Source organism: Eublepharis macularius, chromosome 12, assembly GCF_028583425.1.
Source record: "Eublepharis macularius isolate TG4126 chromosome 12, MPM_Emac_v1.0, whole genome shotgun sequence".
NCBI lineage: Eukaryota > Metazoa > Chordata > Lepidosauria > Squamata > Eublepharidae > Eublepharis > Eublepharis macularius.
This window is the reverse complement of record NC_072801.1, coordinates 80932382-81069533: the sequence shown is the minus strand read 5'-3', so window position 1 is coordinate 81069533 and position 137152 is coordinate 80932382. Positions and strand designations below refer to the sequence as shown.

Below are 137152 nucleotides of genomic sequence, written 5' to 3'. Positions count from 1 at the left end.
TAGGTCACATGGCTTTGCCTGTAGTGGACACTGTGACGTTGAAGAAGAAGAGCAAAGATGTTATGATTGGTATGCTGGACAAGCAGAGGACAGTGCTTGTGGACTGTTTGACCGGGAAGATAGAACCCGAGCCTCCAGCTTTGGAGAAAGCCGTTTACGCTAAATCTCTGTGAAAGTTGTTGATAGGTTTGTTATTGGTCGGAAAGGTCGTACATCTACGGAAACCTATCCCGATTGGCTGTCTGAAGAAGGACTTAAGGATACTTTGCGGATTTTTCAGACATATGCGGAGGAAAGCATACAGGAGGAGTTTGCGGGCATTTACGACTGCCCCGATGATGAAAACTCTGAACTTACTTATGAGGACTGGGCGGCCTGGTGCGAGCAGGCTTTCTACTGGATCGATGTTCGACTTCGGAGGATGGATCGGGCGATGGAACCCACGGGAACGGGAAACAAGACTGGAGACAAGGGACCATCTGAAGGGAAGGCCGCGGTAAAGACGGATGGTCCGGCGGTCGTTCCGTCACAGGCCCAGATGACCACGATGACTGAGATACAAGAAGCTCAGATTGGAAATCAGGGTGACTCTGGTTTACAGGGTCTCCCGGAAACGGGTGAGGTTTTAGTTGCCGTTTCCTTGCCCAGAATCAGCAAGACACTTTTTACAGAAAAGGGCGGGGGAGGTCAGGGTGGGAGGGGAAGTGGAATGGACGCTGAGGGGACTAGTGAGGATGATGGGGGTTTGTCAGGGGTGGAGTCTGCTCCTGCCTCGGATGGGGAACTGGAGGGTATTCCAGCTTTGGAAGATGAACAAAGGGGAGGGAAACAAGATTGGGAAGTGGAAGGACTAGTCCTTGGGAAGACAGGTGTGCAAGAGTTTCCTGGGGGAGGGTATGCAGAGAGAACAGAAGGACTAGATATTCAAAGCAATGAAGGAGAAGGTGGGTGTGACAGGGAAGAAAGGAGGGAAATACAAAAAGTGGGGGTACCGGGGTTGACAGAGGCACAACCCCCTTGAGCGGTAGTTGATAGGGAAGATACTGGGCCTGCGGGCGTTTTTGCTTTCTCTCTTACAGTTGAGCCTCGGTTGTCACAGACAGAGGCAGGAGGGAACAGAATTTTGGATGGAGCGGCTCCTGACCAAAAGGGACTAAACGGAGCAATTTCTACTCACGATGAGAGGAACCAAAATAGGATTGCTGACTCTGTGACTACTCTTATTGGGACTGCTGCTCCTGGGACTGCTGCTTCTGGGACGTTTGCTCCTTTGATTTTGGAAGATGTTGAAAGGACAAATATGATGGGACTGCACGGGACTCGTTCAGGGGAGATAACAGCAATGGACATTAGTTCTCCTGCATTATTTTCTGTAAGTAAACTCCATGTGGACCTGCCTGCAAGACTTCTGGGAGCCTTGCAGAAAGAACCTCCTGTGAATAAGGTTAATAATGTTACAAAAGGCACAAAGGCTGGGGAGGGATTGAGTATAGGGTCAACTACGACTACTGCAGATGATTTGAACCCCCAGGCAGTTCCAACCACATCAGATAGAAGCTGTGTTAGCCTCAGGGTCGTCTTATGCCCAAATGCTTAAGGGCCCAGCAGGGAAACAAAAAGGGACAACGGGACCAAGGGGAGGAGAAAATATCGGGGAGCCTCTTAGACGTCGGGTAGATTTTGAAAAGGAGAAATTGGAGGATGAGGAATTCCTGGAAGAGTTCTTTAATATGAGGGAACAAGAAGAGTCTGAATTTGATCCTAGGCAGAGATTCGTGGTTCGGTTTAGATATAAAGGAACAGACCCTACAAAATTGACAGAGGAATACATGATGGATGCTCTGCTAGAATGTTTAAAAGTTTCCCCCCAGGATATACTAGCTGTTCTTATGCCCCCTGGTCTGAAAGAAACAGATGTATGTTTTCTGACTGAGCGGGCTTATCAATATTTCTGGCAAGTACTTAAGGCGTTCCAAAAATCTGAGAGGAATCCCTTTTCTGACTTTGATGTGGTGCCCCTATTTAGAGGCGAGTCGAGAGTTCTCACTGTTGCCTTCCGGACCACTAACATTCCTGAGGAGGATGTTGAGCGATGGCTAGAGAGACATTGCAAGGTGTTGCTACCCCCCCGGAAAGCCATGAATGCGTGGAATGTGTGGAAAGGGGAGTATAAGGCAGTCGTGTCATTACAGAGGGACCACCGTAGCAACATCAGGCACGTTCCAAAGTACTTTTACTTAGGCGGTGACAGAGGTGTAACGAGATATAGTGGGCAGCCTCCTGCTTGTTTCCAGTGTGGAGGTTTTGATCACGTTCGACAATATTGCACGTCGTCTTTGTGTGCCACTTGCGGAAGGAGGGGCCACGATTCAATCCGCTGTACTTACGAGGTTACCTGTAATTTGTGTGGTGGGGAGGGGCATACTTATTTACTGTGTCCAGATGCCTATTATAACCGGGCTTACCCTGAGGCTTACGAAAAACTTAGGCTGGCCCATGTCCATAAACGGAAGTCCCCTCGGGATACAGCTACTGAGGAGGAGAGACCCTCTGTGAATCAGGAAAGCACAATGCAAAAACAGAGGCAGGATGACGGGGAGGAGGGAGGATGGACACAGGTGAGAGGATCATCCCGAGGTAAGGTGAGGAGAGGGATATACTCTGTTACCCAGAAGTTAGCACCTAATAACAGAAATAGATTTGGAATACTGGGAGAGTGCGAGGAGATGGAGACTGAGTCACAAGCAGAAGGAGGAGGAGGTGGTGAGATTCAGACGGTGAGGCCCAAAGCTAGAAGAGAGACAAAAAGGGAGACAAAAAGGGAGGCTCAGGTTGAGGCAAAGAAGTCACTTTTCCGTACCATGGAGGATATGAGTGAGAAGGAACTCGAGGTGTGGCGTAATGAGACTAAGGAGAAGTTGGAGGGAGTGACTCAGAAGCTTCGGCAGTGGGAGGAATCTGGAGGGTCTCAGGAGGAAGGAAAGAGGTTGAAGGACAAACAGCAATTTTGGAGGGATGAGATCAATTTTTTAGCATGTGAAATAGAAAAAAGAATGGAACGAGGGGCGAGAGAAGGTGAATCTTCACAGACACAGGAAGTGGATTCGGAGATGGTAGTAGAGCAATAGGGGGAAGAACAGAAGAGACGTGGAAACAAGGAACAAAGTAAAGACAAGGAACCAAGTAAAGGAGAGGAAAGGGAGCAAAGGGGTGCCTCAGCAGTGTCGTCCCGGGAGTCTTCCCCCTCTGTTAATTTACAAAAGGACTATACGGTGAAGTTCGGACCCTCGCCTCCCCCCCGTAAGACAGGGGAACCCCTTGGTAACCCCCCTGGAACTTAAGTTTAACTTTTACCCTTTACTCCTTTAAGTTAGGCCACACCTGCTATGATTTAGTAGGGGGTGGAAATAAAGAGACAGAAGCAGAAAATACATTTGAAGTAAAGTAAGTTTATTCTTACGAGTGTTCAAGTCTTTATGTACTTTCTTTATGTACCTTGTTTTTCTTCAGTACTGTTTTCTTCATTACTGCATTCTATGTTACTGTAACATTCAAATTTCAAAGTGTAAAGTGCAAAGTGCAAAGTTTTAATGTTCTTTATTGGTTTTTATTGTTCTTTAATGTTCTTGATTGTTCTTTAAAGCTTTTTCTTGTGTGTATGTAGAATGGTATTTATAAATAAAAAATCTATTTTCCTAAAAAAAAAAAAACTATTTTCCTAAGCCTAAGCCTAAGCCTAAGCCTAAGCCTAAGCCTGACAGTGGAAGAGGCCGGTCGTGTTTCTGAGAGGCTCCTGGCACAAAGTTTTCTTTTTGGCCATTTGGCCAGTTTATTCTGGACTTTGTAAGGATTTTTTCGGAGATCCTTGTTGGGAGTGGTGCTCCCCAACTTTTGGGTGAGGAATGGAGTCCCCCCCCCGGCTGGGGGGGACCCCAGAAATAGGTCTACAGCTGGAAAAGAACAGGTCAGTTTGGGCCTACAAGGAAAAAGCTTGAAATTGAAGCCTGTTGTAGTATTACATCGTATCGCATCGTCAGAAAAAGAAGTTGGCATCGCATCGTCTAAAATAGAAGAAGTCTGCCTAGCAACTGAGAGGAAAGAAGTCTGCCTAGCAACTGAAGAGAAGGAAGGTATGGTGAGTACACCTGAGTCGCTTGGAGGTGTTACTGGGCCAGATGTTGTCACATCTGATCCAGATGTTCCAGATGTTACCACATCTGTTCCAGATGTGTCAGATGTTCCAGATGTTCCAGATGTTCAGGGAGATTTTGACGAGGCGCAGCTTATTTCGCCTTTTATTCCGCAATTAGGAGTTCCTAGGAAAGGTTTTCAAGATGATTTTCGAAAGAGTGCTGCAGATATTAATCAACAGGTCGATGTTTTGGATTCCGCCATTCGTACCATGGTAGCTGGATGTGCCTCACTTACTGAGGCTATTCAGATTTTGCAGGAATGGATTAGTCAGCGGAAAGATGCATGGGTCCTACATTTCGTACGATGGCAAAAGGAATTTGAAGTAATTGAAAATAACAGGATAAGACTGATGCAGGCGGAGAAATCCTTACTGGAAAGGTTGAAATTGTGTTCTCGCTCTGTTGATCCGTATCTTCATGATCGGCTTCGGCAAGAATTAAGTGAAGTTTTGGCGGAATTTTACAAAGAGGATGCTGCCTGTGATGTTGTGGTAGAACTTTATAATCAGGGGCTTGTGCTTACTAAACAACATCATCACACTTGGACCACTTGGATGGAAGTATTAACAAAGGCACAATTGCAGGAATTGGAACGGGAAAGGGATTTCGGAAAGATCCAAAGGAACGAAAACAACCAAAACGACCAAAACAACCAAAAGATGGAAAGTCTTCCGGTTACGCCTCATGTTTCTAAGACCGAATCTTCTGAGAGCGCTGCTTCCGTTTCTTCACTTTCTCCTTTTTCTCGTTTTAAATCAAGACGTCTTGCCTTTGGTCTCGCAAACTGGAAACTTGGACGATTTAGAAAACAAGAACCGATTGTCTCTCGGATCGCAAGCGACTGACTTGACTTCTGAACTTGGGCCCTCTCAAAAGTCCGTGGAATTGGCAACTTGGAGTGGAGGGCAAGTTTCCTCTCAAGAAGTTATCCGGAAAGATTTGGGGGAGATAACGCACCTACTGACTGGAGAGATTGTACAAGAGAAGGGCAAAGGGAAACAAATCGTAGATTTGGAATCTTCTCCTGAGGATCAGCCTGTCAGGAAGAAGACCAAAAAGGAAAACGTGGAGACAAGATTGCAAGAAGGCCCATTTTCAATGGATACTGCTTTTCAAGGCGGTGATCAACCCTTTCAAGGACTTACTGAGGAAGAAATGATGGAATTTTTGACCGATTCGAACCATCCGGAATTAGCGGAGGCTGAACAGGCTTGTGGAGTGTCTTCTGCTTTTTCGATGAGGAGTCAAGGTTCTTTCAAACACGCCGTGACTGGTAAGAATCGAAGAGAGAAAAGTCTGTTGGATCGTTGGGAAGTGCTCAAGGCTGCGTCTATGTCACAAGCTTTTGATATTTTAGTAGCTGACAAGCTTCAAGATTTGGATTTGGCAAAGTTTTGGGCTTTCTTTTTAGCCCATTTGAACTTAAGATCTGTTCCTACCGTGCCTTTGGACAAACGTAGTAAGGATTTTATTATCGATATGCTGGATAAGCAGAAAGACATACTGGTGAGATATCTTACTGGTGAAGATTGGGATGGATCTCAAAAAATAAAAAAGGTGATCTATGCTAGAAGCTTATCGATCAATATTGTGGATAGGCTTGTGATTGGACGGCGGAGTCGAACGTCAAGGGAGGTTTATCCGTCTTGGTTGATGGAAGAAGGGCTTGTGATCTTATTTAAAGACATTCTTCGTCATATGGAAGGAAATTCATCCGAACAATTGTCAGGAGTATGTGATATTCCTGGCAAGAAAGAGACTGAATTAACACGTGCGGAAATGGCTGCTTGGTGTGTTCAAGCTTTGCATGTCTTTAAAGTTCGGATCCAAAAGAAGAAGACGGATGGAGACTTGTCGGCTGAGATGGATTCGGTTAGCGGGAGAACTGTCGTATCTAAAGGAAAGGTGGGAGAGGTGGCTTCGGATAGAGCGGCACGATCGCTTCCAGGACGACGTCAAATGCCTAAAGGGCGACGAGCCGGAATACGTGATCAGGGGGACTCTGATTCGCAGAGTCTCCCGCAAACGGATGAGGGAGATGGTGTTTCTCGTCCAGTTAGCAGGAAACTTTTTGATGAACCGGGCAAAGAGGGATGCGGAAAAGATATTAGGAAAGGGCAAGATGGGGAAATGGAAGAAGGGGGTGGAACCTTTTCAGGGGTGGAGTCTCTATTGAGTTCTGAGTGTGAGGTAGAAGGGGAAGGGGAAGAAGGTTTTGGGTCAGAAGATAGGTATTCTGGAAACATACAGATGAGGGAGAAGAATGAAGATGAATATGGAGGGAAAGGGAGTGGGGTAGAAGGAAAAGGGGGATTAGAGAAGTTAAGTGGAGGAACGGAGTTTTCTAATGTTAATACTGATTCTGTGCAAGTGGATACTGGCTTTCCGGTTTCTTCTATTTCTTCTGTTGTAGCATCATCACCACTTTGCTTGATGTTAATAAATGGACAACAAGTGAACTCAGTGAACTCAGTGAACTCAGTGAACTCAGAGATCGTGTGTGATCAGCATGAGGAACTTTTGTTACTACCTTCTGGGCGGAATCAGCAGTTGCAACTGAATGAGGAAGAAGTGAGTACAGAAGTTGGAATTAATACAGGTTTCGGAACTGTTACAGAAGTGAACACTGATTTACAGGATAATGTTGATACTAATGTTAATGCTAATGTAAATGTTGATGCAAATGTAAATGTAAATGTAAATTTAATTCAAATGGAGGTAGAGACACAGGGAGAAGTAAGTGGTGTAGTGGAAAGACCTATAAGGTCATCTATAAGAACATTTGTTCAAAGTTCAAAAACAGTACGGAGAGGTGATGTCTTACGGACGAGTTGGGTTGGTATAGAGGAGAAACTTACAGAGGCACTTACGCGAAAATTGGCAGAGAATCCTACGACTTCTACGGCTAATGTGTCGTACGCTCAGAAGTTAAAAGGTAATGGTAAGGAAGGAGGAGGGGGAACGGATTCTAAAAGAAGAGGAGGAACTGATTCGGAGATTCCTCGACATGAATTTGATTTTGAAAGAGAAAAATTGATGGATGAAGAATTTTTGGATGCCTTTTTTGATGAGAGGGATGCTGCTGCAGCGGAAGATGACTTTGATCCTCGGAAAAGGTATGTTATTCGACTTCAGTATAAAGGTACGGATTCGAGAAAATTAACGGAGGAATTTGTAATGGAAACGTTGCTTCTGGAATTGATGCACGTCCCTCGAGGTGACATTTTGGCTGTAATTATGCCACCCGGGTTTACAGAAACGGATATTTGTTTTTGTTCAGAGAGAGGATATCAGAGAGCCTGGGCTAAGTTTCGTGAACTGATACGTTTGAGTTCAAATCCTCTTCAAGTTTACGATGTTATACCTTTATTTAGGGGAGAAGCTAGAGTACTAACCGTGGCTTTTAGGACAACTAGTATACCAGCGGAGGATGTGGAAAAGTGGTTGGGTCGTTATTAGGGATGTGCGTTTCGGCATTCAGAATGCCGAAAGAATGCCGAAACAAAAGTGTTTCGGCTTCTTTCAGGGAATGCCGAAACGTTTCGGGGAATCCCGAAACGTTTCGGGTAGCCGAAAGAAAAAAGCCGAAACGTTTCGGGATTCTTTCGTCTTTCATTCGGCTTTTCAATGGGAAAATGCCTCCGTCTTCCCGGACGTCTGGGGGAGGCATCTTCCCACCGAATAAGCCCAAAATTGGTGGGGACCTTCCTCTAACCCTTCTCTAACAACCACCCAAGTTTCAGACAGATTGGACTTTGGGGGGCCATGTTATGGCCCCCCAAAGCAGGTCCCCCCATCCTCCCATAAAGGAGCATCTTCTTCATTATTTCCTATGGGGAAAAAATGAAGAAGCAGGCTTCCTTTGCCAGGGGTGGCATTTTGCATGCAAAATGCCCCCTTACCCTCAGGGGTCCTTCTCCCACCCCTCCTCCCACCCCCCACCAAGGCTCAGCCTGCTCCCACTTGGGGGGGCCATTTCATGGCCTCCCCAAGTAGGTGCTCTAATCTCTACCACTGACAGCTGGGGGAGGCTTGTGTTGCCAGGGGTGGCATTTTGCATGCAAAATGCCCCCCAACCCTCTGGGGCCCTTCTCCCACCCCTCCTCCCACCCCCCACCAAGGCTCAGCCTGCTCCCACTTGGGGGGGCCATTTCATGGCCTCCCCAAGTAGGTCCTCTCAGCCCCTAAATTCCACCCCTTACAGCTCCACACAAACCCAATTCCCCCCAGCTGCCACACACAGACCCAAATCCCCACATTAGCCCCTCACAGACCCAAATCCACCCCCACCTGCCCCACACCCATAACCCCAGGAACAGGCTGGCAAAGGCCAGCCCTCTCCCTTTGTTCCCTATGCTGGGAACTTCTAAACTCTCTTTCCCTGGGCAATTCTGCACAGCCCAGGGGTGCCACAATGGTGGGCACACTTCTGAGTGCCAGCTGGTCCCTGTGAAAGAGCACCTGAACCACAGACACCCTCCCTCAAATTCCCCCACCACCTACAGAGATGGCTGGCCAGCCAGCCCCATTGTTCCCTATGATGGGAACCAACTGCACAACAAAGAATAAAACAAGAACAACACAAAATAAAGTTTTTTAAAAATTATTTTCTCCCTTCCAAAGTACAAGTAGGCAAAGCATTATGACACATAACACCAGCAGTCCCCCACACAGAAAAATAACACAACTCACTTAACATCAGAGAATCACAAAGCACGATTCCTGTCAAAAACACTTTATTTCTTGAACAGCTTTAGGCTACACAGCAGGGGGGGAACACCAAAGGGCATGGCAGCAGTATCTTACACAAAAATAACACAACTCACTTAACATCAGAGAATCACAAAAGCACAATTCCTGTCAAAAACACTTTATTTCTTGAACAGCTTTAGGCTACACAGCAGGGGGGGAACACCAAAGGGCATGGAAGCAGTATCTTACACAAAAATAACACAACTCACTTAACATCAGAGAATCACAAAAACACAATTCCTGGCAAAAACACTTTATTTCTTGAACAGCTTTAGGCTACACAGCAGGGGGGGAACACCAAAGGGCATGGAAGCAGTATCTTACACAAAAATAACACAACTCACTTAACATCAGAGAATCACAAAAACACAATTCCTGGCAAAAACACTTTATTTCTTGAACAGCTTTAGGTTACACAGTAGGAGGGCACAAAAGGGCATGATAGCAATGTACTACAAAAAATAATACAACCCACTTCACCGTTTTTGACAGCAATTGTGTTTGTGTGATTCTCTGATGTGAAGTGAGTTGTGTTATTTTTGTGTAGTACACTGCTTTCCTGCTCTGTGGTGCCTTCCTACTGTGTAACCTAAAGCAGTTACAGAAATAAAGTGCTTTTGACAGCAATTTTTTGGGGTGATTCTTTAATGTGAAGTGAGTTGTGTTATTTTTGTGTAAGATACTGCTTCCATGCCCTTTGGTGTCCCCCCCCTGCTGTGTAGCCTAAAGCTGTTCAAGAAATAAAGTGTTTTTGACAGGAATTGTGCTTTTGTGATTCTCTGATGTTAAGTGAGTTGTGTTATTTTTGTGTAAGATACTGCTGCCAAGCCCTTTGGTGTTCCCCCCTGCTGTGTAACCTAAAGCTGTTCAAGAAATAAAGTGTTTTTGACAGGAATCGTGCTTTGTGATTCTCTGATGTTAAGTGAGTTGTGTTATTTTTCTGTGTGGGGGACTGCTGGTGTAATGTGTCATAATGCTTTGCCTACTTGTACTTTGGAAGGGAGAAAATAATTTTTTAAAAACTTTATTTTGTGTTGTTCTTGTTTTATTCTTTGTTGTGCAGTTGGTTCCCATCATAGGGAACAATGGGGCTGGCTGGCCAGCTATCTCTGTAGGTGGTGGGGGAATTTGAGGGAGGGTGTCTGTGGTTCAGGTGTTCTTTCACAGGGACCAGCTGGCACTCAGAAGTGTGCCCACCATTGTGGCACCCCTGGGCTGTGCAGAATTGCCCAGGGAAAGAGAGTTTAGAAGTTCCCAGCATAGGGAACAAAGGGAGAGGGCTGGCCTTTGCCAGCCTGTTCCTGGGGTTATGGGTGTGGGGCAGGTGGGGGTGGATTTGGGTCTGTGAGGGGCTAATGTGGGGATTTGGGTCTGTGTGCGGCAGCTGGGGGGGAATTGGGTTTGTGTGGGGCTGTAAGGGGTGGACTTTAGGGGCTGAGAGGACCTACTTGGGGAGGCCATGAAATGGCCCCCCCAAGTGGGAGCAGTCTGAGCCTTGGTGTGGGGTGGGAGGACGGGTGGGAGAAGGGCCCCAGAGGGCTGGGGGGCATTTTGCATGCAAAATGCCACCCCTGGCAACACAAGCCTCCCCCAGCTGTCAGTGGTAGAGATTAGAGCACCTACTTGGGGAGGCCATGAAATGGCCCCCCCAAGTGGGAGCAGGCTGAGCCTTGGTGGGGGGTGGGAGGAGGGGTGGGAGAAGGGCCCCAGAGGGTTGGGGGGCATTTTGCATGCAAAATGCCACCCCTGGCAACACAAGCCTCCCCCAGCTGTCAGTGGTAGAGATTAGAGCACCTACTTGGGGAGGCCATGAAATGGCCCCCCCAAGTGGGAGCAGGCTGAGCCTTGGTGGGGGGTGGGAGGAGGGGTGGGAGAAGGGCCCCTGAGGGTAAGGGGGCATTTTGCATGCAAAATGCCACCCCTGGCAAAGGAAGCCTGCTTCTTCATTTTTTCCCCATAGGAAATAATGAAGAAGATGCTCCTTTATGGGAGGATGGGGGGACCTGCTTTGGGGGGCCATAACATGGCCCCCCAAAGTCCAATCTGTCTGAAACTTGGGTGGTTGTTAGAGAAGGGTTAGAGGAAGGTCCCCACCAATTTTGGGCTTATTCGGTGGGAAAATGCCTCCTCCAGGCGTCCTGGAAGACGGAGGCATTTTCCCATAGAAAAAAGCCGAAAGAATGCCGAAATAATGCCGAAAGAATCCCGAATCCCGAATCCCGAAAGAGATTCTTGTTTCGGCTTTCAGCTTTAACGATAGAGAATTTTCTTTCGGCTTTCTACTTTCGGCTATAGCCGAAAATTTTTGGCTTGCACACCCCTAGTCGTTATTGTCGAGTGCTACTTTCTCCTCAAAAAGTCTGTAATGAGTGGGGGGTATGGAATGGGGAGTATAAAGCAGTTGTAACGCTTCACAGGGATTTTCGTAGTACTTTCCGACATGTACCAAAGTACTTTTATTTGGGAGTAGATAGAGGTATCACAAGGTATAGCGGACAACCTCCTGCTTGTTTTTCATGCGGGGGATTCGATCACGTTCGTCAACACTGTGTAACACCTCTGTGTTCTGTTTGTGGGAAGAGAGGACATGTGTCAGCTCAATGTGCTTCAGAAATAGTCTGTAATTTATGCGGACGACAAGGTCATTCGTATTTACTGTGTCCCAAAGCATATTATAATAAGGTTTGGCCAGAAGCGTATGCTAAGTTTAAACGTGTTCACCCTCATCTTTATAAGCCTTTTCAAAAAATGACAACTGATGAATCAGTACCTACTAAGGATTCATTTGTAGATGTTTCTATGGAAGATAATTTACAAACCGAGGATAACAGAGGAATGAATGAAGAAACTGTTAGGAAGCAGGCTAATCAGCAACATCAAGAAGATGCAGAATGGAAGCAGGTAAAGCGATCGTCCCGGAGTAATGTTAGAGGTTCGGTTAAACAGGGGGTGTATTGTTTAACAAAAGAAAATAGGAGTAATCGTTTTCAAGGACTTTCAGTAGATGAAGGAATGGAAGAAGATACGGAAGAGGTAGAAGATGTTGTTCAGAAAGATTTTGTGACGGGATCTGCCTTAAGTGGTTCGTTAGCTTCCTTACCTTTGTTAACAGAGCAGAGACAGAGACGAAAAGAAGAGGCTCGTAGACGAAAGGAACAGGTTTTGAGCAAAAGACAAAAACGGTTAGAACGAGAAAGGGAGGAGGCAGAGGAGAAGAAAAAAACACTTCGAGCGAGTATGAGAACATTGGGAGATTTGACAAGACAGGAGTTAGAACATAAGTGTGAGGAGATCAGACTGAAAATATTAAAGGTATCGGATCAAATTAGGTCTTTGCCGGAGGGATCTGGGGAAGAGGAAATACGATTGAGGAATAAAGAAGAATATTGGAAGAATGAAGTACTGGTTATTAATTGTGAGATTGATAAAAGAGTAGAAGAAGAGGCTGAGTGCGCGATGGCCGTTGAAGAACTTAAGGAACGAGAGGGAAATGAACAAGAACAAGAGCAAGAGTTTTTAATGCTGGAACAAGTAGATCCTCCTCCTCCTCCTCTTCCACCTCCTCCTTTACCTCCTTTACCTTCTTCTTAGATATATGAGTGTTTGTTAGGCCACACCCGTTTTCAGAAGGGGGTGGAATTTGATGGGATTTGATGAAAATAATGGTATATTATAAGTATCTTTTTTTACAGGTATTTTATAGAAATAGGATGGATAGTGTGTGTGTGTGTGTGTGTGTATTTATAGAATTGCTTATTGTTTATTGTTTACTGTTTACTGTTTCCTGTATATTTTTTACTGTATATTCCTTAGATTATAATGTAGAGATGATAATTTATAATTTATAATTTATAATTTATAATTTATAATTTATAATTTATAATTTATAATTTATGATTTATGATTTATAATTTATAATTTATAATTTATAATTTATAATTAATGATGATGATGATAATAATGTTTGCTGTTTTTGCTGTATTTGATGCCGGAATGTTGACGGCAATTGTTTTTCCTTGTTTCAATTGTTTCAATTGTTTCAATTGTTTTAATATGATGATGATGTTAATGTTAATGTTAATGTTAATGTTAATGTTAATGTTAATGTTAATGTTAATGTTAATGTTAATGTTAATGTTAATGTTAATGTTAATGTTAATGTTTGATGAAACTGATAGTTATTGTAATGGTGAAAAATTATTGTTGATGTTTATATGTAGGATGGTAATACTTTAAATAAAAATTATTTTCCTAAAAAAAAAAAAAATTATTTTCCTAAAAATCTATTTTCCTAACCCTAACCCTAACCCTAACCCACCTTGAATAGCAGACGTGCGATCAAGGAGCTCTCACTTCCTGGTTTGGATTTTGGCTTTTTTTACCTATTATATCTCTGAGAAAAGTTTCAAATTTGGTCAGAGTTTGTTCCTAAGAGTACCCCCATCAGGGGGTGTGAATATGGAGCCCTCCCTTCCTGGGGGGGACCCCCAAATTGAGATCGAATTTTGGCCTATAGAAGACAATGGAGATCATGGAGAGCATGCTTCCCAGCATGACCTACAAGAAAAAGGCTTCGAACTTCATCTGCTGCCATCCGCTTTGGGAGTCGCGCCTTCTGACGTCACAGATGGTAAGGATGTTCAAGGGCCCCTGGGGAATATAGACCGGACCTCCATTTTCGGATTTGACCCCTCCCAGAAGACCCCTGCCGCTTTTAAGGAGCAACCCTTTTCCCTATTGCTTTCAATGGAACAAGCAACAGTAGAGAAAGTATTTTCCTCAGAGGGCCCTGGGGATCATGTGGACGAGGACGTAGGGTGTAAGAGCTTGAATGACACCTTTACTCATGAGGAGACCCACAGCATTTGTAAACCCGTTACACGTGGCCCTACTCTTGAGGAGACCTTTTCTTCTAAGAACACCCTGGCCTCTGGGAAGGCTGTTACACGCATCCTTACTCACGAGGCAACCTTTGCTCCTAAGCAAGACTTGGATGCTGGGGAAGCTGTTACACGTGTCCTTACTCATGAGGAGACCTTTCCTCCTAAGCAAGACTTGAATGCTGTGAAGGCTGTTACACGTGTCCTTACTTATGAGGAGACCTTTGCTCCTAAGCAAGACTTGAATGCTGGGAAGGCTGTTACCCGTGTCCTTACTCATGAGGAGACCTTTGCTCCTAAGCAAGACCTGAATGCTGGGAAGGCTGTAACACGTGTCCTTACTCGCGAGGAGACCTTTGCTCCTACAAAAACTTGAATGCTGGGGATGCGGTTACACATGTTCTTACTCATGAGGAGACCTTCATAACTCAGGAGGCCCAGAAGACTGAGAACATAAAAATCTATTTTCCTAACCCTAGTAACCCTAACCCTGATTGTCCTGATTTTGATCCTAACGTTTCAGAGGACGCTGAAGAACGATATCAAAAATTTGAGAAATATCTGGAAACTAATATTGACCTAGCTAAGTCTCCTAGAGATATTAGGAAGACTTGTCAGTCTCCTGTGCTGAGCAAGACAGCTATAGTTAAGCTACCTACACCAGAAAAGGATAAACTTAATGTATTGAGAGAACAATACCTTAGAATGAAAGAAGAAGAGAAACGTTTGGCCAGAGAATGTGATGAGAAGACGTCATACAGTTTTGACTTGTATTCAAGGCGAGATGATATTGAGGGTGAGTTGAAGAATTGTACGGACCCTGATGAGCGGCCGAACTGATGGAGGAGTGGAAGGAGGTGGATGCATTGATGCAAATGGATGGAGATACAAAGTCTTTAGCATACGAACTGAGTGTGGCTTGTCGTGAGGAACTGAAGCAGTTAGTGCAAGCATACGACCAACAGGAGGAGAGGGCGGCTCATGAAGAGGCAGTTCAATACCTTGCGCAGAAGAGGATGTGGGTATCCCCAGAGGGTCACCCAGAAAAGAAGAGGATGAGAAATCTGATGACTCAGTCTCCAGTGCCATCCAAGCAAAATGGGTCACCGGTACCCTCTACAACGGGAACAGATACTGACATGGAAACAGACGGGGAAGTTAAAAATGCATCACAAAATACGAGGGAGGCGAATCTGTTGGACGCCTGGCAAAAAGTAAAGCTGCAACTGATGTCTAAAGCCTTTGACATCCTAGTTCCCAAAGAGATGCAGAAAATAGATCTAGCCAAGTTTTGGGCCTTTTTGGTAGGTCACATTGCTTTGCCTATAGTGGACACTGTGACGTTGAAGAAGAAGAGCAAAGATGTTATGATTGGTATGCTGGACAAGCAGAGGACAGTGCTTGTGGACTGTTTGACTGGGAAGATAGAACCCGAGCCTCCAGCTTTGGAGAAAGCCGCTTACGCTAAATCTCTGACTGTGAAAGTCGTTGATAGGTTTGTTATTGGTCGGAAAGATCGTACATCTACGGAAACCTATCCCGATTGGCTGTCTGAAGAAGGACAAGGATACTTTGCGGATTTTTCAGAGGTATGCGGAGGGAAGCATACAGGAGGAGTTTGCGGGCATTTATGACTGCCCTGATGATGAAAACTCTGAACTTACTTATGAGGACTGGGCGGCCTGGTGCGAGCAGGCTTTCTACTGGATTGACGTTCGACTTCGGAGGATGGATGGGGCGATGGAACCCACGGGAACGGGAAACAAGACTGGAGACAAGGGACCATCTGAAGGGAAGGCCGCGGTAAAGACGGATGGTCCGGCGGTCGTTCCGTCACAGGCCCAGATGACCATGATGACTGAGATACAAGAGGCCCAGATTGGAAGTCAGGGAGACTCTGGTTTACAGGGTCTCCCGGAAACGGGTGAGGTTTTAGTTGCCGTTTCCTTGCCCAGAATCAGCAAGATGCTTTTTACAGAAAAAGGCGGGGGAGGTCAGGGTGGGAGGGGAAGTGGAATGGACGCTGAGGGGACTAGTGAGGATGATGGGGGTTTGTCAGGGGTGGAGTCTGCTCCTGCCTCAGATGGTGAACTAGAGGGTATTCCAGCTTTGGAAGATGAACAGAGGGGAGGGAAACAAGATTGGGAAGTGGAAGGACTAGTCCTTGGGAAAACAAGTGTGCAAGAGTTTCCTGAGGGAGGGTATGCAGAGAGCACAGAAGGACTGATATTCAAAACAATGAAGGAGAAGGTGGGTGTGACAGGGAAGAAAGGAGGGAAATACAAAAAGTGGGGGTACCGGGGTTGACAGAGGCACAACCCCCTCGAGGGGTAGTTCATAGGAAAGATACTGGGCCTGCGGGCGTTTTTGCTTTTTCTCTTACAGTTGAGCCTCGGTTGTCACAGACAGAGGCGGGAGGGAACAGAATTTTGGATGGAGCGGCTCCTGACCAAAAGGGACTAAACGGAGCAATTTCTACTCACGATGAGAGGAATCAAAATATGATTGCTGACTCTGTGACTACTCTTATTGGGACTGCTGCTCCTGGGACTGCTGCTTCTGGGATGTTTGCTCCTTTGATTTTGGAAGATGTTGAAAGGACAAATACGATGGGACTGCACGGGACTGGTTCGGGGGAGATAATGGCAATGGACATTAGTTCTCCTGCATTATTTTCTGTAAGTAAACTCCATGTGGACCTGCCTGCAAGACCTCTGGGAGCCTTGCAGAAAGAACCTCCTGTGAATAAGGTTAATAATGTTACAAAAGGCACAAAGGCCGGGGAGGGATTGAGTATAGGGTCAACTACGACTAGACAATGGAATATTGGGGAGCCTCTTAGACGTCAGGTAGATTTTGAAAAGGAGAAATTGGAGGATGAGGAATTCCTGGAAGAGTTCTTTAATATGAGGGAACAAGAAGAGTCTGAATTTGATCCTAGGCAGAGATTTGTGGTTCGTCTTAGATATAAAGGAACAGACCCTACAAAATTGACAGAGGAAAACATGATGGATGCTCTGCTAGAATGGATTGTTGAAGGCTTTCACGGCCGGAGAACGAGGGTTGTTGTGGGTTTTCCGGGCTGTATTGCCGTGGTCTTGGCATTGTAGTTCCTGAAGTTTCGCCAGCAGCTGTGGCTGGCATCTTCAGAGGTGTAGCACCAAAAGACAGAGATCTCTCAGTGTCACAGCTGATCTAGCAGTGTCACTCTGCTAGAATGTTTAAAAGTTTCCCCCCAGGACATACTAGCTGTTCTTATGCCCCCTGGTCTGAAAGAAACAGACGTATGCTTTGTGACTGAGCGGGCTTATCAATATTTCTGGCAAGTACTTAAGGCGTTCCAAAAATCTGAGAGGAATCCCTTTTCTGACTTTGATGTGGTGCCCCTATTTAGAGGCGAGTCGAGAGTTCTCACTGTTGCCTTTCGGACCACTAACATTCCGGAGGAGGATGTTGAGCGATGGCTAGAGAGACATTGCAAGGTGTTGCTACCCCCCCCCGGAAAGCCATGAATGCATGGAATGTGTGGAAAGGGGAGTATAAGGCAGTCGTGTCATTACAGAGGGACCACCGTAGCAACATCAGACACGTTCCAAAGTACTTTTACTTAGGGGGTGACAGAGGTGTAACGAGATATAGTGGGCAGCCTCCTGCTTGTTTCCAGTGTGGAGGTTTTGATCACATTCGACAATATTGCACGTCGTCTTTGTGCGCCGCTTGCGGAAGGAGGGGCCACGATTCAATCCGCTGTACTTACGAGGTTACCTGTAATCTGTGTGGTGGGGAGGGGCATACTTATTTACTGTGTCCAGATGCCTATTATAACCGGGCTTACCCTGAGGCTTATGAAAAACTTAGGCTGGCCCATGTCCATAAACGGAAGTCCCGGAAGACGGTGAGGCCCAAAGCTAGAAGGGAGACAAAAAGGGAGACAAAAAGGGAGGCTCAGATTGAGGCAAAGAAGTCACTTTTCCGTACCATGGAGGATATGAGTGAGAAGGAACTCGAGGTGTGGCGTAATGAGACTAAGGAGAAGTTGGAGGGAGTGACTCAGAAGCTTCGGCAGTGGGAGGAATCTGGAGGGTATCAGGAGGAAGGAAAGAGGTTGAAGGACAAACAGCAATTTTGGAGGGATGAGATCAATTTTTTAGCATGTGAAATAGAAAAAAGAATGGAAGGGAAGGGCGAGAGAAGGTGAATCTTCACAGACACAGGAAGTGGATTCGGAGACGGTAGTAGAGCAACAGGGGGAGGAACAGAAGAGAGGTGGAAACAAGGAACAAAGTAAAGACAAGGAACCAAGTAAAGGAGAGGAAAGGGAGCAAAGGGGTGCCTCAGCAGTGTCGTCCCGGGAGTCTTCCCTCTCTGGTAATTTACAAAAGGACTATACGGTGAAGTTCGGACCCTCGCCTCCTCCCCGTAAGACAGGGGAACCCCTTGGTAACCCCCCTGGAACTTAAGCTTACCTTTTACCCTTTACTCCTTTAAGTTAGGCCACACCTGCTATGATTTAGTAGGGGGTGGAAATAAAGAGACAGAAGCAGAAAATACATTTGAAGTAAAGTAAGTTTATTCTTACAAGTGTTGAAGGCTTTATGTACTTTCTTTATGTACCTTGTTTTTCTTCAGTACTGTTTTCTTCATTACTGCATTCTTCGTTACTGTAACGTTCAAATTTCAAAGTGTAAAGTGCAAAGTGCAAAGTTTTATTGTTCTTTATTGGTTTTTATTGTTCCTTAATGTTCTTGATTGTTCTTTAAAGCTTTTTCTTGTGTGTATGTAGAATGGTATTAATAAATAAAAAATCTATTTTCCTAAAAAAAAAATATCTATTTTCCTAACCCTAACCCTCTCCTCCTTCAACCAAGGAGACTAACTGACATTTTCCCCTCAGGATCGGCGGAGTCTATCTATTCAGGCTCCACCCCTTATTTTTCCCGCCCTTTCTTGGCCCGGGGCAGCTGGGAGTTGTAGTCCAGGAAGAAGGGCGTTCCACCCCAAGACTGCTGCAGGCCTCTCCCTGGCCCCACAGCCCATCAAACCTCAGGGGGAACATTTCCTCCCCTTTCTTTAAAGACAGATTTGTTAGAGCGAGTGTTAAACAACGCTGCGGAATTAAACGCCGAGCTGGTCAGAGAGGCAAAAGCTTTATTTGAGGAAGTTACATACTTGAGGGAAAGGGGGAGAGATAGATCCTAGCTATCTGACTACATCTTGCAGAGACAGAGAAGAAGTATGGCAGGAGAGAGAAGAAGCAGGATATTGCCCTGTTTAGCCCAATAGGAGACAAGACAAGGAAATGACCCCCAGGAAACAAGAGAGGTGCTACTCTCACTATCCTAACTAAGTGATCCTTGCTGCCCCCTGCATGGTAGGCTCTTCTTACTTCTTGCTGCTGCAGTACACCAGACATTGTTATTTCTAACAAGATTAACAGCAACTGGCACTCATTTCACCCCTGGTAACCATTTCGTTACAGCAGCAATAAAAGTATAGGCTTCACTTACCCTCAAAGAAATTTGCAAATGACCCACCGGCTGCATCTAATGTCCGTCAGTGACACTAACAAATGTATAAATACTGGGGAAGCAAGATCAAGACAACACTCGGGCATGCAGACCGTCATATAAAGCAGAGACCGAAGGTCTAGCGCTCGTTTAGTAAAGAGGCAGAGTAAAGTTATCAGGAAAGGCTTAAGGAGGGACCACAGACTTCACTACTATTAGTGTAAACAGTGAGGGACTGTAGACTTCACTACAATTGCTGTAAGTGTGATCTACTCCCTAAGTTGTTTAAGGTAACAGTCATGGAATTTGTCTATGATCTGTTTCAGCACTGTTAAATCTTCCTCCCTTCCCTTCCCTTCCCTTCCCTTCCCTTCCCTTCCCTTCCCTTCCCTTCCCTTCCCTTCCCTTCCCTTCCCTTCCCTTCCCTTCCCTTCCCTTCCCTTCCTTCTTCTTTAAATCTTGCAAGTTGCATGTATAGATCCCATTACATGTATACTGAAATGTTGCGATATTGATTGTGCTGATTCATACCATGTAATCTGCCTTGAGTCTCAGTGAGAAAAATGGACTGTGACATAAATACATAAACTTTTCCTTATTGAACAGCATATGATTTCATATCTCACAAAGACTCCTTTTAAAAAAAAAATCAAAAGCATCTTCTTTACCTAAATATTAACAATGATCCCCCCTGGCCCCCAGCTATGAGAAAGTAATTGTGGGCTACCAAGAGAAAGACGGGAAAGGCCAGCGATCCACTCCTGCCTCAGGTCTGGACTAGTTGCGGAAAGACTCTGGTATGAGCCATGCGGCTACTGGGATACATACTTGGGCTCTTTGAATTCCTCCAGTCCCGTGATATTTGTGTGCCTCGCCGGGGGCCTTTTTGTCTCTACTGAGCAATGGTTATGTTTGGTCTGTGCTCAAAAGGAACTAAAGTCAACAGGGAATTTTGTCTCGAGTGAAGATAAAGTACCACGGTCAGTGCCACACCGTGGCTGTTTCCACATGGATGCTGTCCTCCAAACTGATCTCCAAAAATAGCAGCACTAATTTTGGGAGCCTCCTCCTGACATTAACTCTATTGGTCTGGCTTCTGTGTGCTCCCCTCACTTTGCTGTCATCTTACAAACCAATCCGTCACCTTTGGGCACTGTGTAGGCAGGAAGGTGGGCATTTCAGTAGTTCCTGCCCATGGCAGTGCACTTTCCTTGCCCCAGCCCCCATGGCTGCCATTACCCCTACCCAACAGAAGGCTGGAGGGCTTTTTAAAAAAAATAATTGGAAATTGCAAGATCACCATAGCATTATGAATGATCACAATCTATTTCCATGATCGACCAACAGACAGCTTAGGGGAAGTGTTCCATCCCTTTAATCATTCTAGTTGCCCTTTTCTGCACTTTTTCCATTGCTATAATATCTTTTTTGAGGTGTGGTGACCAGAATTGTCCACAGTATTCCAAATGAGGCCGTACCATTGATTTATACAGAGGCATTAAGATACTAGCTGATTTGTTTTCACTTCTAGATCTTAATTGAAGAGGTATAAAAATTGAATGAATAAATGAATAAATAATTAAATAAAGTGAATTACAGAAGTCTAGTCTTGATGTTACCATGACAGGAATCCAGGTGGCCAGGCCAGGTGGCCAGGCCAGCCATGTTGAGGTAGGGGCCATATTCCAAAAATCATTTATAGTCCACCTTTCTCCCTGAAACTCAGGGCGGATTACAAAGTATAAGGTTAATACAATCAGTATCAAGTAAGTACATTTCAGTACAATACCATAAGGTAAACATACAAGTTTAGAGACATAGCATTAGCAAGGATCCAAGACATAGTAGAGATACTGACACAAAACATAATCAATTATAGGACTAACATTATCTACATCTAATCAACATCTAGGACTAACATATAACCCTTAGGCTTTTCAGTGAGTTAGCCAGAGTCAACTGGACCCCATCAAAGGCGGGAACCACAGCGTCCTTCAAGATCTCTGCTTTTCCAACTAGCATCAATTCCATCTTGTCTGGGTTCAATTTCAATTTGTTTGCTTTCCACTATTTAACAACAGCTGTCAAGCAGCGACTCAGAACCTCTACAGAATCATGGATTTGGATAGCAAGATATAGAGCTGGGCATCGTTGATGGCATCCAACTCCAAAGCTACGAATGAGTTCTCCTAAAGGCTTTACACATAGAGGTCATTAACTAGAGCCACTAGAGATATCAAAGTAGCAAACACCCTAGAAGATGATGAGATCTGAACACACTAGAAAAGTGGGCAGATTCAAATAAGACGCAATTTAACATGAATAAGTGCCGGGTTCTCCACCTGGGTAAAAAAAATGTAAAGCATGCATACTGAATGAGGGCTACACTTCTGGGTAGCTGTGTGTGTGAACAAGATTTTGGGATACAGGTGGATGGGAAGCTAAACAGGAGCAGTCAGTGTGATGCAGCAGCAAGAAAGGTGACCACAATCTTGGTGTGTATCAACAGAGGCATAAAATCCAAACCACAGGAGGTCATTGTCTGTCCCACTATATGCTGCCTTGGTCAGGCCCCACCTGGAGTCTTGAGTGCAGTTCTGGAGGCCTCACTTCAAAAACGATGTGAATAAACTGGAATGGATGCAGAGATAAGCAGCCAGGATGATCCAGGGGCCTGGAGGGCAAGCCCTGCAAGGAAAGGCTGAGGGACCCAGGAATGTTCAGTTGGGAGAAGAGGAGGCTGAGGGGAGACAGGGTCGCTCTCTTGAAGTATTTAAAAGGCTGTCCCTGAGGGGAGCTGTTCCTATTGGCAGCAGAGGGTAGGACCCGAAGCAATGGGCTTAAACTACTGGAGGGAAGGTGCCGCCTGGACATTCTTCCCAGTATGAGTAATTCAGCAGTGGAATCAGAGGCCCAGGGGTGTGGTGGGTTCCCCACACTGTCAGTCTTCAAGGAGCATCTCGACAGATACTTGTCAGGGATACTTTAGGCTGTTCCTGCATTGGTTCGACTAGATGGTCTGTAATACCCACTGCTGGCGCCAGGGTTTCTGGCGCCTGCAGCAACCCTCCCTGCGTGTGCACGCGCCCCGGACTGCGTGATGATGTCATCATGCGATGATGTCATCACGCAGTGCAAGTCGGGGGCATTGGCTGGCGGATGGCTAGGGTGGTGGGCAGAGGCTGCTCCGTGCTCCACACGCCACTCCGGCAGCAGCTTGTGGCTGCTGCGCCCCGCTGGGGGCGTGTGGCGGCAGCAGTGGCGGCACGGGGCTGGCTGGCTGCAGCAGCTGCGGCCCAGCCACACCAGCTCCGCAGCGCATGCCTCCGCCCCTGACACCCCCTCTGGCGCCTCTCCGGTGCCCTCGCGCCCTGAGGCCACCGCCTACCTGGCCTCAATGGGAGCGCCGGCCCTGGTAATGCCCCTTCCAATTCTATTATTTTATGAGATTTCCATCCCATAATGTGGCCTAAAACCAGGCTGAAAAGGGTCCAGAGTACAAGATTTGTCAAAGGAGGCCTGGAGTTGGTCAGCGGCTGCCTCAATGTTCCGCCACGGCAGCTTCGCTCATCCAAACAGGGCCTTCTGCAGATACCACCCGGCAGTCGGACCAAATCACCAACTGCCTATCCATGTGCTCTCTCTATGGTGCCCCCCACCCTTATGGAATAGCCTAACTGAGGAAGTCAGGAAAGCTCCCACTCCCCTGGCTCTCTGCAAACCATGCAAAACTGAACTATTCGGGGTGGGGAGGCTTTCTACTGTTGCCAAGCAGGCCCCCTCCCCTGCTTTAAAGCCTGCCATGAACTGTGTTAAAGTTTCCTGCATTGCTGTTTCACTGCTGCACCAAAGACTGCTTTGCACGTGTGTGCTCTAGTACACGTGCCACTTTCCTGTCTGCTGTTTTATTACCCTGCTGCTGCAATAGACTGTGTAGTTCCCTGACTCCATGTTTGGTTAATTGCACAAAAGACTCTTTTCCTGGGCAGCCCTGCCCTGATCTGTATCTGGACTTCCCAGTGTGTGTTTGGACTGTGTTACAAGTGTGCCCCGTGCCTGCATTGCCATCTGCCATGGACCGTGCCTGTTCCCTGCTTTGGACTGTGTTTTACGTGCTGTTCCCCTGCCTCCATGGAAGCCTGCCTCATATGGGCCCACGCCGCTGCTAGCAGCCGGGCGCCTGCCGGGGAAACCTCCAGCGAGCCTGGCTAGGCGCTCCCTGGTCAGTTCCCGCCTGGAGCCTCCCGCGGGCCGGTCCCCGAGCTTGCCCTCGCTACCGGGCAGCCTGCGAACCAGCCCCAGCTATGCCCAGCCGGCATCCATGTTCTCAGGCAGCCAGAAGACCCTGGGAAGAAGACTGCTTTCGGAAGCCATTTCGGCGAAGCGGGCACACCACGTCTGCAGCGAGAGTACCTCGCCCTGCTCTGCATATCTTAGGAGCCGCCCCGGAGAAGGAACTAAGTGCCGACCATCCCAAGCACTTAGAGAATGCATCTCAAAGAAACCTCCGCATTCCAGAGCTGATGACATCAGGACAAGCCCTGTCCGCTGGAACATCCTTTCAGCCCACTTGGATTTCCCCCTCCCTCTTTTGTCCCCTCTTCCTGAGGTGTCACTTATCACAATCAGATTACCAAAGTGACCCATCCAAGCCATTCAGTAGCCCATTAGAACCTTTGTTTTAATCTGTGAGAACCACCAAGTACAGCACCAGCCCCAGGGTACGTTTTGGGGTATTTAAGCTGGTCTCCCAGACCACTCGGTGCTTAGGCCATTCCTATCCAGACTTCCTTGCTGTCCGTCTGTGGTCCCAGTGCTGGCATTGGGCCACCCTTGCTGCTGTGTCTCTGCTTCGCTCCAGGATAAGTGAGTATTCCCCCTATCATCGTTGGGAACCCGCTAATGCGAACGTCTCTGTATTTCCTACTCTGAATTTCTTAGATCTTGTATGCTCTCTTGTATGCTTGTGCAAGTTTAGGCTTACGCCACACTAAATACACGTGTTTGGAACTTATTTGTAGTCTGCCTCTTTTTCACTAGAGTGTCTGGGATCGGGACCTCCGTATACATAGGTTATGATCCGCGCTTAATTTTAAGTTACAGACTGCTATAGCTAATTCCCCATTATAATAAAGAGCAGTTCTGGTAACACTACTTAGATTACAGAGCTGTGTCATTATAGCTCAAAGAGACACGGTACTCTTGCCCGGTACCCCTTGAGCCATGGCAGCATTGCTGCCCACCATCTGTGGTCTCCTGCCAAGGAGCCTGCCACGTCCCCCTCCTCTCCAGCTAGGCTGAGGCTCAGGGATGAGCTATGAGAGTGAGCGCTATGGCTGAGCAGGGTGGGGTTGAACCCACGCCTCCCCAGCCCATTGGGGCCCTCTACCACACACAAAGTGATGCTGCTCCCCAGCAGGAGGACTGCTCAGAGGGAGAGCTCTCCCACCTGGGTCTGGGCCCCTCCCACCCCTCAGTCCCTCAAGCCACGCGAGGGGCTCTCACCATGCCCCCAACGCCACCAGCCCTCCCCGTCTCACCGAGGGGTAGAGCTCCCATTCGGGGTCCATCTCCGTTGCGCTGGCCAGGCAGCCCTTCAGGACATTAAGGCAGAGGCCACTGCACGGCTTGAGGGTCGGCATCCCACGGCACGGAGGGTGTGTGAGCCCAGCGACGCCCCCCAATGGGAGGCAGCTATGGAGGAGATGGGGGGAGGGACACGCCGTGAGCACTTGCCTCCCCCAGCCCCAGCAGGCACAGCTGCGGAGGCAGGAAGGCAGGTGGGAGCAGAGAGGCAGCCGGCCTTCCTCTCCCTTTGGAGGGCCCAGGGCTCAGCACAGCAGGCCCGGGGGGGGGGGGCGGGAATGCACGCCACTCCAGCAGGTTGGAGGGATTTGGACATCTGCCAACTAACAGAGGGGGTGGGGGTGGAGGAGGCCGGGCGTTGATGGGCATGGAGCAGCAAGAGCAGTCCCTCAGGAAACAGACTCTTAGGCACTTCCACTCACAAGCTCCTGCCAATGCCATAAGAAGCGAGATTTCAAAGCCCACAGAGATACCAACAGAAAGGGGCCAATTCTCTCACCTGGACTGCCTGGGCAACAGTGTCTCCTCCGGTTGCCAGGTCCTGAACAAAGGCCCGAGCAGCAATGAATGCCCGAGTCACCTGCAGAGAAGGAAAAAAGGAGCGTGGGGGGGGCAGAGCAGTTTGAGCACAACTAGCAGCATCCAAACATCACCAGGAGAAAAAAAGAGGAACCACAGATGGTGGCCTAGAATGCAGGAGGGATGTTTTCTGTTCCTGGCGGGAGGTGGCCCCACCTGTACACAGACTTCATGCAGGACTTGAGGATCAGGAAGTCAGGGGCCGGCTCATTCCTGAAAAAAATCACCATCATGTTTATGGTCTTTTAGGAGGCCCCACGCCAAAGTGGAGGATGGGTGCCAGGGGAGAGAACTGTCCTCCTAAGTATGCAAGGCTGGTGTTTAGAAGAGGGGAAGGAGGGGGCGAAGTGGTCTGGGAGAGAGGGGAGGTCCACCTGCATACGGAGCTGGCGAGGGCTATCACCAAAAGCACGCAAACCATCTGCCTGGCGCCCCACACACTCCAGATACCCCACTGGGAAGCTGTACTCGGGGTTGAGGAGGGGCACCATCTGCTCCAGCAGTCTGCCCCCAAAGTCACTCAAGGCCTCATCCAAGCCAGGCCAAGCGCCACAAAGAGTCCCCGGAAGAGGTGGGCATGCTGGGCGTAAAGCCACCCATAGGAGTGGGTGAACATGTTCTGGAGTGAGTGCTCGGCCCCTGCCAGGAGCTCCTGGAAGAAATCTGTAGACAGGAGGGAAGAGAGAAAGCCTGCCTCAACGATCAGCCTGGGACACTCACAGTGATAAAACAAAAAGAATCCAGTAGCACCTTTAAGACTGGTAGCATAAGCTTTCGAGAATCACGTTCTCTTCGTCAGATGCCTGGAGGGCAGAAGGAAACTGGCCAAATATAGAGGAGGAGAGGGGGGGGAAGGGGAGAAGGAGGAGAGGGGGGATGTAAACAACTCCTTTGATATGGAGATGCAGACAGCTCCTTTTGGTGTGGGGATCAGTTTGCTTGTGTAAAGATTCAAGGGAGTTTGCCCTGTTAGTCTGTAGCAGCAAAATCAAAAAGAGTTCAGCAGCACTGCAGCGCAAGCCCTCGATAACCACAGTCCTCCCCGCCAGATGCATCTGACAAAGAGAACTGTGGTCCTCGAAAGCCCACGCCAAGTGCCACTGGACTCCCCCTGACCCCGCCTCTGTAAAGGAAATCAGTTACCTGTGATAATGAGATAACCATTCATAGTCCCTATTCAGTCCCAGCTTGACAGAGTCAAATTTGCATATGAATTCCAATTCAGCAGCTTCCCATTGGATTTTGTTTTTGAAAGGTTTCTGTTGAACCACAGCGACCTTTAAGTCTTTGATGGAATGTCCTGGTAGATTGAAGTGTTCTCCCACTGGTTTCTGGACGTTGCCATTTCTAATGTCAGATTTGTGTCCATTTATTCTTTTGCGTAGAGGTTGGCTGGTTTGTCCAATGTACAGAGCAGAAAGACATTGTTGGCACATGAGGGCCTATATCAGATTGGAGGATGAGCAGCTGTAAGAGCTAGAGACAGTGTAGTTGATGCCATAAATACATAAAATGCTTCTTAAAGCAGTTTCTCATACTCTAAATGCATAGTGTGAAAGTCTGAGGGTTTTCCCAATTGTTTCAAAAAATCAATATTGAGAACCACTGAAAAAAACTTGTATGAAATATTTCCCTTTCAGAATATGAAAATCTATGCCTTACAAATCATTTCACTCATTCCAAATGTACAGCATGAAAAAAAAATTTCAAGATTTTTTGTTTAAATATAATTTTTGCAACTATATATATATATATTTAATAATACATGATTAAAGAGTTGGGTTTTCAGTGTTACAAAGTTTAGCTTAATATCCATACACAGAGCAAGATACAGGTCCAATAGCACTTTAAAGATCAACTAGATTTCCAAGATACCCTGTCTGACAAAGGGTGCTTTGACTAGGGAAAGCTCCTTATCAGTCTAGATGATCTTTAAGGTGCCATTGGACCCGGATCTTTTCGACCGCAGACCAACAGGGCTGCCCACCTGAAACTATCCAAACGTAGTGGTAATTCTATTATGACCGGGTTTCTGTTCATACACTAAACATACTTTCTTTTGTTTACTACAGAATTTGGTCTCTACCTTCACTTTCTATATGTTCCTTCTGTATGTACAATTTTATATGCCAACTTATAAATCATGCATTTCATGTGAGCCAATCCTTAAGGGAAATGCGAATCTGATAGGAAGGTATTGCACATATTTCAATTCCCCCCAAATTTCCACTCTTTACATTTTTACCAAAGTCGGGGGGGGGGGGGCCGAGAATGACCATTTTTTGCTTTACGCGACTTCCAAAGTCCGGGAACTTCTGGCCCTCTGCTCGCCGGCTCCAGAAGGGAAGGCAGGCCTGCGAGGACTCGGCAAGGCGGCCCAGAGCCGGAATTCACCGCCACTCGGGCGCCCCGCGGGAGACGGGGGGGGGGGGCGCAAAAGGCGAGCCCGGCGCTGGGGTGGCCCCTCGGCCCTGGAAGCCGCCGCGCACTCCCGTAGGCTTGGCCGGGCGGCAGCAGGGAGGGCAGAGGCTGCGGGGCCGCCCGGGCAAGGGAGCCGCTGCGCGAAGAGCCGGAGCCGCCCGCGAAAGTTCGCTCCGAGCGCCCCTCCCGCGCGTTGCTCCCTCGGACTGCGGGAGGGCGGGAGGGCGAAGCCGCGGGCCGCCCGCGCCTGCCGGCTCTCCGCGCAGCTCCGCGCTCCGCCGCCAGCCAAACAAAGCAGCGCGGCCAGCCCCAGCAGCCGCCGCCGCAGCGGCCCCATCCCGCCAGGCCAGCGGCGGCCGGCCGGGCAAGGCAGAGCCGGGGAGCCGCCCCGCTGCGCCGCCCGCCGGCCTGGGAAGGAGGCGACCCGCCCCGCGCCGCACGGCGCGGGCGGCCGCGGAGACCGTGGGAGCGCCTGGACGCGCTGCCGGGCCCTAGCGCCGCCCGGGCCGGCCGGACAGTGGGCCCCTGCGGTGGGCCGGGGCGGGTCCTAGCGCCCTCGCGCCTCCGCCCTCCCCGGCGCCCCGGAGCCGGCAGGCGAGGGCCGAGCGGGCGTCCGGCAAGCGGAGCCCGCCAGGCCGAGATCCGAAAGGCGCATTCCGCCCTGGCCAGAACCAGGAAGCGAAGCCCGCCTTTCTCGTTGAGACTCGGGATGACGCGGTGTGCGTTTGCACAGTCCGTTTCCGTGAACAATGAAAGAGAGTCTATAAAGGCCAGTCTGCAAGGATTTAAAGCCAGCGGAAATATAAAAACCGAGCTGGAGAACTGCTGGACTAGAGCATAAGCAAGTCGGAGAACCATACATGAAACAACAGAGAGCCCACACCCGCCTACGGCCCGGGTCACCACAACTTTGAAATGGTATTATAGAGCTTGAAATAGTGCAGAAAAGGTAAGGGCTAGTTTGGAGTCTGAGGTAGGAAGGAGGTGCAGGAGCTGGGAAGGAGGGGGGCGCCTGCAGGAGGTTTGCCCGAGTAGGGTCGTCCGGTCCCCTGATATCAGAGGTCAAGGAGAAGCTTTGCCTCTTGCGCCACTTCTGGGTGATGCTGCCACACACCCTCTGCACTGGTGAGAAGGGGGCAGTAAGCACACTGTGCCCGTTCTGCAGTCACTCCACTGGCTACCCATCAGTTACTGGGCTCAGTTCAAGGTTCCGGCTGTCACGATCAAAGCTCCCCCCCCCCCCGTCGTGGCCTTGGCCCTTCATATCTGTGGGACCGCCTCTCTCCCTGTGTTGCTCTGCGGCAGTGTCACTCATCTGAGCATGGGCTTCTGCAGGTGCCACCCTGCAAACGGGTGGAATCAACAGCTGCCCGTACATGGGCTTTCTCCGTGGTGGCCCCACCTGATGGAATGCCCTCCCTGAGGAGGTCAGGAGAGCCCCCACTTTCTGGCCTTCCCACAAACTATACAAAACTGAATTATTCACCAGGAGTTCTTTCCAGAGCCTTGAATTGGGCCCAGAAGCAAATTTTGATAGATTGTAAATGGAACAAGACTGTGGCGATTTGGTTTCTAATGCCCACTCCGTTTCATACACTGGATGCATTGTTCTGGGTGACCTTGGGCCAGTCACAGCTCTCTCAGAGCTCTCTCAGCCCCACCCACCTCACAGGGGGATTGTTGTTGTGGGGATAATAAGGACGTACTATGTAAACCACTTGAGTGTGTCTGTTGTCATCCTGAAGGGCGGAATATAAATTGAATGTTGTTGTTGTTTATCTAACCTAGATGTTTACAGGGCACGCACCACAGTGGCAAGATCTTTCCTGTCCAGGAAGGGCCACAGCTGGCTCACCAGCCAGAGCTGGTGAAAGGTGCCCCTGGCCGCCACTGCCACCTCCTTATGCAACAGGAGGCCCCGGTCCAGCAGCACCCCAAGCTATGAACCTGCTTCTTATATATATATTGTATATATTGTGATTGTATATATTGTATTGTATATATTGTGAATATATATATATTATATATATTGTGATTGCACGACTTGGGCAGCCTCTGATGAGGGATGGGAGAAGGAGAAGGGGGGAGGGTTGAGGGGGAGACCTCTGCGGTAGACGGCTCTCTGGACTGAATGCTGTTCAACGCCCCTCCCCACTCTGGCCCCACCTTTCCTTTTGTTTAAACCCCAGCCGCCATAGTATCAGTACAAGGGGGGGACGCAAGCTGTTATTAACTGGATGGTTCCACATAAGCATTGTGCTCCCTAAAGGGCTCTTATTTGTGACCCTAATAATAACGTAACAGGGAGGGAGCTGGAAAGCCCTTCCCCCGCCCCCAGTTACTTTGAATTGACAGACAGGACACAGATGGGACCGATTTGTTTACAGAATATATATATATAAGTTAAAGATGTTCAACTCAGTCCTAAGGTGTGTGTGCGTGTGTGTGCGCACGTGCAATCTGGGAGCTAACTAGTCCCCACAATGGTGTATTTGGCCAGTACACTGTTGTAAACCCACACTCACAACAGTAGGGTGGCTGCTGCTGGGGGGTGGGCAGTGGCAGATCTGGAGTGTAAATCCTTATGCTGGTGAGGTAGGAGGCAGGCCAGGGGGTGGGGCAGGAGTTAGTCAGCCCCCTAAGCCCCTCCAGCTGCAGGAACATCCCCAACAGGGGTGGAAAGTTATGCCATGAAAAAAGGTGGCGTAGCCCATAGGAGTTCATGTGATGGGAAAGTTGGCTGCCCCTCCCCCCTCCTGTGCCATGCATGGCCGCTTCCAAACAGCCTGGAGAAGCACAGGATGCCAACTAGAGCCACGTGGCACCCAATCACAGCCCCCCATCGCTGCTCAGAACACCCATTAACTTGGTACGTAGGGACGCAGTACGAGGCTCTGCCCAAGGGCCCTCTGCCATGGGGACTTAGAGCAAGAGGCAGCTTAGCAGCCCAGTGGCAGAGAAAGAGAGCACACAGTGGGCACTTTGCAAAACTGTCGTGCAAGGGAGGCGAGCAAGGCCAGAATGACTGACTCACAGCTCCCATTCAAGTTCCTTAACAGGTGCCCCGTCTCTGGAGTGTCAGCTTGAGGGCGCACGGGAAGGTAAGGAGGAGCTGGGGCGCCTGCTGCCCCGGCTGGCTCGTTCATTTGTTCCCCTTGTGCATGGGCTGGTGCCTGCCCCCGAAAGCTGGCCTCCATGTCAAGGCTGGCGGCACTGGGGGGAGGCCGGCCCCTGCCCTTGAGGCACCCTGGTCCATGCCTGACAATGAGGCAGGTGCCCAGGGAGCAGTGCTCGACAGAGCTGCCTCAGAGGGGTGGGGGGTGGGGGAGGTTCGCATTCCCTCCTCCTTCAGGCAAAGGGCAGAGCAAAGCTATGGGTCAGGCTGCCTGGCCGCCGGCTCTCTGTACTCCCCTGGCCAAGCCACCCTCGCACTCGTTTTTATGCAGGATGGGAGCTCCAAGCAGCAGCAAAACTAGCGGCCACCCACCACTGAGGCATGCTTCCTAGCTGGAAGGGCAAGGGACCTTTGGATGCTCGTCTTCACCTCTGCCTCGATGCTGCCTCCCCACCCCGGGGGGGGGCAGGGACCTCCTGAGGTGCAGCAGACCTTGCCTCACCAGTGCTGCACATGTCTCTGTTATCCCTCAGGCACATGGAAATCCAACCAGGAGAGCTGGGTGCTTGGCCAACAGAGTCCCTGGCTATCCTTTCAGGCTGCATTGCCAGCCCAGCTCCAGAAGCAGTTCCCCATGCAGCCCACAACTCAGCCTTACTCCCAAAAAAGCGGCACAAGGGAAGGCTCTCCCAGCTCTAATAGCAGCGTGCAGGCACAGTTGCCATCCCCGAACGAACGAGGGGAGTTGGCAACCCGTGTCCAGACAGCCTCCTCACTTTGGGCAGTTCAATAGAGTCTGTGTTGCATAACACCTCTCCCCTACTGTTTGCTTGCCTGGGGGTGACAGTAGCTCCACACCCCTCCCTGAGCCAACCCCTCTCCCTCTGCCTTTCACTTCCCCATAGGGCTGCCCCTTCACAAACCCCAGAGGATGGTTTCTGGTCCCAGGCTGGTAAGGATGGGGTGGCCCCAAAGAGGCTGGTCTGCAAAAAGACCCCTCTTCCAGTCCAGTGACCCTCTTCCTGGCTGCAGCCCCACTTAGCTCCCCCCTGCTGCGAGCGGGGCGGGACTGAGAGTGTCGTCCGTGTTATGTCTGCTGGGGCGGGGAGGGGGCTCACACTCTCCCACAGCACTGCTGGCATCTGATAAGCCAGGCAGATGGGTGTCACGTGGTGGGGGGGGGGCAGGCAAGATTGATGTCAAGATGCAAGGATGTGGCGGAGGAGATTGTGGGGTCATGTGCAGACCAAACCCACGGAACTGGGGGGTGCCTCATTGGCCAGCCCAGCCTGCTCTCTCTTTTGCTATCGGTTGGGATGGGAGGGGTCCTGGGGCGTTAACCCATCTCCCCACCACCGTCAGCACCAGGCATGATATGCCCGCACCTTTCCACTGAGCCGTGCTGATCAGTGCGATCTTCTCTCTCTGGCCCCGAGTAGCTGCAGGCGACATCAGGGTTACAGAGACGTCTCTCCTCCTGCCTGGCATATCTCTTGGGAGCAGCCACTCCTGGCTCCAAGGTAGGTTTGACAGGCTACGGATTTCTTGGCCCCAGAACTTTTCTGTTTTTACTTCTCTTGGGACTGAGAACGGGAGGCACTCTTGCTGCCAGCCTAGCCCTTGCAAATAACGGGGTGGGCGCCTGTCTGCAGCTTGGGTGTGCGTTCCCTCCCCCCATCAAGTGGGGGAGGGCTCCTCTTGAGGCAGGTGCCTCTGTTGGGTGTGGCAAGCCAGCCCGAGTGCCCTTAGGGTTAGGGCTGTGCTCTGCGTGCCCACTCTCTGCAGGGGAGGGGAGTAGCATTGGCAGGGGGCAGCGGGGCGATGGTGGCCTGCAGATCAGCCCCACCTCTGCCTGCCACTCAGGGGGCTGTCCACAGCAGCTGCCCCCTGCCACTGGCGAACGTTGCCAGGGTTTCAAGGGAAATGCAAGAGCGTGCGCTGCTGCTGGCCAGCCAGGCTCGCCTTTGGGCCACTTACTTTCTCTAGCCGAAAGATTCGTGGCACTTGGGCCACAGCGATGGTGGAGTCTGCAGACTGGGCTGCCCTGCCTATTACTCATAATCAGACCTTTGCTCCTTCCTGGTCTTTCTTTATTTGCTTCATTGGTTGTCAGTCTTCCTCTGTGAGACTCAAGGCAGTGCAGAGGATATATCTGCAAGCTCTTCAGAATATGGTGCTGGAGTCTGGTTCCTCTCTGGGTGTTGTGTCTGTGATTTCATGTGATGGCGCTGGCCTCTCAAGGACCTTTTTATCTCTTGACCTTGGAAGACTGGCGCTCTGTCTGCCTACGTGCCTTTGTCTATCGTCCTCCAGGAAAGGGAGCTGTAGCGTTTTCCTGTAAGGTTCTTTGAGTATGTCCTCCACCTTAAAAGCGCAGTCCTAACCCTTTCTTTACCTTTCCGACAGGTCAAGCGGCTTGTCCTGGCCTCTCACCATTCCTTTCTCTCTCTCTTCTGCTAGCATTGCCTCTTGCCGAATGTCTCCTCTGTCCCTTGTCTTCAATAGGAAAATGTGATGCCCTCTGCTGTATCCCATAATATGCATGGGCACTGGATCACACTCCCATTTCTTCCACTGATACAGATTCTGGAGGCTGCTGCGGCCACCCATTGGATCATGCAAGAGGAAGCTATTTTGTGTGGTGCAAACTCAAGCAGTTCATTTATTTATTGTATTTATTTTTTAAAATTTCTCTCTTACTCTTCCAGTAGCCCAGGGTGGCTTTCAATGACCGATAAAAAGAAATTTGCTCAGCAAAGATATCCGCCTTCAGCCACACGAAAAGATCGAAGGGTCAGCAAGTCCCGGGTTCAGCAGCAGCCGCAGTTCTGACCTTGTGGTCAGCCTAAGAAGTGGGGAGAGAAACTTGTTCCTCTCCTTCCCTGAGACTGCCTTCCACAGGGTGGGGGGCGACACCAAAAGGGAGGTGGCACTGAGCTTCATCAAGGGGCAGGGGGCCCCTAACGTACTTTAAATCACTATTTATTAGCCGCCTTTCTGCTTTACTGCACTCAAGGCAGCTTGCAATGTGAACAGCACAACAAGCACAAAAATATATTACAAGAATGACAATTTAAGACTGCCAATAAGTAGATAAACTAGTTACTTAAATGCCACCCTGAATAAAACCAACTTCAGCTGCCTCCTAAGGATGAGGGGGGTGGGCGGGCAGATGCACCTCCCTGGGGAAGCTGTCCCATAATTGTGGGGCTGCCACCAAGCAGGCAGCCCCACAATTGTGTACCTACCAGATAAGCTTCTTTGGCTGATGGGGCACAGGAGGGCTTCTCCTTGTGATCTTAACTCCCAGGCAGGAAACAGAAGATGGTCTTTCAGATACCCTGATCCCAGGGGCTTTAAAGGACAACAGGAGCTCCTTGAACTGAGCTTGCGAGTAGATTGGTAGCCAGTATTGGGGTCACTTGTTCCCAGGAGCTGCACCAGCTGCAGCTTCTGAACACTCTTCAAGGGTGGCCCCAAGTGCAGTTCATTGCAGAAGCCCAGTCCAGATGTAACAAAGGACAGGATCACTGGGGGCAGCTCTGACCGAACCAGGAATGGGGGCAGTTGAAGCCGGGCAAAAGCACTCTGGACCACTGAAGCTACCCGGCCTTCTAAGGCGAGTCCCGTGTCAAGCAGCAAACCTGACTTCCAAGGGGAGTGCGACCACATCCAAGACCAGGGAGGTCTCAAGCCCCTCGCCTGCCTTTCTACTCACCAAGGGAACCTCTGGCCTGTCAGGATTCAGTTCCAGCGCTGCCACTCTCATCCAGCCCAGAACACCCAGGGCTGTGAAGAGGCTGGAAGAAAACTGGAAATTAGTACAGCGACATCATCATCATCATCATCATCATCATCCCACCTTTCTCAGTGAGATCTGAGGTGGATTACAAAACGCAAGTAAAACTACAACATAATCAACAGCTAGGACATTCACTGAGCATATGTAGGCATAGGACAGTCAAAACATGAGCATTTTGTATAAATTGTAGCTTCTGAGTTATCTTCAAGGGCAGCACCATGAAGTATGTTACAGGAATCTAATTTACTCGGAGTTATAGGAGCATACATGTGGGGAGCTCGGCCAAACCTAGTAAAAAAGTCAGTCACCAAAGAAGGGTGAAGGTGAATGAAGGCGCTCCTAGCGACATCTTCAACCTTTTTTCCCAGCAACAAGCCCTAAGGCCTCGTAAGGCCTCCATCCTCTTTACCCCATCTGTCCTATCCAGACAATGCCACCTGGGACACGATTTCCATCTTGGGATCCTCCACAGCTAGGCTGAGGGTCATCAATATACTGATGACAAAGCACCAGAAAGTCTCACCCAGGGACTTCATGTCCGTGTCAAAAGGCGCTGGTAAGGATGTCACGGGACATCATATTTCAGGCACCACACTAATAATTCAGTATTTCTGATGTACATCCGGACAAAGAAGACTGAAACAACTGGAGGGCCGATCCTCTGTCTCTGCTTCATTGCACAAATGCTTAGAAAGAATGTGATGGTCACAGAATCAAATGCAAACAATAAATCTAACCAAATTATCTTCTCCCTTTCTAGAGATCATCCACCAGAGCAACTGGCAGCACAGCCATGAGGGCTGCCGAGGCACCAAGACAACAGCCCCCTCAGGTGCATGCAGTGGCCATCCACGTGACGCTTGAGGAGGTGCTGCAGCTGCAACTGCTCTGCCTGCTGCTGCGAGGAGCTCTGATCCCACACGGTGTGGAGTCCACAGTGGCCTGGACAGCTGAGTAGTGGAGCACGGTTGTGCCTCCCTGGCGAGGGGGTGTGCTAACAGCTGCAAGCGTCCTTGCCTCCCTCCTCACAGGCAATGCTCCAAGGCATGCTTCTTCCAGAGTATGCTCCATCACTTGATATGGGCATGGAAGGGGGGTCGTTTGGGTTTCATTTCATTTCATTTCTCAAATTTATAGCCCACCCTCCCTGCAAGCAGGCTCGGGGCAGGTAACAACCACAAACACTGTTGGCCTTGGTGACAGAGTGGTCGGGGAGAGGAGGAGTTGGTTTTATACCCTGCCCTTCACTGCCTGAAGGAGTCTCGCATGGTTTGCAATCACCTTCCTTTCCTCTCCCCACAACAGACAACCTGTGAGGCAGGTGGGGCTGAGAGAGCTCCGGAGAGCTGTGACTGGCCCAAGGTCACCCAGCTGGCTTCAAGTGGAGGACTGGGGAATCAAACCCGGCTCTCCAGATTAGAGTCCTGCCACTCTTAACCACTGCACCAAACTGGTGGGAGCTGGCATTGCCAGAGCAGCACCCGGGGGAGGCAGTGCAGAAACTCCTTGGCTGGAACAGCTGGATTCCTGCCCTTGCCTACTTGTCAGTGTGCATTCACCATTGGCTTGAGGCTCTGGGAATCATAGAATCACATGGTTGGAAGGGACCTCTAAGGTCATTTAGTCCAACCCCCTGCACAATGCAGGAAATCCACACCTTCAACCCGCCCCCCGGCTGCCCCAGTGATCCCTGCTCCATGCCCAGAAAATGGCAAAACACCTCCAGGATCCCTAGCAAACTGGCCTGTGGAAAATTGCTACCTGACCCCAAGGTGGCGATCGGCATTACCCTGAGCATGTAAGAAAGGCTGTGAGAACTAAGCACTGATGTAGCCCATTCTGCCCTCCCCCTCATGATCTGCCCAGGCTCACAGAATCAGCATTGCTGTCAGATGGCCATCTAGCCTCTGCTTAAAAACCTCCAAGGAAGGAGAGCCCACCACCTCCCGAGGAAGCCTATTCCACTGAGGGACCACTCTAACTGTCAGGAAGTTCTTCCTAATGTTTAGCTAAGAAACTCTTTTGATTTAATTTCAACCTGTTGGTTCTGGTCCGAGCTTCTGGGGCAGTGGAAAACAATTCCGTGCCATCCTCTATATGACAGCCTTTTAAGTACTTGAAGAGGGCTATCCTATCACCTCTCAGTCATCTCCTCTCCAGGCTAAACATACCAAGCTCCTTCAACCTTTCCTCATAGAAAAGGACTTGGTCTCCAGACCCCTTGTCATCTTTATTGTCCTCCCCTGGACACATTCCAGCTTGTCTCTACTGAAATTGCGGTGCCCAGACGTGAACACAGTACTCTAGGTGAGGTCTAACCAGAGCCGAGTAGAGCGATACCATCACTTCACGTGATCTGGACACTGTGCTTCTGTTGATATGGCCCAAAACTGCATTTGCCTTTTTAGCTACCACATCACACTGCTGACTCATGTTCAGTGTATGGTCCAGTAAGACCCCTAGATCCTTTTCGCACAAACTACTGCCAAGACAAGTCTCCCCCATCCTATAATTAGGCATTTGATTTTTCCTGCCTAAATGCAGAACTTTGCATTTATCTCTGTTGAAGTTCATTTTGTTTTAGCCGTTTTCCAGCCTGTCAAGATCTTCCTGTATCCTGACTCTGTCTTTGATCATATTTGCTACTCCTCCCAATTTAGTATCATCTGCAAGTTTAATAAACATTCCTTCTATTCCTTCATCCAAATCATTATTAAAAACACTGAACAGAACAGGTCCCAGGACTGCTCCCTGAGGAACTCCACTTGTCACTCTTCTCCAAGAGGATGAGGAACCATTAGCCAGCACTCTTTGGGTGCGATCTGTCAACCAGTTACAGATCCATCTAACAGTAATAGGATCCAAACCACATTTTACCAACTTGTTGACAAGGATATTATGTGAAACTTTATCAAAAGCCTTACTGAAATTGAGATAAACTGTGTCTACAGTATTCCCTTGATTCAGCAAGGGAGTAACTTTCTCAACAAAAGAGATAAAGTTAGTCTGACATGACTTGTTCTTGAGAAACCTGTGCTGGCCCTTAGTAATCACAGCCATCCTTTCTAAATGCTCAAGGACTGACTGATGATTTGTTATCAGACATTTCCAGGTATAGGTGGTCAAGCTGACGGGTCAGTAGTTACCTGGATCCTCTTTTTTCCCCTTCTTGAAGATGGAAGCAACATTTGCCCGCCTCCAATCTTCTGGCACCTCGCCTGATCTCCAAGACTTCTCAAAAATAATGGACAGGGGCTCAGAAATTACATCTGCGCATTCTTTTAGTACCCTTGGGTGCAATTCATCTGGCCGTGAGGACTTCGTGCCATTTAAAGAAACTAGGTGTTTGCGTACTACCTCTATGCCGATCCTAGGCTGTAACTCCTTCCCCCATCATGTGTTCTGTTATTGCCATATTCGGCACCATCTCACTTGCAGGAGAAGACGGAGGAAAAGGTGGAATTGAGCAGTTCTGCCCTCTCTTCATTGCCTGTTACAATGTTTGTTTGTTTGTTTGTTTATGTTCCGCCTTTCTCACTGAGACTCAAGGCAGATTACATAGTGTGAGATTAGTACCATCAGTGGCAAGGACAAGGGCAGGCATTCCCCTACAGTGTCAAGGATATTTCCATAAACAATGCCATAGGGTAAATGAATACAAGTTTACAAAGACATAGCATTAGCAAGGATCCAATATGGGGTTGAAGAATTGCTGAAACAGAACATAATCAATTCTAGGACTTACCTTAAACAATATGAAGCACAGGTAGTATATAGGGGTACATATCTAAAGCAGCAGATAATACGTAAGGCAACATAATGGTGAAATCTATGGTTTCTAACTCATTAGTGAAACAATGGGCAATGGGCCTACCGTGTCCTTGCTCTTTTTCTTACTTTGAACATAAGCAAAGAACCCTTTTTTGTGGTTTTCAGCATCTCTTGCTAGCCTAAGCTCGTATTGAGCTTTCGCTTTTCTAACACTCTCCCTACAAGCATAGGTTGTTCATATTCATCCTTGGTTATAAGGCCTTCCATTTCCTAAGTGAATCTTTTTATTTCTCAATTCATTAGAAAGCTGTTCATGAAGCCACAGTGGCTTCTTTAAGCTCCTCCCATTTTCCCTTCTCATAGGAATCATTTGTGATTGAGCTTTCAATATTTCACTTTTAAGAAACTCCCATCCCTCTTGAACCCCCTTCTCCTTAAGTATTTCTGACTATGGGATTCTACCCAGCATAGCTTTCAGTTTGTTAAGATTTGCTTTCCTGAAGTCCAACCTCTATGTTTTCCCCTTCCCCCAGGGGGTACCTTAAGGGTCCGAAAGGGGACAGGTCAGCCACAGAGCATAGGCTTTGCTCTCCTCCAGATGCTAGTGCTGTGTGCTCCCTCAGTGGGGCTAAGTACCCGCTCTAGGCCTTTCCCTCCACCGAGGTACAACACTGTGCATTCTAAGTCCACGTGGCAGAGATCTCCCAGACACAGTCCCGTGCCATGCACCCGACCTGCTGAACCATGGGGAATCCCAGCTGGGGTTTATGTAGTGCTGGGGGGGGGGCTGTGACTGGGTGCAGGGAAGGGGGTTTGGCCACCCCTGGCGATGGGGGTGACTGGTTGCAGGTGTAGTTGGCATCCTGTGTTCCAGCAGGTTTTTTGGGTATTGCTGCTCCTGTGGAGAGGAGCTTGTCCTTTCTGTTGCATGAGCGCCTATGGCTATGTGGTGGTTTTTGCTGGAGTAACTTGCAGCAGGTTTGGGTGGTGTTCCCAGTTTGGGATGGCTTGGAGAGCCGACTAATTCCTGCCACACCCTGGGTTTGCCCCTTTCCCTGCTGGCACAGGGGTGGTGCTGGTGTTGCTTCATGGCATTGCCGTGTCAGTGACAGGAACGGGAGGGAGGCATGCGCCTTCTCTCCATTACTGCCATCACTGAGTCCAGTGTGGGAATTGTCTGCAGCATCACTGGAGAACATGCAGGTGCAAGAGCGACACCTTGGCGCAGCCTAAGCTTGCAGGCTCATGAAATATGTTGTTTGCTTTGGGGATGTTTGTGGGAATTAGCAAGTGTTTTCATTTCAGTCATGAAAGAGTTAAACTGTTTGTGTTACCTACTTAATTAGTAAACATACTTTGAATGTAACCATTAGAGTTTCGAATAAGATTCCCAGCTGTAGAAAGGGGAGTCACTAAGCATAATGTAGTAGGATTAGGATTTTCTTTTTCACTGCTTCTGGTCTCTTCTCTAAGTCACTTATCTAGCAAGATGTAGTCAGCTTAGCAATTTATTATTTTCTCCAAATGCAACCCTAATTTTTACCCTTTAGTAAAGTAATCTTACAGAGCTACACTGGAGTGTGTGTTTGTGAATCTATTCTCATTATTTCCAGTGCGCAATCTACAGTGTTCCTAGCAGGGCAAGTTATACCCTCCTTGCCAATGGTTTGGTGGAGAAGAGTTTCCAGTGAGGCGATTTTGCTTGGGACGAGGCATCTCTGAGCACTGCAGACTGGCCACTGCTATTTTAGGAAGCCACAAACTCTGTCTTCAGCACTGCAAATGGTGAGTCGGGGAGGGTGCAATTTTCCATGTGTTAAGTCTGAGGGCGCTAGGGAACCAGACAAGCTGCAACAAACATGTGCTATCAAGCCCCTTTCCAGACGTAAAAGGAGCAGCCCGGCTATCTTTGTACGTTGCTGAATCTTTGGCTTTGGGGGAAACAAGGAAAGGGGGAGGAGCTCCACAGTAAAATGCAATGGCAGGGGTGGGGGGGCCAGCCTCCCCCTTTCCACAGGGCAGTTAATTGCACTGCCCTGTGCTAACTGGCACAAGCTGGCTGGGTTGTCATTAACACTTCTCTCCTAACTACCACTTGGGAAACTCTACGAAGCCAAACACAGTAACCTGCCCCTCTCTCCATCATGCCAGGAGACAATTAGTCTCCTCTTGTGTCATGCCCCCCGCCCCCAAGGACCATAAAAACTACAGTATAGGATTCCTTTGTGTTCTGCTTAGCTCTGCCTCCACACAGGCCAACCATCAGTGCGCCAAACTGGCAAAAGCCAATGAGCAGACAAGCCGCCTCGGCAATGATCTGGCTGCCTGCATGTGTGTGCGTGCCCACCTGCAGTACTCACCACATCTGACTTCCCTCCAGGCTGACCCGAGTCTCCTTCGCCCTTGTCCCTAAGAGGCCACAGGGGCAGGGCCAGTCTGTAGCGCTCTCTTGTGGGCGGGCGACCCAGCAGGGGATGTCAGGCAGCTGGAGGGAGGTTTTGCTGGCCAGGCCAAAGGGGGAAACAAGAGCCTGCTGGCGTGGGGAGGGCAGAATATAAATCTAATACATTTAAATGTCTGGGGGCCGGGATGGCAGGGCTCCTGCCCACTCCTCCCGCAGATGCCTCCTTTAGGGCCCATGCCACCATCCATCTGCCATCCAAAGGGGGCTCTAGTCAGGGGGAAGGGGGTGCAGCCACATCTGTGACCTTGGCCATCTGCCCCAGCTGGCCAGGAGTGCCCCCCCCCATGTTCTCTGGTGCTTTAATCCCTTTGAAAGATGAGAACAAAGACGACCAGATTCTCCTCCTGCCACACCCGCAGGAAACTGGGCCCGAGACAGGCTTTGGTCTCCGGCCGAGCAGGGGGGCAGGCCAACAGGGGGGATCCAGCGGCGGGGCCTTGGCGCGGGAGGGGCCGTCGGGCTCTGGAGCCCCCTGCCCCCACCAGGGTTTGAAGAGGCCCGGCTCAACCCCTCCCCCGTCGAGCGGCGCCTCAGCCAGCGGGATCCCGTTTCCAGGACAAAGGCGACAAAGGGCCTTGTGTTTGCCTGCCAGCTGCCTGCGGAGCGCCCGACCTGACCATCCAGACAAGAGGCGAAAAGCATCCCGCCGACGGGAGCGGCGCGGCGGGAAGGGGACCCAGACGGGCGGGCGGCCGGGGCGGCACACGCGCGGGCCAAGGCGCAGAAGGCATGAAGGCTCCGCGCCCCCCCCCGCACCCCCCAGCAGCGGGCGCCCGCGCGGCCGGCGGAGCTGCCGAGACCTGTTGCGTCTTGCCGGCAGGAGCGGGGCACGGCTGCCCACAAACCCGCCAGCTCCGGGCTCGGGCCGGACCCGGCAGGTCCCCGCAGCCTGCTGAGCCAGCGGATCGGCCCGGGGCGGCTGCTCCTCCCAGCTGAAGCAGAAAGGCGAAACTCGCCCCCCCCCCTCCCCGGGCTGCGACCGAGGAAGGAAAACTGCCGTCGCAGCGCTCGCCGGCCCTACAGCCGGCACAGGGGGCGCACGGCCCTTGCTCTCGCGGAGGCCGCGGGGGGGGGGGGGCAGGCGGCGGGGCTGCGAGTCCGCGCGCCTTGGGGCAGGGTGCCCCACTGCAGGCCCTCGGGGTGCCCTTGGCTCCCGAGCCCCGTTTGGTCCACGAAGATTGCCGCGTGCGCCTGCAGGCGGGGGCGGAGGCGGAGGCGGGGGGAGCCGCGCCCGTCACAGAAGAGCTTCTTGCTCTGCACGCCCCCCCCCTCCCAGCTTAAGCCCGACGGCTTTGTCTCGGCACGACGGTGCCCAAGTCCGCCGCTGAGCACCCGAAGACAAAGCGTGCCCTGCTCCACTGGCGGAGGGGAGGCGGTGGGTGCCCGCGCAGGGCTCCGCCGGCCGGAGCTGCTGTTTGCAACGCCACCTCTCCCCGCCTTGCCCCCCGGCAGAGCCAGCGCCCCCCCCCCGGCCGTCTAGGCATCCGTCCCAGGCAGGCTCGAACGCCGCGGCCCCTGGGCCAGGGAGACTGGTGGACGGGGGGGGGGGCGGTCTGGGGCCACCTCCTGTTTGCCAGCCAGCGCCGCCCGGCCCTGGTTGGTCTCGCCTTCCCCCGGAAGGCATCCGCCTAGCCAGGCCGCCCCCCCCCCCCGGGACCGGGGCTTGCAGCCGGGCTGGAGAATACAGCGGCCGAGCTCGGCCAAGCCGAGCCGGCGCCTACGGAGGGAGGGACGAGGGGAGGGACGAGGGGAGCAGAGGGGGAGCTAAAAGTTGGGCAAAGAAGAGGGGCGGGCTCCGCAAGGAAGGGCGGACGCGCGGCGGGGAAAAGTTCGCTGGAAGGACTGCGCGAGAGGCGACGGGGGGACCGACGGAGGAACAAAGGATAGGGGCGGGGGCGGGCGGGGGCTGCCGAACTCCCCCGAGCATGAAGCTGCTGCGCCCGGGGCTAACGGAGCCCTTTCCAGGTAAGGGGCTCTCAGTCAGCCCCCCCAACCGTCTCCACGAGCCATCGGGGAGGGATGGGATGGGGCCGCTGCAGCCTCTTTCTCCAGCCCCCCGCCCCGATCCGCGCGGGTTGTGGGGTCGACAGATCGGCCTCCCTGCACGAGCAGTCCCTCCCCCCCACCCCCAAAAAAGGCCGGGGCAGCGGCGGATCCAAGCCCCGCCTGTCCCCAGAGGCAGCGGCGAGCGCAAAGTTCTGGAAGGGGGCCGCGGGCGGAGACGGGTGAAGACGGGCGGGTCGCCGCAGAGCCGCGTCGAAGCAGCCAGGCCCAGCGGCGGGCGGGCGAGCGCTTTGCACGCGCCCCGGGGCAACTGCGACAGCCCCGCCGGCCGGCCGGTTTAGGCGGCGGCCGGGCCAGCGGGCCGTGACCCGGACCTCGCACGTGGCAGGCAGCCGGCGACAGCTGTCGAGCGCAGGGGCCGAGCCCAGAGCGCCGTGGGTGGCGGCCCGGCCGCTGGCGGCGCTGCTGGTGCTGCCGCCCCCCGGGAAGGCGCCGCTTTTCTGCCGCCTCCCCTGCCTCAGCACCTTCATTCGCAGCCCCGCGGGACAGACCGGCTGGTGGCCGAACAGCAGGACTCTCGCCCGCTTCCAGCCACCAGCTCGCGGGACTTGGGGTCCGATGCTCAGCCCAGGCTGGTATATTGACCCCCCCCCTCTGTGCTAGGTGCTGTACAGACCACGGAAGGGACACGCTTCCCCAGACCATGCTTTCCCTGTAGGTAAGTGCCAGCTTGGAGCCAGGAGGCCTCTTCTCCAGCCCTGGCTGCCGCGACCCTCTTGCCCCTCGCCAGGCCCTCTAACCCATCTGGCAATTAAGGAGGAGCCGCAGGACAGGTGAAAAGCCCCCTCTCCCCTGATGAGGGTGGAGGGGTGGGCAATCCCCATGCCATGGGTGGGCTTGGTGAAGCTCTGGCTGCCAGAGAGATGCCACCCTCTTCAGTTCCGTGGGATGGCCTGGTGCAAAGACGAGAGGGGTGGGGCGGGGTGGAGAGCAAGAGGTGCTGCCTGTCACGGGGGGGGGGCTTCTTCCCCTTCCCCTTGACTCCCCCTCCCTCCAGCTCTTGACCTGTGCTTTGCTTGCTCCTTCTCTGCCTGTATCTCCACTGCATTTTGCCATCACACCCGGCTGGGTTGGGTTGTGTACAGAGGGGGAAGCAACAGGTGTGGGGCAGGAAGAGAGGAAGGAAGGAAGGGCCTGCCGCTTCACCTGGGGCAGACAGTGTTTGAACTGGCCATGTGTTTGCTCCAGACCTGCAGAGGGGCCCGAGGGGAGGGGGCAGACGGGGGGGGGTTTGCCTCCTTCGGGGCCACAGTTCAGGGTGCAGCTGTCCTATTTCTCCAATACAAAAGAGGTGGCTGTACCTGTAATAAACTGGGAGGAAAAAAAGGAGGGCAGAACCCTACAGGATACAAAAAATGATTCTTTATATAATATTTTCAAAATTCCAAAAGTGCAATGTGCTCATAACACTTCCTACAGTGTCTTCAAAGTTTCAAAAATGCAACGTGCTCATAACACTCCATACATGATTCAGTACATATTACATAAACAATCTAACAAGGTAGGATGAATTAGAGATGATACCATTTAAATAACCAGTTCATGAAATATTTTCCGGAAAAGAAAATAGCCTACATAGGCTTGAGTCTTTGTTTGAAGTCAGTTTATCCTTCTATGTTATTATGACTTAAGGTGGAAATCTTAGTTGTTGTTTCATTCCAGCATGGTGCAGATGTAATTGCTAGTGAGGAAACAAACGCTGGGGAATGCTTCCTCCTGGGATAGCACACCATAGAACGCTCTCAATCACTCAATCTGAGGCCGGCTGCGAACAGATTTCACGCCTGCTTCTTCAGGAGCTTCTGTTTCTAAACCAAACATAAGGCTTATCAGCTATGCAGCGAGCAACATTCTTCAAGTTTGTTAAACAGAGGAAGTTATACTCACTTAACCACCAAGTAAAAGTAAGCATCAGCCATACATTCATTCATCCCGGTGTGGGCGGCAGTGTCATTTACACGCACGTCCTTCAGTCCCCATTCGAAAATAATTTTTTTCCAGTATGAGATCTAAAAACTGGAGTAAAAGATTTCTTGGTAAGGTACCTGTATAAAACTCCAGAGCCTCCTCCACTACCGCTCTTGCCGTTTCATGTGGAATAATCGTATACAGGGAAGAAACGTCCATAGTGAGGAAGCCTGTGCCTTCCTCCATCTCAATGCCTTCAATTTTATCAATGAAGTCTCTTGTATCCTGTAATAACGGTCCAATCTGTACTACTGCTGGTTGGAGAGTCGAATCAATAAGGATGGCAAGTGGCTCTAATAGGGAGCCACACCCTGAAACTATTGGGCGACCTGGTGGTGGAAAAACAAACTCGGCTGTTACAAAGAGAAGCGTTACGGATATTCAGGCTCAATTCCATCAAACCTTATGGCCTTAACAATGAATTGTTGATGAATTGTTATCTATGAGATATAGGTAATGGATTTTTGGATTGTGCTGTAACTTTAAGACACAAGGAAAGGAGGGGACTGCGGGTTTTTTAAGGGGATGGTTTGAAGGAAAGGATGTGCATGTAAAGGACACTGCCGCCCACACCAGGATGAATGAATGTATGGCTGATGCTTACTTTTACTTGGTGGTTAAGTGAGTATAACTTCCTCTGTTTAACAAACTTGAAGAATGTTGCTCGCTGCATAGCTGATAAGCCCTATGTTTGGTTTAGAAACAGAAGCTCCTGAAGAAGCAGGCATGAAATCTGTTCGCAGCCGGCCTCAGATTGAGTGATTGAGAGCATTCCAGGGGAGAGCGTTCTATGGTGTGCTATCCCAGGAGGAAGCACTCCCCAGCGTTTGTTTCCTCACTAGCAATTACATCTGCACCATGCTGGAATGAAACAACAACTAAGATTTCCACCTTAAGTCATAATAACATAGAAGGATAAACTGACTTCAAACAAAGACTCAAGCCTATGTAGGCTATTCTCTCCCGGAAAATATTTCATGAACTGGTTATTTAAATGGTATCATCTCTAATTCATCCTACCTTGTTAGATTGTTTACGTAATATGTACTGAATCATGTATGGAGTGTTATGAGCACGTCCTATTTCTCCAGGCAGCCCACAATGGAGGCAGGGGGCAGGCTGCCTGGTGTGCTTACTGTGGGACCTGGGGCAGGTTCTGTTCCAGGCACAGCAGAGCCCAGGGCCTCCTTGAGACTGGCGCATCATTGGTACGGGCTGTCTCTCTCTGTGCTTGGGTCGCCAGAGCATCCCTGGGAAGTGGGACATCCAGTCCAAGGAGGCGGAGCCTCAGAGTCCCCGCCCCCCCTCGTTCTACAGACTGGGGGATGGGCTGCCAGCTCTCTGCTCTGGACTCTGTGGCTGGGGTGGAGCACAGCAGTGCATCCCAGGGGACTGGGCAGAAGGGGCAGGAGAGCTGGGCTCTGCTGGACTGGAAGAAGAGGCCCTTGGCCACGAGGCAAGGGAGCTGCACGTGAGGCAGAGAGTGTTTCTGTTGGGACATCCGTCCGTCCGCATTCTGCTAACCATGTGCTTCTTTCCCACCCACCCCCCTCAGCAGGAGGATGAGGGTTCTGTTTGGATGTGGCCACTTTCGGCTGCTCTGGGCTGCTCTGGGCATCTCCATGACTCTGGGCTTCACGATCCAGCTCTTAGGGGTCTCCTTTCAGAAAAGGTAATTCCCTCTTCACCCCCAGACTCCGCCCACCACGCCAAGGAGCTGGCCTGGGCCAGGCGCTCAGCAGTGCCACCCAGTGGCCGGTCGAGAGAGGGGGCAGGCGGAGGCTGAGCAGGGCACCAGCTTTCCCCAGCCAGACCCTCCATGCCTTTTCTGGTCTCTCCAGGGTCTTCTCGTCTAGGCTGCTTCCAGGTCCCTGGGGCCCGCCAGCCAAAGCTGCGGCGGCAGGGGAGGGAGTCCAGCCCAGCCCAGCACCCCCGTGCCAGCCACGCAAGCACCTGGTCTTCCTGAAGACCCACAAGACAGGCAGCAGCACCATCGTCAACATTCTGCACCGCTTTGGGGATTCACAAGGGCTGCAGTTTGCTCTACCCGCCCGCTACCAGTTCAGCTACCCCAACCCTTTCCAGGCACGACGAGTCAAAGGGTGGCACCCCAAGGGGCGCCTGTTCGACATCCTGTGCCATCACATGCGCTTCAGTCTCCTTGAGGTGCGGGGGCGGGGGCGGGGGCGGGGGGGGGGCTCGTGAGATGGGAAGATTCTGTGCAGAGGAGGTGCAGCGGCCACTTCCGGGGCAAGGGGAGCGAGGCCAGCGCTTCAGAAAGCCACGCTGGAGTGCCTCTGCCCAAGAAACAGGAGCGTTTGCTGTAGCGGGCTTAGCTCCTGCTCCGAGGGAGAGCGCCGAGTTTCTCCCCTGTTCTTGGACCAGGGCAATGTTTGTCTCCTTTCCTCCCGCTCCTGGTTTCTTCTGGGATTTCTCCAGCCCACACGAAGCCACAAGACTTAGCTACGTGATCTTTTCTGGAATCAGCGGGATCTCCAGTTCCCAGAATGCTGAATTCCAAGGGGCACATTTGCTTTTAGACTGGGCTACCCCCTGTGGGCTCAGGAGAGGGGGGGCTCCTCTTGAGGGGGACCAGAGGGCAGAGGCTGTGGCTCAGCAGAGCAGTCCCTGGCAGCGTCTCCAGTTCCCGACTTCCACAGGGCAAGTGTTGGGGGAAGCTGCCTCGGGTCTCCCCAGAAAGCTACTGCCAGTTACAGAGGAGGGTCTGACTCTGTTCAGGTCGGCATTGTTATCTGTGCCCAGTGCTGGGCTCCTCTGGGAAGGACTTCAAGGTCACAAGGAGCAGAACGGACGAATGCTGTCTCTGAGCACTGAGGAAAAGAAGCCCCAGCCTGGTCCGGGAAGTGGGGGGGGGCAGGCTCCCAGGGGGGGTGGTGCCCCAGCCCCTCTCTTCTGTCAGTGAGGCTCTGTTAGGTTCTGCCTGTGAGCCAGAGCAGGGCAACAGGTAGGGAGTCAGCCTAGGATCTGAGAGCACCAGGCCTGAGCCCTCATTCAGACATGGAAGCTTGCTGGGTGACCCTGGCCAGGCAGAGACTCCCAGCCTCACCTTCCTCACAGGGTCGTTGTTGTGACAGTACAATGCAGAACACCCCACAGAGCCTCTTAGACAAGAGGAGGGATGGAAATGTGCTAGAAGGAAGGGTGTGCTCCATGGGTCCTTTCCTCACATGCTGCCGCTCATTCCCATGTCTCCCTCCATAGGTCCAGAGGGTAATGCACTCTGACAGCTTCTACTTCTCCATTGTGCGGGACCCAGTTTCCTTGGCTGAATCGGCCTTTTCCTATTACCGGGGTGTGGTACCTGCCTTCCGCCGTGCTGGCACTCTGCTCGAATTTCTGGCATCCCCACATCACTTCTACCGGCCTGGTGAACGAGGCAACCACTATGCCCGCAACCTGCTGTGGTTTGACTTCGGCCTGGATCCACTGGCCAGCCAAAGCCCAGCCTTGATCCGAGCTGCCCTTGCAGAGCTGGAGCACGTTTTCCATCTTGTGCTTGTCACAGAGCACATGGATGAGTCCCTGGTCCTTTTGCGCCATGCCCTGTGTTGGACCCTTGACGACGTGGTAGCCTTCCGGCACAACCTGCGCAGCCCTGAGTCTGTGTGCACGCTGGAGCCCAGCCACGCTGCCCGACTCCGGGCCTGGAACAACCTTGATTGGCACCTCTACACTCATTTCAACCGCACCTTCTGGGCCCGTGTGGAGCGCTTCGGTTATGCCCGCATGGCTCGGGAGATGACCATGCTCCAGAAGCGCCGAGCAGAGCTGATGCAGCATTGCCTGCAGGGTGGAGGCCCATTGGGACCTGGAGACATCGCTGATGAGCACGTGCGCCCCTTCCAGTTTGGACAGGCTCCAATCCTGGGCTATGCCGTGCAGCCCAGCCTGGCACCTGAAGAGCAGAAAGTGTGCCAGCGCATGGCCATGCCCGAGCTTCAGTACAAGGACTTCCTGGATGCTAAGCAATTCCCTGCACCACCACTGCAAGTCAATGTCTCCAAGTCCCAGGGGGCAAGGTAGCCGGGACAGGCCCTTGGGTCAGTGGACAAGGGTGGACATGCTAGCTGTGTTCAGCCCTGGTGCGTGCTCTCTAGGATTCTGTTGGTGCTCTGGCAGAGTTCGCATAGGCTGTCTTGCGATGTCCTGACACAACCTTGGTTTGTTCACGATTGGCAAGGATGCATCTTTTTGCTATGCTTGCATTACCACCCGCACCCAAAGAGTGGGATTGAAAGCTCTCCAGCATAGGGAACCTTGAACCAAACTGCAGTTTGCTGTGACACCTGAAAACGGGTGTCAGAGCAAGGCAGAGTTGTTTCCCGTTGATTTCTGGAGTTCCTGTACCATGAAGCATTCAGTCACACTCTCCATGGGGAGGGAGGGGGAGCAGAGAGTGCGTACAGGGAAACAAGCCGCACAAACACCGGCTAGTCAAGGTGTCTAAATGTGTCCGTGGAAGGGGCAAGGTCGCCATCAGGAGCTGGAATGAAATGCCAAACAAAATCAAAATGCGCAACCAAATCTGAAAAGGTCAAGAAGTCCGGGAGGTGGTACCTCTGGGATGCAAGTATCAACCAGGCTCAATTCCCCTGCAAGGTTAGGGGCTCAGGCGGAGGCTGCCAGAAGCAGGTCTCACAACTTGGTAGTCCATACGCCTCCCCGCCGTCACCTCTCTTGTATTGGGGCTCACAACACGGCAGAGGCTGTATTCAGGCAGGCACGGCAAACACAGCAAGGGCTGCTTCCTCTGGCAGCACTTCCTGGAGAGCAGGCCAGACACTGGCAACATTCGCGCAGACCCTCAGTCATAGAAGAGCAGATTCCTTGGCTTGGGCCAAGGAACAGCAAGAACAGAATTGGTGCGAAAGCATCCCAAGCACCAAATCACATCCAAACCTGGAACCCCTATCCCAGCATGCCGTTCTCAGTGCTCTTGAGTGGAGCTGCTGAATTGAGTGAAGGCCATACCGGAAGGTGGGTTAGCTCCTGGAACACATGCATCTCTGCCCCATAGATCACGCCTCCGCCTTTGCTTTCCCTGTGCTACATCCTGAGGGTCACCCATGGAGCTGCCACTGCCTCAGACTGCCTACTCAGGCAGGCAGGGGCTCTCCAGGGTCTCAGGTGGAGGTCTTTCCCATGACTTCCTGACCCTTAATGAGAGTTGCCACCAGGGACCAACCCCGGGACCTTCTGCGTGCCAAGCAGGTGCTGTACCCTTGAGCTACACCCTGCCCGCCCCCCCCCCCCAGCTGTGATAGTGCCATGGGTCACAAGTCCACCTTCTTGGGCTGAGCAGGCACTTGGGGTGCTTTATTTTTGCTATTTTTTATTTAGGTGATTTACAGACTGCCTTTCCCTCTGAAACTCAAGGCGGATTACAGAGGATCAGCACAGTCAATTTCAAAGAAATTTCAATAAACAACGCAACTGGATATATAAATGCAAATTTATATAATGCAGAGTTCACAAGCAATTCTAAGACTGTCATATCAAAGAACATAAAAACAATTCAGTGGAATCACACTTACAGCAACAGAGAGTACATAGCCGTGAAGTCTGTAGTGCCTTTCCTAATAAATCTCTTTGATATCCCTTCCTTACAGTACAGCAGCTGGATCTTAAATCAAAACTCAGGTTCATGAAAGCTGGCAGGACTCATTGGCCCAGGACTGGGCTGCACGTGGGGCCAGGGCTGCAATGTGGCCTGTGCTTCTGTACCGGAGAGCCCCCCAGGACTCCACTGGCCCCATACTTCTGAGCAATCATGCAGAGGATCAGGACTGGAGCACAAATCTTGTCTCAGTGGCAAGCCGAGCCTTCTGTCTACCCCGGTAAAGAGAAAGTAGGGCTGACCCATCTTACAGGGATGCTGTGCGCAGTAGGTGCTCTGATGCGGCTGTAACTGAGCGTGAGCCTAGCTGAAGAGGCTCCCCGGGTGGGCAGAGCAGGAATGCCTTGGCAGCGAGCCCCCGAGCCAGGCCTCCCTCCTCCCGAGCCAGGCCGCCTCCTCCCGGGCCAGGCCTCCCTCCTCCTCCCGAGCCAGGCCGCCTCCTCCCAAGCCAGGCCTCCCTCCTCCCGGGCCAGGCCTCCCTCCTCCTCCCGAGCCAGGCCGCCTCCTCCCAAGCCAGGCCTCCCTCCTCCCGGGCCAGGCCTCCCTCCTCCTCCCGAGCCAGGCCTGCCGCCTTCCTGACTATTCTGTCCTAATGTTGCCCTGCCTGTATAAAAGTCCTCCCGAGGAATTCAGTTTTATGTAGGCCAGGAAGGGCTTTGCATGGGATGGTCAGTCTTGATAACCCATTACTGACCCACAAAAAAGCCAGAAAGCCCTCCAGTGGTTTGGGGTGTGTGTGTGTGCGTGTGTGTGTGCGTGTGCGCGCGCTGAGGCAACCCGTGGGATCTTCAAAAATGCACACATGTACAAAGACACTGTGGGTTAGATCCAGAGTACATTTTCCAACAGCAGGAGGGAACTTTCCTGCCTCCCATTACAGCCCACTGATCTCCAATCCATGCTGGGCAGGGTGGGGGGGTGGAATAGGGGCTCCTGAGGTATGGTCCCTGCAGCAGTAGCCGGGAATCAGCAGAGCTGCCAGTGTGGTCGGGATCCAGCCCTCCCACCCTGACCTTTCCCCAGATGGTATGAAGGCAAGACTGAGCAAGATTGCCCCCTCCAGGGATGTACTAAAACGAATGACAGGATTGCCCATTGAAAATAATGAGAGAGGCTTGAATGCCCATTGGAAATAATGGGAACCTGGAATGCCCATTGACTTGCATGGGCTCCATTGAAACACATTAGAGCAAAAAAAGAGGTGTAATGAAAACGTGGAATGGATTTTGAAGGAAAGTGTCTGGGCCCAGATAGCCTGTTCTGGGACTGGATTGACAGGCCGCTGAGTGCAATGACGGCCCCTGGGTGTGCCAGAAGGGCTCGGGGACTGGATTGACAGGCCCCTGACTGGAATGACGGCCCCTGGGTGTGACAGAAGGGCTCTGGCAATGGAATGACAGGCCCATGAGTGCAATGATAGCCTCTGCGTGTAGTGGAAGCTTTCTGGAACCAAAATGTCTCATTCTTGAAAGGACTGAGGGTCTCTAAATATTGCAGAATTGTTCTGGGACTGGAATGACATGCCCCTGAGTGGAATAATGGTCTCTTTCCTGTCATTCCAGTCTCACTGAGACTCAAGGCAGATTACACAGTATGAGGTTAATACAATCAGTGTCAAGTAAGTACATTTCAATACAATACCCAGGGCTCATTTTGAGGGAGAATGCACCAGAAGACTATTCCAGTAGTTTCCCCAAGTCAAGTGACCTCGCCCACCTGACTTTAAAAGGTTTGGGGCCATTTAGGCCTTGATTGGGGCCAAAATGGCCACAATCGGGGCCAAAACAGCCCTGATTGGTTCGGTGCCAGGTGGAAGAAGCATCCCCTGCCCGGCACCGACCCGGTCTGGGCCGTTTCAGTCCCGAAATGGGCTGAAACGCCCGAAATGGCCATTGTCAGCCATTTGGGGCACTTTCAGCCTGGATTGGGTCCATTCCGGCCTGGATCGGGGCCAAAATTGCCACGGTTGGGTTGGAGCCAGGTGGGGGAAGTCTCCCCCACCCGGCACCAACCCGGGTCCCGGCCATTACGATCCCAATCCAGGCCGGAATGGGTCAAAATGGCCATTTTCGGCCCATTTCTGCCCAGATCGGGGCCGAAACAGCCTGGATTGGGTCAGTGCCAGGCAAGGGAAGTCTCCCCCGGCCGGCACCAATCCGGTCCCAGTCGATTTGGCTCCAATCCGGGCCCAAACGGGCCCCAAATGGCAATTGTCGGCCATTTGGGGCCATTTGGCCTGGATTGGGGCCAGAACAGCCTAGATTGGGGCCAAAATGGCCTGGATCGGGTTGTTGCCAGGTGGAGGAAGTTTCTTACACCCGGCACGGACATGGTCCTGGCCGTTTCGGCCCCAGTCCTGGCCAAATCGGGCCCAAAATGACCATTTTTGGATGTTCTGGGCTCGTTTTGGCCCGAGATTGGGGCCAAGGGGGCCTGTACTGGGTCAGTGCTGGGCAGGGGAGGGTTCCCCCGCAGATATTGAAGTCTGAGGAAGTTGAAAATATACGAAATGGGTTTTGGAAACTTGCTCGCTAAAAGCCGTAGCTGAAGCTACCTCTCAGCAGCAGCATTTCACGCTGCACTTTGGATGGGGGTGGAAGTAACCCCTATATTGCAGCCATTGTGCTACATTGTGGAGGTAGAAGACAATGTTTGACAACTTTGATGGTTACGCAATATATCTCTATTCCTTATAGGACCAAGGATTACTAAATTCTACAAGTTGGAGTCAGTCATACGTTTGTGCGCTTTACCTATGAAATTTATTGTCTGTTATTTATTGTTATTTATCGGTCATCATTGTATGCACATTTAGAGCACTTCTGCACTTTAAAAGAAAAAACAGATATTTTCTATAAGTGAAGTGTGGAACCTTGTAGTTCCTTTACGCCGGTATTTGTTTTGTTTAGCAGTGGGTTGGTGCCTGGTGGGGGACCCCTCCCCTCCCGGCACCAACCCAATGTGGGCCATTTTGGGCCTGATCCAGGCCAAAACATGCCCCAAATGCCCATTTTGGCCCGGTTTTGGTCTGGATTGTGGGCAAAACGGCCCTGATCCGGCCACAGCCAGGTGGAGGAACACTTCCCCATCTGGCAGCAGCCGAATCCTGTCCATTTTTTCCTGATCAAGGGGTGTGGCATATGTTAATGAGTTATGCTAATGAGTTCCTGCAGTTCTTTTTCTACAAATGGTTCCGTGTCAATACCATAAGGCTAACATATACATGTTTAAAGACATAGCATTAGTAAGGATCCAAGACATAGTCTGGCACACCGGGGGATGTGATTCCAGGTAGGGGCCTGTCATTCCAGACCCAGACCCCTCCGTCACACCCAGGGGCCGTTATTCCAATCAGAGGCCTGTCATTCCAGTCCCAGACCCCTCCGTCACACCCAGGGGCCGTCATTCCAGTCAGGGGCCTGTCATTCCAGTCCCCGAGCCCTTCTGGCACACCCAGGGGCCGTCATTGCACTCAGGGGCCTGTCATTCCAGTCCCCGAGCCCTTCTGGCACACCCAGGGGCCGTCATTCCAGTCAGGGGCCTGTCATTCCAGTCCCAAGCCCTTCTGGCACACCCAGGGGCCGTCATTCCAGTCAGGGGCCTGTCAATCCAGTCCCCGAGCCCTTCTGGCACACCCAGGGGCCGTCATTGCACTCAGGGGCCTGTCATTCCAGTCCCCGAGCCCTTCTGGCACACCCAGGGGCCGTCATTCCAGTCAGGGGCCTGTCATTCCAGTCCCCGAGCCCTTCTGGCACACCCAGGGGCCGTCATTCCAGTCAGGGGCCTGTCATTCCAGTCCCCGAGCCCTTCTGGCACACCCAGGGGCCGTCATTGCACTCAGGGGCCTGTCATTCCAGTCCCCGAGCCCTTCTGGCACACCCAGGGGCCGTCATTCCAGTCAGGGGCCTGTCATTCCAGTCCCCGAGCCCTTCTGTCACCCCCAGAGGCCGTCATTCCAGTCAGGGGCCTGTCAATCCAGTCCCAGAACAGGCTATCTGGGCCCAGACACTTTCCTTCAAAATCCATTCCACGTTTTCGTTGCACCTCTTTTTTTGCTCTAATGTGTTTTAATGGAGCCCATGCAAGTCAATGGGCATTCCAGGTTCCCATTATTTCCAATGGGCATTCAAGCCTCTCTCATTATTTTCAATGGGCAATCCTGTCATTCGTTTTAGTACATCCCTTGCCTTGGAAGCAGGTCAAAACCTGTGAAGTGAAGAAGTCAGTGATAGGGGGGAGGGGGGCTTTGGAGGCTCCCTCGTGGAAGGAAGGGCCGGGGGAGGGCCAGGGACCTCTTGCCTGCGATGCAAGGCAGGTACCACCGGGCCAAGCTCCCAGGGCCCGTCGCTGCCGGCCACGGAGAGCCAGCCAGTGATGCGGGGGGGCGGGGCGGGGGGACTGCAGACTCCAGAAGATTTCGAAACGGGGAGGGGCGCATTTGAAGCCCCGGCTAAAAGTGGTCTCTCCAAAGGAGGGGTTCGGGAGACGAGCACAAAAGAACAGACCAGAAGGGCCGCCCCGCTCAGTCCTCTGGCTACAGAGCTCGGCTCTGCAGCGAGGGGCCGTCGAGCCCCCTTTCGCAGCCGGCCCGCTCTTCCCCGACTGGCCAGAGGCGCGGGCGTGGCTCTTGCTGCTCTGCCGGCCCAGGCCCGCCTGCTCCCGTATGAGCCTCCCGCCACCTTCCCGGCCCTCCCGGCGGCCTCCCCGTCCACCTTCCCGGCCCGGGCGGCAGGAGCTCGCCGTTCTGGTTCGCTCCGCCGGGGAGGCCAGCGGGCGGCGAGGGCGAGGAGGGCCGCTGCTGCGCGCACGCGTCCCTCGCCCGGCTCAGTCTCGCTCCGCTCCGCCCTGCGCGCCCAAGCCCGGCCCTCCGCACGGCGGCTGCCCGGCTCCTCCCCTCGCCTCCCGGCCGCCCCATGCCGGGTCCCTGCGCCTGCCCCCGGCAGCGCCGCCGCCGCCGCCCGCCCGCGCCCGCCCGCCGCGCTCCGCTGAGGCCTCCGCGATGGAGTCGCAGTGCGATTATTTCATGTACTTCCCGGCCGTGCCCTTCCCAGCGCGCGAGGTGCTGCTGGGGGAGCCGGGCCGGTACCGCGCCCTGCCGCGGAGGAACCACCTCTACCTGGGCGAGACAGTCCGCTTCCTGCTGGTGCTGCGCTGCCGGCCCGGCGGGGCGGGCAGCGGCCGGGCGCCCTGGGGGGAGCTGGCGGGATCGCTGGCGGCCCTGGCCAGCGTCAGCCCCGGCGGGGGCGCGGCGGGCGACGGCGATGCGCCGGCGGCGGGCCCGGGAGAGGCGGCGGGCGACGGGGAGGCGGCGGGCGGCCGCGGGGGGCCCTTCCGGAGCTGCCCGGCCCTCCTGACGCACGGACTGGCGCCGCCGGGGAGGCCGGCTGCAGGCGTAAGGCCGCGGTGTGGGAGGGCGCGGGGCGGCGGGGGTGGCCGGAGCAGCCTCTGACGCCTTCCCTCCCTCCCGCAGGGGCCCCCGGAGGAACCCATCGTCTCCACCGACGAGGTGATCTTCCCCTTGACCGTCTCTTTGGACAAGCTGCCCCCCAGCACCGCCAAGGCCAAAGTAAGTCGGGCAGGGCCGGCTTGTCCCCCCGCCCCTCGGCTGGGGGGCCGCGGCTGAGCTGCTGGCGCCTCTTTCGCAGATCGTGGTCACCGTTTGGAAGAGGGATCAAGAGAAAGCCGAAGTGCGGGAGCGCGGCTACCTCCGCATTTTGCAGGATCGGGCCCCTTCCCAGACCTTCCGGGAGGAGCAGGGGAACTTCAAGGCGCAAGGTGAGCCCGGCCCGGCCCGGCCCGCGGGGGCTCGCCGGCCTGCAGTGCTCCGGGGTCGTAGGCTGCCTGGAGCAGGGAATGGCTTCAGGGCAGGAGCCCCGGCCTTGGGGGCCGCAAGCCTTCGCAGCCCTGCTTGATGGTCCCCGTGCTCTGGCCCCACAGTGAGCACCCTGCTGACGGTGCTGCCGCCTCCCGAGCTGAAATGCCAGCAGTGCAACGTCTCCGGGAAACACCTGACGGTGCTGAAAGGTGCGTGCGCGTCCCTCGGCCGGTTGTTGGAAGGGGGCAGGCAGTGGGGGGTGCAGGGAGGAGCCGGCCTTAGGGGGAGGCGTCCGAGAAGAGGGGAGGGGGATGTAGAGGCTCACCCTTCCCCCTGCTTGGACTCCTGGCCACAAGCCCTCCCCCTCCCCCTGAGCAGCCAGCTGGCATGGAGGGAAAGGGTGGGGGCCAGGAGGAGCCCCAAGCCGCAGAGAATGGCATCCTGGGCCTGGAAGGGCTGCAGGAGGACTGGAGCAAGGAGCCGTGCCGCCCCTGGTCTTCTCTTTGCCCTTACAGTCTTGAATACAGCGTCCCAGGAAGAGCTCTCTGTGTGGGATGTGCGGATCCTCCCCAACTTTAATGCCAGTTACCTTCCCATGATGCCCGACGGGTCTGTCTTGTTAGTCGATGATGTCTGGTAAGAGCAAAGACGCTTGGGTGAATGGGAGCCAGGGTGGGGGCGGCATTCGAAGTCTCCCGGCCTGCCAGTTTGGTCTATTGGTTTGAATTGCTTCCAAAAGCTCCTGTTTGTATTGAATGGCAACCTGCTTCAAAAACGTGCTCAGGCTAAGGCTGTAGGGAATCTCTGGGGAAGAGAAGGGTGAATGATCGAAGGGGATGCAATTCGCCTAGCCTCCTCCTCCCTATTTGCACCAAGCACTTCGCATCCATTTTCATGTTGTCCTCCTGATCTTCAGAAAGTGGAAGAAAGAGGCTCTGGGAAACTACAAATGGGTCAGTCATCACTGTGATACGAGAGGATTTATAGGAGAGCAGATAATAAAGGGGTCAGTTGTTTAAAACTTCACTGATATCTTGCCTTTCTCCCCAAAGGGGACCCAAAGCAGGTTCCATCTTTCTCCTCCATCTTTTCCTCACAATATAACCTGGTGAGGCTGTGAGGCTGTCCCAAAAGTCACCCAGTAAGCTTCCATGGCAGAGCAGGGAATCAAATCCTGGTCTCCCAAACCCTAGCCCGTCACTCTAGCCACTACACAACACTGCCTCTCTCTGGATCTTGGAAAAAATGCAGTGATTGGTAGAAGCCAGCATGGATTTCTCACATTTAAATCCTGCCAGATCAGTTATTAGCACAGTGGATTGCAAACATGGTTACAGCAAAGCATTGACTGAAGTCCCCTGCCATATTTTGGTTAGCAGAACAGTTTAAACATGGGCAGATTATACAGGCCCATCAGGTGGATTCACAGCTGACTGGGAAACCTGAGTCAAAGAGCCTTCTTGCTGGCACTGCACCCAGCTGGAGGGAGGTCTCGAATGCGGCTCCCCAGGGCTCCTTCCTGGGCCGGCTGCTCTTTACGATGCTCACCACTGACTTGGGTGAAGGGAACTCTCATCCAAAGTGCAGATGACACAGAAGGGTTACGTCAGTGCTTAGTTCTCGCGGCCCCTTCTTACACGCCCAGGGTAATGCCAATTTCCCCCGGGCCAGTTTGGCTAGGGATCCTGACGGTGTTTTGCCATCTTCTGGGCATGGAGCAGGGGTCACTGGGGGTGTGAGGAGGGGAGGCAGTTGTGAATTTCCTGCAAGAGGTTGGACTAGATGACCCTGGAAATTCCTTCCAACCCTATGATTCTATGATTCCATGGAGTGAAGGGGCGGGGGAATAGCAAAGATCGTCTTTGAGGCAGAAGTAAATTTCAAATTGACCTGGGCAGGCTGGAAAGATGGGCTGAAACTAACAAAACGCAGTGCAAGGGATACAAGAGCAAACTTCTTCATTTAGGCAAAAGGAATCTAATGCCTGGGTACAGGCTGGGGACTGCCGGGCCAGGCAGTAGCACGTGTGTTTACTTCATTTATACCCCCGTTTCCTCCCCTGTGGGCATGCAAAGTAGCTTACAACATTCTCCTCTCAAATCATTTTGTCCTCACAACCCTGTGAGGTGGGTCAGGCTGGCACTTGAACCTAGATCTCCCAGATCCTAGCCCAACTCTGTTGCATCACGCTGTCTCTGAGCATGTTGTGTATGAAATAATAAAAACAGTGCAAATGTAAATACACATTGAAGAGACTTAAACACACGATTTCATTAGAACAAATGTTCACTAGCGAGATGGGCCAGTTCAGACACCAGAACAGCCAAAAGCTAAAGAAACTTTCTCCACCCCCCCCACCCCCAACCTGATGTTTGGATTAATGAACTACAGTCAACCGCTGGCTGGTTTAATTGTGGGCCTTCACTGCGGATGGACTCTGTCTCAGAAGACCTTTTTGGGGATTGTAGTAGGATATTGTTTATAGGTATAGGTATATTCTACTTAACTACATTTTCTCTTATGTATTCTTCATATATATATATCCTATGTATGGACTCGTGTGTTATTTTTTGTATATTTTTTTTAATTAAGAAAAAAGGTAAGAGCATCAAATGCAATAAAGTCTTAATTATTTAGCAGTGTAGTTATAACAATAACTATCATGATGAAAAAGTATTCAATAAGTTAGACTATTTTCAACAACACCCACAAAAATACAAAACCATCATTCATAAAGAGGGTGTGAAAAAGAGATTTTATTTTTAATTCGTGGGATCTGCTGGTGCAGAACGAGGCTCTCGGGTGGCCTTAAAAAGGGACGAGGCAGACGAATAGAGGCGAGAGCTTCTGAGACTATTAGCCGTGGAAACACCTGAGCGGCTGGGCAGGCAAAGAAGGGGGAGGGCGATAGCCTCCACAGCCACTTTGCGGGCTTGCTGGAACTGATAGGTGAGCCCTTGATGCTACCAGAATTCCGGCTGCATGAGCCTCCTGATTTCACAGATCTTTATGTTCATGTGACTAGAGGTGGAGTTGAAAAGGTTTTTAAAAACTTTGACATACTTCATATATATGTCAACAAATTGAGTGAGGGTCCACACGTGATCTTCCCTCCACTTCCATGTGTGCCTTTCTGAATCCGCGTCGCTTCCAGCATTTCACTGTACCTTGCCCAATCCACCACCTCTTTCCCATCCCATCAAACTCACATGGGACGGGGACAGACCAGGCCATGGATCAGAGGGCGTGCAGAGGGTTCTCTGGGCTGCCGGCCCTGCAGAGGTGGCTTTGACCCTGTGCGGGGCTGGTCAGCCACCAAGCTAAACCCAATACTTTCTGGTTCTGGGGACAAGAATCACAAGCTGAATGTGAGTCAGCAGTGTGAGAAGAACATCAGAAAAGTCCTGCTGTATCCACTACTCTTATCCTATGACAGACGCAGCTGCAAGAAAGGCAGAAGCAGTTTTGGGCTGCATTAGTAGAAGGCTTGGATTCAGGGAACAGGAAGTAACCGTTCTGTTCTTCGCTTGTCAGTTCTGGGCAGTGCATATAAGTGCACAAATTGGAGTGGGTTCAGAGGAGGGCGGTGAAGCAGGTCAGGGGTCTGGAAAGCATGTCCTACAAGGAAAGGTTAAAGAAACATCATGTTTGGCTTGGCAAAATGAAGAGTGAGTGGAGACCTGGTTGCACTCCCCAGCTCCCTGGAGGGATGCCTGGTGGAAGAGGGCCAAGGCTCATCCTCTGCTGCACAAGCAGGTGGAGGGAGCTTGGGAAGGGCAGAGTATTTCCCCTGGCTGCTTGTTCTGAGCCGATGGAGCTGATCGGCCTTGGTGGAACTGCCCTTCATGTGGCCGCCTTGGGTGGGTTGTGAATAGGAGAAAACGCAGTGACGCTGTTGAGAAGTGTGCGCGCACGCAATGTCAGGGAGTCTTACCTCTTGCCTGCCTTTCTCCCCCCCCCCCGCCCCCAGCCATCAGTCAGGCGAAGTTTCCATGGCCTCTTTCTGCCGTGTGGCCTCAGCTGCCTCGGCCTGTCCCTGCTCACTCCGAGCTCTCGAGGAGCAGAATTTCCTCTTCCAGTTGCAGGCACCAGAGCAGCCCCCCCACAGCACCAAGGAGGTGAGTGTGCAGGGGGGTGTTGGGGGGGGGTCAGGATCCGTCTCGCTCAGTCTTATTTTATTATTTATGTTATTTATAGTCGGTCTTTCTCACTGGGACTCAAGGAAGATGACATAGAGTAAGTCAATACAGCCAACAGGATAGCCCGTCCAAGAAACAACGCAAAAAGATTTGAACTTCAGAAATCTGGAACCAACTGAAATCTGAAACAGAGTGGAAGTATTAACACAATGTGTTGAACAAGGCACAAATTACATAGTGGGATCCTGATCACAGCAACAGACAGGACGTACTGTGTGCAGCAGTATAAGGCCACAGTCTCTAACCGTTACCAAAGCGTTTTGTTACGGTACAGCCCTATTAACTCTGTAAAAAGTCATCCTAAATAGTTCAGTTTTATGTATTTTGCAGAATGCCAGGAGAGGGGCAGCTGGCCTGACCTCCTCAGGCAGACCATTCCACCAGGCGGGGGCCCCAGTGGAGAAAGTGAGGGGGTGGGCGGCTGGTGATTTTGCCCACTTGCAGGTTGGCACCTGGAGAAGGCACTGCTTAGATGAACAGGTGCCACGGGGGACCACCGGGAGTGAAATGGTCCTGCAGACATGAGAGACCAAGTCCATGAAGGGCTTTGGATGCCATTGTCATTTAGGTCATTGTCATTTATAGTCCACCTTTCTCACTGAGACTCAAGGCGGATTACTTGGTGTGAGATTAGCAAAGTCAGTTTCAAGGACATTTCCATACAGTGTCAAGGACATTTCCATAAACACTGTCATAGGATTTTACAAAGATATAGCTTTAACAAGGATCCAATACAGAGTTGAAGAATTGATGAAACGGAACCTTATCAGTTCTAGGACTGACATGAGATAACATGAAGCACTGGTAGAACTTAGGACTACATATTCAAAGCAACAGATAATATGCCAGGCAACACAGTGGTGAAGTCTGTGCTCCCTAACTCAATAGCGAAGCATCTGACTTGAGGGCAGCCGGAGGACTGAGAGAACGGGAGTCCGATGCCTTCTCCAGCTAGCATCTGATAATAGCTGAGCTGCGGCATTCTGCACCAACCTGAGCCTCTAAGCTGAGCCTCAGGGGAGACCTAGGAAGAGGGCACGATCGTAGTCTGGTCTCAGTGGATCCAGATTGCCAGATGAGTCGTGCCAGTGGGGGCATCTCCAGGTTAGACTGAGTTGGAAGGAAGCATCTTTCACAGCTGTCTTAACTTGCTTCGCCAGCAGTAATGCTGGATCCCGTAAAAGCGACAGTCCCTTAGCCAAGTCTGCACAATTCGGCTAAAGCCCCTGAAAAGTGGGAAGTAAAATGTCCTTCAAGACCTCAGTCTTCCCAGCCTGCTGGTGCAGAAGCAGAAAGAGGGGCAAGCACGGCACCCCTTGAGAGTCGTGTGTGTGTTTGTGTGTACACGTATTTGGGGGGGGGGGGAATAAGTGGAGCAATGGAACTGTACCGGTCTGTCCATCATTCTTGCCTCCCCTTTGCAGGGCCTAGAGGTTCCTCTCATTGCCGTGGTTCAGTGGTCAACCCCCAAACTGCCGTTCACTGCCCGGATCCACACTCACTACAGGTGAGAGCTGATTTGGCCTTCCGCAGGCCCCGTTTGCCCCGTCTCACCCCCCTCTGACTCTGCCATTGCTTCTCATGCCAGAGGAGGATAGTGGTTGAGTGCTGCAAGCCACTCATCTCCTGGAGTCATAAAATGGCGACATGCAAATGGTGCGGGGATTCTTCCAGCTCAGCGGAGGTGGGGAGCCCCTGCCTGCATTTCTGCCTGATTAGTATACTGCTGGGGAGTCTGCCTTCGCTTTGCAAGTTCCACTGTGATGGGCAGAAATGCTGCTGCAGAGGTGCACCGGATGCCAGTGGGGCTGGAAGACTCTTGGGGCCGGCTCCCCCTGCTTCCTCAAAAGCCAATGTGGGAGCTTAGGGGGTGGTGTTTCTCCAGCCCTGTTGAGATGGCCGCAAGCGGGGGGACGGGGACGGGGACTTGCCTGTTGTCTCTTTGATCAGTGCTCCATTCTTTCCTTTTAAAAATCCTTCGTCACTATGGTGATTTCAATGACGAAGTGAAAACAGTGGTGACCCACCTGGGTAGGAAAGGTCAAACAAAGGTACAAGGCTACAAGTGTCTATATAGCAATGCCCAAAGTATGGGCAACAAGAAAGAAGAGCTTGAGCTTCTATTGCAAACAGAGGGCTACAATATAGTAGGAATTACTGAGACTTGGTGGGATGATTCCCATGAGTGGAATGTGCTAGTGGATGGGTATGAGTTGTTCAAGAAAAACCGGAAGGGTAGAAGAGGAGGTGGAGTGGCGTTGTATGTGAGGAGAGGGCTTGATTGTCAAGAAGTTATGGAGAATGGGGCGGACAGTCCAGTGGAAAGTATATGGGTGGAAATAAGGGGAGGAAGGACAAAGGGTATTATTGTTGGAGTCTGCTACAGACCACCTGACCAGCGAGAAGAAACGGATGCTGCCCTCTTTGAACAGATTGGCAGAGTATCCAGACATCAGAACCTTGTAATTATGGGTGACTTCAACTTCCCAGATGTGTGCTGGGAGACAGGCTCAGCAAAGCGTCATGAAACACGCAAGTTCCTGACCTGCCTGGCCGATAACTTCCTTTTTCAAAAGGTGGAGGAAGCTACAAGGGGCTCAGCCATACAAGGCTTGATATTAACCAACAGGGAAGAATTGGTAGAGGAGATGAAGGTGGTGGGGACCTTAGGGGGAAGTGACCATGTCCTCCTTGAATTCCAGTTGCTGTGTGGGGCCAAGGAAGTTCATAGCCAGACTCGTAGGTTAGATTTTTCGTAGGGCCAACTTCGATGAACTCAAGAGGCTTGATGAGAGTCATTCCATGGGGGAGTGTGCTGGAAGGGAAAGGAGCGAGTGAAGGTTGGGCCCTTCTCAACACGAGCTTTTGCAAGCTCAAGCCCTCACTATCCCAGCAAGACGGAAACACGGTAAGGGCTCCAAGAAACCGATGTGGATGTACAGAGACCTCCACAATAAGCTAAGGGAGAAAAAGGAAATGTTCAGGAAATGAAGAGAAGGACAGGCCTCTAAAGAGGAGTATATGAGGGTTACTAGGCACTGCAGATCAGCCATCAGAGAGGCCAAAGCTCAGTACGAGCTGGGTGTGGCCAGGAGGGCTCGCTACAATAAGAAAAACTTCTACAGATATGTGAGAAGCAAACACAAGGTAAAAGAGGCAATTGGACCGCTGTTGGGAGTAGACGGAGAAACTCTGATGCAGGACAGAGAAAAAGCAGACAGGCTTAATGACTTTTTTGCCTCTGTTTTCTCCCTGAAGAACTCAGGCACATCTAGAGATAGTAGAAAATGTGGCAGGACACCTGAGTGGCTAATTGACATTGACAGAGAGGTTGTGGAGAGGCATCTGGCTGCACTGGATGAATACAAATCCCCTGGGCCGGATGGGGTGCACCCAAGAGTGCTGAAAGAACTTTCCAGAGAACTTGCAGAACCCCTGTCCATCATCTTCAAGGCCTCCTGGAGGACTGGGGATGTGCCACAAGATCGGAGAAGAGCAAATGTTATCCCAATCTTTAAGAAAGGGAAGAAGGATGACCCAGGAAACTACAGGCCGGTCAGTCTGACTTCTGTTGCTGGGAAGGTATTAGAACAGATTTTAAAGGGATCAGTCTGTAAGCATCTGCAGGACCGCTCAGTGATCCGGGGAAGTCAGCATGGTTTTGTTCCTAACAGATCCTGCCAGACCAACCTGGTTTCCTTCTTTGATCGAGTGACCAGCTTACTGGATCAGGGGAACTCTGTTGACGTGATTTATCTGGATTTCAGTAAAGCTTTTGATAAGGTCCCCCATGACATTCTAATGGGCAAACTGGAAGACTGGACTGGACTATAGGACAGTTCGGTGGATAGGGAACTGGTTGGAGGACCGCACTCAAAGAGTGGTGGTCGACGGCGTTTCATCAGATTGGAGGGAGGTGTCCAGTGGGGTGCCGCAGGGCTCGGTTTTGGGCCCGGTACTTTTCAATATTTTTATCAATGTTCTGCATGAAGGAGTGGAATTGCTGCTCATTAAATTTGCTGATGATACCAAATTGGGAGGGGTAGCAAACACCCCAGAAGATAGAATTAAAATTCAACAAGACCTGAATACTCTGGAGAAGTGGGCAGCTGTGAATAGGATGCAATTCAACAAAGACAAGTGCACAGTATTACATCTGGGCCACAAAATGGGAAACTCAAATACTGGATGGGGGATACACTTCTGGGCAGTAGTATATGCGAAAGGGATCTTGGGGTAAGAGTGGACTGTAGACTAAATATGAGCAGTCAGTGTGATGCGGTGGCAAAAAAGGCTAATTCAATCTTGGGTTGTATCAAAGGGGCCATAGCGTCGAAATCGCAGGAGGTCATAGCCCCTCTCTATACTGCCTTGGTCAGGCCACACCTGGAGTATTGTGTGCAGTTCCAGAGGCCTCACTTCAAAAAGGATGTGGACAAAATCGAGAGGGTGTGGAGGAGAGCGACAAGAATGATCAGGGGTCTGGAGACTGAGCCCTACGAGGAAAGCCTGAGGGCCTTGGGAATGTTTAGTTTGGAGGAGGTTGAGGGGGGACATGATTGCTCTCTTGAAATATTTGAAAGGCTGTCATTTGGAGGAGGGCAGGGAGCTGTTCCAGTTGGCAGCAGAGGGTAGGACCCGAAGCAACGGGCTTAAATACATGCACAAAGGTACCGGCTGGATATTAGGAATAACTTTTTCACGGTCAGAGTAGTTCAAAGGTGGAATCAGCCGCCTAGGGAAGTGGTGAGCTCCCCTTCACTGGCAGTTTTGAAGAAGAGGCTGGATATTTGTCAGAGATGCTTTAGGCTGATCCTGCACTGGGCAGGGGGTTGGACTAGATGGCCTGGGTGGCCCCTTCCAACTCTATGATTCTATAAAGCCGTTGCTAGGCCTGCTGGTGTACTTTGCTGCTGCTGAGACTCGGGCACCATTTTCCATGAGTTTTGGGCTGGCCTTGTGCTCAGTTAATGAGGCCTTGGAAATTCTTGGTGTGTCAGTTGCCTAAAGTACATTTGATTAGTTTCATAGTTTGAGTCTTAAAAGGGTTTTAAATTTGTGCTGTTCACCAGGACTCTCTCTTCAGTACTCTGTATGTGTGTTATGTGCTGTCGTTTCCGACCTGTGGCAACCCTATGAAAATGTCCCATCATTAACAGCCTTGCTCAGATCCTGCAAACTGGAGGATGTGGCTTCTTTGATTGAGTCAAGCCACCTCGTTTTAGGTCTTCCTCATTTCCTGCTGCCTTCCACTTTTCCTAGCATTATTGACTTTTCCCGAGAATCTTTAGTACTACTGAATTACTAAACAATCTAAATGGGAAGACGAAGAAATGGATTAGTGGCTGCCTGAGGGCTAATGCAGATCTTTGTGTGCTAGAGATGCGGAGAGATGGTGGATCTTGGCCACTGTTCAGTGTGACTGAGATGGCAAGTGACTGCTGGTACACAGCAGTAGGCTTAACACACACACGGATATCATGATGGAGGCCATTTCTCTAATGAAAAATTCAGGGCAAAAGGAATACTCGTTTGGACATTGCACCCACCTTCCTCTCTCTTGCTGGCAAAGTCTAAACCCCTTGTATTGTCGAAGGCTTTCATGGCCAGAGAACGATGGTTGTTGTGGGTTTTCCGGGCTGTACTGCCGTGGTCTTGGCATTGTAGTTCCTGACGTTTCGCCAGCAGCTGTGGCTGGCATCTTGGTGCTACACCTCTGAAGATGCCAGCCACAGCTGCTGGCGAACGTCAGGAACTACAATGCCAAGACCACGGTAATACAGCCCGGAAAACCCACAACCATCTAAACCCCTTGATGGCATTTCTGGTGCTGCAAGAGAATGGCCACAAAGCCCGACTGGCCCCACTGCATTCTCACCACACAGAGCCGTGTTCTTCCAAGTCAGACCCACCGCCCCATCTCCCCAGGGCATTCTTTCCCCCATAACTGCCTGCAGCAGTCCAGGACCTCAGATAGGCAGGCAGTCACCTGTGACATGATCCTTTTTTTAACACGAGGCTACCAGGAATGGCACTTGTGACCTTTCGTGTGTGCCAAGCCGGTCCTCTCCTGCTGAGCCTGGCCCCAGCCTGATCCCACCTGGGCACCTCCTCCTTCCAAGGATTTGCACGTCTGTCTCCCATAGGCTGCCAAGCATCCGCCTGGCCCGTCCTCGATTTGTCATGACGGCAGAGTGTGAGTCACCGGTGGTCTTGCACCAGCGCTTCACAGTAGCCTACACCCTTATCAACAACTTGCAGGACTTCCTGGCTGTACGCTTGGTGTGGACACCGGAAAGTGCAACCACAGGTGAGTGGCCAAAAGAGGGCCCGGATTGGAGGCAGGACCATGTTTGCTGCCCTTAGCAGAGGGCGAGGTGGGTGGAGACATGCCACTCTCCCACTTGGCTTGAGGGATCTGGTTGGCCCCACCCAGAAATAGACAGCTGGCAATTTTGTCAGACCCCAAGCGAGTGGCAGGTCAGTGCCCTCCCCGCTGATTGCAGTAGCCTCGTCATTTGTACCCTCAGGCAAGACACTTTCTTGTGAAGAGCAGCGTGCCATCCACGACACCCAAGACTCCATTGTCTGCCACACACCCCTCAACAACCTGGGATACTCTCGCAAGGGCAGCGCCCGCACTTTCTGTGTCACATTCCAGGCCCTGCAGGCAGGCCTGTATGAGGTAAAATAACGTATATGTCCTATCCCAGGCTTTGAACTTGGGGGGCTTCGGTGTTTGAGGGCCAAGGCAGGGGGGAATCGGCTTCAGGTGCAGACATACATACGTGGCCAGCAGCAGGCCTGCAAGTTGACACCCTCAGTTCTGGGAAGAGGGCTGGCGAGGCTTCATTTTGGGCCTACTTGGATTCAAGCACTCCGATCATTAATTCATCTTAAGTAGACTTAAGATAGCCAGATTGCCTAGGCACCGACCACCCCAGGATGAGGGAGGGATGCAGGCCTCATAAAAGGCAACACGCCGATCACCTGTCCTCTCTTGCTCTCCCCAAGCTGTCCCAGCACATGAAGCTGAAGCTGCAGTTCACAGCGAGCATCTCTAACCCACCCCCAGAGGCCCGGCCTGTTTCCCGCAAAAGCAGCCCCAGCAGCCCTGCAGTCCGTGAGCTGGTGGAGCGGCACCAGGCCAGCCTGGGCCGTTCACAAAGCTTCTCCCACCAGCAGCCAGCACGAGGGCACCTCATGAGGTGGGTGAGAGAGGAGGGAAGGGCCAAGGTGTTTCTTCCCTTTGCAGTGGCGCTCTGGGATTGTGTGCGCAAGTGAGGTGGCTGGGAAGGGCCTGTATCCTTCCTCCCCTTGAGAAAACTCTCTTTTTCTCTCTCACAAACAGGTCAGGCAGCGTCATGGAGCGCCGAGCCATCACTCCACCTGTGGGATCTCCCGTTGGCCGGCCCCTTTACTTACCCCCTGACAAGACAGCTCTTTCCCTTGACAAAATTGCCAAACGTGAGTGCAAAGTGCTAGTGGTGGCACCTGTCACGTGAACAGGGGGCAGGAATTCCCCCCCACACTCCCCTCCCCACAGACACACCGCAGCCTGCCTTCCTGGGGCATTGCCAGTCCCTTGCAGCTCCGGCTACTCATAGTCATGTAGCTCAGTAACCCCCACTAGTTTGTGTTGGTGAGGGCTGCAGTCTTGCAAAGGATCCTACACTTGCCCGTGAAACACTACTGAGGTCTGCAATGATGCACTCCTGTCCCTACTTTCGAGGGCACAGAGGCGCGCCCCCCCCATTAAGCAGTTCCCCCAGCTGTGTCACCTTCTGCCTTGCGTGCAGGTTGGTGCTTCTGTTTATTCCTGTGTTTTCCCTGTTTGTTTTGGGTTTAGTCTGGGAGCTGGGGGGTGAAAGAAACCCATGTCCTTTGCTCTCCTTCTTAATGGGGGGAGGGCACCCTGCTTTTCTTCATTCTCCAGGGTCATACAAGTGAGGCCATATTCCAGAGCAGAGCAGCAGCCCCCACCCATGGCAGCTGCTTCAAGAAGCAAGTGCGTGGTTTTATATACTGGATTATTTTGCCACCCTTTGCGGGTCAAGGGCATTTTAGAAGCTGGACTCCCCCACAGTGAATTGTGCCACTTTTTACTACTGGAAAAGGGACAGGTTTTCTCTCAGGCAGGGACGGTTCGAGCATCTGGCTGTTTCTGATTGCAGACTGTGGTCTCTTCCCCCTCCCCTGCCCCCCCTCGATGCAGGGAGGGAGGGGCTGACTGACTTGCACGCCAGCTGCTCTTGCCCTTCTCAGGCCAAAGTGCTCCCCCACCCCATTGCACTTTATTTAATTTTTATTATTTATATATTTTTATTTGCCTCAAAAGTGGCTCCAAATCTGTGTGTGAATAAACTGCACTGGCTGTCACCCGGACTGCTGAGTGTGTGGAGGTATCTGGGGTAGTGGAGATCAAAACGCACACACACCATTTCTCTTGCAAGACACTGTTCAACATACATCTCTGAGGAGGGGGGGTCAGCAGTCATCCAGCAAGCCTGACAAACCTCTCTAAAGGGCACCATGTTAATCCTGAAAGCAACAGCTGATATTCTACTTGAGGAATCCTACATAGATGTTTGGAGTTGGTCCAGAAGTGGATTTCTTTATAGGCAAACTCCAGCAGAGAAGAGTCTCAGCACATGTGCTCCTCTGACTGGAGATGGGCCATGCTCTTCTTTTCTGCTTGTCACATGTAAAGTTTGGGGTCAGCACAACTTGTCTGCACAGGAATGCATGCTGTAAATGTACCTTTAACGACCTGGCCACCATTACGGAGAGCATATTAATCTAGGGGTTTGACCTTCTCGGCCCCGCCTGACAGTGCTTGTGCCTTCAATGCTGGGGCACTTTTTTTTATCTGAACGCTGACAATGGTCACTGTAGCACACTGTAGCACAGGCAGTGGAGGGCCAAACTAATTTGCAAGAGAGAACAGGTGGTTCTAGAGCTCTCTATGCACACACAAGAGGACAGGCGATTGTTAAGATCTAAGTTAGGTTTCTGCACCAGCAGCGGTTTCAGAATAAAGCCAAAGACTGTGCCCTGTAATGGGCAAGGCAAGCCAAGAAACGGTCTGCAGCAGCTGGCTCCTGCGTCACCACCGGAAAAAGTTTATTTTCTTGCAGCACAGACAGCCCACACAGCCCCTTTCGTACAGAAGGCCCTCCACCCTTACGTGCAACATGCCCACGTGCGCCCTCCAGACAGACAGCTGCCTGCCTGCCTGCCTGCCTGGAAGGGTGGGCCACGTGTGCGCACCCACTCCGCGAAGCCCCCTCACGCGTCCCAGCGCCCGGCAGAGGAAGAGGGGCTGCTCCGCCGGCGCTCAGGCCAGCACTGGCTCACGGGCGTTGTTCTGCCTCTTCACCACGAACAGCTTCTGCCCGGAGATGGTCACCAGGAAGGAGTGCTCCCCGAACACCACTGCAAGGGGGGAGAGACGCGCCCAGCGGGGTCAGGGCCGGCCGGGCCTGGGGGGACCCCACCGCCGCCCCCGAGGGAGGGAGCGGGCCGCCCCTCGGGGCCCCCCGCCGGACTCGCCTGAGATGCGCCGGAACGGCACCTCGGGGCAGCGCGGCAGGCGGAAGGCGCAGGCCGTGTTCACCAGCTCGGAGATGGCGCCGGCCGTCCGCTCGTCGTTCTCCAGGTCGCCCGCCGACTGCGGAGGAGAAGCGGGAGGAGGAGAAGCAGGAGGACGCGCGTCAGCGGCGGCAGGAGCCGGGGAGGGCGCGGGGGCTGCAGCCGCGCCCGGGCCGCCTCGCGGGGGGTGGGGGGAGAGAGAAGGGCTGCTCTGAGGGGGCGGGACCCGGAGCCCCCCCAGCGACACACACACGCGGGGTGGGGGAGGGGCACTCACGGCCAGCACCGCCCCGTCGCAGATCACCAGGTAGCCCGTCTGGTCGGGGACGCGCTCCAGGCCCTGCGTCAGCGCCGTCGCCTGCGGGGGAGGGGAGAGGAGAGGAGGAAGAGGAGGGGAGACCTCAGCCCCCCCGGGCCCCCTCCCACCGCGCGCCGCCGCCCCCCCCCCCAGGTCCCCCCTCACCATGTTGCGGCTCCGGCAGCGGCTGGGCGGCACCTGCGAGGGATGGAGGCGACCCGCTCGACGCACTTCCGGGCCGCGGCTTCCGCTTCCTGCGCGTGGAGGGCGCGGCCTAGAGCGGCGCCCCGGAGGCCGGCCCCGCCCCTTCCGGCCCTTAGCGCGGCGCAGGCGCAGGGGGCGCGGCGGGGCGCAGGGCGGCGGCGGCGCGGATGGCGAGGGCGAGCAGGGCGGCCGCGGCCGGGGCGGCCAGCAGGGCGGCGGTGGCGCCGAAGGCGGCGAGGAAGAGCGGGCGCGGGCAGAAGCCGGCCCGGCCGCGAGCCTCGTAGTCCGGCGGGTAGGCGGGGAAGACCCAGGCGCTGCCTGCGGGGGACGAGGAGGAGGAGCCGGCGAGTGAGGAGGGGCGCTCCGGGCCGCGCCGCCCGCCCGCCCGCCCGCCCGCCCGCGACCCCCGCCCGGCCGGGCACTGACCTGCGAGGACCCAGGCGCAGAGGAAGAGGCGGAGGGCGGCGCGCAGGCGGCGGGCCAGGCGGGCCAGGGCTCCGGGCGCGCCCCCGCCGCCGCCGCCCCCGTCCCCCCGAGCCGGCGCGCAGCTGAGCAGCAGGAGGGCCAGCCCCGCGGCGCCCAGCAGCGCCAGGTAGAGCGGGAGGCGCGGCTGCCGCGGGCACTGGCCGGAGTAGACGGCGCCTGGCGGGCAGGGAAGGAAGGAGAGAGAGGAGAGCCTCAGCGCCGCCGCCGCCGCCGCCCACCCGGTGTGCTCCCCCCTCCGCCGCCGCCGCCGCCGCCTCCTCAGGCCGAGGAATAAGGCGGCTGCCCTGCCCTGCCCTGCCCTGCCCTGCCGGCGGCGCCCCGTGAGGATGCAGAAGGACGCAGCCCTCCAGTCTGCCCGGGCGGGGGGGGGGGGAGGTCCCCGGGGCAGCCCCGCATTCTCACCGGTTTAAACTGTTCCGAAGGGTCCGTGTCAGAGACCCTCCAGTTATCCAGCAGCACCCCCCCCCCCCAGTCTCAGAATAGGCTTTACATCGGTTCCCTTTCAGACCCTGATAGTTGCTTTTTCCCAAGCCGCTGACCCTGCGGTTGGTCAGTCAGTCACTAACTACTTCCGCACACCGGTTGAGCCTGGAATCAGCAGGCAGCCTTGCTCCAGTAGGCAGAGCAAAGCCAGGCTGGGGTCCCCGCTAGGAGCACATTTCAGACACACAAAGAGAGAGGGCAGCTGCAGCATGCATCCCCCCCCCCCCCACACACACACTCATCTTTCAAGCAGCAGGTAGACCCAATTCCAGGCTACACAGGAGGTAGTGGGAAAACATCACTCCCTAAGCAGCAGTAGCCCAGCAGAACACTTCCAAGCGAAGGCTGCCCTTTCCTTGGCCCCCTCAAGAAAGGCAAGGAGGACATCAGGTGGCATGCTTTGTATTTTGACAGAATTGGGAAGTGAAACTCAAGGCCATCTAGTCCAACAGCTACCCACCAATACAGAAGGCAGGCCGCAAGGCTCATCCCCTCCCCTCACATACCTGTCAGTATCTGCACCCATGGCTGCAGCTTGCGCAAACAGAACTTTGTTAAAAGTTGTGTGAACAAAACAGGCAGCTCCAGCTATTTCCTACAGGTCTTTACTCCCCGCTCAAGTTAACAAAACTTCTAAAAATACCCCAAGTGTTTTAGCAGCCCCTCCTCAGCTATGACTCAGGTGCCTTTGACTCTTGCATGCAAGCAAGCTCCAGAATACCTCTGAGTTTGCGGCAGCTGCAGCCTACTGCCTGAGGAAACGGTTGTACCAGTCAAGGCCAAGCAGACAGGAATTTTGTTTTTAAGCAAGAAGGCTTTAGTGGAACTGTTGGCTGAGCAAAGAAGCAGGATAAGCAAACTAGAGGAGTCTGCCCCAGGGAGGGAATGCAATTCTGTCACTCACCAATAACAATCCCTGCAATGGGCAATGCTGCAAACAAGATCTTCCCCAGGTCTAAAGGAAGCAAATAAAAACTTTTATTGCAAAGAAACCCATATTTTCTGTGGAAGCACAGTGAGGAAGCAAAATAGTCCCTACTCACAGATCAGGAGGGGGTGTACAGGGGCCTCTTCTGTGGCTATCAAAAGGTCAGTGCTGCTCTGTTGCTCCTCAGTCATGGCAGTTGCAGAGAGGAACAAGATGTGTCTGAAAGGGCACCAGCAGGCACAGGTTGCTGTCCTGGCCCCTTCTCCATATGTTGCTCCTCAAGCATTCTGGTCCCAGGTGCCACCCATTCTCACCTGCTCCCTGGAACGAGGTAATTAAAGCAAAATGAGCCACTCGTTTTGTGTGTGGGGGGGGGAGAGAAGCAGGGAGCATGCACTCTGGGAAAGGGGAGGACACACCTCTCCTCCCCTGGCTGGTGGCTATACTCATTTGGTACCATTTGACTGGTCTGTGTGTGTGTTGATATAAAACATCTCCAGCCTGCTTTTCCCAGCAAAAAGATTCCAAGGCAGCTAGCAATAAGTAACACAAAACAATATGTAAAAACAAGGATTAAGAAAAATAAACAGGAACCACGGCAGCCAGTGACAGCAATCACCCCTTTCCATGCTCGCCAAAGAATCTGGCAGCGAAACCCAGCCTGCACTAAGCCCGATTGCTCTGGGCACAGTCCAGGTTTGCAGTGATCACCCAAAGACAAGCTGGTCCTGCCGGGCTGTTCGCCAACAGGAAAGGTGGTGCAGTTGCAAAAGCCCACTCCTGGCACATCTCGGGAGAGAGGGACTGTAATGATTTCAAGAAATGGGTGCATGTGTCTTTAAATGCTTGGTTTAAGCTGGGTGGGGAGAGAGAGAGAGAGAAGAGTGAGTGATGTGATTGGTTGATGACTGAGAGTGTGGGTGGAGTGAATGCAGTTTAGACTGACAGTGCAGAGAGAAAAGGTTGCCAGTCAGAGGAAAGCAGGCTGGCTGTGTGCTGCCTGAGCATGTTGAAGTGTTTTATGAGAGAAATATGACCTGTGTGGACCCTGAACTGAGCATGTTTGTGAAAGGACACTCAGGGAAAGAGGGGCCGGCTGTGTGCTGCCGGAGCAGGTTTCATATTTCTGTGAGTGAGAGTCAGAGAAAGAGAGGCCGGCTGTGTGCTGCCTACATTTGAAGTATTTGTGAGAGGACTATTGAGTCTAGTGAAGGAGGATAACTGTGTGTGAAGCCTTAGAAGAGATCTGTGTGAATGAGTTTATAGGAAGTAACTTTAAGAACTAAGAGCTACTTTTATGAAACCAATACGCTTCTTGAAAAATAAACATTTGTTTTGTTTTGTTATATCCCAGAGTAGCTGTCAGTGTTATCTCCCATTCCTATCCTCAGGGCCACATAGAACCATGAAGGAGCCTGACGCATAAACACGTTACCAAAGGGAAAACTTAATTAAAACATATTGGAATATAATATTCCTGGTGGCAGCTAACTACCCAGAGGGTGTGAAGGGAAAGATTAAAAGAAAAATCTACCCCCCAAAAGTAAAGGTCATAACAGGGACCCTTCTGGAGAGTTCTTGGTGTTAAGCAGATTATTCAGGGAAGTTCGTACGGGAGGCTGCAGCCCCGAATATCAGGGAGTTTAAAGGGAGGAAAGTAGATTTTGAAGTTGGGCCCAGAAACTGCAGTCACTGAAGACAGAGTAAGGTGGAGGGGGTGTTGCTTGGGGAAAACTGACGGGCCAGTCAACCAGGCTTAGATGCTGAATTACTTAGGATGGCATGTAGGAAGACGGTTACTTTCCAGAGAGCATTTCCTGGAGGGTGAAGTGTTTGGCAGATTTACCTGTTGGTGTTTTCATTCTGCGTGTTCTTAATTCTGATTTTAACTCCCTCCCATTTAAAGAGTCAGTTGTCTGCTCACTGTTTAAAGAACCACCCCTAGAAAGAAATCAACCTGCCCTTGCTAGCCAAAGTGCTTGAGAGAGAGAGTAGCAGGTGAACTCCGGGTCTTCCTGGATAGCTCTGGTGTTCTGGACCCTTTTTAGTCTGGCTTCAGGCTGGGCTGTGGGATGGCTTCAGCTGATGATCTCCACTTGAGTGCAGATAGAGGCCTAGGGAGGTGGTGGTGAGCTCCCCCCCCCCACTGGCAGTCTTCAAGAAGAGGCTGGATGAACACTCGTCAGGGATGCTTTAGGCTCATCCTGCACTGGGCAGGGGGTCGGACTAGAAGCTCTGTATGGCCCCTTCCAACTCTGTGATTCTAGAGGCCGTACTTCCTTGTTGCTCCTGGATCTGCCTGCAGCCTTTGATACAGTAGATCATGCCATCCTATTTTAAGGTGTTTGGAGGTAGGAGTAGGTGCCAGGGGATGTTCCTTGGCTGTGGGATGGCTTCAGTTGATGATCTCCACTTGAGTGCAGATAGAGGCCTAGGGAGGTGGTGGTGAGCTCCCCCCCCCCCACTGGCAGTCTTCAAGAAGAGGCTGGATGAACACTCGTCAGGGATGCTTTAGGCTCATCCTGCACTGGGCAGGGGGTCGGACTAGAAGCTCTGTATGGCCCCTTCCAACTCTGTGATTCTAGAGGCCGTACTTCCTTGTTGCTCCTGGATCTGCCTGCAGCCTTTGATACAGTAGATCATGCCATCCTATTTTAAGGTGTTTGGAGGTAGGAGTAGGTGCCAGGGGATGTTCCTTGGCTGTGGGATGGCTTCAGTTGATGATCTCCACTTGAGTGCAGATAGAGGCCTAGGGAGGTGGTGGTGAGCTCCCCCCCCCCCCACTGGCAGTCTTCAAGAAGAGGCAGGAAGAATACTGGTCAGGGATGCTCTAGACTGGATCCTGCACTGGGCAGGGGGTCGGACTAGGTGGTCTGTAGGGCCCCTTCCAACTCGGGGATTCTGTGATTCTAGAGGCTGTACTTCCTTGTTGCTCCTGGATCTGCCTGCAGCCTTTGATACAGTAGAGCATGCCATCCTATTAAGGTGTTTGGAGGTAGGAGTAGGTGCCAGGGGATGTTCCTTGTCCTGGTTTAAATCCTTCCTCACAGAATGGGCTCAAAAGTATTGCTGTGGGAGACCAGCCGTCTTCATAGTGGAAAGTCTCTTACAGGATTCCACCAGATGCAATCTTATCCCCCCATAATATTCAATCTCTATATTGAGCCTTTAGGAGAAATGATTTGTAGCTTTGGAATTCGATGTCATCATCAAACGTGGATGTGGATGACAACCAGCTCTGTCTCTATCCAAATCAAATGTTGATGCAGTAGAGGTCTTAAGTCATTGCCTGAAAACTGCGGTCAAATGGCTGAAATCAAACAAATTGAAACTGAACCCAGACAAAACAGAAATGATGCCGGTTAGGGAGGTGGAGACACTGACGGCCGTGGTGCTCTCCACTTTCAGTGGGGTTCAGTTGACCCTCGCAGCCTGTTGAGAGCCTAGGGCTTACCGGATCCAGCATTGCTGCTAGAGAAAAGCAGCTGCAAGAATGCTTTCTTGAAAGACAGTCTACCCAGAGGATGGCGCCCTACCTTGACATGGCCAATACGGCCACCTGGATCCACACCATGGTAACATCAAAATTTGACTGTATGCTCTAGTCTACATAGGTCTCTCCTCAAAGTGAACTGAGAGACTTGCGTCGGCACAGAATGCCACAGCTCAGTAGTTCCATTGTCTACCCATCAGTTACTGGGCTCAGTTCATGGTTTTGGCTATCATATACGAAGCCCTTCGTGGCCTCTGAGCCCCATAGCTACAGAACCACCTTTCCCTCTGCCCCTCTGTGGCAGCTTCACTCATCTGAACAAGGCCTTCTGCAGGTGCCACCATGCAAAGGGGCAAAATCAACAGCTGCCCATACACATTCCCAGTTGTGGCCTCCAACTTGGGGAACAGCCTGCCTGAAGGAAGTCGGGAAGCTCCTGACTTTCCACAAACTATGCAAAACTGAATGATTCAGGAGGGTGGTATGACTGTCCTGTAAGGAAATGGCGCAGATGTGCTTGATAAAGGGACAAGGACAGTGAACTATACTGCTGTGCACCATCTGTGGCTCCAAGTGTGCTCTACTGGGTAGTTTCCTTGTTTAGTATGTCATGATAAATTACTTGTTTTGGCATTGGTTATGGTTGTTTTCAAATTTCTGCAATCCACACCTTATTGTATTGTTTATTGAATGCCCCAGCGATCATATTGATCAGCAACCTTTTCCAGGAAATAGTTAGTGCTCAGTAGTATAGTCTACAGTTCCTGTCCCTTTATCAAAACATCTCTTTGAACCATTTCCTTACAGCACAGCCCTAGCACCTAAGAAAGCCCTCCTGAATATTTTGGTTTTTCAGAGTTTGCAGAAAGCGAGTAGGACCTCCTCAGGAAAGCTGCTGTCTCGGGTGTGGGGAGCCATCACAGAGAGTGTGCATGTATGGGCAGCTAACTTCTTAAGGTGGGCTTGATGGTGATCCCCCCCCTCCCATGTTTCTTGCTGTAATAATTTTAAATGTAATTGACCTGTTTTTTAAAAATAAATATTAGCCATTTCTGTTACCTCTGGTCATAAAGCAGGATGTAACGAAATGGTTACCAGGGGTGAAATGAGTGCCAGTTGCTGTTAATCTGTCTTTAAAGAAAGGGGAGGAAATGTTCCCCCTGAGGTTTGATGGGCTGTGGGGCCACGGAGGGGCCTGCAGGAGTCTTGGGGTGGGACGCCCTTCTTCCTGGACTACAACTCCCAGCTGCCCCGGGCCAAGAAAGGGCGGGAAAAATAAGGGGTGGGGCCTGAATAGATAGACTCCGCCGATCCTGAGGGTCAGTTAGTCTCCTTGGTTGAAGGAGGAGAGGCTCCTGCTGCTGGGTGCCTGGGCCCTAAGTGTGGAGGGCCTGGGAGGCAGCAGAGAGGAAAGGAAGGAAGGGGGGACCTTCTTCCCTGAGACCCCCCCACCAGCCCCTTAAGGCAGAGCAGGGGACAGTGTGGCAGGGGAAGCAGACGGCGGTTCTCTTCAGTTTGATTTTCTGCCCTGTGGGGTTCTGAACAGGGGGGGGGGTCTACCCCTATGTGTGGTGCCTTTACCTGCTTTGTATATAGTGCTCTGTATATAGTTATTGAATTATACTTTTTTGGAATATAAAGGACCTTGTGGTGCTCTGACTACGTAAGCTCCCCCACTTGGCACGCTACAGGGAGGGAGGGAGCCCAGGAGAACTGATCAGGCCAGACCTTGGTGGGTTGCCAATTCTCCAGGGCCCACCCAAAGATTGGGGAATTCACTTCCCAGTAGGGAACCTCAGCCAGAGGGGTCTCACTGCCCCTCAGTCAGGCGGTGTACAATTCAGTGAGTGCTGGCAGCGAGGAAGAGTGTCAGCCACGCCCACCAGGGACGGTGGGAGGCGGATAGCGGGGCTAGCAGGCCATTGACGGCGGCTCAGTTGCCCGGACAGAGAGCCAGCGCCCGTTCCGCCACACAGGATATATTTTTTTAAAATACTATTTATTGTTGTTCAAGACATGTTCTCTCTGTACCTTGCATAAGGTCAGAGAGATGAAACCATTTTCTGTACAATCCACACAGCTGTGGTACAGGAGTGTTTCTGCTAAGGGGAGGGGGGAGAAAAGGCGGAAGGATGGAGTCTGCTGAGGAGGGGTCTTCTCTCAGTATGCAACTGTGTAGTTTCTCAAGCAACCAACGCCATTTTCCCCAGAGAAGAGTCCAGACACCCCCCCCCCGCCCCCCGCTTGCTGGGCAGAACCTGTAGAGGGTGCTGCCGGCCGCAGCCAAGGGAGCCTGTCTGTTGGGGGTGTTCCCTAGACACAGTGTGGGAGAGCCTTCATCTGCAGCACCTCCCCTCTCGTGACAGTTGCCTGCGCCTGCTTCCTTCTCATCTTCCAGTCCTGCTGACCAGTCAGTGGAGCTATGCCGGGAAAGGGGAGCTCTCCCAGTGAGAGGGGCCTCCTTTTAAGCTGCAGGCAGGCACCCTAGGAGCATCTCCACCCTGGAGGAACCACAGTTCATGCCGAGCAACCTTTGGTTTGCTTTGTGTCTGGACCATTTCCGTGCACTGCTTTCCAGGATGAAACACAAACCGTATCGGGTGGGTGATCACACCAAGTTTATTTGGCACTGCTGCTGCTGTTTTCAAGGTGCTGCGAGAGAGGAGAGATGCGATGACAGGGCTGCCCGTTTGTCTACTCAGTCTCCCTGGGCTTCTCGGAGAAACGGGGAGGCAGAGAGGCGCAAAAGATGAGGGGATTCAGGACAGAGGAGGAAGATGGTCATTTGTCTCAAGGTCTGGTATAGGCCTGCGAGAGAGAAACTAAATGCAATTCAGTACAAAGGAAAGATCATCTGAGGAAGTTAATCTGGTATGCAGCTCTTTGGCCAGGTTTCCCCTCCTTGGCACTTGTCCAAAAAGGGCTCCCTTCAGCTGGAGCTAATTCGCGTTTTGCAAACAAAATTGGGTTGGTGCCAGACTCCGGTGTGGAAAGAGCTTGGCGGCTTGCCCTTCCTCCAGTAGCCCTCCACTTGTGCTCAGGGACGCTTCCCTCTCCAGCAGATTCTGCAGGGGAGAAAGGGCCCCTTGAGACACAGGGCCTCCCAGCTTGCGCAAGGACTCCGCTCTTTTCTGTCCGAGAGAGCTGAAGGGAGAGGGAGGGAAACAGCGTGCCCCGGATGTGCACAACAGGAATGCGTACACCACCCCCTTGCTACAGGAAGAGAAGAAACGTCTTCACCCCTCACACGAAGCAGGGAATGTGTCCTCCCAAGGTCTCTTGGCAGGATGCCCCCCCGCCCCCAGCACATGAACCCTGCAGAAATCCATGTCTCTGCTAGTGAAGAACCCTCACAGAGGCAGTTATGGAAGGCAGTCTCCGCACCTTGCATTGCAAGGCATGTCCCAAGAGCTCTCCTTGAACACATTCAAGATTGTGGGCTGTGATTCTCCTTGCTGCAGGTCCCGCACAGGCAGCCAGAGGGACCACTGAACATCTGGGTGCTGCAGAGGGCCAGCGGCACCATGGATGAGGGAGAAGAGGAACTCTGTGACCCCACTGGGTGCCAGCAGATGTCCTAAAGGGCTGTATTCACTTTCTTTGCTGCCAGCATCTGGCCTCTCACACACCCTGCCTCTGCCAAAAGCCCCACTGACCTGAAAACTCTGCTCTTCATTCCTGACACGCCCCCCCCCCCACCAATTGGACAAGGTTCCATTGTGGAGCTGGTACTTACGGAGGCTCCACACACAAATCCCAGTGCCAAGACACTAAGGGCGTAAAGGGAACCAGCCCCCCCACAGCTGCTGACACCGCCAAAACAAACATCTGGCAGGTGTGGAGGAAGGCTAGGGATCAGCCCTAGGCAAACAACCACAAAGGGGTCAAGAGACGGGGCCAGAGTTCCAGATGTTAGGGTAACCGCTCTCTCCTAATTTCTATGTTGGTGGCTGAGCATAGCATTCCCCCCTCCCCAACTCTGAGCATTTACAAACAGGTGGAGGCAGAAACAGAGCGGGAGAGGGGGTTCAAGTTGTATCAGTAGCTCCAACCACAGCACGCACTGGCCTGGGAATGGCGGGCTAGCACCAGACTCTGGAAAGAGCCCAGATCAGTGCAAGGAGCAGAGGCACTGTACGCTGGAGCTCCAGAACACACACACACACACCGTCGCCCCATTCCGCTTTCCCTTTCCCTGTCCCAGTTCCCAAGGCTTTACCAATGAACTTCCCTGTGAAGCCACAGTTGAAAGGTGCCTGAAACACCCTTGAGAGGGTACATGCAGAGCCTGCCTCTGCCACACACAGACCATGGGAAGCCCCCCCCCAAGTGCCCCCCCCAAGTCAATGGCTGCTTTCAAGATGCACTCGAGTTCTTGTCCTGGGGACAGAAAATTCTTTTCCTACTTGCTTTGTTCCTTCCGTACTTCCAGTCAATCACTGCAGAACAAGACAGAGACCCTTGCCTTGGACTCGTCTCCCCCACCCCATATCCTTACCACGACGACGACGTCACCTCTTATGATCCCCCCACCCCCAGGAAGAGACCTCAGGAGTCAAGTGCTTGCCACAGCTGTGAACAGACACGGTTTTCAGTTGGGCAATGCCTGGAGAAGGTTGGCCAGGAGGCACAGGAGGGCAAAGGGCCAGAGTGGCCATGCAGAATGGGCACCACTGGCAGAGAATGGCTTGTATAGGGACCACGTGGGTCTGCAACTGATGCAGGGGGTGGGGCTGGGGCTTGCCCTTCCATTGAGCTCATAAATGCCACTGAGGGCATTTATGAATCTATGCTGGCTGAGGGATGGGGGCTGCTGCTGCTTTTGGGCATGTGCAGAATCCCCCCACACGCATCCTGGGGGGAGGAACAGTCGCATCCTTGGCTCCCCTCCCTCCCATTCTGAGGGTCAGCAAGGCAAAAACTGGAGGTGGAGGCAAGAGGGTTCCAGGCCTGCCCCTGATGAGCATGACTCAGGCCATAACTTGGACCACGCCTGGGGCAGAACAGCCCACCCCGTTTCCAAGCCAGGCCACCCAGATCAAATGGGCCAAAGCCCAGAGGAGACAGCCCAGAGAAGGCGCCTCCAGTCCATACAGCCGGTGGAGAGGGGATGCTTCCTAGCCTCACCCAGGGCTAGGAACCAGACTCTCTGAGCGAGCCCCTGCTCCCCACACCCTCCCCAGGACAGGCTGGGGTGTGCAGTGAGGCACCTCGCCCCGGCTTTAAAGCTGTTCCCCTCGAAGCCCCAAGCTCCCTGCCGCAAAACCAACACAGGCAGGCATAGTCCTCCGCATCACACTTTTTAATGCTTCCTGGCGCCCGGGGAGGCCGGGGGGCCGCTCGGTTCTTCCGAAGGGAGGCTGCTGGGCGCGTCCGGCGGGCCCTCCCTGAAGACCTGGAAGGGCGGCCCGTGCCCTGGCACGATCACGTCGGCGATGCGCAGCGCCCGGGCCCTGCTGGCCGCCTGCCGCGCGGGGTCTTCGCTCAGCGGCTGCCACTGGCCCTCGTCGCCCTCGCGCTCGAAGAGGTCCCCGGCCAGCAGGACGTCGCCCAGGTCGGTGCCGCGCACCAGCAGGCTGACGTCGCTGCCCGTGTGGCCGGGCGTGGGCAGCACCTCCAGGCGCCCCGGGTGCAGCGCGTAGGGCAGCCCGCGGCGCAGGCCAGTGGGCAGGTAGCGCCCGTCAGGCGTGCAGAGGTCGGTGCCCACGATCAGGTCGGCGCGCGGGAAGAGGTTGAGGTTGCCGGCGTGGTCCGAGTGCCCGTGGGTGCACACCACGTGCCGCACGTCCTCCGGCGCCAGGCCCTGCCGCGCCAGCCCCGCCAGCAGCCGCCCGCGGCCCCATGGCCCGCCCGTGTCCACCAGCGTGGGCTGCGGGCCCAGCACCAGCGAGACCGTCCCGTCGGCCCGCGTGGCGCCGTCCGGCAGCTCCGCCGCGTGGCCCTCCTGCAGCACCACCACCGCGTAGGGCGCGCCCGGGATGCGCGGGCCCGGCAGGCGGCGGGTGCGCGGGCGCGGGCACGGCGGGCCGCGGGGGGGCTCCATCGAGCGGGCGGGCGGGCGCCGTCGGAAGCGGCCCCAGCAGCCGAGAGGGCGGGCCTTCCGGGGCGGGCCTGCGCTCGGCCGGAGGGCGCATGCCCGGAGCCGGAAGCCGGGCCGCGCTCGGGCCGCTCTAGGCTGGCGGGCTTCCGGCCCCGACGGGGCAGCGGCGGGCGCGCAGGCGCAGAGCCGGTCCTTGGGCGGCGGCCGCCGGCATGGCGGAGGAGAAGAAGGCGAAGGTGAGCTGCACGCAGCTGCCCACCGAGTCCATGAAGGCCATGGCCGAGTCGGTGGGCGTCGGGCAGGTGCCGGAGGAGACGTGCCAGCTGCTGGCCGACGAAGTCAGCTACCGCCTCAAGGAGGTGGCCCAGGTGGGGCTCGCGGGCAAAGGGGTGGGGGTGGGGGGCGTCGGGGGCCCTTCTGGGCGGGGCGGCGCCCCTGACGCCTCTCTCGCACCCCCTCCCCTCCCCCAGGACGCCCTGAAGTTCATGCGGATGGGGAAGCGCCGCAGCCTCACGGCGGGGGACGTGGACTTCGCCCTCAAGCTCAAGAACGTGGAGGTGCCCGGGGGGGGGGGGGGTCTGCCTGGGCTGCGGGCGGGCGGTGCCGTCGGCCCTCCCCGCCTGACCGCCCCGTCTGGCCGCAGCCCCTGTACGGCTTCCACGCGCAGGAGTTCATCCCGTTCCGCTACGCCAGCGGCGGGGGCCGCGAGCTGTACTTCTACGAGGAGAAGGAGGCGGAGCTGGGCGACATCATCAACACGCCCCTGCCGCGCGTCCCGCTCGACGTCTGCCTCAAGGGTGAGCCGGGCGCCGGGGCTGCAGCCGCTGTCCGGCGCGGGAGGGCGGAGCCGAGGCTATCCGGCTGCCCGCCCGCCCGCCGGTCCCAGGCCGCCCCCGGCGGGATCCCCTTCCACCTGCCGGGCCGGACAGGAAAACGGACCCTCCGGGGGACTCCTCCCGGGCCCTTCCCTGCACAGCTTCCCCCGGCTCTCCCTGCTCCAGTCAAGGCCCCTTGCCTCTGCTTGGCAGCCCCCCACCCCCCCCGCCATGCCTTAGAGACTCCCGGTTGACTGCTGGAGCACCCGGCGGGGTATGTATTTTCAGATCAGAGTGTGCTGAAGGGCTGGGGATAAAATGCAGGGCAGATGTCCTTGCAGAAGGAAAGCTGGAGGGTTCCAGAAGCCAAAGGGTACCTTTAGTTTTGCAGGTCTATTTTCAGCAATCTGCGTGCGATGCTGTAAAATATAAGCTGAGGGATTTCAGGGTCATGAAATGGGTAGAAGTTCCGGTGATCTGAGGTTGCTTTCTTCTCTACCAGCACACTGGATGAGCATCGAAGGAGTTCAGCCCGCCATCCCAGAAAACCCACCCCCAGGTGAGTGGGAAACAGCGGCGTGAATCATGAAAGCTTTGTCTCAAGTGGCGAGGGTCATATCCTGCAGCATACCACTAGAAGACCACTACCTCCCCTTGCCAGCTGTACATCACCCAACACCTGTAGCCTGGGAGAACCGTGGTCTTCCCTCTGCCTCTTTTTCCCCTTTCAGCCCCGAAGGAGCAGCAGAAAGCAGAGGCCACGGAACCGCTGAAAGCCACCAAGCCCGGTCAGGAGGAAGAGGGGGCCCTCCAGGGCAAAGGCCAGAGTGCCACGCCCCCCGATGGCAAAGGTCAGTCCCACTGCCCTCAGACCCTGTGGCCAGAGAGGGAGGGCTGCTTTCTGGAGCGGTTAATGGCTGACTCAACAGCTTGACTGGAGGGTCTGCAAAGATGGGCTGGGTTGGGATGGGAAAACAAGGGAGGAAGCTGGGCTTGGGGGAGAGTTTACAAAGAGCCTGCTGTGCCGAGCCCACGTGTGGCCTGTGCTGGCCAGCCACGGGCTTCTCCAGAGGAAAGCATTTGACGCCTTCTGCCTTTGGCTTCTTTGGATGCGTTGCGGAGCACTCGAGTTGAGAGAGATGGGTTGTTCAGTGCTTCTGTGGTTTCCCACGTTGCTACTTGGTACTGGTAGCTGCCTATCCCAGATGGAAGATTTATGCTGTGGGTAGGAGAACACATTGCCTCAACAACCTGCTCTACCCCCCCACCCCACCCTCCTGCAGGCAAAGAGAAGAAAGGACCCCTCTTGGAGGGGACCCCCCTGAAGCTGAAGCCACGAAGCATTCACGAGCTGTCCGTGGAGCAGCAGCTGTACTACAAGGAGATCACGGAGGCCTGCGTGGGCTCCTGTGAGGCAAAGCGGGCGGTGAGCGAGCCAGCCTCCCCATGTCCTGGACCTGGCATGTAGTCCTTCCCGCTTGGACCCTCAGCCTCCTTCTGACCCACACGCACCTTTTCTGTATTCCTGCCCATGCTCCAGCTGGCCCGTGGGAACATATGCATGAAAGTGGCGCCCTCTAGTGTGAGGCTCCTGCAGCCGTCCCTTGGTGGTGTGTGTCTTTGGTCTGATGCCCAGGCAGTTGAGCAAGTGCTGTAGGACCCAAATGATGAGCAGGTATCCCTGGAAGGCTTGTGAAAGTAAAGGCAAGTTGGGCAACTTTGCCCTTGAGTGTGCCGCACAGCAGCGTCTTGCTGGTACACTGTGTGTTGTGCTTGCAGCTGCAGGAAGGGCCAGCGTGTGGTGTCTGCCTCACACGCACCCTGTAGCAGGCTCACCATGTTTTGCCCTGCTCCAGGCTGCACTAGGAAAGCTGGTTCTTTTACTAAGGCTGGTAGGAAATCCACTCCTGTAGGCACTCTTGCTGAGCCCCCCTAATCCTCTCTTCATCCCCCCCTCCCCCTTTTCTTCCCAGGAGGCGCTACAGAGCATTGCTACGGACCCAGGACTGTATCAGATGCTGCCTCGGTTCAGCACTTTTATCTCGGAAGGGGTGAGGCAGTCTGGGCAGGACACCCTTCCCCTTGCAAGGATCGCGGGGATTACGATCCTAACGTGACGACGTGGACCTCCACGCGGGCCCTTGTGCCTGCCTGGCTTTGGTCCTCTGCTCCATGAGCTGGTCTCACGTGTGTGCCAGCCCTGCCATGCCCGCCCGTTTGTGAGCACCTCTTCCTGCCCAGGACGGTTTGCTCTGCTGCTACTCCTGCTTCTGAGTTTGCTCTGCTGCTGCTCTTCCCAAGGCTGCTCTAGGGGGAGGGATTATTGTCAAACTCAATTGCAAGATACGGGCGATAAGTTTGGGGGGAGGGGTCAGAGCAACTGCAGGCACCATTTAGGTGGGCGGTTCCGGGGGGCCGCCTGCTTGCCTTGGCCGCTGTCTGTGTGATTTGGGGGCGGGCACAGGCAGCCGTGCTCAAGCAGCAGCATCCACCGTTGCCCCAGGAAGCGTCCAATGGGTTGGGAGGTAGCCAAGGGGTGGCCCCCTGTTGCTGTCCCAAGAGACCACCTGGTGTGCCAGGAAAGCTTTGTGGCTGCTTGTCTTTCCAAGGCAGTGCAGCATTGCCCTGTAGCCCAGGGCACTAGGAGGAGGCCGCTGCCCTCGGCTCGGACTGCTCAAGGCGCTCCTCCTCCTCCCAGGTGCGTGTGAACGTGGTACAGAATAACTTGGCCCTCCTCATCTACCTCATGCGGATGGTGAAGGCTCTCATGGACAACCCCACCCTCTACTTGGAGAAATACGTGAGCTGCTGGGGACAGAGAAGGGGCTGTCGCTACAGAGGAGTGGGCCTTAGGGGGCCTCAGCAGGCCGCGGGGTTGATGCTCTCCTTCCTCTGCGGCAGCTGCATGAGCTGATCCCTGCTGTGATGACCTGTGTGGTGAGCCGGCAGCTGTGCCTCCGGCCGGATGTAGACAACCATTGGGCCTTGCGGGATTTTGCTGCTCGCCTCATTGCCCAGATCTGCAAGAACTTCAGCACCACCACCAACAACATCCAGTCCCGGATCACCAAGACCTTCACCAAGGTGACGGGTAGCCAGGCTTGCAAGAGCCCCCTCCCTCTTTATTCCCTTTCCCCCTTTGGAGACCCAGTGCAGCTGACATCATTCTGCCCTTCTTCATTTTATCCTTGCAACATCTCTGTGAGGTGGGCTAGGCTGAGAGGGCGTGACTGGCCCCTGGTCACCTCGTGAGCTGCGGTGGCAGAGCGGGCATTCGAACTTGTGTCTCTCAGATCCTGGTTGGAGACTCTAGCCACTACACCACACTGGGTCATGCTTTCTTCCTGGCTCTTTTTCCCACACCAGAGCTGGGTGGATGAGAAGACGCCCTGGACCACGCGATATGGCTCTATCGCTGGACTGGCTGAACTTGGGCATGATGTGAGTACCCGCAGGGCGGCCCAGTGCATGCAGGGGAGGCCTTTCGGGGGCCAGCCGAGAGCTGGCCCTCTGCTGGCGCCTGTCCTCTTCTCCAGGTGATCAAGACGTTGATCCTGCCACGGCTGCAGGTGGAGGGAGAGCGGGTCCGTGCAGTCCTGGAGGGGCCTGTTGTCAGCAACATTGACAAGATCGGAGCTGACCACGTCCAGACCCTGCTGCTGGTAACGGGGGCGGGGGAGGCCAGGGCGTCACGGGGGTGGAGTGCCGGACAGACTTCCTCAGAGGCTGGCCGGGCATGCCTGAAGCAGGAGGCTGAGTGGCTCAGAGGAAGTCTTGGCAGGCGGGCAAGAAAATACGGGGAGGGGGGGGCTGCCTACCCATCCTCCTAGAAGGGGGGAAGACTTGGAGCACCTCCCATCCGTGAAGCTGCCACCACTTGTGTTTGGCGCAGGGGAGTGGAGTGCTGCTTCCTGCATTAGCGACGCAGGGGTGGGTGGGCAGGGGGGTGGAGAGTTTCGGAACTCGCCTCCCTCCCTTTCCCCTCCGCAGAAGCACTGTGCTCCTGTTTTGGCCAAGCTGCGCCCTGCGCCTGACAACCCCGAGGCTTACCGGGCTGAGTACGGGCCGTTGGGCACCCTGCTGTGCACCCACGTGGTCAAGGCGCGTGCCCAGGCTGCCCTGCAAGCCCAGCAGGTGAACCGCACCACCCTGACCATCACCCAGGTGAGGCAGCACTTCTCTCTCTCTCTCACAGCCGCTTGCTCGCACTGGGGGTCCAGCCCCTTCTTGGGAGCATAACCCGCCTCCTCTCTGCCTCCAGCCTCGCCCCACTCTGACGCTCTCCCAGGCCCCGCAGGGGTCCAGCAGTGCCTCGCGCACTCCCAGCATCCTCAAGGTGCCCAGCTCCATCACGCTGCCCATGCAAACTCTGGTCTCTGCCCGGCCGGCCACCCCCACGCAGCCTTCGCCCCCTCCCACCAAGTTCATCGTCATGTCCTCTGCCTCTGGAACCTCCACTTCCCAGCAGGTAAACGGGGGGGGGGCAGGGGGGGGGAGTCCAGGCTCCAGGGTGGGTGTGCGCCATCCTGGGCGAGCTGCTCTGTGACTTCCTCTTCCCCAACAACCCTGCAGGTGATAACGCTCAGCGGGGCTCCTGCCGCTACGTCTACTTCCCCTGTCACCACCACCGTCCCCAGCACTCAGCCCCTGGTGAAGCTGGTTTCGGGCGGGCAGGCAGCCCCCAGCCCCCCCGTCTCTGGCAGCGTCCAGAAATACATCGTGGTCTCCCTGCCGCCTGCTGCCGATGGCAAAGGGGCGAGCGGCCAGCTCTCACCCTCTTCTTCTGCCCAAGCCGGCTTGGCCCTCTCCACAGGCATCAAGCAGGAACGCAGCGACAGCCCCCAGCCCCCAGGGAACTCCAGCACCATCACAGCCACGGCCTTCCTCGCCAAGGCCAATGGGGCACCGGGCCTGGTGCCAGAGTCCCCACAACCTTCCCTGTGAGAGAGGTGATGGGTGGGCAGGGGCGGGCGGCAGCCTCTTCCTCTGGGCAGGTGGAGATGTGAGGCAGAGCAAGTCCTCAGGTCTGCGGGATGTGTGTCTCCACCCCCACCCTCCCTGGCATCTCCTGTCCCACACAGAGAGGGCTGCCTCCACGGATGAGTCACTTTTGTGTGTGTGGGAGGGGGCTGTTTACCCCTCAGAGGTGTCCCCATCCCCCCTTCAATGGTGTGTGTGTGTGTGTGTGTCTGTGCTCCCCCCTGTAAATAAATTCTTTTTGATTGTTGCTACATCCTCAGACTCCTGTCTTCATTGCCTGGCGTGATGAGGGGCTCCTAGTGCTGACTCGGCACGTTGCCTTGGGGCTTGTTGGTGGGGTGGAAGAGGCAAGCCAGGGAAGGAGTCTGGGCCAGTCTGGGGGGGGGGCGCAGATCTTAAGGGACAGCTTTGGGGGCAAGGGCCAGGAGCTGCCCTGGCTTCAGTGGAAGAGATTAAAGCGCTTCGGCTCTGGTTGCCTGCCCAGGAACGGCACTCTTCCTCCCCCCCCCCCCAGGTAATGCAGGTGCAATGAACTTCCAGAAATTTATTCTTCCCTGAACGCTTAGAATTCACAGGGCTGGGAGTCCTGAATTGACAGCAGTCCCAACCCCCGGCCGCAGGGCAACGACTCTGGCAGGCTCCATTCCGCCCGCAGCGGAGGCACTGGCTGTTTGCATCGACTCGCAGGGCGTGGGGGGCCCGCCCCGGCGCCCCAACCGGTTCTGCCAGTGGAGCCTCGTCTCTTCCCGCCGTCGCTGCGTCTGTAAGAAGCCAGCGGAGCTCGAGCCGCAGGGCAGGTGGGCGACCACGAGCCAGCGTGGGGGGGGGGGAGCGGCGGGCCTCGGCTTGCGGGGCCGGAGGGGTCGCCGTTGCTTCTCGGCGCTCTCTTGCCGTCTTGCGCCCCTCCGGCGGCAGCCTAGCGCGGCCGGGTGGGGTTCTTCCTCCGGCGGCTGGGGGGCAGCCGGCCAGCGGTGGCCACCTGGCAGTGCAGCCGGCGGGCGTCGTAGATGACCTGGCCGAGCGGCGCCGGCCCCGGCGCGCCCGCTCGCCGCACCGCACAGACCAGCAGCCGGGCGGGCCTGGCCGGCGGGGGCAGCGGCGGCGGCGAGGGGCTGGCGGGGCGCGCGCCCAGCCAGGCGCTGGAGTGCTCGGAGCTGCGGGCGCGCGGCGTCGGCGGCGTCGAAGGGGCCTTCCGCGGGCGGCGGGCGCAGCTGCAGGCGCTGGGGGCGGCTCCCGGCGAGGGGGAGCGAGAGCGCGCGCCCGCCCGCGCCCCAGGAGGCCGCAGCCCCGCGCCCGCCGGGCCCGCCCACTCACCCAGAGGCGCGCGGCGGCGCGAAGCTCTCTCGGGCCGTCGGCGCGGCGGCCGGCAGAACTGCGGGAGGGAGGGAGGGAGAGCGGATCAGGGCGCTGCGCCGCGGGGCCGGGAGAGTCTGGCCCGCGGCGCCCCGTCCCCCGTGGCAGCCCTCCCCTTGGGGCGCGGCGGCTCTGCCCCCCCCCCCCGGGCAGGAGTCGGGCTCACCAGGGAGACCATGTTGGCGGCCACGCAGAGCAGCACCAGCCCGCCCAGGATCCGGGCCGCCAAGCCCCCCGCCTCGGGGCAGGGGCCCTCCTGCGGAAGCATGGCGAGGCCGGGCGGTGCCAGCCGGGAGCGGAGCAGGCAGCCGCGGCGGGGGCATTGTGAGCTCACAGCACAGCAGGCGCCGCCGCAGCGGAACGGCTCGGGCGGGGAGACGCCAGTTCAGCTCCCGCCCAGCCCCGAAGCTCGCCGCGGGAGCTGGGCAGCCGCTCGCCTGCAGCATGGCCTGCCTCGCAGGGTTGTTCGTTGTGGGGAGGACGAACTGGGCGCTCGCTCGGCGCTTTCAGAGAGATGTACGCGGCGGGCATCTGGCGGAGATGCAGGCCGCCTTGGGGTGGGGGGTGGGGGCAAAGGGCCGGCTGGGCCTGAAGGAGGTCCCGGTCCGATCCCTAGCACAGCCAGCGGACGACTCGGGGGCCGGGCGCTGTGGCAAGCTGAACCGGACAGCCCGGTGACCGGCTGCCTGCAAAGGAGGCCAACCTGCCTCCGATGGGCCCCTCGGGATGGAAGGAGGCAGCCAGCGGTAGGCAGGCCCTGCCCCGGGAGGCGGCTGCTCTTCCTCGCTGGCTCCGGGCCGTCTGCTGCCAGGAAGGTGAAGCGGCTGCTCTCAAGAAGGCCTCTTTAGAAGACGCTTCCGGACAGGAAGCCGGAGACGCTCCGGAGTCCCAACGTGGTCGTGTTCAGTCAAGGTCTGTTTCCCACCTAGCTCTTCTCCATAGTTCAGCTCTGGGCCTCCCCGTGCCTGGCGCTGGACGCGCCGCCTCCCGCTCATGCCATCGCAGCCGGACCCCTTCCAGGGCCAGCGCTACCGGCCCCTGAAGCGCTCTTGCCTTGGCCAGCAAAGCCTCTTTGAAGACCCTGAGTTTCCAGCTGCCCGCTCCTCTCTCTTTTACCATCGAGCTCCCCCAGATGGGCTCTCCTGGAAGCGGCCCGGGGTAAGAAGGAAGGCACCGCCAAAACCCTAACCCCAAGCGCCGCCCCCCCCCCAGAAGAAGGGCCCTCAAGACAGGGGGTCTTTGTCCCACAGTGCGGGCGCGCAGGGGAGGGTTGTGAATGGGGGAGACTGGATGTTGTGCCACTGCCCAGTTTGTCTTCAGGGAGGGGCACTGAGACGGGGCTTTCCTTGGCCGTCAGAGGCTTCCCCAGGAGGCGCTCCTCTTCAATCTTTCACTTGCCGCCTGCAGCTCCCTGGCGCTTGTTCTGCCTGGGCCTGTCATGGGCTAGGGACCAGGGCAAGGAAGGCACCGTCGGTCCTCCGTGATGCCTCTCCTTGCACAGCCCTCCCAACGGACCCCTCAGCCCTGGCTTGAATCCTCCAAAGCTTTTGTCCCTAGGAAAGCCTTCGGCCTTTTCCGTTTCAAGCTCCACTCAGCGAGCCCCACTTTGCCTTTCCCAGGAACTCTGCTCAGACCCCCGGCTCTTTGTGGACGGCATCAGCCCTCGGGACCTCCACCAGGGCAGCCTTGGGAATTGCTGGTTTGTCGCTGCTGCCTCCTGCCTGGCCAGTGAGCCCGCCGTCTGGAGGAAGGTAGCGTGGGGAGCGCCACCCTCTGCTCCCCTTGTCTGCATGTTCTGAAGCACCCAGCATGAACTGAGTGCTGATGTTAGCGGGCTCTTGCTTCTTTGGAAGCAGGGGGTGGGTTGAGAAGAGTCTCCTCGAGCACGGTCAGCGTGCCCCCTTGCCAGCAGGCGTGGAGGTACAGGCGTGCTTTGTTTTACCCCCTTTCCGTTGCGTCGCCACTCCTCTTTCTTTCCTATCCAGGTGATCCCAAACCCTCATGAGCAAGACTGGGACCCTCGTCGGCCCCAGAGCTATTGCGGCATTTTTCGTTTCCGCTTTTGGCGCTGGGGGCACTGGACGGAAGTCTGTGTGGATGACCGACTGCCCTGCCAGCATGGGAAGCTGCTCTTCTGCCACTCGGCTGAGCCACGCGAGTTCTGGAGCGCGCTCTTGGAGAAGGCCTATGCCAAGTAGGGCAAGGAGGGAGGAATGTGGCTGCACCTCTGGCTGGGAGGGATGCAGTTCCCTGGATTTTGTCTAAAGCACAGTCACTGCCAGGGTCTTAGAGCCAGACGGCTCAGTTCTGGTTGCGTTATGGGAAATAACGGCAGTTAAGAATACCTCTGCGCATATGCAGGGTTTCTTTCCCCTACAAACAAACCATCTAGATTAGGGGGTGTTTGCTTTTGGCTCATGTAGAGGTGAGAGAACTGATAATAGCAAAGCAGACCCCCAAGTGGATCGCTGGCCAACCTCCCTTTGGCAGCCAGAAACCGTCAACGCAGACGGGCCTGAGGAGGAGCACACGCTGCCTTCCGCTGGTCACGCCTTCCAGACTCTCTCTCGGGCCCAGAGCTGAGAGGCCCTGCCCTGCCCTGCCCTGCCCTTCACGAAGCAGCCAGCTCCAGAAACCCAGGGTGCTGGGGTGGAGGCTTTGGCCTCTCAGCCCTGTTGGTCAGCCGCTGAAGGCAATAGGGTGCTCGATTCAATGGCCCTGGCTTGGATCCGGCAGGGTTCTTCCTAGATCCTTAACTCCGATGGAAGTACCCAGAAGAGGGGCCAGGTCCAGCACCTTCCGTTGCCAAAGACGTGCCCCGTAGGGAGCCCTGTTGGATACTGGCATCCTGTGAGGATTTTGTGCCACCCTCTCCTTGCTGAATTGCACCCCCCTTTTCCTCCCGCCCAGGTTGAACGGCTGTTACGAGGCACTGGAGGGTGGAAACACAGCCGAGGCTTTGGTAGACTTCACGGGAGGCATCTCAGAGCTGCTGGCCTTGGAGGAGGGGGCCGCTGGTACTGACCCTGAGAAGCAGAAGCAGCTCTTTAAGCAGTTGAGGAAAGCCCACTCCCGGGCAGCGCTCATCAGCAGCTCCATTCGGGTAAGAAGCCAAGCCGAGGTGAAGCCCGAGTGGGAAAGGCCCTGGCCGAGCCTCTGCTTTGCCTGGGATGGGAGTTTCTACGGAGAGGCTGCTGGAGCAGCAAACGAGGAGATGAGGGGTTCTCCGGCGGGGGGGGGGGGGGCTGAACTGATCGTGAATTTTCATTTGTCAGGTGAGCCCTGAGCTGCTCTTGGCTTCTCTGTCAGGCTCCGTTCTTCAGACGCTCTGAAAATAGCAGTTTTGGCATGGGCAGGGGGGGCGGGGGGGGGGAGTGCTGCTGCTCTGCAGGTTTCCCAGGCTTCCTTCCAAAGCCCTTTGCTTTCTGGCAGCTCATTCATCTCCCGAGCTGGCTTCCTACTTCAGATGTATTAACAGACTACCCATCTTTTATTTATTTATTTATTTATTTATTTGAATTTATATTCCACCCTCCCCAGGCTCATGGCAGATTACAGTTAATACAATAGTTTGAATACATATAACTTTAAAACCAATAAACGACATATTTAAAAACATACAGCAAAACAATATAGCAGCGGATTTGAAGAACATACAGCAGCAGATTACTTGCATGTAGCTCTCTCCTCCTCCTCTTCCTCCTCCTCCTCCTCCTCCTCCAGCCTCATTTATTTATGCTGTTCGTAGCCTGCCTTGCTCACTGAGGCAGATTACACCTTCTGGGCATTCAATAAACAATACAACCGGGTGGGTACGCAGTGCAGAAATTTGGAAGCAAACAGACCGTCAATATGCCGCTGAAACGACGCCAGTTTGCCCAGAATGGAACTGGAGCTGCATGTGAGAAGGAAGATCGGGATCCCCGTGGCGCCCCCTGACATTTGTTTTGTCGGCTTACGCTCCCCTTTGTTCATTTCCCTTGGGTGGGACTTCCGCCTTTTAGAGGAATCTTCTTTGCCATTTATGGCTTCCTCAACTGTTCCTTCGCCACACTGGCCTCCTCCCAGGTTTGGTGGTACCTGTCCTAAGCAGCACCCATTCTACCTGAACTTCCATTCCAGTGGTTTCAGTACTCTTCGCTCTTCCTTTCAGGTTCCTTAGGACTAACCCCCTCGCTTCTGAGAACTTCCCTCTTCTGAGATCAAGCGGGGTCATTGTGGGCAACTGCCCGTTCACGTAAATGCTGAGCGCTGTAGTCGAGCTGTGACTCCTGTTTCCAGCTGGCTCAGAGAGGTTTCCCAGTCAGCACTCCAGCCAGGGTGGCCTCTTCTTGAGTTGGGCCCATGACCCACTGTGCCAAGACAAAGTTATTTACAGTATTTATCCTGATTTGGGCATGCATTTTTCTCATCAATGCAAGGGCTGTTGAAACCTCCCACTGATGCAGAATTTCTGCTTTGGTCACCTTCCTTCCTTCCTTGTCCCATCACCTTTGCAGCATTTGGTCAGAAGGGCAATGGAACCCCACCCTCAGCTTTAGGTTACCTGTTTGGTCCAGGTAATCCACCCCCTCCCCCGGTAGCAGTTCTATGGGAAGTCTGCTCCTCTTAAAACTTCCAGGGTTGTTGCTGCCTATGGCCTTTCTGAGCTTCTCCTCTCATACGTCCTTCCCTTCGTAGATAGCTTCCCGCCAAGGATGGATGGCCTCCAACCAGAGGCGCCCACCAATGCTGGTGTTCTCATTTAACACCCAGGGCTCCCAGGTCATGGCTTGATTACTTTTGGCACCTTGACGTCACTGCCCATACTTGGTTCCCTTCTCCAGGCACCCTTGGCTGACACGCACACAGGCCCCAGACCCCACTCCACCTGTGGGCCTCAGGAAGATGGCTGCTACTCCCTGGCAACTTCACGGTGCCCCGTTCTCATACAGACCTTGTAACGTCTTCCCTTGGAAATAGGTCATCCCAAAGCGGAGGCACCCCATCTAAATCTGGCTGGCTTATAGCATCATTATCCTCTTCTGCATTTTATCCTCTCAACAATAACCCTGTGAGGGAGGTTAGGCTGAGAGTGCGTATCTGGCCTGAGGTCCCCTAGGGAGCTTCCCAAGCAGCCTGGGGATTCGAGGCTGGTTCTCCCAGGTCCTGGCCTAACACTCACATTCACCATCCATGTCCGGTTACTGCCTGTGGGGCACAAAGAGCAGGAGGCCGCATCCTCAGGCTCGCTGTGAGTGGGGGGCCCGGCAGCCGCCTGGCTGGGCTAGGTGAGCGTCTTGGTCTGAGCAGGTGTGACGTCGATTCTTCAAGGGCCACTGGAAGTGCCCCCCCCCGCCACACACACACACACACGCTCCATGGAGGGAGTACGCCACCTACAGCAGGAGGGCCCGGCCGGCCGTCACAGAGCAGCAGCTGCGGAGCTTGTTTTCCCTTCTTCCAGCTCTGCTCCACTGGCCGCTGCCGGGGGGAGGGAGGGGGAGGAAGCAGCCAGGGGGGGGGCGTAAGAGAGGCTGCCACAGCATCCCCTTGGCCAGGGTTCCCTGGCGTGGCCCCCCAAGGCCCACCATGCTCGCTGACACCTTTTCTGGCACCCACCAAGTGTTTTTAGAAACTGGGTGGGGCCTAGCAGGGCTTGTCATTGGCTGCTGGAGATCTGATTGGCTGCGCAGATCTTCTAAAATGTTGCTTTGGCAGCAGCTGCCACTTCCGCAGAAAGATCTTCGCGGCATGACCGTTAAGCTGTGTGTATTTAAAGGACGTTCCCTGACGCTCTCCCGCTGGAGATCCGGGCCCTGCAGGGGCCCTCTTAACGGTTCTGCAGGGGCTGTAAAACGGAGGAGATGTCAAGCCGGGCCTTTGGCTGAGTGCCAGCGAGTGCCCCCCTTCTTCCATCTAAGAGCACCACTTCTTCTGAAGTTGCCCTCGACCATCTACTGTGCCCATATACAGACTCCTAAATATTTATTTAAATAGCCTGCATCTGAACTATTTTAATGACCTTTTAAAGATTATTATTGATTTTATGGTTTTGGGATTAATTCACTGTGTTTTATGAATGTTGTTAGCCGCCCTGAGCCCATTTGTGGGGAGGGCAGGGTATAAATCAAATCAAATAAATAAATTAAAAAGGCATCTTGTAAGCAGAGCTTCTGCCTGAAATACTGGAGGATTACTATTAATAATATGCATGATCTCACTCCGTGACATTTTGTGCTTGACTCTGCCCCCTGCAGCATTTTGTGGCTGCACCCCCCATCCTATGTCAGCATTCCAGATGTGCCCAGCAGGCTCATAGAGGCACCTCTACACTAGGTGGTTTGGAATATGCCTGGAGGACCACGTGATCAAACATTGTGGGGTACATCTTTAAAATAAATAATAAACTATACTTTGATGTTGTCCTCCCTAACTTTTGCAGCCATTGCCCGGGGAAGGGCCTGAAGCGCAGTTATCCTGTGGCCTAGTCCGAGGCCACGCCTATGGCGTCACAGCAGTCCGGACTGTCCACCTCCGACGGGGCCTTTTGGAACTCTTCAAAGCCCAGAAGCTGCAGCTCATCCGCCTGCGGAATCCCTGGGGCAGCATGGAGTGGGACGGGGCCTGGAGTGACAAGTGAGTTCGTGGCGGGGGCGGGGGGGAGAGAAAGTGAGAGAGTGATTATTTTAATTGCACACAATCTAGAAATCAGGGGTGATTGGGATGGCAAAGTGACCTTGGAAAGGGATCGACCCCCCCCACCCCCACCCCACAGGGGAGGGGAAGAGAGCCTGCCTGCCGGCCTCACCACAGCCTCAGCTCCCAGGAGAGGCAGCCTGTCTACCCACCCAGCCACTTCTTTCCAAGCCTTGCAGAGGGGTCAGGTGGGCGGGGAGCCTCCTTGTGTGGGTGAGCCAGTGCGTGTCCCCCAAATGGGCCTGTCTCGCCACTGGGCCAGCCTGGTCCCAGCCCAAATTGGGGGGGGGTCATTAGCCCACCGGCAAAGTCCCAGTGGTGCTCGCGGTTTCAGCTTTCTTTCATATTTCTGCTTGGTTTCAGATTTCCTGTTGTTTGGGTTGACTTATACTGTGTAATCTGCTTTTAAGTCTCAGTGAGAAAGGTGGTATACAAATAATGTAAATAAACAAATTAAATAAATAATGACCAGTCCACCTCTGCTAGAGATCCACGCTGAATTCAGCTCTTGGAGAGTTGAAACCTCTTTAGGCTGAACACGGCACCAAATACTCCAATTGGGTCTGCTAAGTCAAACTCCCCGAGAAAGATTTACCTCTTGGCAGCACAATGAAATATTATCAGTCAGACATCAGATCTTTTGCCAGCGGCACAGAGAACTTATTTGAGGGAATGATTTTGTTTAAAATAAAGTGTAACTCTTTATAAGCATGAACTTAGCAAACAATTAACCCTTTGAATCCAGAAAAAAATGCATACAATGAAAACCAGATCTCCTGTCACTTCTTAAACTTGAACAGCCCTCACAATTTTCTAAGATGAAGGGAAGCCAGAGCAGCCTCATTTAAAAGGAAAGGCCCACACCCAGGACATGCTCCCCTGGTGTAAGAGCTCCTGTGACTGGAAGCTGCCAGCAGAAAGCCTGATTAGACCCTTACGTGACACTTTTTAGAGAGAAGGCGGCAGGAACAAGAAGTAAATCTCTCTAATTGGTTTTCACCAACAGGGAAGAACCGACTGACTAGGTGAAGGTAGCAGAGAGAGTGTCATTTTGAAATTTAAGATCTTGGAGAAAGGGAATGCTAAACAGATATAGGCTGGGCTTTAGAAAAGCTCACTTCAAGAGGCTCAAAGAAACACTGGATAGAATCCCATGGTTAGAAATACGGAGGGAGAAGAGAGTGCAAGACGGAGGGGAGTGAGATATTGAAGGAACAATCACAAATGATTCCAGTGAGAAGGAAGAAAGGGAGACAACTGAAGAAGCCAGAGGGGCTCCAGAAACTGCGTTCCAGTGAGCAGAGAATTAAAAAGGACACACTTAAGAAATGGTGGTGGGGCATACAACCAAGGAGGAATATAGACAAACCAGCAGTGCCAGGAGGGAGAGTGGTGGAGATGGGGGGGGCGGGTCTATGTCAAGCAGTCAGTCCTGGAGCATTTAGAAAAGAAGGCTGTGTTTATTAAGAGCTGGCCAGCACGGGCTCCTCAAGAGCAAGTCATGCCAGGCTAACTGTTACGATCTTCACTTTCTTTAGGGTGGATTTTGCTTTAGTCTTTCCCTTCACACCCTCTGGGTAGTTAGCTGCCACCAGGAACATTAAATTCCAATATTTTTTATTTAAGTTTTCCCTTTGGTAACGTGTTTATGCGTCAGGCTCCTTCGTGGTTCTATGTGGCCCTGAGGATAGGAATGGGAGATAACAATGACGGCCACTCTGGGATATAACAAAACAAAATAAAAGTTTATTTTTTTAAGAAGCGTATTGGTTACATAAAAGTAGTTCTTAGTTCTCCTAGTTGCTTCATCCAAACTCATTCACACAGATCTCTTGTAAGGCTTCACACACACTTAGCCTCTTTCTCTAGGCTCTGTATTTCCCTCACAGAGAACTCCTCAGACAGCACACAGCCAGCCTGTTTCCTTTTCACTCTCAGTTCTTTCTCTCTCTCAGGCGCACACACAGTTTGCCTGCTTCGAACAGAGTGAATATACAGTCTCCCAGGCACACTCAGTTCAGGCTTCCCCTCGGGTTGCCTTTCCCTCACAAATACACGGACACCCTCAGGCTGCCCACAGCTGGCCTCTCCGGCCCTGACTGAACCTTTTTCTCTCCCTCAGTAACTGAAAACTGCCTTCACTCCGCCCACTCTCCGTCATCAACCAATCATATCACTCACTCATCTCTCTCTTTCACCCCCCACTCTTCACCTATCTCACCAAACATTTAAAGACACATGCACCCATTTCTTGAAATCATTACACTAACCTTAACTCCTTTTTTCATAGAGTTTCTACTTTGCTGAATCAGGGGAATGTTGTGAATGAGTGTGGTGGTGGGAAGTGCCATCAAGTTGCAGCGGATTTGCATTGAACCCTCCTAGGGTTTTCAAGGCAAGAGACGATCAGAGGTGGTTTGCCATTGGCTGCCTTTGCATAGCCACTCTGGACTTCCTTGGTGGCCTCCCATACAAATACTGACCAGGGCCGAACCTGCTTTGTGGTAGACTCTCAGTTCTCAGTAAAAGGCCTGGCACCTTTCTAAAGTTCTGGCTGGCTGCATCGGCATCAGGTGGGTTGGCCCTTAAGCACCCATTGTACCAAATAAAAGTGAACCTACATGACACCTAAAATTGCATGGGGCACTCTGCAGCCCTCGGGGAAACTTTGCTAGGCCAAGAGCTCCTTGGTTGCATTAGGAGGAGGAGGAGGGCAAATACAAGACAGCTAATTCCAAAGTGATCGCTGAGCTAGTCTGTTGCTGCAAAAATAAATCCTAACAAATCTCGTTCTAGTATAAGCTTTGATGGGCTCTCCAGAGAGCTGGGATGGAATCTAAAGAGATCTAGGGCAACGAGCTTCTCCCGCTCGGGATGCTGTGGAGATGGTGTGTGCTCGACAGGAGGGGCCAGGCGGGTCTAACTACTGGGGGGGGTGAAAGAGGGAGGACCCCCACAGAGGGTTGCTTTAAGTCAATGGTCTCCTTTGAGCTCTGTCCCTCCTCACAGGTCCCCTGAATGGCAGCAGGTGAGCAGGCGAGAGCGACACCGAATGGGAGTCACTGTGCAGGATGACGGTGAATTCTGGTAGGTCTCGTGTGTGCCCACCAGCAGGTGTGGGCATCTCTCTTGGCTCTGGTGGCCCTTGGGCTGGTCCCACGTGGCCCGTTGTCAGTGGCCAACAGTGGACCTCTAGAATCTGGAGGCGCAGAAAGGGCACCTTTGCCCCCCAGCCCTGAATTCCCACAGACCCTTCCATGCAGATCAGGGTGTCCCAAGAGTGAGCTGGCAGAGCACAGAGGTCCAGGCAACGAGAGATCCAGCCCAGTCCCCTGTGGATGGGCAGCAGGCCGTCTTCCTCTCCAGAGGCCCAAGGCTCCACTCAGCAGAACTCTTCTGCTGTGTCTGGCAGGATGAGCTTTGAGGACTTCTGCACCCATTTCACAGACGTGGTCATTTGCCAACGCATGAACACAGCGCGTCTCAGCTGCCAGCAGCGTTGGATCGAAGGCCTGCGATTTGGGGAGTGGGATCCTCAGAAGGGGCTTGCTGGTGGCTGCCTGAACCACCAGGACTCCTTCCTCCATAACCCACAGGTGGGAGAGACAGCAGTGGAAAGAACATTCTATACAGTACAGATTTGGTACTGTCCGAACAGGAATCTCAAGTCTACCTGATAGATTTTTAAGACAGTAGTAAGACGGATCTTTCCCCCATTGGAGGTGGTCTTGGTGTGAAGCGGGGGGAGCCCCCTGCCTTCCTGTGCTTGCTTGCCGTCTTGGCAGAAGCTTTCCTTTTGAACAGGCTGGTGTTCCTCGGATGGCAGCTGCCAGCCCCTAACGTGGCCCCAGTGTTCACCTCGCCTCCCATGGACCGTTTTGCAGAGCTGCCTTGGCTTCGCTTCTTGCTTTCGATGTCAGGGTGTCTCTGGGACTCAGGTGCTTTGAGCATTGCTTGGGTGCCCTAAAGACTCCTGGGGGCGGGGTGAGCGCAGATCTCTGACAGCTTACAAGGAAGGACAGCAGGAGGAGGTGGGGGGGGACCTTTCTCTTGGCTGATATTTGGGTGCTAATATTTCCCATCTTCCCCTCTCTGGAAGTTTTTCTTCGAGGTGCCCCAGGCACAAGCTTCCGTGCTGATCTCACTGCAACAGATGGACAGGCGGCGGCTGCGGGGATCCGGCTCTGGGGGGCGCAACATCCCCATGGGGTTTGAGCTCTTCCATGTGAGTCATGGGGGGCTGCTGGGGGGTGCCCCAAGAGCTGGCTGACAGGAGAGGGTGACTGGCTGGAGCTGGGGGTGGTGGGCTGTTGTACGTGTGGGCAGGATCCTTGGGAAAATGTATTGGGAGGACTGGAGCTCGGGGGCAGCTGGTGGGGCACAGCAGCCCAGCTGTGGAGGATGGGTTTGCAGCCAGCTGCTTTGTCTGCAGCGGGTTGCCTTGGAAGGGGCCTGGGAGCTTAATCAGGGTGCCCCCCCTTGCCCTGCCGTGCCCTACCCTGCAGGTGGAGCAGAACCGAACCTGGCGCTTGCATCAGATCCCGCCCCGGGTGGCCGGTTCCACCTACATCGACTCTCGCAGCATTGTGCTCCGTGTGGATCTGTCTGGGGGGCGCTATGCCCTGCTGCCGACTACCTTTGTGCCAGGCCAGAGAGGTGCCTTCCTCCTGCGGCTGTACAGTGAGCGCTCAGCCCACCTACGGTGAGACTTCTTTCCTCCCAGACAGCTGCTGGGGGAGGCCAGGGCTCTCTAGCCCACCTGAGGCTGTTTCTGGGCATGCCTCTTGCTGCTGGAGCCAGGACCAAGCGCAAGCCTCCCCCCCGTCCCACCCCTCAGCTGCAGCAGCCTTGGAAGTACCAGAAGAAGGCCCCGAGTGTCGTTCCCAGGCCCTGGAATGGAAAGCCCTGCAGAAGGTGGGGGCGAGTGGAGCAGAGCTGCGAGGTGGAGGGCTGGCGCCCTTCAGGCAAAGCCTCCCTCCCTCCCTGGTTCTCTTTTTCCTGATAAAAAGTTTATTGCAAAAGAAAAAGACAACAACAATCCATAAAAAAACAAACAGAATATATAACAGCACATTTGTACTACAGAATATTGCTCCTCATACCTATGTATATTCAACATTTTCTGTTCAAAATTTTAAAATATTAATTTTCTAGTTAGTCTGCTTCCATAATAACTATTCTTATTTGTTCTTAATTACCAGCTAAATAGTCAAAAAGGTCTTTCCTTTTTTCCTGAAATTCTAAGATTGGTCTGTTATGCATATAGAGGTTAATTTAGCCACAGATGCATATTCCCAGAGTTTATTCATCCATTCAGTCGCATCTGGACAAGATTCTGCCTTCCGTTTTGTGGCAGATATTTCCCTCGTCACCGTCACCATATATTTTAAAAATTTGCGATGTGCTTTTGTGATATTACTAGGTAAGATACTTAATAACGTATTTTTAGGATTCAGAACAAAGTGAAATTTTAATATCTCTTGCATCTCTTCATGAATTTTTATTCAATAACTTCTCGTCTTCTTGCACGTCCAACACATATGATAGAAAGTTGCATCTGTACACTGACATTTCCAACACCTTCCACTATAATCTGTATTGGTTCTTGCGAGATCCCTGGGAGTGGTATACCATGTAAAAACATTTTATACCAATTCTCTCTTAATATCTGACAGTCTATAAATTTAATTTCTTTTGTACATAAGTTTTCCCGTTGACCCAGAGAAACACTTTCTCCAAAATTTTGCATCCATTTTATCATACAATTTTTAACTTGTTCCTATTCTGTGGCATATTGCAGTAAAATTTTATCTACTTTTCCTAATAGATGCTTTGAATCTCCAGTGATTAGCTGATCAAACACTGTTTTCTCTCTTAATCGGCCATCTTCTTTGGATAATTGTCCTTTGCGTTTGGACACCATTTGACAGTACATCAACCATGGAATGTTTTTTCCTTGAGCATGAATTTCTTATCATGTTTTTATATTTCCTTGCGTATCCATTATATATTCATAGTTTACATGATCTATTTTATTTCTTGTAGCTTCATAATAGGCATCTGTTGGTGATGTCAGTGGCAAAGCTGGCAGACTCCATCTCTTTCTGCATTGGAACCATATTCTTAATAGTCCATCCCTCAAAATATGGGCACCATCTTGCTTTTGAATAGTTTTTAATTATTTCTTAATCCATAAGTAGTTATGAATTCTGGCCTTGGTATCTGTTGTCTCCAACTTTATGTATCTTCTGCTCGGGTTTATATCTCTCCCCGATTCTCACTGTAGCAAGAAGCGGACAGGGCAGCGGAGCATCATCCCGACCTGGGACTCGCCCTCCCCTGGTGGGCCTGGACCAGCTTTGCCTCTGACCTGGATCCTCCCTTCTCTTCCTTGCAGAGAAATCAGCTGCAACGAGCCACCCACCCCTTCTTGCAGGTGCTGTCTCGGTGCCCCCCAACTCATCACTTCGGTCTGGGTCCAGCGGGCTATGGGGCTGGCAGTCCCCAACTCTAGCAAGCGTGAGTTGGCACCTTGGGCTGGCTGGGCCCAGCCTGGAAGGGGGAAGCCACCCCCCTCCCCCGCTCCCATGATCTCCCTTTGAGAACAGCTCGGATCCGTCTCTGTGAATTGCTGCAATCCCGTCCTGCCAGGCTGCTTTCCTGGGCCTGCACAGCCACTGAGACAACGGGAATAGCCCCCCCCTCTGCCACCACCTGTAGAGGGCACAGCTGGAGACGTGTGCAGGGAGCCTGGGGCTCAGCACTCTCTGCCTGGGGGGGGTGGGGGGAGGAGGAGGAGGTACAGGGAGGGCCTGCTGGGAGCGGACCTTCCTTCCACCCCCCAGTTCCCTGGCAGTCCCCCGCTGAACCCACTGGGGGGCTGGCCCACGGGAGGAGGGCCTAGGGACCATTGCCTAGGGCCTCACCTCCTGCTGGGATTCTGCCTCCAGCCCCAGATGTCTATGTGAGGGTCACCTCTGAAGGCAATGCCGTGAGATCCCGGGTTCACAAGGCCGCCTCCAGCCCAGACTTTGACTTCAAGGCCATTTTCTGCCGACGACGTCCACAGAAGCCCATCCGCATCGAGGTATGGGTGCCCACCTGGCAGGACTTTGCAGACAAAGTTGGAGAGCATTTCCACCTTCTCCACCTGCAACAGGGCAGGGTGTCCTTTCTTGGAGCAAGGGACAGCCCCTGTACAACTCTGATAGTGCTCAGGACCAGTTCCAGGAGCTGAGCCCCCGGGCGGGTGCCTCCCTCGGGGCCCCGTGTGGTGTGCCTGCTTGTTGGCCTGGGCTGCTCAGAGGAAGGGCTCTGTTGCCCTCGCGGTCTCCGCTTTAGCAGCTCTGGCTCCCTCAGTCTCTCCTGTACGTGCCAAAGACCCGAGCGGCTCCCAGGTCTCTGCCGTGGCCGCCGCCTCCTCCCGTCGTTCTGCACCTTGTTTCATAAAACCTGCCCAGTGGTGGGCTGCGCCGCACTTCCCTGATGCCACGCTGGGAAGATGGTTGTATGACCTCAGGATGCCGCCTCTCCCCTCCTCTCCTTGCCTTGATGTCTGCCTTAGTTGCTTCACTGTGTGTTCTCTGTCCCCCAGGTCTGGGCCAGGCAGTTCCTGCGCAGCACCCGGCTGGGTTATGTCAAGCTGCTGGCAGACACCTCCACAGAGAGGGGCACGGCCCAGCTGCTGCGCCTGGAGGGGCCTCACCAGCTGTGCCCCAATGGCTGCATTTTGGTGGAGATCTTGACCAGCGCTGACCTCTTGTCACTGTGAGCAAAGCAGCCCCACTTGGGGCAAGTGGGTGGCTGCAGGCTGCATTCTCTATTTCTGGTGAGACCGGACATTTCTCCACTCATGTGTGTGCATAGTATATCTGATGGCACCGAATGCAGAGTAATATCTACATGCCAGGCCAGCCGTCTTTTCAGAATTCATGGGGGGCGGGTTTGGCTCCCCGCCCCCTGGGCTTTGCTGTGTGGCTCCAGACCCCGCTCTGACTGCAAGGCCTGCAGAGGAGCTGAGCTGCCTCACGATGGGCGATGCTGCTGTTCCCTGGGAAATGGAAATGGGTGGCCCAGGAAGTGGAGGGGTCACAGAGGAAAGAGGTCTTGGCCCCACTTCGCCCTCTCCCCTGCTTCTGCCCGCCTCTGCACATTCTCCACGGAGACAGGAAAATTTGTACTGTGAATAAAATCAAAGCGCTTTAAAAATCAACTTTTCAAATTACAATTTTTGAAACGTGGGTATGAGACGCCGATTTGAATTTAAAATATGACTTGTAATTTGATGCTTTACAAAAACTAAGCTATAACCTTGTCGATTTAGAAAATGTTAACTGTAATTTCTTGCTAAATTTATTATCTACACCCTGACACCTTCCTCTGCTAGACCCCTCCCATGTATTCAAGCTACATTGGACCTTTACATCCAGATGCCCTCCCTTGTAACACCCCCCCCCCCCACACACACACCTCTGGATATAGACTCAGGGATCGCCATCCCTACTCGTGGCTGAAAACAGGAGCTCGGACATCCTGAAAATCTGGTAGGTCTCTGAGGTGCCACCGGACTCAAATCCTGCTGTTCTACTGCAGATCAACACGGCTACCCAACCAAACCGCACTCTCTGTTGTGGGCAACTTCAGGGGTTGCTTCTGAAGTGTTCCACGTTCTGTGCTGGGTGGGAACTGAGCCCTTTCTTGCCATATTGGCTCCAGCCAGAATGTGCCCTGTAGTGCCAGATGTGTGTGAGGGCAGCCGCTTTGCCGGACGAGCTTCCCTGCCCGCTGCCTCTCCGTTCAGACTTGCCCCCTTGCTCTCCTTCATCAGATGCAAAGCCAGCAACAGAACACTTGGAAGGGCTTTCTGTGCCTGGCGGGGTGCCCTGAGAGTCGCTTGTTCGGGAAGCAGAGATGGTGGGAACCTGAAGGGAGGGGGCAGCGGCGACAGGCTCGGCGGCAGAACCCTTGCTTGGCATGTGGAGGACCCCAGGCTCGGTGCTGGCAGCTGCTCCACTTAAGAGGGACAGGTAGCAGCAGGTCCTGGAAAAGGCCCTTCTCAGCCTGAGGCCCAGAAGAGCTGCTGCCACGGGCAGTTCCCTCCCCCCGCCCAGGCGATGCCTGCTGCTGCACTGACCCCCCCACCCCCCGCAGCTCCATTTTTAATATCAGAACAGACAAGCACTGAAATGGGAGGGGGCTGAAAAACCAGGGCTTGCTCTTGTATAAGAAACACTTCTAGGGATATCCTTTCAACCCTTCACCCAGCTTCACTTAAAAATGGAAGTCGGTATCAAGAAGGAACTCTTGGTCACCCACAGAGAACGAGCGGGTGGGGCGAAGGGCCCTGTCTTTGGGCTCGAGCTGCTAGACCTGCCGGGTCACCTTGTGACCCGTCTTGCCTCCCATTTGGAGCCCAAGGACTGGAGACAGAGATTTAGGTGGGGTCTGAACTTGCTGAGAATGAGCCAAAAAGAGGCCGTGGGTGGTCCTCATGGGTAAAGACGTGCAGCACTGAAAAATGCAACCTCTCTGCAGGGGATTATTGGGAAAGGGACTGAAAATAAAATGGCCCATATTATAATGCCTCTGTAGAGATCTATGGCGCAGGCTCGTTTGGAATATCGTGTAGAGTTCCAGTTCTTTTTCCAGCTCTACAGTATTCCTCTTGCGGAGGGGGGACAGGGGCTGAAGCCAGGTGCCTCTTTACGGTGCTGCTGCCTTTTCATGGCCCTGCTGTGTTGGCCACTCTGGGCAGCTTGGGAGAAGAACCTGGCTGGCTGGCGGTCTGGGCTCTAGCCCTACTGGGAAGAGGTGTGGCGGCCTCAGGGTCGGGAATCACCAGCCCTTTGCCAGAAGGTCCCTCCCGTCTTCATTCTCTGAGGTGTCTCTTTCTGGCCTGGGAGGGGTTGCAACAAGCACCTTTCAATATATCTGGCTTGTAGGCTGACCTCTTCTTGAAGCCACACTCACCTAGTTGTGCAACTAAACTCCCGGCTGCTGTAACCTCCAGACTAGGCTACTGAAATGTGTTCTGTCTAAGGCGAGCCCTGACGACGACATCGAAGCCTCTGCTGGTCCATAATGCAGCAGGGAAGGGCCTGTCTGGTGTCCTTGTAGGCTGTTCTGATAGCTCATGTTGAAGAGGCACGAGGAATCGGTTTTGCCGCTTCCGTCTTGTTGCCACATTATGTAGAGATGTTCAGGCCACTGCCCTATTTCGGGGGGGGGCAAGCAGCTAGCCCCCTCTTCCTGTGTCTATCAAGACAGGCCCTCCCAGCACAGCCCACGCTGGCAGGCCTGCCCTCTCCTCTGCCTCTGGCCCACTTCCTTCTCGCTGATGGCCTTGCTCAGGCTGGGCGTAAATGAGCTGGCCCTGGAGAAGAGACTTCCCCCTCTTTCGGCACAACCCCATTGCTCAATCTGTCACACAGCCTCCGTCTTTGGGTGGGGATTGTGGAGGAACTGCAGAGCTGCAGGCAGCCCGTCTCCCCTTCCTGAAGCCCCTGGAGCCTGAGGCCATGTGGCCAGCCCTGATTCTGCTGGCCCAGCTCCTGCACAGAGGTAGGTGGGACGTGAGCGCCCCGAGGAGTGGCCTTTGGGGTTCTGTGCCTCTGCATCCTCCAGGCTGACCCCAGAGTGCCGCCTCCCCCGCAGGGGACAGCAGCCAGAGTACCGCCTCCCCTTCCAGACAAAGGTCTCTGGGGCAATGGGCTGGCACTTCTTACCTACTTCCAAAAGGCAGCCGTGTGGACTGGGAAACTCCCACCGGCGGGGGTGGGGTGGGGGGTGTCTGTCTCGTGTGGGAAAAGCTCACGCTGCTCTATGTCCCGGAGTGGCTACCACCATTCCTCCAGCCCCTCTTTGCCCCAGCTGGGCTGCCTGCTTTGGGGGGGCCTCTGGGACTGCTTCGGTTTGGTCTGGTCTTCATTTGGTCAAGACTCAATTAACCTCACATTAAGTAAGCCATAAAGGGGAAGGCAGTTTCCTTTACAAAGTGGAAGTCTTGCCCGAAGGAGGTTAACCAGGAGAAGTGCGGGCTCTGGCAAACCAAATGCAAGCAGAATGGGGCACCGAGGCTGGTGGGAAGAGAAGACAAAGAGCAGAGGGCAAGAGGAATTCCTGGAAGGCGGCAGCAGCAGGGCAGGGCAGCAGGGCGTTCCCTGGAGAGCCCAGGGGCGAAAGCCGAGCGAGGAGGGGAATGAATTCTTGGCCATGGTGCTCACGGGGTGGGGGGGGGATGCTACCCAGGTCTGAGGTGCGGCTTTCAGGAAGCCTGTCAGAAGACATGAGTCAGAGCTAACCGCAGCTGGGCTGATGGACAGGAACCAGTCGCCAGGGTTGGATGGCGCACAGCCAAGCGTTCTTAAGGAGCAGCATGTTGCTAAAAACCAGCTTCCCTTCCAGAGGCTTGGAAGGTAGCAAATTTAAAATAGATAGTTGTTGTGGGTTTTCCGGGCTCTATTGCCGTGGTCTTGGCATTGTAGTTCCTGACTATGAGCAAAAGACAGTAGAGACCCCCTCACCTCTGCAGGAGTATACCGTATACCCTGCAGCTGTGGACAAGTTTACATTAGGACCACAAAGCGTAGCATCCAGACAAGAATAAAAGAACATGAAAGACACTGCAGACTTGGACAACCTGAAAAATCAGCAGTGGCTGAACATAGCCTAACTCAAACAGGGCACAGTATCTTATTCCAGGACACCAAAATACTGGACAACACTTCCAACTACTTTGTCAGACTGCACAGGGAAGCCATTGAAATTCACAAGCATAAGCAAAACTTCAACAGGAAAGAAGAAACCTTAAGAATGAACAGAGCAGGGTTTCCAGTTCTGAAAAACACTAGGCTAACAAAACACTCTATACCCAACAATAGCCCTGCAGAGAAGATTAGCACATCAAGCACCAATCCATATGCAAAAGAACCTCCTCAGGATACAGTGAAGCCTCCCGCCATTAGCATTCCACACCCTGGGAAACTCTTACAGGATGACTCAGCTCAACCCCACCCCTCCTGAGCAGATATAAATGACCTGCCAACATCTTTTCCACACTGTGACACTGAGAGATCTCTGTCTTTTGGTGCTACACCCAAACGTCAGGAACTACAATGCCAAGACCACAGCAATACAGCCCAGAAAACCCACAATAACCATCGTTCTCCAGCCGTAAAAGCCTTCGACAATACATTAAAATAGATACTTGAAAAAGAATCCAGAGGGAATCCAGGTAATTACAGGCCAGTTAGCCTAATGTCAGCTGCAGGCCAACTGTCACTGACTGTTAATAAAGACAGAAATGCTAGGCACAGAGAAGCCCATGACTTACCGAGGAAGAATCAGTCAACATCTGGGGTTTGCCACTGCTAGGTTACCCGGTCTCCTGCTATGGTGGAAGACCGCCTATTCACACCACGGCTCCATCAGCCAGTAGGAGAAAAATTAATTTAAAAATTTCTCTTGGTTTGATGTCGCTCTGGGAATCACGGGAAACTCTATTGTTCTGCCTACAGATAACAGTGATTAGTTCCCTGGGGGAAAATGGCTACTTTGGAGGGTGGACTCTGTGGCATTGGACCCTGCTGAGGCCTCTCCCCCCCCCCCCGCCCCCGAGGCTCTATTATTCCCAGGCTCAATCGCCAAACTCTCCGGGAATTTCCCAACCCAGATTTGGCAACCCTATTTCCGCTTTTGTGTTGGAAGTGACATCATGTGTTGGTGCACCTGTCCCCACCTGCAGTTTCTCCAAGTAGGTTGTTAGCCTGAGGAGGCAAGGGTGGGATATAAATATTTTAAAGAAATAATCCTCTCAAAGAATTGATGATGCGATAGAAGATTCCTTTACAGAAGGCAGAAGTCAAGCTGATTCTTCCTCAGAAAGACTCGGGTGTCTAGCCCCCCATTTCCCTCATTGGCCTGCAAAGCAGTGGCCGGGGTTGGGGGTAATTGCCAGGAGGTGACCCCCCCCCCAGCTCAAGGCAGGAGATCATATAAGACACAATGAGGCTTGCCAGCACCTTGCTGGGGGTGGTGACCCCCTGCTCCGAGCCTGCTGCCCCTTCGCCACCACTCACCTGGCTGATGGGGGAGATTGAAGGGGGAGATGGCTGCACTTGAGTTTATTCACAAATTCAGAATAATAGAAGCTCCCCTGCCCCGGGCTGAACACAGGATTTTTGTCTCACTACAGATGCTGATTTCTGCTCTAAGAAAACAGCATTATACCATTATACCCTTACTTAGAATCATAGAACTGGAAGGGACCTCCAGGGTCATCTAGTCCAACCCCCTGCACAATGCCGGAAAGTCACAACTACCTCTCCCACACACAACATCCTTGCAACATCCTCCCACCTTTGGGCTGGGAGAGAAAGGGATCTTTATTCTTACTTCCAGAGGAGTTAGCCGTGTTAGTCTGTAGTAGCAAAATCAAAAAGAGTCCAGTAGCACCTTTAAGACTAACCAATTTTATTTTATTGTAGCATAAGCTTTTGAGAATCAAGTTCTCTTCATCAGATGCCTGATCCGAACTGGTCAAATACAGAAGAGGAGGGGAGGGGAAAGAACAGGACATATATCACAAGAAGACAGGATGCAATTAGTGTGAAGGCAATCAAAACATTCCTTTGCTTGTAAATGTAAACATCTCCTTTTGGTGTGGAGTCAGTTTGCCGCAGTGAAGGTATACAATTCCTATGTAGTATAAGCCCTCGATAACCACAGCTCTCCCTGCCAGTCTCTGGGCTCCCCCAGACCACGCCTCTGTAAAGGAAATCTGTTACCTGTGATAATGTGATAACCATTCATAGTCTCTATTCAGTCCCAGCTTGACAGAGTCAAATTTGCATATGAATTCCAATTCAGCAGCCTCCCATTGGATTTTGTTTTTGAAGGGTTTCTGTTGAACCACAGCGACTTTTAAGTCTTTGGTGGAATGTCCTGGTAGATTGAAGTGTTCTCCCACTGGTTTTTGGACGTTTCCATTTCTAATGTCAGATTTGTGTCCATTTATTCTTTTGCGTAGAGGTTGGCTGGTTTGTCCAATGTACAGAGCAGAAGGACATTGTTGGCACATGAGGGCATATATCAGATTGGAGGATGAGCAGCTGTAAGAGCCAGAGACAGTGTAGTTGATGCCATTGGGTCCTGTAATTGTATTCCCTGGGTAGATATAGGGGCAGAGCTGGCATCTGGGTCTGTTGCAGGGCCTGGTACCTGTGCTGGTGGCCCTGCTGGCCGATTCATGATTGTAAGTGAGAAGTCGTTTAAGGTTGGGGGGCTGTCTGTAGGCAAGGAAAGGTCTTCCACCCAGAGAGAGGTATCATTTTCCAGGATGGGTTGTAGCTCCCTGATGATACGGTGGATGGGTTTGAGCTGGGAGCTATAGGTGACAACCAGTGGTGTTCTGTTGTTAGTTCCTTTAGGTATGTCCTGGAGCAGACTGTTTCTGGGTACTAGTCTGGCCCTGTTGATTTGTTTCTTCAGCCAAGCCTTACGTTACAACCGTATCTGCTCCGATGCTCTCGACTGAGACTCACACTTAAGAGATTTACAACAAGCATTTTTGAGACTACAGTACCCACCAAATGAAGTGAAGAAACAAATCAACAGGGCCAGACTAGTACCCAGAAACAGTCTGCTCCAGGACATACCTAAAGGAACTAACAACAGAACACCACTGGTTGTCACCTATAGCTCCCAGCTCAAACCCATCCACCGTATCATCAGGGAGCTACAACCCATCCTGGAAAATGATACCTCTCTCTCAGAAGTCCTGGGTGGAAGACCTTTCCTTGCCTACAGACAGCCCCCCAATCTTAAACGACTTCTCACTTACAATCATGAATCGGCCAGCAGGGCCACCAGCACAGGTACCAGGCCCTGCAACAGACCCAGATGCCAGCTCTGCCCCTATATCTACCCAGGGAATACAATTACAGGACCCAATGGCATCAACTACACTGTCTCTGGCTCTTACAGCTGCTCATCCTCCAATCTGATATATGCCCTCATGTGCCAACATGTCATAAGAACATAAGAACATAAGCAAAGCCATGTTGGATCAGGCCAGTGGCCCATCCAGTCCAACATTCTGTCACACACAGTGGCTAGAAATCCAGTGCCATCTAAAGGACTGTCAGTGAGGCCAGGACACCAGAAGCCCTCCCACTGCCTTCCTTCCAGCACCAAGACAACAGAGCACCACCTCCCCACAAAGAGAATACCATCTATCTCCTGTGGCTAATAGCCACTGATGGACCTCTGCTCCATATATTTGTCCAGTCCCCTCTTGAAGCTGGCAATGCTTGTAGCTGCCACCACCTCCTGTGGCAACGAATTCCATGTGTTTATCACCCTTTGTGTAAAGTAGTATTTTCTTCTATCTGTTCTAACCCGACTGCTCAATAATTTCATAGAGTGCCCACGAGTTCTTGTATTGTGAGAAAGGGAGAAAAACACATCTTTCTCGACCTTCTCTAACCCGTGCATTATCTTGTAAACCTCTATCATGTCTCCCCTCAGTCGTCTTTTCTCCAGGCTAAAGAGCCCCAAGCGCCTCAATCTTTCCTCATAGGGAAAGTGTTCCAACCCTTTAATCATTTTAGTTGCCCTTCTCTGTACTTTTTCCAGTGCTATGATATCTTTTTTAAGGTGTGGCGACCAGAACTGTACACAGTACTCCAAATGAGGCCTCACCATCGATTTATACAGAGGCATTATGATACCGGCTGATTTGTTTTCAATCCCTTTCCTAATAACCCCTAGCATAGCATTAGCTTTTTTTATGGCAGTCGCACACTGTGCTGACGTTTTTAGTGAGTTATCTATCATGACTCCAAGATCTCTCTCTTGGTCAGTCTCCCCCAGTTCAGACCCCATCAACTTGTATTTATATTTTGGATTTTTGGTTCCAATGTGCATTACTTTGCACTTGGCTACATTGAACCTCATTTGCCACATGGATGCCCACTCTTCTAGCCTCGACAGATCCCTTTGGAGGGATGTCCTTCTGCTCTGTACATTGGACAAACCAGCCAACCTCTATGCAAAAGAATAAATGGACACAAATCTGACATTAGAAATGGAAACGTCCAAAAACCAGTGGGAGAACACTTCAATCTACCAGGACATTCCACCAAAGACTTAAAAGTCGCTGTGGTTCAACAGAAACCCTTCAAAAACAAAATCCAACGGGAGGCTGCTGAATTGGAATTCATATGCAAATTTGACTCTGTCAAGCTGGGACTGAATAGAGACTATGAATGGTTATCACATTATCACAGGTAACAGATTTCCTTTACAGAGGCGTGGTCTGGGGGAGCCCAGAGACGCCTGGTGTGGGCTTTGTTTGTCAATTATCTCAGCCTGAGTGCGTGTGGGCTTTCGGGGACCACAGTTCTCTTTGTCAGATGCAGCTGGCAGGGAGAGCTGTGGTTATCGAGGGCTTATACTACATAGGAATTGTATACCTTCACTGCGGCAAACTGACTCCACACCAAAAGGAGATGTTTACATTTACAAGCAAAGGAATGTTTTGATTGCCTTCACACTAATTGCATCCTGTCTTCTTGTGATATATGTCCTGTTCTTTCCCCTCCCCTCCTCTTCTGTATTTGACCAGTTCGATCAGGCATCTGATGAAGAGAACTTGATTCTCGAAAGCTTATGCTACAATAAAATAAAATTGGTTAGTCTTAAAGGTGCTACTGGACTCTTTTTGATTATTCTTACTTGTATCTGATGATGGGAGCTTTGACTCTTGAACACTTATACCTGTAAAATCTTCAAAGGGTAACTGGACTCATCTTTCTGTTCTGTTTAATTTGTGCTTAAATTATCTGGCGTTGGGGGTGAAGTGGCCAGGTTTGCAAATGACACCTTATTAAGGGTGGCAAGACCCAGAATGGATAATCAAGAGATCCAAGAAGATCTCTCCAGGCTGGATGAATGGGGCACAGCCTGGCAAATAAGGTCCGAAATACATGTGAAGCATGTTCTCAGGCGTGGCCTGAGAACCAGAAAGCGCAATGCTTTGCTAGTCTTTTCCATTCTCCAGGTGGGAAGGGCTTAGGGGGCTTTTGGGATGGAGTTCTCCCTTTAAGAAACGGCAGGGGGCAGACAGAGAGAGAGGAGAGCCTTTGTGCGAGGCGGGGAGACACCTTGAGGACTTCAAAGGATACACCCCAGGAACATGGTCGAGAGAGAGAGATGGTCAGGAAGGTTAAACTGAGGTGAACCTGGAACTAACAACACTTCTACAGCCATCTGGGCTCTGAGAAGGAGAGGGAACGGGACCTGCAGCTAGAAGAGTCCTCTTGGAGTATACTTGGAAGGCGAGGATGTCGACAGAAGGCCCCTTTCCAGTCACCTGCATGGAGTCTGCCGTGTTTGTTTTCCTCCCGGAAGAGAAGGCGGACTTCGCTTGGCAGAAGTGTAAGCTGGTCAGGCTTTTGGAGGAGAAGATTCAGAGCCTGGAGGAGAGGATCGCCACCCTTCAGGAAATCAACGAAGGGGAGGATTTTACTGAGAAGAGCCTGGGGGGCTCTGCACAAGCATGAAGAAATAAGTCCAAGAGAAGAAGGAAGAGTCGATCTCCCTTCTGAGTTTCCTCTTGGTTCTGCAATACAAACCGGAAGACGTGGACTCAGGTGACGCTCTGGTCCACTGGAGCTCAGGAATCATTTTGAGGTGCTTGAGATGGTGACGGAGACGAGAGCGGAAGGAGAACCACAAAAGCCTGGAGGAGGGAGTGAAGAGGGCATGGGGCCACACGGAAGTGGAAGAAGACGGAAGGTGGTGGTCGTCGGGGACTCTCTGCTCAGGGGTAGGGAACGTCATGTGTCCAGGCCAGATCCCCTACTCCGAGAGATGTGTTGCTTGCCGGGAGCCAGAATTCAGGATATTACAAACGGACTACCAAAATTGATGAGACCGACTCATCAGTACCCATTTGTGCTGGTTCACATGGGAACTAATGACACAGCTGCAAATACCATTGCAAGAATTAAAGAGGACTATGAAGCTCTTGGAAGGCAGCTGAAGACAGCGGGGGCACAGGTGGTATTCTCTTCTATACTTCCTGTCAAAGGAAGAGGAATGCAAAGGGAACAGACAATACTCGAGGTGAAGCATTGGCTGAGGTGGTGGTGCTGGCAGGAGCGCTTTGGGTTCAGGGACCACGGGATAAGTTTCCTTAGAGAAGGCCTTCGAGCACATGATGGGCTTCACCTCTCAAGGGCAGGGAAGAAAATGTTTGGAAAGAACCTGGAGAGCTTCATCAGGAGAGCTTTAAACTGATGCCGCAAGGGGAAGGGGATGATCAACATGGCGACTTCAATGATGAAGTGAACACAGTGGGGACCCACCTGGGTAGGACAGTTCAAACAAAGGTACAAGGCTACAAGAGCCTATATACCAATGCCCAAAGTATGGGTCATAAGAAGGATGAGCTTGAGCTTCTCTTGCAAACAGAGGGCTACAATATAGCAGGAATTACTGAGACTTGGTGGGATGATTCCCATGACTGGAATGTGGTAGTGGATGGGTACGAGCTGTTCAAGCAAAACCGGAAGGGTAGAAGAGGAGGCGGAGTGGCATTGTATGTGAGGAGAGGGCTTGATTGTCAGCAAGTTCTGGAGGATGCGGTTGACAGCCCCATGGAAAGTATATGGGTGGAAATAAGGGGAGGAAGGACAAAGGGTATTGTTGTTGGAGTCTGCTACAGACTGCCTGACCAGGGAGAGGAAATGGATGCTGCCCTCCTTGAACAGATTGGTAGAGTATCCAGACATCAGAACCTTATAATTATGGGTGACTTCAACTTCCCCAATGTATGTTGGGAAACAAGCTCAGCAAAGCGACAAGAATCATGCAACTTCCTGACCTGCCTGGCCGATAACTTCCTTTTTCAAAAGGTGGAGGAAGGTACAAGGGGCTCAGCCATACAAGGCTTAATATTAACCAACAGGGAAGAATTGGTAGAGGAGATGAAGGTGGTGGGGACCTTAGGGGGAAGCGACCATGTCCTCCTTCAATTCCAGTTTCTGTGGGGGGCCAAGGAAGTTCGTAGCCAGACTCGTAGGTTAGATTTTCGTAGGGCCAACTTCGATGAACTCAGAGGCTTGATGAGAGTCATTCCGTGGGGGAGTGTGCTGGAAGGGAAAGGAGCGAGTGAAGGGTGGGCCCTTCTCAAACACGAGCTTTTGCAAGCTCAAGCCCTCACTATCCCAGCAAGACGGAAATACGGTAAGGGCTCCAAGAAACCGATGTGGATGTACAGAGACCTCCACAATAAGCTAAGGGAGAAAAAGGAAATTTTCAGGAAAGGAAGAGAAGGACAGACCTCTAAAAAGGAGTATATGAGGGATACTAGGTACTGCAGATCAGCCATCAGAGAGGCCAAAGCTCAGTACGAGCTGGGTCTGGCCAGGAGGGCTTGCTGCAATAAAAACTTCTACAGATATGTGAGAAGCAAACACAAGGTAAAAGAGGCAATTGGACCGCTGTTGGGAGTGGAAGGAGAAACTCTGATGGAGAACAGAGAAAAAGCAGACAGGCTTAATGACTTTTTTGCCTCTGTTTTCTCCCTGAAGAACTCAGGCACATCTAGAGATAGTAGAAAATGTGGCAGGACACCTGAGTGGCTAATTGACATTGACAGAGAGGTTGTGGAGAGGCATCTGGCTGCACTGGATGAATACAAATCCCCTGGGCCGGATGGGGTGCACCCAAGAGTGCTGAAAGAACTTTCCAGAGAACTTGCAGAACCCCTGTCCATCATCTTCAAGGCCTCCTGGAGGACTGGGGATGTGCCACAAGATTGGAGTAGAGCAAATGTTATCCCAATCTTTAAGAAAGGGAAGAAGGATGACCCGGGAAACTACAGGCCGGTCAGTCTGACTTCTGTTGCTGGGAAGATATTGGAACAGATTTTAAAGGGATCAATCTGTAAGCATCTGAAGGACCACTCAGTGATCCGGGGAAGTCAGCATGGTTTTGTCCCTAACAGATCTTGCCAGACCAACCTGGTTTCCTTCTTTGATCGAGTGACCAGCTTACTGGATCGGGGGAACTCTGTCGACATGATTTATCTGGATTTCAGTAAAGCTTTTGATAAGGTCCCCCATGACATTCTGATGGGCAAACTGGAAGACTGTGGAGTGGACTATAGGACAGTTCGGTGGATAGGGAACTGGTTGGAGGACCGCACCCAAAGAGTGGTGGTCAACGGCGTTTCATCAGATTGGAGGGAGGTGTCCAGTGGGGTGCTGCAGGGCTCGGTTTTGGGCCCGGTACTTTTCAATATTTTTATCAATGATCTGGATGAAGGAGTGGAAGGGCTGCTCATTAAATTTGCTGATGATACCAAATTGGGAGGGGTAGCAAACACCCAAGAAAATAAATTAAAATTCAACAAGACCTGAATACTCTGGAGAAGTGGGCGGTTGTGAACAGGATGCAGTTCAACAAAGACAAGTGCACATCTGGGCCACAAAAATGTGAAGCACAAATACAGGATGGGGGATACACTTCTGGGTTCTAGTGTACATGAAAGAGATCTTGGGGTAAGAGTGGACTGTAAACTAAATATGAGCAGTCAGTGTGATGCGGTGGGCAAAAAAGGCAAACTCAGTCTTGGGTTGTATCAAAGGGGCCATAGCATCGAAATCGCAGGAGGTTATAGTCCCTCTCTATACTGCCTTGGTCAGGCTGCACCTGGAGTATTGTGTGCAGTTCTGGAGGCCTCACTTCAAAAAGGATGTGGACAAAATCGAGAGGGTGCAGAGGAGAGCGACGAGGATGATCAGGGGTCTGGAGACTGAGCCCTATGAGGAAAGGCTGAGGGCCTTGGGAATGTTTAGTTTGGAGAAGAGGAGGTTGAGGGGGGACATGATTGCGATCTTTAAATATTTGAAAGGCTGTCATTTGGAGGAGGGCAAAGAGCTGTTCCAGTTGGCAGCAGAGGGTAGGACCCGAAGCGATGGGCTTAAATTACATGCACAAAGGTACCGGCTGGATATTAGGAAAAACTTTTTCACAGTCAGAGTAGTTCAAAAGTGGAATCAGCTGCCTAGGGAGGTGGTGAGCTCCCCTTCGCTGGCAGTCTTCAAGAAGAGGCTGGATGAATATTTGTCAGAGATGCTTTAGGCTGATCCGGCACTGGGCAGGGGGTTGGACTAGATGGTCTCTGTGTGGCCCCTTCCCACTCTGTGTGATTCTGTGATTCTACCTGTCTTGAACAACATAGGGATATGATTTAGATCTAGACAAAGAGGACAGTGTTGATCACACCTGTTTGATTTTTCATTTGCTCAGAAGCTTTTGCAGTTTTTTGCCATTCAACTGTCTGCTTTTTTGTTGTTTATATACTTAAATGATAAAAACTTTTTTTTTCTGAAATGGAAGCCATTTGGTCTTCTGCACCTTCCCCAGCTCTGCAATATACTTTTCGAGATATAGTGACCACAACTGCACACTGCACTCGAAATGAAGTGGCACCATAGATCTATACAGGAGCATCATAATACTGGCCATTTTGTTTTCAGTTCCTTTCTTAATAATCCGCAGCATGCAGTTGGCTTTTTTCACAGCTGCTACACAAAGGGTTGATATTTTCATTGAGCTTCTGCTACAACTCCAGATCTCTTTCAGTCTCTGCCGGTTTATACTCCTTCCACATATATTTAAAGTTAGGGGTTTTTGTTCCAGTGTACCTCACTTTACACTTGATTGGCCACATTATGGCCTATTTAACAGGTTTAGAGAGATCCTTTGGATCTCTTCACAACCTACCTTGGTATCACCTGCAAGCTCAGCTATTGCAGCGCTCACACCCAATTTCAAAGCATTTACGGCATCCGTCCCAGCCCCCGCTCTCCTGAACTGTCCTCATGACCAGCGTGCAGCATGAGACTGGGGGGGGGGGGGCGAGAGAAGGGAGGTTCAGGGCATCAAATATGACGGTTTCATCTCTTTTTCATTTTTTTTACTGGGGTGGGGGGCATTTGGCTTTTCCATGTCAGGCCAACCCTGTCAAAAGGTGGCTAGAGGTGCTAGAGAAACGTTCTGGTGTCTTGGCAAGTACAACATCTCAACAGCTTTCCCAACAGAGACGCTGGTCCCAGTTCAAGCAGAATCCACAACATTGAACGCAGTGCCAGCCAAGAGCAAGCTGCCCCTGGAGAAATGCCGGGAAGGGGAATCCCAACAAGGTGATCCACTTTGGGCTACAGGGGCAGGGAACCGGCTCCCTCCAGGGTACAAATAGTCTGTGTTTGGGGGTGGGCATGCTAATGTTGCCTGTGGGATCCACTCCAAATTCTGTCATCTGAAAATGTTCCTTGCAGAGTCGCACTTCTGGGGCTGGGCTTCAAATACCTGGAAATGGTTGTTTGTGTGGCCTGGTGGGGGGTGTCAGCAAATGTTGAGGAGCCAAAGGAAAACGATCAAAAGGTAACAGCATTTTGCCATCAGGGCCGAAGGCCAGTCCGCGTGTGGGAAGATCAATCCAGCCCTATCCTGATAGCCCATAAGCCACAGCATAGCCGCCCATGGGGGGCTCTGCCACCATGCCAGCACCTCCGGACCGTTCCCCATGGGCCTTCCGCTGTGGGGGTGAAGGCAGCATGCACCTCCCCAAGGGCCCAGACGGCAGCAGGGAGGCGCCCGCATCCCTAAGCAGTCCTGGCAACAGCCACCAGTCAGTGGGTAGCATCCAAGGCAGTCCCCGAGTGGCTTATATGGAGGCAGCCAAACACCACCCTCCAAAGCAGCCACGGCCCCCCAGGTGTCATGTGCCCCCCTCCGAGGAGCACCAGAAGACAGGGAGGGGAGGTCTGCTGAGGACAGAACCCCAACAGAGGCCTGTGGCCTGAGTGGCAGGAGCCCTGGAGTCAACGCACAGTGCCCCACAGATGCAGGAGGACTACGGGCAGCAGGGCAACAAGGGGGGGAAGCACAACAGCCCCCCTGCCACCCCATAATTACCCCCCATGCCATGGGGTTGTGCTGCCTCAGCCTGCCCCATAAATGCCCACTGCTAACCTCTGCTGTGGGAGTCAGCACTGCTAGGGGGGCACCTGGGGGGTTATGTAAAGCTGGGGAGGGGCTGTGATTGGGTGTGGGGAGGTGTGTCTGGCCATGTGCACACGTGTGTGATTCGGGGCACCCATAGTCAACATCCTGAGCTATGCTGAGGCTTGTGGGGGGGGGGGACCGCCGCCGGGGGTGGGCTTTGCCTGTCCCATTGCATGGATGCCTATGGGCTACACCACGTTTTCGTCAGAGTAACTTGATGCTGATTGCGAAGGTCATTCCTGGGCTGGAGGGGCAGGTATGCTGGCGTACCTCCAGTGGCCAGCTGCAGCGGGGGCCTGTTGGCCGCTGGCCATGGCACTGCCGCACTAGCCTAATGCCTCGTCGACTCCGAGGCCTTTTGTCTTCCCGCCCCTAATCGTGCTATAAAGGTGTGCAAAAAGCCAACATATTTGACAAGCTTCCTGCAGCAGTGTCTATTTGCCAGCACAGCCTCTTCGAATATTCTGACCTAGGCACCCACCGTTTAGCTTGCTGGTTAAGAAGCTTGGGAGGTGTTGAGAGGTTTTGTTTAACTGGAGCAATTCCAACTTTGGCTCTTATATCCGAGCTCTGTTACTTCGACTCGTGGGCAGCTGAAGGACATCTTCCTGTGAGACCGCGCACCCACCCACCCCCCGCCGCCCCGTAGAGCCACTGGCCTCGTTTCTGAGAGCTCTCCGGGCTCCTGCCTGCCTTGACTCACCTCCCTCCTCCTCCTCCCCGGAGAACATCAGAGCCACCTGTCCCTCAAGTGACAAGAGCGCGTCCTCCAGCCTGCCTTCGCCCTCCTCACCTGCCTCCTTTCTTCACAGACAGCTGTGTCTGCCTTAAGGAATTCCAGATCTGCCAGCCCCTCCAGCTCTCTGCCTGGGTGGACGCATCCATCATCCTGCCCTGCGACTTCACTTACCACCAGGACTGGGAGCCATCCAGCGATGTCCAGCTGCACTGGCGCTTGGGAAGTTTTCATTCCACGAACTTCTTGTTCAACTACAGCAGCAGAAAGCAGTACACACACCCCAATTTCCATGGGCGGGTCTCTTGGGTGGGGAACGACAGACAGACCGACACAGCTTCGATTCAAATCGGGGCTCTCAGGGCGTCTGACTCCCTGCTTTATTTCTGCCGTGTTTCCGTGATGACAGGTGATAAAAGGGAGGAATGGCAAACCATCAATGGGACCAACCTGACGGTCACAGGTGAGCCTCCACCCCTCCTGATGCATGGCCCCCCCTCCATCTCACAGCAACCCCCCCCCCCCGCACGCACACACACACACACACCCCTGCTCTCTCCCAGTTGTCCTCTACAGCAGCCTTCTCAGCTGGAAGTCTCCCCGCAGCAGGACAGCTGGATGGAAGGAGGGCGACCTGGCAGAGGGGAGGGGGCCAGGAAACAGCGCACACCCCACACACTGCAGGCCAAGTGGCCATCTATGGAAGAGCTTGGGTTAGGATAGTTGCACACACCACGGGGGTTCAGTCAATCTGCTTCATTTGCAAAGCACACTGGGCGGGCGGGCGGGCTGGCTGGCTGGGACCCCCTCCCCCTCCCCCTCCCCCTCCCCCTCCCCAGGATTCCTACTGGAGCACCTCCAGAGAAGGATGCTTGTTCCGCCAGAATGACGGCGACCTCTCGCTTCCTTCCCATCAGCTTCGCCCCCGTCCCCCGGCCTCCACGTGGGGGTGCCAACTGGGGCAGCCCTGCTTGCAGCTGCTGTCACCCTGGGCCTGGTGGCATTCCTCGTCGCCCGCAGAAAAGGTAACAGGGCAATTGTTGCTCCAGGTGTGAGGAGGAGCCAGCCCTTCTACGGCTCTCCTGACAGGCTGCCCACAAAACACGAAGGGCATCAGAGGGGCTCTGCTGGGTCGGCCTCACGAGGGCCCATCCAGCCCGGCATGCCCTCTCGCCCAGCAGCCAACCAGTTGCCTCAGAGGGCCAGCGACCAGGGCACAGGGGCCACGGCCGTTGAGACCGGGACTGTCCAAAGCCCCTGGGACAAGATGCCTCACCACCGACTCCCGAGTATGCCACAAAATCCTGGGATAAGAGGGCGGGTTGTTGGATGGATTAAAAACTGGCAAACCGCAGGAAGCAAAGAGTGGGAATAAATGGGGCGGTTCTCTCAACGGAAGAAGCGAGCAGTGGGTCCCACAAGGTCAGTATTGGGACCAGTGCTGCTAATTTGTTCATAAGTTATCTGGAATTGGGGGTGGACAGTGTGGTGCCCAAGTTTGCGGAGGACACAAAATTATTCAGGGTGGTGAAAACTATGGCATATTGTGAAGAGCTCCAAGGGGGACTCTCTTAATGAGACGAGTGGGTAACCATGTGGCAAGTTAAGTCCAACATGGGTAAGTGTAAGGGGATGCACATCTGAACAAAAAAAATACTAATTTTAAATATATATTGATGGAACCTGAACCAACTGGAAGAGACTGGAAGAGAAAGAGATCTTTGTATTGTCGAAGGCTTTCACGGCCGGAGAACGATGGTTGTTGTGGGTTTTCCGGGCTGTATTGCCGTGGTCTTGGCATTGTAGTTCCTGACGTTTCGCCAGCAGCTGTGGCTGGCATCTTCAGAGGTGTAGCACCAAAAGACAGAGATCTCTCAGTGTCACAGTGTGGAAAAGATGTAGGTCATTTGTATCTACTCAGGAGGGGTGGGGTTGAGCTGAGTCATTCTGTAAGAGTTTCCCAGGGTGTGGAATGCTAATGGCGGGAGGCTTCACTGAATCCTGAGGCGGTTCTTTTGCATATGGATTGGTGCTTGATGTGCTAATCTTCTCTGCAGGGCTATTGTCGGGTGTGGAGTGTTTTGTTGGCCTGGTGTTTTTCAGAACTGGAGCCCATGCTCTGTTCATTCTTAAGGTTTCTTCTTTCCTGTTGAAGTTTTGCTTATGCTTGTGAATTTCAATGGCTTCCCTGTGCAGTCTGACAAAGTAGTTGGAAGTGTTGTCCAGTATTTTGGTGTCCTGGAATAAGATACTGTGCCCTGTTTGAGTTAGGCTATGTTCAGCCACTGCTGATTTTTCAGGCTGTCCAAGTCTGCAGTGTCTTTCATGTTCTTTTATTCTTGTCTGGATGCTACGCTTTGTGGTCCCGATGTAAACTTGTCCACAGCTGCAGGGTATACGGTATACTCCTGCAGAGGTGAGGGGGTCTCTGGAAGATGGAACAAGTGTTTACCAACCACACATCCAGACAGAAGCAGAAGTTTAACAAACTACAGGAAAAAAGACAGACAAGCCCAATGCTCGACAATGCACGCATTGTCATCAATCTGACAGACCGTCAACTCTCACCAGAAGAAACCTCCATCTTGGCAAAGGGAGGAAACTTTGCAGTCACCCCCACCAGAATTCCTGTGGAAGACATCATTGCAAATGTAGAAGCTGCCATCCGTCATCTACCGGAAGAGGAAGCTGAGGAAATAAGAGGAGAGACAGCCAGGATTCTACGAAAGGCAAAGCTTCCCACCAGCAATTTAACACGCAAGGAGAGAAATGCCATCAAGACCCTCAATGCAGATCCAGACATCATCATTCTACCAGCTGATAAAGGCAATGCTACAGTGATCATGAAAACGGAGGAATACAAAAAGAAGATTAAGGAACTCCTGGACCCCTCCACCTACAAAAAACTAAAACGAGATCCCACTTGCAAAATCACCAGGCTAACAAATGCGCTGATCAAGAATTCCTCACTACATCCCGACACGCACAGAAAACTATGCAAGACTGAAGCACAGCCACCTAGACTATATGGACTCCCCAAAATACATAAAGATTCAGTCCCACTCCGACCCATTGTGAGTGCCATTGGTTCACCGACATATGAATTAGCTAGACATCTGGCAGATCTCCTGCAGGACCACATCGGGAAAACCTCGTCTTACATCAAAGATTCAGCAGATTTCATCAACAAAATCAGTTCTCTGAAACTCAATCCACAAGACATACTTGTCAGTTTTGATGTTGTATCCCTGTTTACCAAGGTTCCAGTAAAAGACACTATTGCACTGATTAATCAGATTTTCCCAGAGGATGTAACAGCCTTATTCCATCATTGTCTGACAACCAGTTACTTCCAATGGGACAACGAATTCTATGAACAGATGGATGGGGTGGCCATGGGGAGCCCACTCAGCCCAGTTATAGCAAACTTCTACATGGAACATTTTGAAAAAACAGCTCTAGAATCAGCACCCCACAAACCCAGTGTATGGTTCCGGTTTGTGGATGATACATTCATCATTTGGAGCCATGGGGAGGAAGAATTGAGGGAGTTTTTGAATCATCTCAACAACATCCACCTGAACATACAATTCACAATGGAGAAAGAAAGTGAGGGAAAACTCTCATTCCTGGATACCTTGGTCATCCGCAAAGCAAACTTTCAGTTAGGTCACAAGGTCTACAGGAAACCAACTCACACTGATCGGTACTTACACAAAAACTCCAATCACCACCCCCGACAGAAAAGAGGCATAATGAAAACATTAGTGGATCGTGCAAGACGGATATGTGAGCCGCGCTTTCTCAATGAGGAAATTAATCATCTAAACCACGCACTTCAGGCAAATGGCTACTCCAGAAATGAAATCCGAAGAGCAATCAAACCCAGGATGAATCAAACAACCAAAGAAAAACAGTCTCCCACAGGAAAAGTGTTTTTGCCATATATCAAAGGAATTACTGATCAGATGGGAAAGCTTATGAAAAAGCATAACCTTCAAGCAGTATTCAGACCCACCCGAAAAATACAACAGATGCTACGATCAGCAAAAGACAGCAGAGACCCCCTCACCTCTGCAGGAGTATACCGTATACCCTGCAGCTGTGGACAAGTTTACATCGGGACCACAAAGCGTAGCATCCAGACAAGAATAAAAGAACATGAAAGACACTGCAGACTTGGACAGCCTGAAAAATCAGCAGTGGCTGAACATAGCCTAACTCAAACAGGGCACAGTATCTTATTCCAGGACACCAAAATACTGGACAACACTTCCAACTACTTTGTCAGACTGCACAGGGAAGCCATTGAAATTCACAAGCATAAGCAAAACTTCAACAGGAAAGAAGAAACCTTAAGAATGAACAGAGCATGGGCTCCAGTTCTGAAAAACACCAGGCCAACAAAACACTCCACACCCGACAATAGCCCTGCAGAGAAGATTAGCACATCAAGCACCAATCCATATGCAAAAGAACCGCCTCAGGATTCAGTGAAGCCTCCCGCCATTAGCATTCCACACCCTGGGAAACTCTTACAGAATGACTCAGCTCAACCCCACCCCTCCTGAGTAGATACAAATGACCTACATCTTTTCCACACTGTGACACTGAGAGATCTCTGTCTTTTGGTGCTACACCTCTGAAGATGCCAGCCACAGCTGCTGGCGAAACGTCAGGAACTACAATGCCAAGACCACGGCAATACAGCCCGGAAAACCCCCAACAACCATCAGAAAGAGATCTTGTTGGAAAGTTTAGCAGAGCAAATAAAACAGCAGACATAAGCGGCACAGACACTGGTGCGTTTAGCTTCTATAAAGAGAGTTTACGACAAAGTTAGGGTAAAAGGGTACAGGGACAGAAAATAACAAATAGCCTATCTAAGCTCCATGTTGTTGATTTGTTCTCTCTCTCTCACACATCTTTATGTAACTCAAACTGCAACTCACCCTGTAATTGATCCTAATTGATCCTAATTGCCCCCCAATAAGGATATTCGATTTTAGGGAATAATATCACCCTCTTTCTGGTGGGTGATTGGTTGACCCTATGCAATCTAGCTATCATTAGTTAAACACAAACATCCGTTAAACTCTTTCATGACAGAAAGGTTGACGCTTGCTAAAAACCCAAAACATTTCGAGGTTATAGTGGACAGCCTCATGAAAATGTTAACTCAGTTTATGGCAGTGACAGAAAAGACAAACTCTATGCTGGGATTATTAGGAACTGAAAATAAAATGGCCAATATTATAATGCCCCTGTATAATGCCCTACGGTGAGGACTCGCCGTGTATCACAAGGACATTGCAGAGCTGAGAAAAGTACGCTGGAAGGCAATCAAGGTGATTCCCAAGGTTGGGGCACCCTGCCTATGAGGAATGGCTGGAGAGCATGAGATTTTTCAGTCAGGGGCCGTTTCCACACAGCTTACCTGAAGCCGGGCCATGGCGCAACGTTGCAGATTATGCCGGGGAAAATGCAAAATACCGTGTTTTCTCACGTGAGTTTTGCGCAACGTCACGCAAAACTCGCAAGAGAAAATGCGATATTTCGCATTTTCCCCAGCATGATCCACAACGTTGCGCCATGGCCCGACTTCAGGTAAGCCGTGTGGAAACGGCCCAGGTCTAAGTGGAGCTATAATTGAGATTTATAAAATTATGCCTGGGGTGGAGAAAGTGGATAGAGGGAGCTTTTTCTCCCACTCTCATAATATTAGAACTTGGGGACACCCAATGAAGTTGCTGAGAAATAGGTTCAAGGCAGACAAAACGTTTTGCAAGAAGTAATTAAACTGGAACTCACTGCCAGTGGACACAGCGATAGCCAAGAGAACAGATGGCTTTAAAGGGGGTGGGGGTTAAACAGATTCCCAGAGAAGTCCATCAACAGCTGCCCGCCACGGTTCCTTGGGGGGGGGGGTCAGCCTCTGCAGGGCAAGTGATTGGCCCCTGTGTGAGGACCAAATATGCATTAAGGCAGTCATGGATCCAATTCATGGCCACTCGCACCATTTTAGAGGAAAATTTAGCCATTTAAAAATGGCTGCAGGCCCCCTGGTGTGGGCCAGGCAATCTTGCTCCCCCCCCCATTTTAGCATCTGAAATTGATGCCAGGGGAAGAAAGGCAAGACTGTACAGTGCCGGGACGCCATGGGCCTGTGGCGGGGCCTTCACGTTAGTTTTTACATGGCTCAGTTCTCCTCCAAAATGGTATTGGCAGCCATGGCTTGGGCCCCTGGTTGCTGTGATGGGTCCTTTGGGACAGTTGCGGCATGTGATGGGCCACTGGCCTGCTCCAGCCGGCCCTTCTCACCTTATGTTCCTCTGTCTCTCCCCCCCTCCCCCCTCCAGGTCATTGCGGAAAGCGAACCCGGAGCAGGTGAGTCCGCTGGGATGGCCTAGATCGTCCCTCCGCTTGCTCCTGCAGCGGGAGGCCCTCGGCACTGTGTTACTCTACCAGAGCACACCCGCAGGTTGCGATGGGGCAGAAACATCAGTCGAAGCCAGGCCAGGGAGGCCCCAGCCAGCTGCCACGGCAGGCCTCCCCTGCCCACGGACCCCCCCCCCCCGCTGGGCCCTTGCCAGCTGATCTGGCGCAAGGTCGGGGCTGCACTCGCTGCCCCTGGGAGGAGCCCCCAGTCCAGCCCCTCTCTGGGTCTCGCCCACGGGGCCGGCTGCGCTCTGAGCGCGACTCTCGGTGCTTTCTGCTGCAGGCGAGCCGCCAGCCGAGGCCAGGGCCGGCAAGAGGCCGAGCGCCACGAGGGCCCCCCCAGAGGTGGGTGTGTGTGCGTGTGGCGGGGGGGGCGGGACTCGATGGCCCGAGGAGGGAGGGGCGTGCGGTCCTCCCCCTCCTCACAGCCGCTCTGTCTTCAAGGCGCCAGCGCCCCCCGCCGGGAAGACGACGACGCGCAGCCTCCCCCGCGAGTCCTCTCGGCTCCCGGGCGGGAGCCGGACCTGGTCTACGCCGCCTTGCTGCTTTCCGACGCCCTGAAGAAGGCGCCGCCGAACAAGGCCCGGGACGCAGAGGAGGAGACGACCTACGCCTCCGTCCGGCACTGAGCAGGCAGGCGGCCTTCCGGCCTCCCCCTGCCCAGCGACCTCCGCGCCGCCTGAAAGGGGCTGCTGCGTGCGTGGCTGGCTGGCTCTTCAGGGCTCAGCGCGGCCTCCTTACAGGGCGTCGAGAGGAGCCCGAGGCTGCAAATCCGGCATGAAGACGGACTCGGGCGCGTGTGTTGTGCGCGCACAGTCCCGGGCAATAAATCCGAGTCGAAGTACGAACATGCGGGACTGCTGCTTTGTTCCCGCGCCCCGACGCCTTCCCCCCCAAAGGCAACCGCGGCCGCGCCGCAACGCCCGGGGAGGGAAGCCGGGCTGGCGGGCGGGGCTCCGGCGCAGAAGAGGCGCATGGCTGCGGGGGCGCGCCCTCCCCTCTGCTGCGGCAGCCCACTCGACGGCAGGCGGCGCCCTCCGGCAGGACTCCCGCGGGGCGGGCCGGGGCGGGGCCTCGCCCGATAAGGTCCGAACCGGCTGCGGCTTCGCCGCGCAGTGCCTCGCCATGTGGGTCCGCTTCGCCCCCTTGCGCTTGCCCCTCCGCCGGCGCCTGCAAACGGCCGCGGTCCTGCAATGGGTCTTCTCCTTCTTGGCGCTGGGTAAGGCGGCGGTGCCGCTCCCGACGGGCCTCTGACGCCCCGCCGGGCTGCCTTCGGTGGCGGGAAGCCGCGCGACGCTCCCCCTCCTGTCCGGCGAGGGCAGCCTGGCCGCGACCCGCCCCCCCGCTCTTCTTCCGCGCGAAGCCTCTGAGCACGTGCAGAAGGGCCCGGCGGCCGGCCGGCCAGCCTGAAGGGCCGGGCCGAGGGCTTGCAGCCCGGCCCGCGGGTGGGCTGGGTCCGCTGCCCGCGCCCGGGGCTGACGCCGGGCCGCCGCCTTGCCTCCTTCCAGCGCAGTGCTGCCTGGGCCTCTTCCTGCTGCTGCTGCTGGGCGACGGCTGGCTGCTGGCCGTGCTCTACGCCGCCTGGCTGTACCTGGACTGGGAGACGCCGGCCCGCGGGGGACGCCGCTCGGCCTGGGTGCGCGGCTGGCCCGTCTGGCGCCACTTCCGCGACTACTTCCCCATCACGGTGAGCGACGGCGCGGCGTCGAGCGGCCGCTTGCTTCCCTTCCCGGGAGGCGCTCCGGCGCTCGGCTTCGCTCGCCGGCCCGGTCCTGGGAGCCCGCCCCGCTCCAAACGCTTCCTGAGCGCCAGAGTCGCCCTGAGCCCGGGAAGGGCTGCGCAGCTCGGTGCTGTCGGGGGTCCTTTTTATCCAGCAAACGACAGAAGGGGGGGGGGTGTCGAAGAGAGGCCTGGGCGTGAATCGGGCGCGACCCTGTCCTGATGTCCGCTTCAGGCGCTTCTTCTTTCAGTGCACCGACGGGGCCAGAACCTGCGACCTCTCCCGCGCCCATGGCGCCCCAGGCCGGCTTCTCTTTGCTCAGCTCCCTCTTCCCGTTCTGTCAAGTGCTGGATGCGTATGAGGGAGATGACCCCCCCTGCCCCCTCCGCATTGCCCCAGGGGCAGCGAGCTCTGGAGTCAGCGTCGCTGGCCTTTGGGGCGTTGGCTTTGTGGCCCCAGACCCGCCTTCACAGAACCGTGTCTGTAGCCCAGGAGGGGGCCGTGAGCCCCCGGACAAACTCGCAGGCCTCGGCCCACCAGTGGTACTTTCCTCCTGCCCTTCCTTCCCCCACAGAGCTGGGGCGGTTCCTCTGCCTGGAAGATGGGGCTGGGGGCCCCCCAGGCCTGCTGGCCTTCGTGGCCCTGATCCTGGCGCTGGCCCTTGTTTCTTCACCCTGCAGCTGGCGAAGGTGGCTGACTTGGACCCCACGCGCAACTACCTCTTTGGCTTCCACCCCCACGGCGTGCTGGTGGCCGGGGCCTTCGGAAACTTCTGCACAGAGGCCACGGGGTTCCAGGAGCTGTTCCCGGGCCTCACCCCCCACTTGCTGATGCTCCCCTTCTGGTTCAAAGTCCCTTTTTTCCGGGACTACATCATGAGCGGGGGTGAGCAGGGCAGCCCCGGGTGCGGTGGGAGGGGAGGGGGCCTGGAAGCCAAGGGTCTCCCCAGCTGAGGTGGCATTTGGCCCAGGCTTGGGGGGCTGCTGGCTCCCTCCCTCTGACTTCTCTTTTCCTCTTCCAGGGCTGGTGTCCTCTGAGAAAGCCAGTGTCTCCTACCTGCTCGGCCGGGAAGGGGGGGGGCAGGTGGCTGTCATAGCAGTTGGGGGGCCACCAGAGTCGCTGGATGCCCGGCCTGGAGCTTTCACGCTCCAAGTGCTGAGCCGGAAAGGCTTCATCAAGATGGCGCTGCAGCACGGGTGAGGGGGGGGGGCTGGGGGGGCAGCACACCTGGCAGTGTCTTGGAGCAGGGCTGCAGCAGGAGCAAATGTGCAAACCCAGCTTCTGAGGCCTGGCTGCTGCACAGTGCTGTGCAAAACCATGCCACAATGCTCAGGTTGTCTGAGACTGCTCACAAGCCACGGGGTGTGTTTGGGGGACGGAGTGGCAGGTGGGCAAAGGGTGAGGCTGCCCTCTTCTTTTGCTCAGGCACCTCTTTTTGCCTCCTGTTGTCAGAGCGGCCCTGGTCCCCGTTTTCTCCTTTGGGGAGAATGAGCTCTTCAATCAGGTGTCAAACCCTGAGGGCTCCTTCATCCGCACGGCGCAAGAACGGCTCCAGAAAGTCATGGGCTTGGCACTGCCCCTCTTCCATGCCCGGGGTGTGTTCCAGTACAGCTTTGGGCTTCTGCCCTTCCGGCGGCCCATTCACACTGTCGGTGAGTAGTGCAGGCAGCCGCTCTCCCGGCATCTGCAGCTGGCCTGTGTGTGCTCTGCCCCCTTTCTCGATTGTGTGGGCTCCCCGTCCTGGGACTCTGCTGGCCTTTGGACTGGGCCTGCCTGCCCTCTCCTGGGAGGGGGGGAGGGGGGATGGCTGGAGGCCGTCTGTGGGCCTGACCCAGGGACTGAGCTGCAATTTTCTCTCCGAGTTTTGCAACTGTCTGCAGTGGGCCCTGCAGGGAGGAGGACAGCTGTGGTTTTGGACTTTGGGCCCGTGGGGGGAGGCGTCCGCCTGGGTCTGTCTGAAGTGTGGCTTTTCAACCCTTGGTTTTTGGGTGAAAGTGAAAAAATTGGTCCTCCACACTCAGGGAGGAGGCGCAGAGTGAAGGCTTTAAAAAGCGACGCTTTGGGCTAAGCTACTCGAGTGCCTGATGGGAGCTGACAGCTTAGCTTTCCTCCCCCGGTGAAGGCTGGCACAATGGGGCAAGCGAGAGGCTCCTGCTCTGCGTGGAATGGGGTGGGCGGGTAGAGCCTGCTGGGGAGTGGCCTGCTGGGCCCTTGGAGCCGCCTCCCTCCGTCCCGGTTATGTGGGTACACCTAGCATGGCGAAGGACAGCAGGAGCCCCGGAGATGGGCTCAGCTCAGGGCTTGCCGTAGGTGTGACCTCAAAACTGGCTGCAGATCAGGGGTGGCCCTAGAGCAAAGAGCTTTTGTGGAAGGGGCTGGTAGTTGTTGGCAAGGTGCCTCGTTCTCTGTGGAACCCACTCTGCTCCTCTCCCACACAGTGGGGGCCCCGATTCTCGTGCCCAAGACCCCTAATCCGTCTCCGGAAACCATTGACCAGTTGCACAAGACCTACCTGGAGAAGCTCGTCCAGCTGTTTGAAGACAATAAAGTCAAATTTGGGGTGCCTGAAAACAAACATCTTAATCTGATCTAGAAGAAGACTCAGAGGAGAAAGCTACAAGCATTGCCGCTTCCCTCTCACACTTCGCTTCCCGGACTGCACTAAAACTTCAGGCTTTTTTGGGGGGGGGTGTCAGTGGGGAATCCTGGTCTCTCCCCCACCCTTGGCAGAAACGAGGCATTTCCAGTAACTGGTGTGTTGTACTTGCACCAGAGGGCAGTCCCTGAAAGGGTAGGGTGGGGCAGCATACATCCCACCCTTCCATCCAGAACTGGGATCCAGGCAGCCTGGGTGCATTGGGGGTGGGTGGGGCTGTGCTCGCTGCAGCTTTGCCTCCTGGGGTGGGTCAGCAGGTGCAGCCCCCACCACGGGTGTATGGATTTCAGAGGCAGAGGACTGCCCGCCTCTCTTGTGACAAACATTTCCGTGGAATAAAGTAGGTAACCTTCCAAGCTGGCTGTGGAATTCTCTTTGCAGGCATCTGGCCGCAAGTCTGGCTGGGGGTGGCATGTGTGACTGGCAAGCTTTCAGCTGTTGCACTTTTCCTTCCTCTGCCTGTGTGCCAGGGTTGGGGTGGTGCTTCTGCCTGTTACGCTGCTGTGGCGCAAAGCTGATGGGTGTGTGGCCTAAGCTCCTGCCCAATTGGCCTAGGACACACGTGCGTGTGTGTGTGTGTGTGTGATCTCTGCCAAACTGCACAGCCCAGAGCTGCCTTAGCTCTAAAATTAGCTTCGTCCGTGCTCGAGGCGTCTGTCCGAAGGAGGCAATGGAGAGAGACCAAACTGGCCCTCTGGGAGCAGCTCTTGCCTTCACAGGGGGCCAGGCTGGATCCTGGCTTTGGGCTGGGGGTGTCCTCTTCCTCCTCCTCCTGACTGAGGGTTCCTGGACCTCCACCATGCCTCCAGAATGTGCCCTGTTCCAGAAAGCCCTGGCAGCCCATACTCCCCCTCTGGGTGATTAATTTGGCTTGGTGGCGGTGTGGGAAAGGCACTCTTCCCATGTTCCAAAGAGTTCTTTTCTCACTTCACGTCTGGGAGAATGGTTCCCTCAGCTGTCTTGTTCTAGCAGGAGAACTGCATGGCACAGCTGAGTCCCGGGTAGCTTGGCCTTAATGGAGAGCTTGGCTCCCCCACCTTTTTCTGCCTGCCACTACCAGGAACCGGGTGATCGATGCCAGGAGAGCCCTTCTGGAAGTGGAATCTCTTTCTTTCTGGTCTTCCGAGAGCTCTCCTTCAGAGGAAGAACTCTAGCTCTGTCCTGGGCCCACCCTTTGTTTCTGCAGCAGCATCAACCAAGTCTAGGATTTTATGTGGGGCAGAATGCCCATTCTGAGATGCCAGTTTCCTGTTAAAAAACCAACTTTACATGTCTGTAAAAACCTTGGGTACAGAAGAGAAGAGGAAAATGAATGACAGGCTAGCAAAGGAGATGCAAAAGGGATAACTGAGGCACTTCTTTCAGTGGGTCTCAAACGGTGAAATAATCTTCAGCCCTGTGAAGTTACATTCTTGGGCCCTCTCCTCCACCATGGGGTTCCTCTTCTCTTCCCCAGCCAGATGAGGAGCCGAAAAACCCACCAAGCCATGGCTTCCTCCCTGTGGGAAAATGTTCTGCGGTCCGCTGTGCCCCTGTGGAGACTGACTTGCTGCTCCACAGCTTTGCAAGGAGCTATCTTGGTCTGCCCTCCTAGCCTGGCAGGCTGAAAGCTAACTATAGACTGGGTGGGGAGTAGGTTCACCTAGCCTCTGAGCAGTAGCAAAGTGCAAATTAAGCACTACTCTTCCCAAACTACGGATTCTACACAAGTTTCCCTTGGGGGAAGGTGTCATTCCCCCCCCCCCCACACACACACACACTTCATGTTCTAAAGGGACAGCAAACTGAGCACAAGCCCCGAGAACGAATGTCTGCTTGGAGCAAGCGGTTTCTCTTCCTGGGCGAGGGGCATTAACAAAGGGCAGGGGGAAGAAAAGCCTGGTGGCTTGCTAATTTTCCCTGGCCTGGGGCCAGTTGTGCTGAAAGGCTTTAGGTTTTGGAGAACTTGCTTTTTTTTTAAAAAAAAACACCCATAAAATGGGTTTTAGCAAAGATCCCTTCCTGCCTGGGTGAGGGAAGTAGCAAAAGGGGGCGGCTTTTGTGGTGTCGCCCCTTGGTCTGTGGAATGGCCCTCCCTATGATAGGCTTCTAATGAAGGGACCGATTTTTTAGAATTGTTTTTACAATCTGCTTCTAACGTAAGAATTGTATGAGTATTATTATTATTGTTAATCCGCTTTTTGTGCTGAGATCCAAAGCAGATTACATACTGCAAGTGAATACAATATAATCAATAGCTAGGACATTGATGGCAAAAATAAAATGATCTCATTCAATGAGAACAGAGAAAATGAGGTATGGCGGCTGCAAATTTGAAAACCAGCCTAAAGCTAAACTCACAGATGAAATCTTACTGAATTAAAGCATAAGTAATTTACACAATCCCCAATATGCGGATGGCGCTCAGCTCGTCATAACTGTCCAAATCACTGCAGGATGCATCAGAAAACGGAGGTTGCTGCCTGACGGCTGAGGTCAAATGGCGTAACACGGGGAGAGCCGTGGCTGTCCACCTATGAGCCGCCAAGCCGTGAAGAACTTTGAATGTGGTCGTCATGACCTTGAAGAGGAGCGGTACGCGTATTCTGGCAAGCTCCTGAAAGTAAACGAGCAGCGTTTTGCACCAGCTGGAGTCCCTGAGTTGACTCTGAGGAGAGACCTACTTATAACAGCAGCAACAACAACAACATTTTATTTATATACCACCCTTCAGGACAACTTAACACCCACTCAGAGTGGTTTACAAAGTATATTATTATCCCCAGAACAGTCACCTGGTGAGGTGGGTGGGGCTGCTAGAGCTCTGGAAGAGCTGGGACCGACCCAAGGTCACCCAGCTGGCTTCAGGCAGAGGAGTGGGGAATCAACCCGGTTCTCCAGATCAGAGTCCCGCCGCTCTTAACCACGACACCAAACTGGCTCGTTGTAGAGTTGTCCAGTCTCAATGTTACCGTGGCAGCAGGCCAGGTTGGCTGTGTCAAGGGAGCGGGCCGCCTTCCAGGCGAGCCTGAGTTGGGAGGAGGCCTTTTTTGCCGCTGCATTTACTTGCTTCTCTAGCAGCACTGCCAAGTCCAATATAACCCTTAGTCTTTTCACTGAGTCAGCCAGAGTCAGCTGAACCACACCAAAGGTCAGAATCACAACCTCTGCTTTTCCAAACAGCCCCACTTCCGTCTTGTCCTGGGTTCAATTTCAATTTGTTTGCTTTCAGGCAATTGGCCACCACTATCAAGCAGTGGTGCGTATCTGCATATTGGTGGCGTCCAATTCCATAGCTGCGATTGATTTCTTCTGAAGGCTTTATATAGATAGAGGTCGAATAACATGGGGGATGAGGTTGCACCTTGTGGTACCCTGCCTGGCGGGGAGGGCAGACTAAAAATCTAATTAAATAAATAAATAAACCCCATAAGATATTTCTCATGCTGAGTATAGCTGGTCTCCATAGCAACTCCCTGAGTTTGTCCCAGGAGGAATGATTTAAACCAGTCTAAGGCACATCCTCTTGATACCTACTCTGCCTCCAAACACCACAACAGGATGACATGGTATTGGAGGTGCAGATAGATCCAGGAGCAGCAGCAACGAACCATGGCATTTGTCTGCCTTCAGGCGGAGGTCATCAACTAGAGGCACTAGAGCTGTCTTTGTCCCATGTCCTGGCCTAAGCCCAGGCTGAAAAGGGTCCAGAGCACAAGGAGTTGCCCGAGGAGGCCTGGAGTTGGTCTGCTACTGCCAGAGCCGGTGCTAGAGGTTCTGGTGCCTGCGGCGGCGTGTGCACGCGCACGCCATGGACTGCGTGATGACATCATTGCAGACGTCATCATGCGCCGCAGGGGGGCTAGGCAGCTCGCGGAGCGCCGAGCACAGAAGCTGCAAGCTGCTGCTGGGCAGCGTGCGGAGGCTGCTCCGTGTGCCGCCCCAGCAACAGCTCATGGCTTCTGCGCCTGGCTGGGGCAGAGGAGTGTGCAGCGGAGCTGGCGTGGCTGGCTGCAGCTGCTACTGCAGCCAGCTCCGTGCCGCCGCCGCCGCCGCCACCACGCACCCCAGCTGGGCGCACAAGCCGCGAGCCACTGCTGGGGCGGCACCCGGAGGCTGCGCCCGGCTGGGGTGTGTGGCGGCAGCGGCGGCGGCAGCACAGAGCTGGCTGGCTGGCTGCAGCAGGAGCTGCAGCCCAGTCATGCCAGCTTCGCTGTGCGTGCCTCTGGCCTTGACACCCCCTCCGGCGCCCCTCCAATGCCCGCACGCCCGAGGCCACCGCCTACCTGGACTCCATGGGTGCACCGGCCCTGGCTACTGCTCTCTCTCAACCCCTTTGCCCAGAAAGGTCAGATTAGAGACTGGGTGGTAGTTGGCTACGTAGTTTTTGTCTAAGGATGGTTTTTAACCGCCTCTTGGAGAGGCTGAGGGAAGGTGCCTTGAGTTAGTGACTGGTTTATGATGGGCATCAAGGGCTCTTTTGTGTGGCCTTTGCAAGATTTTAGTAGCCGGGATGGGGCAGGATCCAGAGTACAGGCCATGGCCTTCACAGATGTGGGATTCTGTCAGTATCTGTAACTGGGTCAAAATGATTCAGATGGGAACCAGACAGCTTCACCTGTATTACAGCAGAGCATATCCACGCATAAAAGTGAAAAGGTGTCACAGCTAATGATTTGTTCTTGAGGGGTCCGTGAGGGGTCAGATTTGGGAGTCAAAAGACACTGAGTTGTCTTAAACAGTTGTGATGGATATGAACCAGCTGGTGCCGCGGCTGCAGAAAAATAACATTTCTTGGCGGCTATCTCCGTTGCTGCATAAGTCTTCCAGCGGGCTTTGTAGCATGCTTTATCGGATTCAGCACGAGTTTTCCGCCAATGCCTTTCTAGATGTCTTCCACTCCTCTCGATCACCCAGCTCTGTGGAAAACCACAGGGCTGGCCTCTTCGGCCAGATGGGAGAGGTCAGTGAGGAGCCATTTGAGGACCGTCACATTCCATGTTTCTACCGCTGCTTCAACAGGGCCTGTGTTTGGAATCCTAAAACCTCCCAAAGCATTTTGGAATCCAGAGGGAGCCCTGAGACTGTGTGGACAGGTCATTGCCGTTTGTTTGGCCCACCGTGGCAGTTGCTTGGCCGTGATGTGAAAGAGGTTGCTGGATTTGATGGGCCTCCGGTGCTCGTGTTCGTACCGCACACGGCGTCCGTTGCTTTGCGCGTGGCACTTCCTTGCTGGACAGAAGCAAGGGCTGTTCATCTCAGGGGTGAGTGAGCATGGGTGGCAGTTATTATGCTCCTAGAGCTCCAACGAGTCATTGATTGAATGATGGGATGCTTTCTAGGTTACATGAGAGGAGGTCAGCACTGGAAATGCCGCCTGCCTCCGCCCAGCAGACAGGCGCCTGATCTGTGATCCGCTGTGCATCTCAGAGAGAAAGGGAGCCGGAAGAGTAAATTAACAAGAATGGGCCTGCTTGAGCCCCAAAGTGGAGCTTGAACAACTTGTCCAGAGTTAGAACAAAAATCCCTATAGCGAGAGTTGACACTCTCCATCACCACTAGCAATGTTGGGCCTCCCCCCAGCCCACACACCCCTCCCAGCAGGGTGCAAATAGCACAGCTAGTAGGGTGGGGCTGACAAGCACCAATGATGGTATGAATGGAGCTTCTCCAGTCCCTAGCTGGGCTTGGCAGGTGTGAGGGGAGGCAACTAGCCCCTCCCAAGGGCCAATAGCTGCAACTGGGCTGAGGCTGGTCCTTTTCTTCTTTTAGTGCTTAAGTGGAGCCTTGCGCATGGGCCAGGCCTGTAACTCCTGAAGGGGGCATGTGGGGGGCATGTCTCCTGAGCTATATCTTGCCCCACCTCTGAATTCCCAGGGTTTGGGAGGGGGGGTTGCAAAGTTAAGTTTCTAGTCCTCTTCACTGCACAGATACAAGTGTCTGGGAGGAATGGGGGAGGGGAACCTGCCAGGCCTTCCTGTGCCCTCCTGGCCCTTCGCTGCTTTCTCTCCTGCTCCTCTTGTTGACGGCTTCTTTAATAGGCTTAGCAGCAGCAGGCCTTGTGTGTGAAAAGGAGGGGAAACAGTCACGCTTGTAGCTGGTCGGCCTGCTTCGGCTTTTCCAACCTGCAGGGGAACCCTTAGCGAAGGAGCCGTGCTATTTTTTCCTCCAAGGCCAGTTCTCTATCTGGACTTTACAGCATTGTTAAAAAAATGGCCCACTGAAGTAGAAGCAGTTGTACTTGGTTGCCACATTACACAGCTGTTTCTGTCCTCTTTTAATGTCCCCAATGACAAGAGAGCATATTGTGCGGGGAAAGGAGCAAGATTTACACTTTGGGGGGGGGGGGAGCTGCCTCCTCTCTTTGCAATGGGTCATTTGCCTCAGGAGCAGATAGGGCAGGCGGGGGACGGGGAATGATGAAGGCTCAGTCCTCTCCAC

The 137152-nt window shown here is 53.5% G+C and overlaps 8 protein-coding genes across 13 annotated transcripts; 6 read left to right on the top strand and 2 right to left on the bottom strand.

Annotated features, from left to right (window-relative positions):
- Window positions 1-42996: 42996 nt before the first annotated feature.
- On the top strand, window positions 42997-50725 carry GAL3ST4 (galactose-3-O-sulfotransferase 4). The gene is made up of 5 exons (XM_054993423.1): window positions 42997-43035; window positions 43738-43792; window positions 46658-46774; window positions 46944-47268; window positions 48325-50725. The coding sequence occupies exons 3-5, from the start codon at window positions 46665-46667 to the stop codon at window positions 49144-49146; spliced, it is 1257 nt and encodes a 418-aa protein (XP_054849398.1). The 5' UTR covers window positions 42997-43035; window positions 43738-43792; window positions 46658-46664; the 3' UTR covers window positions 49147-50725.
- Window positions 50726-55652: 4927 nt separating this feature from the next.
- TRAPPC14 (trafficking protein particle complex subunit 14) lies at window positions 55653-69139 on the top strand. The gene is made up of 11 exons (XM_054995560.1): window positions 55653-56132; window positions 56211-56306; window positions 56386-56515; window positions 56678-56764; window positions 57071-57191; window positions 60526-60673; window positions 62179-62261; window positions 66901-67064; window positions 67285-67439; window positions 67769-67962; window positions 68106-69139. Exons 1-11 carry the CDS (start codon window positions 55740-55742, stop codon window positions 68257-68259), a joined length of 1725 nt encoding a protein of 574 aa, XP_054851535.1. The 5' UTR covers window positions 55653-55739; the 3' UTR covers window positions 68260-69139.
- A 716-nt stretch (window positions 69140-69855) lies between these two features.
- Window positions 69856-72935, bottom strand: LAMTOR4 (late endosomal/lysosomal adaptor, MAPK and MTOR activator 4). Its single transcript, XM_054994584.1, has 7 exons — window positions 72879-72935; window positions 72721-72771; window positions 71274-71489; window positions 70809-71165; window positions 70623-70703; window positions 70307-70424; window positions 69856-70189 (listed from the first exon to the last, which is right to left on the bottom strand). Exons 1-7 carry the CDS (start codon window positions 72933-72935, stop codon window positions 70092-70094), a joined length of 978 nt encoding a protein of 325 aa, XP_054850559.1. The 3' UTR covers window positions 69856-70091.
- Window positions 72936-81524: 8589 nt separating this feature from the next.
- MBLAC1 (metallo-beta-lactamase domain containing 1) lies at window positions 81525-82330 on the bottom strand. The gene has a single exon (XM_054995075.1). The coding sequence runs from the start codon at window positions 82278-82280 to the stop codon at window positions 81540-81542; it is 741 nt and encodes a 246-aa protein (XP_054851050.1). The 5' UTR covers window positions 82281-82330; the 3' UTR covers window positions 81525-81539.
- A 113-nt stretch (window positions 82331-82443) lies between these two features.
- On the top strand, window positions 82444-88325 carry TAF6 (TATA-box binding protein associated factor 6). Its single transcript, XM_054992436.1, has 14 exons — window positions 82444-82645; window positions 82748-82834; window positions 82921-83074; window positions 83595-83651; window positions 83824-83943; window positions 84376-84518; window positions 85066-85143; window positions 85791-85892; window positions 85994-86176; window positions 86459-86533; window positions 86629-86754; window positions 87083-87256; window positions 87354-87560; window positions 87665-88325. The coding sequence occupies exons 1-14, from the start codon at window positions 82490-82492 to the stop codon at window positions 88034-88036; spliced, it is 2034 nt and encodes a 677-aa protein (XP_054848411.1). The 5' UTR covers window positions 82444-82489; the 3' UTR covers window positions 88037-88325.
- A 101-nt stretch (window positions 88326-88426) lies between these two features.
- LOC129338315 (calpain-5-like) lies at window positions 88427-104315 on the top strand. Of its 3 annotated transcripts, none has more exons than XM_054992440.1 (13): window positions 88427-88869; window positions 90368-90583; window positions 91045-91176; window positions 91411-91619; window positions 92336-92528; window positions 95850-96043; window positions 99113-99190; window positions 99516-99699; window positions 100203-100328; window positions 100609-100805; window positions 102501-102622; window positions 103054-103190; window positions 103698-104315. In XM_054992440.1, exons 2-13 carry the CDS (start codon window positions 90419-90421, stop codon window positions 103872-103874), a joined length of 1914 nt encoding a protein of 637 aa, XP_054848415.1. In that variant the 5' UTR covers window positions 88427-88869; window positions 90368-90418; the 3' UTR covers window positions 103875-104315. The 3 variants fall into 3 exon arrangements, with proteins under 3 accessions (XP_054848415.1, XP_054848414.1, XP_054848413.1); XM_054992439.1 differs by having other exon boundaries at window positions 90355-90583; XM_054992438.1 differs by lacking the exon at window positions 88427-88869 and having other exon boundaries at window positions 90014-90583.
- A 2134-nt stretch (window positions 104316-106449) lies between these two features.
- Window positions 106450-126985, top strand: PILRA (paired immunoglobin like type 2 receptor alpha). Of its 4 annotated transcripts, none has more exons than XM_054994785.1 (7): window positions 106450-106663; window positions 118216-118317; window positions 119995-120381; window positions 120836-120943; window positions 126278-126305; window positions 126640-126701; window positions 126801-126985. In XM_054994785.1, the coding sequence occupies exons 1-7, from the start codon at window positions 106465-106467 to the stop codon at window positions 126983-126985; spliced, it is 1071 nt and encodes a 356-aa protein (XP_054850760.1). In that variant the 5' UTR covers window positions 106450-106464. The 4 variants fall into 4 exon arrangements, with proteins under 4 accessions (XP_054850760.1, XP_054850759.1, XP_054850762.1 ...); XM_054994784.1 differs by having other exon boundaries at window positions 118204-118317; XM_054994787.1 differs by lacking the exon at window positions 120836-120943 and having other exon boundaries at window positions 118204-118317.
- Window positions 126986-127041: 56 nt separating this feature from the next.
- LOC129340171 (2-acylglycerol O-acyltransferase 2-B-like) lies at window positions 127042-131088 on the top strand. The gene is made up of 6 exons (XM_054994783.1): window positions 127042-127575; window positions 127865-128043; window positions 128757-128961; window positions 129098-129272; window positions 129529-129728; window positions 130515-131088. Exons 1-6 carry the CDS (start codon window positions 127134-127136, stop codon window positions 130667-130669), a joined length of 1356 nt encoding a protein of 451 aa, XP_054850758.1. The 5' UTR covers window positions 127042-127133; the 3' UTR covers window positions 130670-131088.
- Window positions 131089-137152: the final 6064 nt, after the last annotated feature.

Bases quoted from the DNA above. Each gene is read 5' to 3' on its own strand.
- GAL3ST4 (XM_054993423.1), top strand. From the start codon at position 46,665: ATGAGGGTTCTGTTTGGATGTGGCCACTTTCGGCTGCTCTGGGCTGCT. The intron at 46,775-46,943 runs GTAATTCCCTCT...TGGTCTCTCCAG, and splicing joins GGGGTCTCCTTTCAGAAAAG to GGTCTTCTCGTCTAGGCTGC. The intron at 47,269-48,324 runs GTGCGGGGGCGG...CTCCCTCCATAG, and splicing joins TGCGCTTCAGTCTCCTTGAG to GTCCAGAGGGTAATGCACTC.
- TRAPPC14 (XM_054995560.1), top strand. From the start codon at position 55,740: ATGGAGTCGCAGTGCGATTATTTCATGTACTTCCCGGCCGTGCCCTTC. The intron at 57,192-60,525 runs GTAAGAGCAAAG...CCCCGCCCCCAG, and splicing joins TTGTTAGTCGATGATGTCTG to CCATCAGTCAGGCGAAGTTT. The intron at 62,262-66,900 runs GTGAGAGCTGAT...TGTCTCCCATAG, and splicing joins CGGATCCACACTCACTACAG to GCTGCCAAGCATCCGCCTGG.
- LAMTOR4 (XM_054994584.1), bottom strand. From the start codon at position 72,935: ATGACTGAGGAGCAACAGAGCAGCACTGACCTTTTGATAGCCACAGAA. The intron at 71,166-71,273 runs GTCAGTGCCCGG...CGTCCCCCGCAG, and splicing joins CTGCGCCTGGGTCCTCGCAG to GCAGCGCCTGGGTCTTCCCC. The intron at 70,190-70,306 runs GCGAGTCCGGCG...CCCCCCTTGCAG, and splicing joins GCCGTTCCGGCGCATCTCAG to TGGTGTTCGGGGAGCACTCC.
- MBLAC1 (XM_054995075.1), bottom strand. From the start codon at position 82,280: ATGGAGCCCCCCCGCGGCCCGCCGTGCCCGCGCCCGCGCACCCGCCGC.
- TAF6 (XM_054992436.1), top strand. From the start codon at position 82,490: ATGGCGGAGGAGAAGAAGGCGAAGGTGAGCTGCACGCAGCTGCCCACC. The intron at 82,646-82,747 runs GTGGGGCTCGCG...CCCCTCCCCCAG, and splicing joins GCCTCAAGGAGGTGGCCCAG to GACGCCCTGAAGTTCATGCG. The intron at 85,893-85,993 runs GTGAGCTGCTGG...CCTCTGCGGCAG, and splicing joins CCCTCTACTTGGAGAAATAC to CTGCATGAGCTGATCCCTGC.
- LOC129338315 (XM_054992440.1), top strand. From the start codon at position 90,419: ATGCCATCGCAGCCGGACCCCTTCCAGGGCCAGCGCTACCGGCCCCTG. The intron at 90,584-91,044 runs GTAAGAAGGAAG...TGCCTTTCCCAG, and splicing joins TCTCCTGGAAGCGGCCCGGG to GAACTCTGCTCAGACCCCCG. The intron at 100,329-100,608 runs GTGAGTCATGGG...CCTACCCTGCAG, and splicing joins TGGGGTTTGAGCTCTTCCAT to GTGGAGCAGAACCGAACCTG.
- PILRA (XM_054994784.1), top strand. From the start codon at position 106,465: ATGAGCTGGCCCTGGAGAAGAGACTTCCCCCTCTTTCGGCACAACCCC. The intron at 106,664-118,203 runs GTAGGTGGGACG...ACATCTCAACAG, and splicing joins GGCCCAGCTCCTGCACAGAG to CTTTCCCAACAGAGACGCTG. The intron at 120,944-126,277 runs GTAACAGGGCAA...TCCCCCCTCCAG, and splicing joins CCTCGTCGCCCGCAGAAAAG to GTCATTGCGGAAAGCGAACC.
- LOC129340171 (XM_054994783.1), top strand. From the start codon at position 127,134: ATGAAGACGGACTCGGGCGCGTGTGTTGTGCGCGCACAGTCCCGGGCA. The intron at 128,044-128,756 runs GTGAGCGACGGC...TTCACCCTGCAG, and splicing joins GCGACTACTTCCCCATCACG to CTGGCGAAGGTGGCTGACTT. The intron at 129,273-129,528 runs GTGAGGGGGGGG...TCCTGTTGTCAG, and splicing joins AAGATGGCGCTGCAGCACGG to AGCGGCCCTGGTCCCCGTTT.